This window comes from Channa argus, chromosome 1 (genome assembly GCF_033026475.1).
Source record: "Channa argus isolate prfri chromosome 1, Channa argus male v1.0, whole genome shotgun sequence".
In the NCBI taxonomy this organism is placed as follows: domain Eukaryota; kingdom Metazoa; phylum Chordata; class Actinopteri; order Anabantiformes; family Channidae; genus Channa; species Channa argus.
Genome location: NC_090197.1, coordinates 2,770,577 through 2,914,102, shown reverse-complemented (window position 1 = coordinate 2,914,102; position 143,526 = coordinate 2,770,577). Strand labels below are relative to the sequence as shown.

Here is a 143,526-nt window from a genome sequence, read left to right as displayed (position 1 = left end):
TTAAAAGGAAGGTTTTAAGCCTAGACTTAAAAGTAGAGAGGGTGTCTGCTTCCCGAATCTGAACTGGGAGCTGGTTCCACAAGAGAAGAGCTTGATAGCTAAAGCCTCTACCTTCCATTCTACCTTTGGAAATTCTGGGAACCACAAGTAGAATCATATAGAATCCCTACATTGAGTTCTGGGTCTGCCACTGGTTCTCTTATCAACTCGACTTACCAAGGTAGAGCCTGGCAGAGAGGTAACTTATTTTTGCAGCCTGTATTGTTGATCTTATTCTTTAGCTCATTACCCAGAGCTCATGACCATGGATCAGGGGTGGAATGTAGACTGACCGGTTAATTGAGATTCTTAGCTCTCTCTTTGGTTTACGGTTTAGTTCAATGTCCTCATTACTGCTGATGCTGCAAAAATCCGCCTGTCAGTCTCACGATCCATCTTAATCTCACTCCTTCACTTGGCACAAATGAGAATTAACATTGAACCATGATAGTGTCAACGTAAACGTTTAACTCTTTAGCTGGATTCAGTCAATGTCCTTTGTTACTGCAATCCTCCACAAATGGAAGAGAGAACCAGTAAAGCATCAACAGCTCATCCACTCACACTTTTCCTTATATGCAGTAAATCATCACTATTACTAACCTGGAAGCTTTGTGTGAAATCTGCTGTCAAGAAAGGGGAAAACTGGGATTTAGAATTGTGCTGACTGTATTTTCTTGTCAACAGGGGAATCACAGCTGAAACACTCCACATATTCCTTAATTGGGCAACACGTAAACCCTGAAAACCACGTATATCATCACATCTGGACCTAAATAATCCAGGTAAAAATGTTTGTCTCCTAAAGTTTTTATAAGGAAAAAGAGATGAGACACTACAATGCAAAGTTAGCATGGCTAATAGTATGTGATATTTATATCCATTTAGAACCAAATGTGAGGTAAATAATGATGCAAGTGGTAGGTTTAGCCTAATTACACTGAATATGTTTTTTAATACTTCACCGATCCCATGTGGGAATTGTTGTGATAGGTGCTAAACTGGACAGGCTACCACTTGGAGAAGGAGCGTGTTGGCCAAAGACACTTGGGAACCCGAAGTGTAAGCACCCTGCAGTTTGTGGACGACTGCGGACGACTGCTTAAACAATTAAACATCGGTCGTCCTTGATTTAAGTTATATTTATAATCCACACAAACCAGTCACATCTCTAACTATTTCTACAATTTGTTCAATTATAAAATCTGATGTGGTGCTAAATGGAAAGCTGTTATTTTCTAATGTGGAAACGGAGCAAATATGGGTGAAAACTGCAAGCTTCTAATCTTCAACTCTACATTTTTTAAAAATTAAATAAATGTAAGAGTGTTCTAAGAAATAAATGCCAATAATGCTTTGTCCCATTTTGTGAGTTCTCTGTGAGCATTTTGGAATAATTGCTGTTTATTATAAATCATTTAGGTATAGTAGTGGGAGGTGGAGAAGTTACGACATGTGAGTCACCGGTTGACGATAGACTAATAGTAGACACAGAAACAAAAGTCTGACGTAGCCCTTGTACAATATGCATTACTATATGCCTGCATTAGGGAAGTTAGAATGTTAATTTTTGTTATTGATGTCAATGTTTTAACATGTTAAAAATAGGACTGAGGAAATTAACGCACCACAACGTTGGGTGTGTGGGCTAAGAGGTGTGGTCAGTTGTGGTGTACAGCTCGTCGTTCTCCAAAAGAACTCTACCTATTTACACCGACCTAAAAATTAACCTTTGATGAGCCAACATCTTCTATTTGTGTGTGAAGTACAGCAGAGCCCTAATTGATTATGGCCACAGATTAAGTTTCCTGCCACAAAGGGTGTGTAACGAGAAGCTGGAGGGGAAACAAAAAGATTCTCCAGAAGATAGAGTCGGAGTAAGACTGGGTTATGTTACCATATATGATATGTACTGTAACATGCAAATCTGACTGCAAATCTGAAGACCCACATGTTCACATCCTTTGTGTCACATCCTGCTGTTCACTGGCCCATAAACACCGAGAGCTAATCTTTGCTCGTCCAACAGTGACCATACTGATTATATTATTTAATGCTGTTTCACTTTATGTTACAATGATCTCTATTCACGTCCCTAATGAATATGACCTAACATCAACTACTGCCCCCAGGGGCTGAAGTCTTGTCCCTTGGATAGTGGACACTTGTCCCTGCTGGTAGAAAGGGGAACTGCAGGTAAGACTGAGGGTTACACACATGAGAATTAAATATTTTTACCTAAAGCATTCTGAAGAAATAACATTTCCAATTTTAAAATAAAACAATTTTAAATGGAGTTTCTAGAGTTAGTATATCAGCTTTTGACAAATTGGGACTTTTATCCCAAAACTACTAAGACGTTTACTTTGAGTGATTCATTTATCAGTGTTGCCTTAAACTGCATTGGGAAAAGTTATTATTAGCACACAATTCTGTATCAGTTCAATAAAACTCACATCTGATTCTTGTGCAATAAGAATGTGACTGTTAGTTTGCTAGACAGTGGACTTACCTACCACTGGCACAAAAACCCACCCCCACATCTTCCAAATGGTAAAACTTGTGACATGTTCCCCCACAGTTTGTCATCACAAGATGATTTGTAGGCGGTTGAAAACACTTTTATTTGGTAAATGTTATTCTGTCATTAATTAAACTGCTTTGCTGCTGTAAGTTTTACCAACCACTGGATGTCACTGTGATTTAAATGTGTAAAGCCTCATGAAGATCAGTCCAACCATTACATTTTCTAATAAAAATGACATTTGGCATCAGTGGGACATGATCATCAGTGGAAAAGCCACATATGAAGTATTGTTTACTCATTTATGTGAAACATATGAAGTTATCTGCTCTGTAACCAAAAACGTTCCACAGTGTTTACCAGCTGCTTTCTAACTTTGTCTTTCTGCAGGACGTGGACCTGTAGTTTTTGAACAAAGCCATTGGAACTGAGCATTTTCACCATGTGTCTGAGTAGACGGAGAGGTGGCATCTTCTTTAAGGTTTTCTAAGAAACTGATCTCACCCCCAAGTTCCTCTTCGCGCCTCAGACTGAAGATGAAGTCAGACATTATTCTTAGTACTGACTGTTTTGATCTGCGTCAGGGCGAGAGTTGGTATCTCAAGCTGCCTGCTGCACTTCCTTCTGAGCTCTAACGTGAATTAGTCTTTTCTGGTCATTTGCTGTCAACACGACTTAACTGGCCTTAACTCAATCTACATACCATCATTTATAAACTTTATTTGCTCAGTATGTGCTGTTGCTTTTGTTGTTTTGAGGGTTTCATTTGATCAGTTTTATTTTTGTCATGAAATTCAAATTCTGTTGGCCGATGCTGCTTGTGGTTGTCTGCAGGAGGTGGGAGGGTGCAGATACAGCCTGATATAGAAATGATGTGAATGCTTCTAAAATCATTTTTTTCCCATGCTGACTTCTGTTCCCCACAGCATTTACACCATCAGATGAAGTTTCAAATGAAACCACAAAAGACAAAAATATTCGTCGTGAGAACTTCCGTTTTCAGCTCCATTACAAAGGGTGTTTACCCAGTTTGTTCAGTCAGTTTAGTCTGTGTCAGGACAATAGTTACCATGTCTGTTAATGGTCGTTTTGGACTGTAATGCGGCAGCAGGTAAGAGCTTTTAACAATCCATTAGCTCTGTTTAACATCCATCCATTATCTTTAATGCTTAATGCTATTCATGGGGGGGCAAGAGTCAGTGTCCACCTTGGACATGTGCTATTGTTCAGTGTGGAATGACACATTTTCAAAAAGTAACTAATAAGTGACAAAGAAGGCAGATTAAAAAGTACAAATACACACAGTGTACAAATACACAAACAAAAAAGGATCTTCGTAAAAAGTTTACAGTGATGTTCCTACTTATGTAAAAGAAAGTAAGTGCATGATTACTAGTTTACTTAAAGCATTAAAAGCAAAAGTATTTGACTATTTTTATGTCCCTGTTGCTTTGCGTGGGCCAGTGTTGCTTTCTGTTTGTTGGGTTCTTTAACTATTTAATGAAGGGTTGAAGGTGTTTGACTGTAACGTCTAACACAAAGTCAGAGTCGCCATAATTGATTCTCCTTCAGCTATGTGAACAGAATGGACACGATGTAGGTCCCTTTTCAGTAACTGTGAGTAGTGTGACATTAGCTAATTGATGTCATATCTGTTATTTTCTTTATTTCTAACAGGACGTTCTAACAATCAGCCAAAAACACCAACGTCAACACCTGCAAACTTCAGCTACACCTATTTTTTGCACTGAAATGTCGCTGACTGCACCACCTACATCACTGCTGAACACAGGTATAACTTTAGATTGCAGTTCCCTGATTGGCAGGAGAGTTTCCCTGAGGAATTGAGATTCGATTCATCCAAAAATAACAATGACTGGTAGTGGTAGCAGCATTAACACGTTTTAGGTCATATAATGAGTTATGTCCACCTTTTTCTCCATATTCTCCTGAAGTCTGGAGCACGCAGTTTGGTTTGTTTGGTTTCACGTTCTTCCTCCTCTTCATCCTCATCTTCACCATCTCCACTGGGAGATGTAGGTGCTGCAAACAAGGTGAACAAAGCCCGAGGACATTTATCTGTGAAACAAAGCAGTTCACATAAATTAAATGTCGGTCAGCCAAATGATGCATTTGAAACAGATTAGCAGGTGATCATTCCGTGGATTATTAATGTGATGTTTGCCATCCTGTTTGGCAGGAAATGAAGAAATGTTTCCCATTCATGATGTGGTGGAGGATGGATTAAGGTATCAACCCACACTTGGTAAGAAAGTGCTGAGAAAAACGGATTAAATGGAGCATTGCTGTCTGATAGGATTGTTGCTGTGTCAAATCCGACGATCAGGCAATATGAAAATAACTTATGCATGTCCACCTCATGCATTTTTATAAACAGCCTTTCTCTATGTGAATTCTCCTTTTTGTTATATATAAAACATTCCACAAATTACATGTGATTGAATGTACATTCATATGTCTCAAACGTCACATTTATTATAAACTCCTCTTCTGGAAGGTGCAGAGAGCTCCAGTGAAAGCACAGCTGCACAAACCATGATCTCTTTTCCAGGTAAACAATCCAGTTAAATCTTTCAGTCACCAAAAGAAAAAACTAATTGTTCTTTGGCTTCAACTGAATAAAGCAGAGTTATGAGCGCTGTGAAGCCTATAGAGTGAAGACTCAGATTTCCTCTACAATTATGAGTCACGAAAACGGTTGTGTGAAAAGCTAAATACATACTTACATGAACAGAGTTTGTTCAGCAACATAATCGTAACAGATGAACACTGCTGTTGTGATGACTGAAGCGTGATCACCAGCAGTGAACACCAACATGAAATTCTCTTGACTTGACTTTGATCCCTTTTAAGGCATCAAACCAAAAACCCAACAGAGTCCAGGATGAGAGAACGAGAAGTGCACCTCCTTCGAGGTTTTAGTACTGTGTATAACAGCAGGCTGTGGTGTAAAAGTGATTGGTTGAAGGTAATAAAAGCTCTTTGGTACAAGTTTCAGGTGGACTGATCAGTGATCGTCATCCTCGACAGAAGGACAGACGAGTGGTAAATCCACATATTCTACTTTTATATGTGCAAACACACAGTGAATAGGGATTTTTATAATGCTGGTTTGTCTTACAGAGGCAGCTTTAGCTAACGGCGCCTCTATACAAAAGGTCTGATGACCCAAAGCCTGATGGGAAAAATGCAGGTAACTCTTTAATTAGCTTTTCATGTTGGTTGGGAGAAGTTTAATGTGTTACCGTGTTTTTGTGTCGAGTGGGCGTTTTTTTAAACCACATGCTACTTGGCCAGTCCCACTCTGCGTCACTGTTTCCTGAGGCCACAGGAAAAAAAAAAAAACAGAAGTTTGACGTTTTCAAGCCTTATGTTGCTTCTTCCTGTTAACTGTTCACGGCCCTCAGGTTTACATGGCTACTATGATTGTTCACTGGGCTGCTCCAGATATTTGAGTATTGTTGTTACAACGACCAACCCACCCACTCCTTAGGCAGATGCTTGGTTTGTGTGTGCGCGCCTTAGCCCCTTACAGTTTTAATCTAGATATTCTACTGCTTTGTTGCCTCGTGCTTTCACTTAGGTCCTCAGGCAGAGAGATGTCAAACACACATACTTGGGCAAACCACAACATCTGGAAACACAACCCTGTCTCAGTTTCTATACATCTACACTGCAAACGTGACTACATTTTTGACGGGATCCTAATGAGATGCAACAGACCAGAAGACCTGAAGCTGATTCTTGGGTCCTGCATCTGTCCGCATGTTGATTTGGCACAGTTTTTAGACCGGATGCCCTTCCTGACGCAACTGGGCTTGGACCGGCTTGCACAGCTGGGGATGGGAATGGGCTGTTAGGGGTTCAGTGTCTTACCCAGAGACACTTCAACATATATCCAGGGCTGGGGATCGAACCACTGAACCTGTGGTCCGTGGACCAACTGAGCTAGAGCCGCCCCCTAAACACAGCCATAAAACACATTAATAACACTGTAGTCCCACAAACTGGACACACGATCACATAGTAAAAATGGATATTTTACTGCAAGACATAAATGCGTCTGCTAACATTTCATTGATATGTTCAGTCATGACATGTTTATTTTACATGTCAGCATATTCTCTCTATCTTCACAGAAAACATGATGTGGTTGGAATTAGGTTTTTCAAGAAAACAAAATTGAAATTAGTTGAATGTAGTTTTTAGGACACAGATTTGAGAAGCAACAATGACTTTCTACCTGATCAGTAAACTAACTTCTGTACTTATTAAACATGCATATTATATAATATGATGTGTGAATATTATGTGCAGGCTTTGTTTAATGAATGTATTCTTCTCTAAGTGAGAGTTAATTCTCAGCTAAATCCTTCAAATCAGATGTTTTTGTTTTAAACCCTTCGGAGTTTAAAGCATTAAGTACCAAGTAAACTGTAATGGATATAGGCCTATGAAAAATTCCCCAACTACCAATAAAGTCTTTTCATACAATGCATCAGTTACTTTACTGGAGCTACTGCACATAAAGTACCGTATTTCTTTTGTCTTCCTGGACTTTTATCACACAAGACTTAAACTCAGTGAGGGGTTGTTGTGTTTCTGCGTCTCTTGTGAAAAAGTCACTGTGAGAGTTCATCCATCACTGCTCCAATAAGAAAAATTGACTTTTGGAACAATGCAGACCAGGGGTCAGACGGGTGGCACTGTCCAGGCAGATTATCACAAGGAAAGTCCTTTCAGTTCTCCCCAACTGTATCTATTAGTATTAGTTTATTTATTTTACTATTTGGAGTGAAACATCAGAGAAAAGTTACATATTTGACGTGTCTGACTTTATAAACACACAGTTTATCATATCCCAAAAGGTTTTTACATTTGAGATAAAAACCTTTAAATAATTTCCCAAATGTGCCAAGTGTGCACTGCCCCAATGATCCGCCCCTGCTGCAGATCACTGCAGACGTCAGCAGAGGTTCCAGAAAGCCGCAAAACCTCAAAAGCAGTTGACAGTGAAGCTAGAAGACAAGTTGCATGAACATTTAGGCGTTTGGTACCATTATCTGTTCTTTAGCTGCTAAATGCTCAACAGTGTTCACCAGCTCATCTGAGCAGCTCTGGTTTACTGCTGGAAGATCAAATAATAACCTCTCAACAACAGGATGACCTAACATTTTGGATCTGGAGGGGGTTTAGCCTTACACACCAGGAGCAGATGTGTATTCTACATCTAATACCTCTGGAACATTAACAGAACAGCCCTGTTGTTCTTAATATGTACTGAGAAACATACACAAACCACCCAGTTCCTGTTCACAGCTTAGACAGAAGCTGATGAAACACTTTATGTTAAGTACTGTGTCAGGAAGAGGGTTAGTTCTCACGCTGCCTGCTATTCTTACTTCTGGGCAGTAAATGCACTGCAGGTAAGAGCTTTTATGTTTTGTCTTATCTTAATACCTGTTTACATTTTTATCTGGTGAAGCTACAGGATCCGAGATTGTTTCAGTAAAGATGTGTTTTTAAAAAGGTATCTTATTGTGGCGGGGTGTTGTCGACACCTCCTGTGAAATCAGTACTGATAGTACTGATCTCAAGTGTCATGCCGGATTCTAGAGTTAGAGTGTGTCATGATGAGTGAATGTAATGTTTGATCATTACATCGGCTCCAAAATAATTATCTGAAACTCAACACCGTTGAAAGTAGAGTTTTAAAATGTAAACATGACGAAGTCGAATTTTGAAAGGAAATTTTAGTCCAATCGACACGGAAATGGACTGTAACCCTCCCAAACCTCCACACTGATCAACATTAAAGTGTCCCATCAGACGGACCCAGCAGCTCCACAAAAAACAGGTACAAAACCAATTTAAGGTTTTTAAGATATAACACCACCGTTGTTAAGACCAACTGACTTTGTGTTTCTCCAGCCCACCCTCATTAATGATGGTAATACTCTGACTACACACAAGTACTCACATCTAAGCTCACATTGTAATGGTGTAAGCGTTCTTCAGTTCAGAACCGCCAACATGTTCTCTACCGTCCACTGCCCTGTCCACATCTCCATGAGACATTTTCACTTCACATAATACCTCTGGAATGAGAACAGGTTGGAACACGAGCAACAGTGCATGGGAGCACACACCACAGGTGGAGTTTGGGGGGGGGTCATGTCAGTACAACCTTCATGTACAAGCAGGCCAAAGGAAACTAGCACAGTTCAGTGTCACTGAACCTTTACACACTCAGCCACGTTTACAAGCATCATAAACACAGTCTGTTTTACTGGGTCTGGTTCTGACTGGTTCCTTGTCTTGCAGCTTCCTGTTGCCTGTGGCAAACGTGTGCTTTATTTACTCATCATGACCAGCATCACTGTTGTCGCCTGCAGAAAAGGTGAAGTTTGTTCGTTTTGTGAAAAATGACGTAAGCTTGTTCTTCATAATGATCAAAAGGACTAAAGCTGGTTGAAAACCTTCCGCTGAAGTGAATCAGAAATCTTCACCATCATCTTCATGTTTCCCTTCTCTCATGTTGCTTCGCTGTAGCTGAACAGAGAAAGAGAAACGACAGGACAGAACCAGATCATCTCTGATCCTCCTCCACCTCCTCCACCCTAAACACCGGACACCAAAACACAAGACGACCAACACAGTGAGGGGCATCCAAGCTGGGACGACCTGATAGAAAGTGATTTCTTTAGAATTTAAAGCACAACACAGTACATTTAATCGTTTTTTTTTATGTTCAATCATAGCTCTGTGTGACTATGTGTTATCTCCTTGTACATGTTTGCATGTCTTCACTCCAACCTTTCACTTTCTGCTCCAATTTGGGAAACTACAGTACAGCAACACACTGTTGTCGGTGACGTCTCCTCACACGTTTGAGTTAAAAGTTAAGAGCAGCTTTTTTTTGTCGCCGTTGACCATAAAAGGAAAGATGGGGTTATTTTGTGGCTTCTGGTTTAAATAAAAGTTCCAGCACCATCGGTCATTGTTTAAAGTGTGGAGCTATCAGTCGGTGACAACATGAAGGTGAACATCTACGGCTGCATGTTAGTCTGTGTTCTGGCCTCTAATGTCGCTACAGGTAAAAACTTTAATTTTCATTCTGTGATTTATATTTTCGGGCTGGAAGTTTGTTTTTTTTTTTTTGATCAGAAAACTGTAAATTTGATACCATACTTACTGTTTGAACAAATACTGCCACTATGTTTACTTCTTACTTTTTAAATCATCTGTTAGAGAAAACATGTCATGTCACCTTAGTTTTTCTCATTTCTAAACACAACAAAGCTGTAGTTGGACAAAGTGGATGCTGGATGTTGGATTGTACGACCAACAATAAGAAGAAGAAATACTTTGTCTGGGAACATTTTGTTAATAGGTTCAGCATCAGCATATTTGTGACTTGACATTTACATCATCAACATGTTCATATAATGATTAAAAAAAAGGAATCTTGCTACACTTATGCTTCTTAAAGGTTTCTTATTAGTTGAGTTGTATAGAAAAAAGATTTTTAAGGAAACAGGTTTAAGTTTGTATAAATCCCCTTTATTAGCACCTGTATTAGTAATAATCCTGTTATAAATGTTAAATCTAGATCCACTTTCTATTAAGATGTCTGCAGCTATGAAGATTTTAGTCATTAAAAAAAGTCTGTGGATGGGCAGTTTACGGTTCACTGTCTTCCCCAGGGACACTTTGACGTGTGGTCAGGGAGAGCGGCGTGTTGGTGGGTGGCCACTATACCAACCGTCCCACAACTCAGAAATAAAACCAATGTTCTGTGTGGGTTTCCTCTGGGTAGTCTGGTTTCCTCCCACAGTCCAAACACGTTCACTTAGCTTAGATGGTGGTTACAGTATAATCGCTTGCAGGAGGGAGTGTGTTTGCCAATTATTGCCTCTGTGTTACTCTAAATCAAATACTAGTCCATCACTGAGTCCAAGTTAGTGTCTCCATTAAAAATCCATCTTAGACATGCAGACACGTCTACTGCATATAAATGTTTAGGAAGTAATAAACAAAACATCTTTTGTCTGCAGTTTCCAGCTTTATGCTAAAACACTCCAGTATTACCACGTTAGTACCACATTAGAGTTGCTTCCTAACCCCCATTACTTCCTGTTATATCCTAGATGCACATTTTATTTGCGAATTAAAACTTGTGGATGGGATCTTGCAGAAACTTGAAAACAAGCTGGTATAGTTACAATATTTTGCTCTTGCGTTTCGATGATTGAAAATCAAATGCTCATTTAGAAATTCTCACCTCTGCCTGTTATTGTAGATGACTTCATGTGAACCTGTGTTAACTGTAGGGGAACACGAGCGGCATCTTGTGAGAATGCAGTGCGTTTACCGGTTCCTGCTGCAGCACTTACGTGCATGTCTTTGTTAGAACGCGGCCTCAAACCTCAGATGGAAAGATCTCACAACATGGTGCATAAAAGCAAAAACGCAACACAGGATGATGTCAGCTTCACACTGCCTGTTGGTATGGTGTTAGTTCTGGAAATGGTTACCTGCATGTGAGGATATGGATCATTTCTGCTGTTCATAATAATAAAACATTGTAAATTATGCTTTAATAGATATAAAGCTGTGGAGATCTGAGAAAAAGATCACACCACATGATCTTCATCAGCATCTCCTTTTTTTCTGCTAATGTTAATCGTGTGCTCACTGCAAAACATTGTTAAACCCACCACTGGCTTCACAATTTAATCTCAAACTATGTTTCTATTGCAGAAACTCTCCATGTAATAATAATCGAGAAGGACTCCGTCTCTTTGTCTTGTCCCTCAGGAGGGACAAAGTGAGGGTAAAGTGATGTGGAGCAGAGAGTCTAACGAGACACAAGTGGACATACTTTACACTGACGGGGACAGAGACATGCGACCTCTTCCTGACCCAAACAAACTATACAGCTCATTAGATTACAGCAGATTACTCTCTGTACATTTACCAGGCCGATGCTGTGACAATGTACCAGCTGCAGACGTGATCGTGATCCCGTCAGGTAAAATCCAACTCCCTTTTTTATCAGTTCACATCCCATGAGTTTTGAAACTTTTAATCTTTCAGTACTAAATGTTGCATCAGGGGAGTGCAGCTCCGCAGTACCGTGACAGTAAGAGGATAAAATTAGGGCAGTAATAATAAGAAGACTAGACAAGTGGTGTAATTGGGATTTACAATTTGTAGTAGGAGAAAACATGATGTGGCAGAAATCTCAACAATACTATAATTAAACACCAAAGAAGAAGAGTAATTCAATAATGATCGTAACCAGCATGGTGCACATGGTTACTATAGTAAGTTCATGTGTCACATTGTCACTAAGTGTAGTTCTTTGTTTATATGTCATTTAGCTTTTGTGTGTATATAAAGTCGTTCCCATAACATCACAAGGTGAAGCTTCTGGAGCTTCGATTATCTTGTGTAGAACATGCAAATTCCACACAGAAAGGCCACACAGGGATTTGAACCAGGGACTTTCTAGCTGTAAAGCAGCAGTGCTAACCACTTTACCACCGTGCTGCCTATGTAGACGACAATAATAATCAAATTTGACATTTAAACTGGGTACAGTACAGTAGGAGTCCATTTCTGGACTAATGTACCCCTGGGGCTAATTGTTGGACCTCCAGGTTTCTCTGAGGGCCAAAATGGTGCACGTATGTTCTCAAGCAGTGACAGTACAATTTCTTTAGTTAAGGAACAATTTCAGGACACATTCTATGTTTAAGTAGATTTGTGGATATGAACATTTGCTGTTATTAAGTCAATAGTGCAGTTATCAGTGACCAAGTTAATGAAAAGCCTTGTATGTACTCAAGTGGCAAGATGCTCAATACTGAGTACAGCTACTGCCACAAGGGAACAAATGTGGCCTTGTAGAGCGTACAGCCCCAGTGACCAGCTGTTTTACCCCTTAAATGTACAATCATGTCACTTACTTTCTGATCAGAGTGTCCATACTGCCCCTTAAAACCACTAGTACTAGTGGCTGTAACTCTTAACAACTCATCAAATATGCAATGGCCAAAAGGCCAGTTCCTCTAAATGACCCCTTTAATTTATACTGTCCTCTGGAGTCTTGTCTCTCACCTTCGGTCACATTCAGGTAAGCAGCAGGTTTTCCATCACAGTAGTAAAGTCCAGAGTCACCGAGCTGATTGATTAAAAAAACGTCTCAGAATCTGTAAGTTTCTTTTCAACACAATCTCCCAGTTTTCTAAAAATAAAGGACATTGAGAAATAGTTGCGAACCTTTGCTGTATTTTTTGATTAAAGTGAAATCACATTTAAGCAAAGTGTAAATCAGTTTTATTCTTATTTAAGTCACAATGACTGAGGCCAGTAGTTTAAAACATTGTTCTGTTCAGGATCAGGCAGCAGGTCTTGTGATGACTGAGGAGTAGATGATGTCCTGGTGGTCTCGATTCGGTGGCGTCTTGCTGGGTCTCTCCCTCCAGTTCTGTCGACCCAGAGACGCGTAGCGAATCGCCTCCTCCGGCAGTGACGGACCCTCAAACACCGCGTACTCTGCAGAGAAACATGTGGTTCAAGGATGAAAACAGACCTGAAATCACACAGCTGGGATCAGAGGCTGGATCAGCAACAGGGCTCAGACGTCAGGGGTCAGAAATCCCCAAGTTTACTCTGTGAGTTTTTTTTTATTAATTGCACTTTTGCACCAGTGAAAAAATAAATCAAGCCAGTTGGGTTTACCGTCCTCCTTCTCGAGTCCTGGTCTTCATCCTAAACTCTGTCAACATATAGTAGCTTTAATAGCTGATGTTGCTCATGTGATGTAAAGTCTTTCCTCAAAATTGTTAAAACCAACAATTATTATTATTTCATCTTCTTTCACCAGCAGGCAAAAAAGCCAAAATGCAACAACTTGCAAATTTTGAGATTTGAAAACATAGATGCAACAAATTCTCGGTCAATAATCTATTCGATCGATCATAGGGGAGCAGCTGTAGCTCACTCGCAACCACAGGGTCAGTGGTTTGATTTCCGGTCCCAGCGATGTGTCTCTGGGCAAGACACTGAACCCCCAACAGCCCATTACCCTCCCCAGACAATGATCCAATGTGGAGACCCTGAACTCACAGGATAACCCGAAAGGACAAAAAAAAAAAAAAAAATCATCATTTAATCTCTAGATGCTGCTGCTGAAGTAATGATGATAGTAGGAGTCAATGTGGTTCAGCTACACATGTCATAATGTAATGCACAAAGGTGAAGTTACCAGTTTGTGTGTTGACTGACGTCCACGGCTGCAGCTCGGTGTCTTCATGTGTCTGCGCTGCGGAGGAAACAGCAACAAGTTTTTTTTCAATTGTCAAAATATTTATATATATATATATCTTCATTTTTATTGTCAAAAGATTTAGAGAGAGGAAAAGCTACAGAGATGAACTGATAAAGATCAAAAAAATAATGATAATAGCACTTGTGGGTTTCCGTATGTCTGACCACTCACTTGCATATCTGTAGTTCTTCTTCCTCCTGCACTTCATGCTTATCAGTAAAAGACAGACTGCAGCCAGGAGGAGCATCATTAAACCGAAACCCACCACAGCCACCAAGAACAGAGCTGAGGGAGACCACACACATTCACACTTTTCCAAACAGAACTCGACTTTTCTAAAGACTGTGGAGTATGGAAGACAAAAGGTGATGTGATGTTGACCAACCAACCATTTTCAGATCTTTTCTTCTCCTTCTTCTTTTTCTTAACATCTGTTGAACAGAAATAATGTGAAACAACTATTCAAAATAGGGTTGGATACTAAAAAAAAATCTATTTCGTTTTTCTTTTTGTTCAGGGACAAGTATTAAAACCACATGTTCACTATATGGAACATAATGCAAATCATTTCTGTTATTGACCTTCCATGAGTAACAAATAAAGATATTGAAAATTTGTCTTCAGTATTAAAAAACAATAAGCAAAACATAAATAAAAAACATTTGCAGTATTTTACTTATTCGTTAATTGAGACTTAATATCGAAACATTTGCTTTTAAACTTCACTGTATTATTTCATTTCCCACCAAAACTGTGTCAAACCTTATTTATTGTGCTGTTTTTGCTCTAATGTAAGAAAATCCCACCTGAATCTGTCACAGCAGGTGATGTAATTGTTCTGGTGGATGAGTGGACGCTCGTTGGCTCTGGATGCCCTGATGGATAAGAGAGAGGTTTTAAAATCTCTTAGAACATGTGAAAATAATAAGCTGATGCAAAACTTGAAATGTAGTTTTTAAAGTCAGTTTGAATTGTTACACACAGAGACACATATGGTTTATGAAACTGTCTCTAAAAAAGAAATTATAATAATTATGGTTTAAGCAAAACTTTCCAAATATTGGATAAATGTTTAAGAAGGTTTTGACATTTGAATCTTAAATGTTAACACAACAGTTTCATATGTTTTATACATTAAGAATATAAATAATTTAGAGTCAGAATAAACAAAGACCAGCAGGAAGGTGAACCAAACTCACCCTTCAGGACGCTGACTCTGCCCAGCACCTGTCCATTACACTGATACTCTCCGGCGTCCTCTGGCTGCAGGTTCAGGATCTGCAGGGCGTCGTTCTCGAAGCCGAGCCGCCCCCCCTCCCTCTCTGGTTTCACCGAGCCGTTTTTGAACCGGGTTAGGATTGGCTCCCACTTCCCACGTTTTCTCCGGTGAAACCACCTCTGTTTGGTTTTGAAAAATGAGCTGCAGGGCAGCAGCAGCGTCCAGCCTCCGTGCACCTCGTAGCCATCACCTGATGGGGTGGATACACAGAGAAGCGATGGCGCCTGAATCACTGTAACTTCTTCCTCTTTAACTCTTTATAATACAACCCATGATTCATATGGTCGTTTATGACCGTATCAGTTGCTGTGTAAGTAAAAAGAATGCGAGAATCAAGCTGTTCCATCACATTCAACCCTCCACATCCTCTTTTCCACCAGAAGGAATCCATCAAAACTAAGTGTATGTCAGCTTCACCGCATCTCCCACCCAGCCTTTGGTTTCTGTTTCTTTCCTGCACAATCAGCTCCAGTACATGATTCATCACACTAAATAACTTCACGGCCATAAGAACACGGTTTGTTGAAGGTCCCTTTAGGTCTCTGCACGAATCGCCTGATGTCATCATCAGGGACTATTTTACGGGCGGATTAATCGACCCTGTGTACCTGTCAGCACCTGCAGCTCGGCCACCATCTGCCCGTTACAGTGATACTCCCCACTGTCAGAGTCATCGAGCTGCTTGAAGCAGAGGCCTCCGTCAGACCGCAGGCCATAGTGGCGCTGTTCGTCCCCGTCTGGCTCGTCGGTTCTCTGAGGGGTCACCAGGACCTTCCTGCCCTCATGAGTCCAGACCACATGGGAGCTGTCGGAGCCGCCACACTGCAGACACAGTTTGTGATTCTCAGGGACTGACAACCGGATCACCACTGGAGGAGGCAGACGGGCCAACAAGCTGGAACCTCCAGACTCAAGACCTGAAGCAGAAACAGTTATTAAAGTCAGAGGTGCATTTAACTTCTCTCAACTTTTATTATTTATTTCTAATTATTTCGCTTCATTCTTGACCTTGTAACAGATCTACATTATGTTACTGCTGTTAAAAGAAAAGGTAAAAAACATGTTCAAGGGACAACTGGGCTGAATCCGAGGAGGTTTATGAGCAGCTGTATGATGATGATATTTTTCATTAAGGGTAAGTTTTTCTATTTAAATACTGTAAGGTTAAAAATATGTTGTGTTTATTTCTGAAGTTATTCAATATTCAGTATTTTCTGTCTGCGTTGGCTGATTTCAAGTTGTCATTAAAGAACCATTTCATCATATAGACATTTTCTAAAGGCCTGTGTGAATTATTTCATGTGCATTTATTCCATTTATTATTATTTATTTATCCATTGATTTTACATTAATTCCAATTCTATTTGTAGCAGCAACTCATTTTTTTAGCATCGTTTCCTGTTTTTTCCGTGGTTCCTTTTTTAACTCATGGAAACCTGGAAATAGAAAAACATTTCCTACTGAATAGACAACGAACAGAATTTAAACACTTTGCATTACTGAACAGACTTGTTGGAATAATGTGAAAAATCCAACAGCTTTAAAAACAAATGTAACTTTCTGTGACTTTATTTTCACAAATTTAGGCAATTTTGTTTTTGTCTTATGTGAAGAATCGCAGTTCTGAGATGATCTGAAAATGTTATAAATATTTAGTTTATTTATGAAATTTAAAAATGGCTGACAAATATACTTCATCTTTAGGTTCTTCTCTAAACACATTGTTAATTAACAAAAACACATGTTACATTTAAATAAACATTCAGCAAAAATCTATAAATTGATTTTGAGATACAACCTAAAAAATTAAATTCATTTGAGGATTAATTTAAAATTTAATTGTGATTCATAAAATGTTACTAATAAATAAATGACCTTTACTACCTGAGCAGCTCAGAAAAATCAGCAGAAACCAAAGGCAACAGAAGATCAGAAGAGTGAGCATCTTCAGCCAAACATCAAACTGCCAATGAGCAGCTGACTGGACTATTTAGAGTGTGACACAGTTTTCCACTTCTCTGCTGTTCCTCTTCCTCTTCCTGATACAGTGACTCTGACTCCATTGTGCTAGAAAATGGAAATTTGTATTCACAGCCTCCGTTAATTCTGGATTTATAAGTAAAGTAAACAGAATTTGAAAAAGGAGAAACTCAAATACATGTTGTATTTTAGCTAGAAATTAGATTTTACAGTGAGATTTGGGGCAGAATGGTGGTGGAGTGGTTGGTGCTTTGACACCTTGGGAAAGACAACAGGCTGGATATGGACGTCAACTAAAGCCAAAAGACCCTCCCCACACACACACACATACACACACACACACACACAAAGTAACTGATGGTAGAAGTAAAGAACATATTCAAATGTTTACAATAATATAGTTTAAATGTATTTTTTAATAAAAGTAACTGCAACACAATTCATTCTGTCCATTTGGTTGGATGAGGTTCTTCACTTTGCCCTGAGGATTTTCTGTAAAACAACCAAAAACGTCTCATTTTAATAAAAAACAATCATAAAAAGTTTTTTTATTGAATGTGTTTAGATGTGATTTGGATTAAATTAGTTAAACCTTATTATTTACCTGATAAAAGTGTTGTCCACTCAAACTCCGGGTCACGGTGCTGTAGGGGTCTCCAGTAAGTAATACGTGGAACCATCCACATCTATGAGTCGAGAAATGATGTGAATCACTATACTGTCACCTAATGACTGTGTTTTTATAAGTATTCTTATAGTAACGTGGGATCAGTTACTGTATCTTACAACTATTATTTACTAATGGTTTCTGTAACCGGGGATGTTCCAGTTGGACTTAGTACCAACTTAAATGGCTCTATTTCAGAAAGTTAGTAATAATCCAGATTAATTAATGATGCTGGACTAAATATTTGTAGCCAACTACTGATTTCATGTTATACTTAAAACATCTACTCCACTACTAGAAAACTAATGAGCTAATGCAGTTTGGCTGTGACAAGTTTAAACCTGCATTCAACCATTTTTCTGAGACCTTGATGATAAACTGATGATTATGTTTGAAAAGTCACCTTCAGTTTTTCTGTGATGACAGGGTTTGTTAACGTTGGAATAAATGTGCTCGTCCGGCTGAGATGATCCTGTAGAAATCAGACAAATATGAATAAATACAGATTAACTAACAGTACAACAAAGCAGCTAAACACTGATGGCAGCTCAGACTTTACCCATCTGATTCTCTGCAGGTGGAGGATCGTGGATAAGAGCGTATGTGTGCTCGTGCTGGTTTGATTCACCTTCAGATTATTTTACTGAAAATTATAACTTTTACAACAAAATGTTGGTTTAAAATAAGTGTGTCAACATTTTTCCTACATATTTTCATAGAAGCTTGCTCCATGTGTAGAGATGCTGTCTCAGCCTCATGTGACACAGATTCACTGCACATCACTGGCAGCGTTGCAGAGATATTTACTTCTAGTGTTGGAGCGAGCCTCACCCTACTGACCAATCAGAGAAGAGCAGAGGTTTATTAGCTTCCTGTTTATTGTAATTTAATAACTACAATTACTTGAAGGGCTGTGCAGACTGTAAAAACTGTATCAGAGCAGGATGGACTGATTCAGACACCCCAGCTTTGATTTCATAGACATGGGGTTCAGTGTCTTTCTTACTGAACCAGGATGTGGACTAGAGGAGCGAAGACAAATGGAACAGACGACTTTAGCTGCAGGTCAGTGTTTAAAATAAGGGATGACACATTTCTCACCTTGTTGCAGTTCAAACATTGGTCTGTCTGCTATCTCAGCGTAGACAGTGTCTCTTTGTTCACCTCCTGTCAATCAAGAGTGTCAGTACATCACCTTTTCTGATCAAAACATCAAATGTGGACGTGGTACAGACTAATAAGGGATGTTGATGGTTTTGTAAATGTTTCTTTTCTCTTGCGTGTTCAAGTGGTTATTTGAGGACATTTGAAACAACATCTTGTCCTTTGATTAAACGTCTTATCCACAGATGCACGTTTTCACTCTCAGTTTTTATTCACCTCGTCTTTTGATCGTGTGTCTCCATGTGAGGAAGAGGACGGTCAAAATGAGGAGCAGAGGTAGGAACACTCCAAGAAGCCATAAGAACTGCTGTGCAGACGCAGCTGGAAGATAGAACAGAAGTTTATTTATGACACAACGAGTCCTGGAGGTAGTTTGTTCCTACACGACTCACAGTAGCATCACTGTAATTTCAGGCCCAAATGGCAGCTGTTACCAACTTCACCAACTTTCTGCTCACGTCCTAAATACTCCAACTGCTAGAGGACGACTGTCTGTACAATGTCTCTGTGGGTCCTAACAACCTGCTGGAAGCAACAATGTGTAAACCTGGATTTTTCAGGAGCACAGGCTCCACAAAGCCTCCTTTACTCTTTGCTCCACGGTGCTACACTTAGTCAAAAACTCCATACAGCACATTTAAGTTCAACAGAAATTCATATTTGCTCTTTTCCAGATTTCTTACCGTCCATCACGATCACGTAAGCGGCAGGTTTTTCTTCACAGAAGTACAGCCCAGAGTCTTCAGGCTGCACGCGGGTTATAGTCAGTGTTTGGTTCACAGGTGAAACCACAAACCTGCTGTGGTCTTCAGTCTGCCCGTCCTGACCTTGACCAAACACACTTTTGGTTTTTCCTTTGACTTCTCGAGTCCACGCTGGATCCGATCTTCCAACATCAGGGGAACATTTCAGAGTGACGACGGCTCTTTGAGTAGCATTTAATATTACTGCTGCTGTACACAACAAAGGCAAAGTGATTGGTGAACAATTGATTTCATAATGTGTCAACATGTACTGATCTCATGTGAGCAGAATTATCTACTGATATTAATGTTCAAAGCAAAGAAGTGTCTTATTCATCTCAGTGTAGCAGAACTCGTCCTGTGAGAAAACAAGAGGACAGACCTGTTCTTAAACTGGGACGTCACTACATGATCACACACTTTACTACTGTCCAACAGGAATCGGCACGTTACTACAGTTACACAACATATTGTACATTGTGATGTTACCTGATGGGATCACGGTCAGTTCCACAGCTTTTTTATTATTACAGAAATAAGTTCCACTGTCTGACACTGCAGCTCTGCTAATGTACAGAGACTTGTCTCCTAACGAGCTGAATCGTTTGTCTGGGTCATTGATGTGTTTTTTATCTCCGTCGTGAGCCGTCAGTATGTCCTCTTTGTGTCCATTTGTCTCTCTGCTCCAGGTCACTTTAGCATCCACAGGGGGAGGACAAGGCAGCGAGATCTGCTGCTTCTCCTCAAATACTTTCTGGATTATTTCTGTAAAACAAAAGAAAAAAGGAAATTAGCATCTGTTCTTAGCATCTGTAGACGAGTGAAATTGTTCTTTTCACTGTCGGTTAGAGAAAGTAGTTTGAGTCTGTCAGTTCTGTGGGACATTTTACAGAGAAAACCTCTTAATTCAAAAATCATCAGCAGATTTGATGATAACAAGAGTTGGACTTTGGGAACTTGAAAGTTTTATCACTTTGACACCATCAGCAGACTCCTCAGATACTCGCTTCTGCACTGCAGCTAAAATTAGTCAAATATTTTTGAATGTCTCATAATAGAGTCACTGAAGACCAACACACACACACACACTCACTCTCTCACACACACAGACAAAGACACACACACACACACACACACACACACACACACACACACGTACTTCTATCTGCGTGGCCTGTGCTTTGTCTTTGGCTCTTTACACCAAACCGTCCAGTCTCTGGATGAAGTGAGGAGACTCGTCGAGATAAGTTAAAGAGGTAAAGACTTAACCCTGAAACAGCCCTTTAGTGTGTGTGTGTTTGTGTGTGTGTGTGTGTACTTTAAGTAGCAAGCACACACACACAAACTGTATATTGTAGATGATGCTCTAATAACAACTTAAGCATTGTTAAAAAACATAACCAATAACAACAGAGGATTTTCCACAGTTAATAACTAGTAACTAATAACTAGTTTGTTGTTACCTGCTGCAGCATTAGAGCCCAGAACAAGGAAGAACCAGCAGCTGTAGACAGTCACCTTCATCCTGACAGCGACTGAACAAACACTCAGCACAGTCTGAGCTGAGAACAGGAACTGAGCTTTCTGTGGCTGTGCTAGTAAAACCCACAGTGACAAATGAGAGCGTATCAGTCTGTCTGTGGAAAATTCTTCAGTACAGACACTGCTACACCAGTAGGAGGCAGCAATTCACAAAAAGGTGCTGAGTTGATGATGTGACCAAGGTCACGTATAATAGATGTTCAAAGTAACTATGAGTGTTTTTTTTAAGGCAAATGGTTTTTGCTGGTTTTAACAGATAATTGTTGAAGTAGCTACGGCTCAAACATTCAAAGTTGCAGGAAATGTCACATTAGTTGGGTGGGAACAGTGGGAGCGATCTGATGATGATCCTCACACATTTCCTTGCCTCCGTTTTTTATTCATTTCTGCCTTAATTCTTCCTGCGTATTTGTATCAATATTTCACATCCACACTGTCGGACAGAGCTGACAGACTTCAGTTTCACATGTCTGGTTTAATGTGAGCCTGACTCCTCATTAATCAGCTGCATCTTAACCATCAGGAATCAAACCTTGACCTATCAGCACTTTGTCTACCACACTGTTAACCTGACAGCGTATCTGTGGGAAATGCAGATGCTGCAGTAACACAGTAATAACACAGTAACACAGTAATAACACAGTAACACAGTATATTTAGACTGACAGTTTCAGCACACATTCAGCAACCACATAGCAACAGCAGTGTCACTTTCTTTGTGGAAACATGATACAACTCGTTGGGTTTTTTTCTAAAATCGGCAGCAGAAACTTCACGTGTGCCACTTTAAAAGCTTGTGAAAGCATTGTGGTGTAACCATGACTGTTGCAGCTCGATCATTTACCATCATCAAGCTGCAATTAAGCAACTGAGGTTTGTTTGTAACCACTTCCCTGCTTCTTTTACCCAGACAGACATCAGCCCACTATTTGTGTCCAGGCTGAAAACGCTCAGTGGATCATTTACTTCGAAAGCTTCTTCATTCAAAGCACAAAGCTCTGAGGGGCTGTTGTGAACATCACATATGCTTTAGGTGAGAGGAAGTGCAAACCCAATAAGGTGAAGGGTGTGTGCGGAGCTACGGTGAGCAATGGGCAGGAAAGGAGAACTGCTGTATGAGGAAACCCGGGCCGGGGAAATGTGCCGGGATTAAACAATATACGACTTCGGAGGAAGTGAGCTCACTTTTCAATAATAATTACAGCAATGGTCTAGCGGAGCAGCTGAGCAGGTGCAGCAGGGAGATGATGGGGCTGAGATGGTGGGGTGACAATCCAGGGTGATAGGGATGTATCATTCAGAGCAGACTATAGTTGAACCCACATCGGGCTTTCGAAGCAGAAGTATCGTGACAACATGTGTCGAAGCCTCGCTTCACCCTGGTGACTACCCCAAATAAAGCTTTGTTACATCACTCGCGTATCAGAAAGGTGTCGCACCAATTGTGAACGTCAGATCTACATCTGAGTCAAAGTTTGACGATCTGATTTCATAAGACAGACTTTACTAAACAAATGATCCCTCTTGTATTCTGATCAACTGGCCATTGATTTCGGCCATTTGCATGTAGAACCAAAGATTTGACCAGCAGACGTCGCTATGTTTAACTGAGTCACATGCTTCAAAACAATGAAGCATTTTCAACATATTTGCTTCAGAAAGCTTTGCTTTCTCCAAAAGTAGCAGAGAGTGTGTCAGAATCCCAGAGGACGAGTTGGCGAACAGAAGCAAACGAGAAGGTTCTGGAAAAGACAATAACCAAGATGAACCAGAGAGGGAGTTTAGTACAGGAAGGAAGTGACTGACAAACTAAAAACTGTGTGATTTACATTTACACAGAAGAGAAACCAATGAGGGGGAAATGACAGTGACTCATCTCATCAAACTCATCTGCAACATAAACTGGTCTGCTGCCATTAGCCACATTAATACACCATTTTATCAGCACAGCATGAGGGTCACACTGCAGACCCTCCCCCTTGGCCCTGTTTTTTATTTGTCCCACCTCAGTTCAGTACTAGCTGATACTGTTTCATGGAAGTAAAACATGTCGGGGTAGTTTAACTGTCATGATCCGGACCTCAGTTCCACTTCCTGCCCAGGACTTTTATTTTGTAGCACCTTTTAGCTGCTTCCTGCCTCAGGTTCATTCATCATTCTGATTGTTTTCACCTGTTCCCTGGTTCATTTATACCCCACAGTCCCCAGCCAGATCCTCCGTCTAACTCATGGACAGTGCACCTTGCTCCCTGGTTTACCTGACGTGTTTTTGGATTCCTGACTCTTCTGATTGATCTGGCCATCTATCGGACCCTGAGACGTGTGAGGGGGAGACACCGTGAAACCGCCTGTTTCTTTTCCTGGCCTAGTGGTGCTTTAGAACTCTCTGCCCTTCTCCTGGAAGGACTTAAAGTTTCCAAGGAGGTAATTTTTTACAGACCTAGAGTTCCTTGACATGCTGGCCATCTTCCTACTTTGCTCGAGATCTGGCCATCCATAGGTGGAAATGTGTTGCCTACCCAGTCACCAACGCCGCCTCCATGTAGGCCCCTGGAGGGCTTCAGCCTCCTGCCAGACCTCCAGCCCAACCCGCGTTTGTCCCAGGCACAGACTTGCCTGCTTGTTATTTCATGTTTTATTTTCCTGTATCATTAATGCTCACCCCGACTTATATTATTTGCCATTTTACCCTCATTCTGTTTCTCTTTTTTTACTTGGGTCCACCTTCATGCACCACCCCAACAATATGTCCTCCTCAGGACACATTCTCACCTGAATTTGGTGACTAAACAGTCTTTTGAAAACATTTGACTCTGCCCCGGAAACAAAGTATGGAGAGCAGTTCCTTCCTATTCACATCTGCAATAATAATATTAATGAATGTTTGTGCTGTCAACATCTTTGTGCAACCTGAGCTGAGCTAATCACAGAGTTTGTAATATTTAAAGTCCTAATGTTGCTGCAGGGCAACTTTTAGGTGACATACGCAGACTTTGGTTCTGTATTAGTAAACCGTTACATTCTAATAACTTAATGACTAAAGGTTTGAATCGTCCATCCCCTCATCTGAACACACTGTGACTAAAACATCTGGTTTAAAGTCACTGAGAGCCACCATGTGGCTGTGTGGTGCAGCGGTCATGAGTTTTTCTTGAGTCATGAGTCGTCTTCTTCTCCTAAACTCTACTTCATTTTTCTTTTGTTTACATATTTAACATTATGTAAGTTACACATCTGTTTGTCTTTTTGTGACATTTTTAGCCTTCAGTGTCTTTTCTTGATTTTTCCTCTAAGAATTCACTTGGTGCCTTTTTCCCCATAATAATAGTTGGTTTTCATAATCTCTACAATCGGACCCTGCGGGGTCCAAGCCCCCTTTACTTCCCTGGTTTCCCATGGGACCCCGTGCACGGCCTTCAATGCAGACGTCTCTGTGAGGGTGAGGGTGTCTTTTATAAGCTCCCCTTACACAAGCTTTGTGACTATCACTTAAAGTCTCTAATCACTGACACCTGTTGGCCCCTTTGTACAACTTGGTTATTGACACTTGAGACTGGACTCTGTTTTCTTTTTCAGGGTGCATGAAAACCACTGTTCACTCTGGCTCCTCCGGTGACCACTCACAGATCCTGCTGACAACGCAAATTCGTCATGGCAAAAATGACCTAAAACACCTCAAGTGTAATCAGTAAAGAAGCAAACAATTTAAGACAAAAGATTTATATGCAACAAAGTTTGAACAACATTTCAAAAGTACAGTACAACTTGAGTACAAGTTGCCATAAACATACCATGCATTGTTCAAATATACCTGCTAATTTATTTATTGCTTAAACACAAGATTTTCAGCCTCAAAGCTTTTGGCTTTTTTTTGTCACTGTCCCCGTTTTTGGACGTTTACTTCCTGATCCTGGCTTTTATTTTGTTAAACCCTCAGCACCACTTCCCAGTTGGTTTCTTTCTGATTGTTTTCACCTGTACCCCCTTGTATTTATACCCAGCTTTCCCCACTGCTTGCTGCCAGATTGTCTCTCCTACCTCCCCTGTGAACTTACCTGTGGATTTCCTATGGTCTTTGGACTTTTTCCTTCCATCCACTACCTGATCTTTACTCTCCCTGTGTTTTGGTCTGAGGTTTGATTTCCTGTTTGTTTCAGTTTTTAAGTGTTATCTCCAGTTATCTCTGCTTGTTAGGCCCTGGTTTTATGTTTGAGTGTTCGTTTGTTTCCGTCTGCCTCCCCTTAGTTACCGAGTTAGTTTCCTCGCACTGTTATTTAGTTTATATTTTCCCCCCAGAGTGTTTTAGTTCATGGTCTGTTTTACTTCTCCTCCTTTGGGTCCTACCAAAATTAAAGAAACACTTGAAAGTGTGACATTTTCTGTTTTTGTGGATGTGTTTTTAATGCATTGCACAATGGCAGTAATACAGATGTAGAGCAGGTGAACCAGAGGACAGCTACAGTGTGCAAAAGAAATGACCGAGAAAAGAGAAGTGAATGTGGGACTAAATAGGTGACGTTAAAAGTATAGTCAAATTTAGAACTAAGTTAGAAATGGTGCAGAAATGAAACACAGAGAGCCAAGGTACAGACCTTATTACAGCATCCAAAGGAAGGTAGCAGTAGACGTCCTGACTGATGACATTTGGACACATAAGATGAACATGCAACAGGACTGTGACTATATGTGATAAAAGAATCATAACTGAATGAAAAAGCATTTTAAATGAAATGTCAAAGTATGCGTTCATCATAAACTATCACTCATCTGCAGCAAATATAAACTTTTTTCCAACAGCAGCGTGTGACTATAAATGTTGAGTGTTGTTTCTATAATAAAGTGCAGTACATTACACAGGGTTACACAGGAAAGGGTGGAGGTCATTGTGTAAAGTGCTGAGAGCAGTGGTGCCTGCAGAGAAGGTGTGAAGTTTGATGTCACACAAAGGAATTCTCTCTAAATTCAGACAAAATGTTCAAACACCAGCTTATTTCCTCTCACTGAAGTTACCTTAGATTCCAGTACTGCAATGATCAGGAAAAGAAACAACAGAGAGAAATAATAATAATGGACATCCGATTGTACGGGGAGGACGCGAGACTCTGTGAGACAGTCAGATATTTGAAGCGATAGTGCTGTGTGATAATGTATGAAACAGCATCTGGTGTAAAGCAGCTCCGTGTGGCCACTCTCTGTTAGATTTGGTCTCTGTCTCCTGTCTTACTCCATCCAGCCACTAGATGACCTCAAACCTCACACACATGTTCCCAGGTGTCCCACCATGAACCACGTCATTCAAACACATCAGCTTCAGAGTTTCAGTCTCTGTACAGCATCTTTCTCATGTTCATTATTGTTACTTTAATGGTTTGATTGGGTCCAGCCACTGTCAGTGTAATGTAAGCTACTATTTTAGCTTTTCACAAATCAGCCCTATAATGTCTGACCCAAGAAATGATGGACCCAATTTTGAAATGTCTTTTCCTGCCGTAACCTTCCCATTCATGTCCAGGCTTGGGGCCGTCACCAAGATGGAACTTAGTGGCTGGGCTGGGCTGGATTCAAACCCGCGACCTTCTGCCTCTAACAAACAAAATGTAATGTGTAATGAGTGTAAATTGCTCACAATTGGGGGAAAAACAAGAACTTTTCTCCATCTTCATGTGTTTATTTTTTCAAACTGTTCCCTTTTTCAACCTCCTTTTATTTAGTTTTGAAGTGCAGCACATCTTCAGTACTCTACTTCCTTTTATCCATCTAGCACAACGCATTTTGCTCCAAGAACATTTAGGGATTTACCACTAAATTCCCCTTTGTAGCTGCTGTTTCAAATGTGATTTTCTGCACATTTTTTAAGTAAAATGCAAAAAAAGAAGTAATTCTTGTCTAAAAGTTGCTGGTTTTGGTTGGGAAAGGAAGCAGTGGTGTAGCACATCGTGTTATGTCTTGGTTCCCCTAGACCAGGGACATAACACTGTGCTTGTCAGCAATATAGCAAATAAGTCATTCAGTTAATGTAACGGCTTGTGGTCAAAAGTTCTCATCAGATTCAGTGTTTACTGAAAATAATGCACGGTGACATTTAACAACCCAAGAATCTTCAGAATCACAATCAAAAATAATCAATATCACTTTTTGAGAAACACAAGATGTAGGAAGAAGGCGTCACATACATATGGTTGTGACAACTGAGTGAAATTCATCAATCCATTTCTCACACAGACTCAATATCAATCCTGATTCACGTGGAAACTCTGGAAACTCCTTCACATTGAATTCAAACTCTGTCTACTTACCCACCAGTGGATCCATGGAAATGCCCCACAATATCTGAAAGATCTCCTCACATCACAAACTACAACAAGACACCTTCACTCCACCAACACTTATCTCCTCTACACCTCCAGAACCAAACTCCACACAATGGGGGACCGAGCTTTCTCAGCAGCTGCTCCACGGCCCTGGAACGTTCTGCCTGAGAACCTGAGGGACTGTGGATCACTTTAAAGTGATCATTACTTTTTCTTTATTATGCTGTGTTATTTTATGTTTTATATGATTCTATGTTTTACATGTTTATGATGTTTTATTCAGGGAGGTTCTCATCCCACCTTTTATTCTTGGTTTTAATCTGCTTGTGTAGCACTTTGACATTTGTCAACAAACGTAAAGTGCTTTATAAATATTTATTATTATTATTATTATTATTATTATTATTATTATTATTATTATTATTATTATTATTATTATTATTATTATTATTATTATTATTATTATTATTATTGTCCTTAATCACACTTTATCCCCATTTATCTGCCATTATTTCAGCAGGGCCTGTAAGAGGATCAGATCATTTTTCTAATGTCCCTGTTTTGTTCCCCATGTTTTCTAGACTCACTGTGGTTTGTGCTTCAACTTTCTATGGGCTTATCAATCACACACAATTTACTCTCTCATACTGATCTTCCCATCTCATCGTATGGTTGGATCTTATCACACATACACTAACTTCAGATGAATCCCTTCAGCCAGGTAGTTTGTATGTCACATTCGTTCTGACCAACTACCCTATACAGTAGTATGCACAGTGTGTTGTGCAAACTAGACACTAAAGGAGTCATTTTATATCTGGTTATTTATGTTTTCGTCTGTATTGAGTCAGTCATACACCCATTTTATTCAAATGGAACCAAAACCAGACATTATACTTTCATATGCGGAAGATGACTTATCTATGTATTTCTATATTTAAATGTATCTATTTATTGATTCATTTCTTTATTTATTGAGGATGGTACTTCTCAGTACTATACATGTATCTATTTTCCCTTATTTCACCTTTTTGCCTTGTTTTCCTTTTTCTGACAGAACACATAGAATTACACAGACAATTGTTCACTACCACACAGGCTTTACAAGAATATTACAGTTGCTATCACACAAGCTAAAAAAAATATACATACAATATACAAAATATACCACATGGCCTAAATATGTACAATCTTTCTGACCAAATGCTTCTTTCCTGTTTGAAGCTGGTCAAAGGCTGTGATGTCCCACATCATATATTCATGGAGTTAGGAGCAACAACACAACTCTGCTCCACACTAACCACACAAGTCGAGCGTCCACATCAGAGTGGTCATTATTCTCCTACTTCTACCGGAGGCAGGATCACAGTCTGTGCATCCTGCCCATTCTTTTTCTCTTTCTTTGCTGTTAGTGCTGAAGTTCTAATTAGGAAAACACAAACACTCAGGCTGGACAGTATGGATGACTTGGTGCAAGAGTGAACACATTTTCTTCATCATCAACACAAACCTGACACCAACCTAAATGATTGGCAGTAATGAAAGAACCATCCAAATGTTTCTCTTAAGTCCAAGTATCAATGGTGCAGAGTGTGTGTGATGGTGAACAGAGGGAACTTTGATTTCAGCAGCTGATCTTCAGTCAGCAGAGTTTCTGTCCACAGGAGACACTCTCACACCTACACACTGCACAGAGACAATGAGGAACCAGGATAGATCAAGAACCCAGGATACAGAAGTTCAGTGAATGTGGTGTTGAAGGTGTGGAGGTGGATCAGTTTGTCAGAGGAGACACTGTAGAAGGACAGAGAGCCAGCAGGACAGTCCACATACACTGCTACTCTGTGACAGACAGAGGACGAGGAGATGAATGATTGTCTGTTATTGTGGCTGACAGAGTAACCATCATCAAAGCAGATCAGACTCCAGGACTGATCGTTCCATCCAAACAAAGAGTCATCACTGTTTCTTTTCCTTCTGATTCCTCTGTAACTCACTGATATAAAAACTCCTCTTCTCCACTCGACCTCCCAGTAACAGCGACCAGTCAGAACATTTCTACACAGCAGCTGAGACCAGTAGTCAAATCTGTCTGGATGATCAGTATATGACTGATCCTCCTTCACATGTGTCACCTTCCTGTTGTTGTCAGACAGTTGTAGGTTTCTGTTTACTGTGTTTGGGTCCAGTTCCAGTTCACAGGCATCTGATGGAGAGAACAAGACACAAACAGCTGCAGTTTATCATCTGTTGATTTATCAGCAACTTTACTGACAATGACTGAAAGTAAATCGTTCCAACTTCCATTTCATCTTCAACTGTGAAGAATGTTTGACTCCATTTCAAGTGAAATTCAACAATCCAGTTAGAACAACAATCCACTTGAGCATTTTATGAAATGGATCAATGAAATCCACATCATACACATATTAGACACAAGTCAACTCTGGAACACCTGTGTTTTTTTCCACTTGAAGTCTATTTTTCTCCTCCTGGTGTTTAGTGAAGCTTCATCTTTAAACACAGGTGTTTCAATGTGTTTTAAAGCTGTTGCAACTTTTTCCTGGTGTCTGTATTAGTGTTGTCAATAGTATTGATTTATCAATACATGTCTATACTGAATATTTGAAAAAGTGAGAAATTCTACTTTGCTGCCGTGTTGGATTGTACAGGTACCTAATAAAGTGACATCACCTAAGTGACTAAATGTAAATGTCCCTGAAATGAATGTGTCCCAAGCAGTAAAGGTGTATTTCCAACTTCAATCATTTCCAGCAACCACACCAAGTGTTACTATAAGGAGGAAGCTCCCGTTAACCACTGGCTCCATTACTATCTGTAGCTTCAGGCCTATGCAGGTGCTGGTGAAGAGGCAGCAGGGGAAACATTGGGATGAAGGTAGTGAATAGCTGGATGAATTCCTTCACCTCAGCCTAAACACAAACCTGTTCTGATGAACTTTAGGCACTTTTGAATAGACCACTTTCATTTGAGGGCTCACCTGTATTCTTGTACTGTTCCAGGGCAACAATAAGCACTGAGTCACAGACACTTACTGCTCAAAAGTCATATTACACGTTAGTTCCAACTGTTCATTAACTTACAATATTACCTCCTAAGACAATATCATTACTTTGAAGTTACTTTTGTGTTACTTTCACAAAACATCGGCTCTAAGATTCAGTCAAAGTTCAAAACCTCAATTAGTAAAACACTGATATATCAGCTACAAATCACATATTTCTAATGCTCTTCATGACAGGTGACCCAAACATTCATGTGTCCTCCTCACAGAGCCTGAAGTTAAACCTCCTTCCTTTATAGACCAAATGAACTGCAGCTAAAAACTCACCTCTTCAGTCTTTGACTGAATCAACTTAGTCTGAATGTGGCTAATGTGGATTCTGTCCACATACTCTGCTACAAGCCACCTTAGCTCTGATTTATTAAACCCACTGAGAAGAAAGTGAGGGGTCCTTGAACACAACTTCCATTGGTCAAACCTGTGAAGTACTAGTTACCGAGCAGCACCTGAAGGTAACAAAACTCTTGTATAAAGACACAGTGACAGTCAAAAGACCCAGAAGAAACAAAGTTCACTTTCTGTTGGCTCCACTGTTAATAAAATGTATTTCTTAGTTTTGTTGGATCACTGTGTTCACTTTGTTGTGTCTGTGGATTTGAAATTGATTGATTGAATTCTAACATCTTTCCAGCCACACTGACAAAAAACAGAAGCTAAATCCTGAATGAAACTCTGGAGAAATTCATCTTTGTTCTTCAGTCAAGAAAAGCTTCAAATCTAGTGGAACATGTGCAGCTGTGTTCTCAGGAATCAAACTTAAAACACACTCACACATCCTTTTTACTCTCTCTAGTCCACAGTGGTCCACCCTGGAGGAAGAGACAAAGTCAGAATCAGCTTCATCCACCTTCACTCATCTCCACCATTAAACATGAACCAGAGTTCCTCAGTTAGTCAGAGACACAGAGAAACAGTGTGAGAGCTGCTGTTGTCTGTCCATCTGTCCATACCTGAGAGTGTCCAGTCTCCAGTGTGGATCCTCCAGTCCAGCAGACAGCAGCTTCACTCCTGAGTCTCCTGGATGGTTGTAGCTCAGGTCCAGCTCTCTCAGATGGGAGGGGTTGGAGCTCAGAGCTGAGGCCAGAGAAGCACAACCTTCCTCTGTGATCAGACAACCTGACAGACTAAACACACACACACACACACACACACACACAGACATTGACTTTATTCATTTGCTGGAGACATAACCATAAACTAAATCTAGGCTATAAAATGGCATCATTCAAATTCATGCTCCACCTTTTTTACCAACTAAACAGCCAACTGTAGAAACTAGAATTAAGGTGGGTCATGGAACCAAGTCAGGTTGTGGACCTGCTCTTTGCCTTTGCAAGGATACTGGAGAGGTCAGAGGAGTTTGCTACACAAGTGAAAACATATTTTCCTGCTTATGATCTGCAGAATCTCATGTGTGTTATAGTAACTAATGTCCATCATTTGTTCCTTTCATTTCTGGCAATAATACAATGACATTGGAGCCTTGTAGTTAGTCCGAAGTAAACGCTCTCCATTAGTTCATCTGTGTCCACTTCAATTATTGATATTTTATTGGTTGTGGGGATTATTCTCTTCAGACCAAACATGTTGGAGTCCAACTGAATATAGTTGAGCAATTTTACTTTATAAACACGTCAAGTTTCTGTGGTTAGAACAAAAACATTACCCAGCTGACAATCTGCTGAGTCAGCAAACCTCTTCATCACGATAGCTTGTCAAATGACTGTTTACAAAAATCTGAATCCTGACCTGAGATTTTCCAGTCTGCAGTGATGTTGCTTCAGTCCAGCAGACAACAGCTTCACTCCTGAATCCTGCAGGTCATTGTTACTCAGGTCCAGTTCTCTCAGACTAGAAGACTGGGAGCTGAGAACTGAGGACAGAGCTTCACAGTTTCTCTCTGAGAGGTTACAGCCACTAAGTCTGATGTAGATTTTTAGTTAGTTAAAACAAAGTTCAGATAAAGAAACACTAAAATGATTTAATGGGTAAATTTAAAAAAAAAAGTAGCTTTAAACTTACCTCAGAGTTTCCAGTCTGTGGTGTTGGTTCAGTCCAGCACACAGCAGCTTCACTCCTGAATCCTGCAGATCATTCTTACTCAGGTCCAGTTCTCTCAGACTAGAGGACTGGGAGCTGAGAACTGAGGACAGAGCTTCACAGCTTCTCTCTGAGAGGTTACAGCCACTCAGTCTAAAAATAATCCAGTAAAACCAAAGAAACCAGTTACAAACATTAGTTTTCTATCATGCCAACAACAATCCACTTAATCTGAAATAGTCTATGTGCACATACAGAGCTTTGTTGGAGGCTTTGACCACTGGCAGGAGCCTCAGAAGAGCCTCCTCTGAAGCAGAGTATTTCTTCAGGTCAAACATGTCCAGATCTTTTTCTGATGACAGTAAGATGAAGACCAGAGCTGACCACTGAGCAGGAGACAGTTCATCTGTGGAGAGACGTCCTGATCTCAGGGACTGTTGGATCTCCTCCACTAGAGAACCATCATTCAGTTCATTCAGACAGTGGAACAGGTTGATGCTTTTCTCTGCAGACAGATTCTCACTGATCATCTTCTTGATGTACTGTACTGTTTTCTCATTGGTCTGTGATCCACTTCCTGTCTGGGTCAGCAGGCCTCGTAGGAGAGTCTGATTGGTCATCAGTGAAAGACCAAGGAGGAAGCGGAGGAACAAGTCCAGGTGTCCATTTGGACTCTGTAAGGCCTTGTCCACAGCAGTCTGATAGAGAAGTTTTAGATCAGGTCCAAACAGTTTAGACCACGGAGATGTTGATTGTTGTTCTGACAGCATATTGACTCCAGAGTTGATGAATCTCAGACGGACATGAAGAGCAGCCAGAAACTCCTGAACACTCAGATGGACGAAGCAGAACACCTTGTCCTGGTACAGTCCTCTCTCCTCTTTAAAGATCTGTGTGAACACTCCTGAGTACACTGAGGCTGCTCTGATATCGATGCCACACTCTGTCAGGTCTGATTCATAGAAGATCAGGTTTCCTTTCTGCAGCTGCTCAAAAGCCAGTTTTCCCAGAGACTCAATCATCTTCCTGTTCTCTGGACTCCAGTGTGGATCTGTCTCAGCTCCTCCATCATACTTGATGTTCTTCAGTTTGGACTGAACCACCAGGAAGTGGATGTACATCTCAGTCAGGGTCTTGGGCAGCTTTCCTCTCTCTCTGGTTTTCAACACATCCTCCAGAACTGTAGCAGTGATCCAGCAGAAGACTGGGATGTGGCACATGATGTGGAGGCTTCGTGATGTCTTGATGTGGGAGATGATTCTGCTGGCCTGCTCCTCATCTCTGAATCTCTTCCTGAAGTACTCCTCCTTCTGTGGGTCAGTGAACCCTCTGACCTCTGTCACCATGTCAACACACTCAGGAGGGATCTGATTGGCTGCTGCAGGTCGTGTGGTTATCCAGAGGCGAGCAGAGGGAAGCAGGTTCCCCCTGATGAGGTTTGTCAGCAGCACATCCACTGAGGTGGACTCTGTAACATCAGTCAGGATCTCATTGTTGTGGAAGTCCAGAGGAAGTCGACACTCATCCAGACCGTCAAAGATGAACACAACCTGGAACCGTTCAAACCTGCTGATTCCTGCTTCTTTGGTTTCAGGAAAGAAGTGATGAACAAGTTCGACCAAGCTGAAGTTTTTCTCTTTCAGCACATTCAGCTCTCTGAAAGTCAATGGAAATGTGAACTGTATGTCCTGGTTTGCTTTGTCTTCAGCCCAGTCGAGAGTGAACTTCTGTGTTAAGACTGTTTTCCCAATACCAGCCACTCCCTTTGTCATCACTCTTCTGATTGGTTTATCTCTTCCAGGTGAGGCTTTAAAGATGTCTTCTTGTCTGATGGTTGTTTCTGGTCTGTCTGGTTTCCTGGATGCTGTTTCAATCTGTCTGACCTCATGTTCATCATTGACCTCTCCAGTCCCTCCCTCTGTGATGTAGAGCTCTGTGTAGATCTGATTCAGAAGGGTTGGGTTTCCTGCTTTAGCGATGCCCTCAAACACACACTGGAACTTCTTCTTCAGGTCAGACTTGAGTTTACGTCGACACCCTGCAGCATGAAATCCTGAATGAACAAAGAAGAAATGAAATCAGTGAGTGGATCCTTCAGAAAATCAGAGAATCTAAACATTTAAGTGTCTGTAGAGTTTTTCTTCCTCCATCAGTTTTATCATCAGTGGAGTACAAACAGCCTCTGATCTGATACAGATGTGTGCAGCATATTTACAGCAGTTTGGAAATGGAAACCTCTCTCCTGCTGTTTCCATTTCCTCTTTCCATCATGTTAAATCTGTTCAAATCCTCTTACTGCTCTGCAGACAGTCAGCCAGCTCCTCCTGCTTCATTCTCCTCAGGAAGTTCACTGTGATCTTCACAAATGACTCTCTGCTGCTCCTCCTCTGCTCTTCATCCTCCTCATCCTCCCTCTGACTCTCTGAGCATTCTGGGTAATCTGGTCTCAGGACCCTCTGGATCTGCTTCAGCTGGTTCTTCACAAAAGTGACAATGTTGTCCTCCAGCAGCTGGAACAGAATGAGAAGTGAACATTTCATTGAAACTGGTAGAAGACAACATGTGATTCATCTGTGAGTCTGAAGACCTGCTGGTCTGAACACAGCAGCATGGACTCTGTTAGGACCTGAATGGTTGTTGAACATTCATTCTGGGTTTTATGTAGTTCATAGTCAAAGTGTGATTGGACATGTACAGACCATAAATATGGAGTCCAGGTCTGGTTGATGCTGCTGGGCAAACTGATCACTGTGAACCTCTGAGCTCTGCTGCTCAACTCTGGGGAGAAAATAGAAACTTTAAAGGACGACTTCACTGATTTGGCTTCTGGCTTCTTTAGGTTCTAGTTTGTGTAGTATATGCACATAAAGGCCATTAAGCTTCCACTGATTTCCCTATATCACAATTTTTCTCGACTTCTACCTGAAAAATGCCTCTAGATGACATCACTTGGAGGAGCAGATTATGTCATCTTGTTCGTCAAATTATGGAATTTGTAATCATGGTCAACCTGCTTCTCCAGAGCTCCTCTAGATGACATCATCCGAACTCCTAATAATGAAAAAATGCTCTGGGTGATGTCATCTGTGTCCTTGAGCAAAACACTGAACCCCAACTTAGTTACTCCCGGGTGTTGGACAGCTGCATCAGTGTGATTGTAAGTATGAATGAGTGAATAAGAAGTAGTGTAAAGTGCTTTGAGCACTAATAGTTAGAAAAGTGGTTTATAAGTGCAGAACATTTACCATTTAAAGCCACAGCGAGCAAGTTAAAAATTGAAGTTGTCCTACAACTACAATTTGTTAGATGCTTTTATCCAAAGCGACTGCTTGGGATCTTTTGTGTAGTGATGGGACCAGCAGACGCTGTTCATTGGCAGAGCACAGTAGACCCCAATAAAAATAAGTAAGGAGCACACATCAAGGACAACTGGGGATTCAGTGTCTTCAGACACTTTGACATGTACCCAGAAGGAACCTGGGTTTGAAATACTCTCTTCTCAGGGTAGTTACATAAAACCACAGTTAGCATCTAATTTGTAGTTGATGTTTTTTTGTATGTTGCTGACACTTGACTTAATTAAATGGGGGCCATTTAATTGGGTTGGGATGCAGAAGGCCGTGGGTTTGAATCCCACCCCACCTTGGTGCCGATTCCAAGTATAACATCTACATTGATTTAATTGTTACCTGAATTAATCAAACTTGAACTTTAAAGAACATAGAAATCAGCCTCTGTCCTTTTCTGCTGTGATTCATTGCTGATCATGTCTCTGTCTCAGACAGAAAGTACAAAGTACTTGCTCTGTTAGTTATAGGATATGTAGGAAAAAGGCCAAAAACAGATTTTGGATTAGCATGTTCATAACAAACACTGATGACATAGACAAAAATGAAATGATGACTTTTCCACAGTTAAGAGCTTTTTCTACATTTACAGTAACAAGGATATTTGCTGAAAACCCCAGTGATATGTTTCACCTCTCTTCTCCTGCACAATTCACTGTGAACATGAACTAAGTCCAACCGTCATCAATTTCAATCTCTGAAATGGAGGTGGCTCAGACAGTTTAGCTGTGGGCTCATAGCTGTTTTTGGCAGGAAATTCTATTGGTAATGAGGTGGGGAGGAAAAGACCAATAGAGGCTCCTGTCTGGGCACCAACCATCAGGACTGGAACTGACACACTGCTGTGCTCCACAAACACCATCAAAGAAGATGTGTTCTTGGTTCATAACTGGTTTTAAAGTTACTATGATGGTAAATGTTTAATTTGCTTGATATACAACAGGTTCTGTGCACTAGTTGTTTCAGTGTGTGCAAATCTACCAAAAGTTGGAAATCTAGACATGTGTGTGATTGTATTGTCTGATGATATTGTGGTTAATGAAGGTTCAGCTGCACATGCTAAATAACAGACACAGTTAACAGCAAGACTCTGCTGCTGTGTGCAGCCAGTGGGCAAACAGACCACAGACACAATGCAGCTCAATGACAGAAAAACAAAGGGTTTTTGATTGGACAGAAAGTTCAGATCATCACACACTCTGCAGCGTCCTCACACTGCTCCACCCGGTGGCTCAAAACAGCATTGCAGCCAAAAATCTGGATGGAATATATCACTCATCTGGACAAGTTGTCATGAGTTGAGTATTAGGACCCAAGTAAGGAGACGGCAAGAGGAGGTTTTAATGTTAAGGGGTTTTATTGTAGGGACTAAGGTGGTGAAAACAAGTGAAAATCGCTCCACAAGGACGACAGGAAACCACACACAGAAAAAGCAACAGACTAAACCAAAACTGTAAATCAGAACAGAGGGAAGATAACTAAATTGAACTGTGCTGGGAAGTCAGGGAAACAGGACACATACATAAATACATAGATGGGAAATGTTGGAGAAAATATACTAAACCAAAGTGGATGTTCAAAACGATCTAGAGAAGGAAATAACTAACCAAAAAGGTGCAATCAGGATCTGGACTAGACAAAAACTAAAGGGCTAAATTATATATTCAAGACACTTTTGGCTTTTTTCCCCTGAGAGCTGCTCTTACAAAAAGAAAATGGCAGAGAGCTTCTCATGTTCTGTAACATTTATTCAGATAGTTTATTTCAACCCAAACAAACTTGTAAAGGTTTTCCTACTGCAGCTTTGAGGGGCTGCACTAGGACTGGGCCTGGGCTTTGGAATGTGGGAGGGGTCTACAGCAGCACCCACTGCTTTTTGAAAAGCGTGAGAACAATACGTGCTTTCACATCAGAGTCTCCAAAAGTCTCTATGATCAGTTGTATCGAATGCAGCACTAAGATCTAACAGAACAAGTATAGAGACTAGTCCATTATCTGAGGCCATGAGAAGATGGTTGGTGACTTTTACCAGTGCTGTTTCTGTACTATGATGAACTCTAAATCCTGACTGAAAGTCTTCATACTAATTATTCCTATGAAGGTGATCACATAATTGTTTTGCGACTACTTTTTCAATTATTTTAGAAATAAAGGGGAGATATTGGTCTGTAATTGGCTAAAACACCTGGATCAAGACAGGGTTTTTTAAGTAGTGGTTTAATTACAGCTACCTTATAGGCCTGTGGTACATAGCCTGGTTCTAAAGATAGATTGATGATATCTAATACAAACGTATCTATTAAGGGTAAAGCTTCCTTGAGCAGCTTAGTTGGAATAGGGTCTAGCAGACAGGTTGTTGGTTTAGATGAGGTAATAATTGGGTAAAAAAAAACTTAGCTTTCATTAAGCTTTTGGTGAGCGGTGTGTTGGAGACCCCTGCACTAGTGCTAAGGTAAATGCACAGGGAGGAACAAACAAACAAAGCATTAAACTGAGGCTGACGGACAGAGACAAGTAAATAATCAAACCTCAAACCAAAAATAGGGTAAACAGAGTCCAAACAGGAAAACAAAATGTCCAGGAGCATGAGGAGCATAAAAAGACCAACTGGCAGGGAACAGTGGGGAAAGTCGAGTTTAAATAGACGGGGAAGAAGTTAAAATCATAGAGATGATGATGAGCAGTGACGTGACCAAAAAGGCTAAAGACAGGAAGTAGGGCTGTTCGGCTACAGAATAAAAGCTGGAAACAGGAAGTGAAACTGGGGAAACAGGGACAAACTAAAATCAGGGACCATGATCTTTCCCATTTTACATTTTACATTTTCACTTCATTATACTGACATAATTATATTATTATTATCTATATCTATGACTGTTGGTCTGTTTATGTTTGTGCTCTATAAAACTCTTTTTTCAGCTGGACACATTCTTGCATTGCTGCAAAAATCACGAGGCCTGTAGAGCAGAGAAACAAGAGGTGCAAAAGCAGCGATTCACTCATTGAAAAGAAACACAACTGAAAGATCACCCAAAGATCACAAAGATGTGATTCTATTGGCAACTGATTCCATCCTGATTTTAGTTAATGAAAGTGAATTAGATGCTCTGCACTTATATAGAGCTTCTCTATCTACTGGGACCCAAAGCACTTTACACTGCTGCTTATTCACCCATTCACACTCATAATCACACACTGATGGGGGAGCTGCTATGCAGCTGACCTGAACTCACCAGGAGCAACTAAGTGTCAAGGACACTTCAACATGTGACAGGAGGAGCTGGGAATCAAACCAACAACCCTGGGATTGTTGGACAACTGCTCTACCTCCTGTGCCACAGTCGCCCTTAGCTCAGCAGAAGATTTCTATTTCATTATCTTATATGTCACAGGTTCTGTTTATGATATTTTGCTTGCATGTCTCTCAGATTTCCTGTGTTCTTGTATTGACTTTGACTTGGACTCAGGTTGGCAAAAGCAGCATGTGCTGTTTCATGTGCTGCTTTATTTTAAAAAATGTAACAAAAACTATGAAGCTCGGGACCAAGAGAAGTCTTCTAATCTTAGAGTCTTGAGTCTGACAATAACTAAAACATTTCTTACCTTCCATGAGCAGGTTGTTCATCTTTAAAGTTAAAGGGTTCAATCATAGACCGGTCACTCTTCATAGAGATACAGCTGGGTTCAGCAGAGTCTGGTCTCTGCTTCTTCATCCTAATCCAAACAAACAAGAGACAAATAAAAAGTAGTTTGAAGCTGAAAGCAGATGAATTCTTTGTAGTTTTTTGTAGTTTTCCTGTTTTTGGTATGTTGCTGACACTTCACTTAATTAAATGGGAGCCTGATGGATCAGTGGTAGAGCATTGGGTTGGGATGCAAAAGGCCGTGGGGTGGGATTCAAACCCACCTCACCCACCTCGGGCCACCTTGGTGCCGATCCCAAGTTCTGGACCAATTAAATATTATTTTTCTCTAGAGTCAAAAAATTACAAATTTTTATAAACTATAAAAATAACGTTTGAGACTCTTACCTTTGATCAGCAGCTTGTTCATCTTTAAAGTGAACAATTTGATCTATAGACTGTTCACTCTTCATAGAGACCCAGCTGGGTTCAGCAGAGTCTGGTCTCTGCTTCTTCATCCTGATCCAAACAAACAAGAGACAAATGAAAAGTAGTTTGAAGCTGAAACCAGATGAATTGTGAGCAGACTGTCAGCAGCTGAAATGTTAGAAGCAGATAGAAAGTCAGTAAGAAGACAGTGGATGAGGAACGTTCTCCTGTTCATCAACATGGAATCTGATGAAAGATGCTGTCTCATCTTAGTTGCTTAGTTGACTAATCAGTGGTTGGCTCTAAGACAGTTAGTAGTTGATGATTAGTTCTTCTAAGCTGTTATTGAGGAGCTGAGTGGCAGATGTGACAGTGAGTGGGAATAATGATGGTGGACTGATTTGACATGGACAAGAGTCATGGACAGTTAGAGATCCTCATCTCATCTCTGGTCTTTGGTCTGGCTCTCATGTCCCCCACACAGAGTGGTTTTAGAGGGAGGGACTCCCTCCTCTCTGTCCTCACACTGATTCATAGCAGAGTCCACACCTGCTGGGAGCTGAGCTCAGTCTTTACAGCAACAACACTGACAATGTTCCCTTGAAGCTGCTGTGAGTTTCCAGTGTTCAGTTTCTGGTTCTACAAACCTGTCCAGTGTTTTATTTGTTGCTTCTTGTCTCTGTCTCTGTCTCCCCAGCTGGTTGAAGCAGACAGCCACCAACCTGATCCTGGTTGTGTCAGAGGTTTCTTCTCTAAGGTCTTGACTTTACTGTGGAAAGGGCCTTGAGATGATTGTGGTTGTGATTTGGAGCTGTATAAATAAAGTAGAGTTGAATCATGTACATTAATAGAACAAACTTCACTCATTGATCATGTAGCAGACCTACATTATCTTAGTAAATGAGCTGGAATCTGCTCATTTCCTCAGCTGTCACCTGATGAGGACTAAAGGCTAATAAACAGATAAAACAGTGTTTTCTATTTCTGACCTCTGGAACCTCACAGTCTGTTATCAGTGGTCAAGGTTTAAACATTTGAATGTGTCTATTTAATTAAAAAATATTCAGCTGAGACCACATGCAGCCACTGACACAGATCCAAATAAAACCTGGTCTTCAAACAGTCACTAATCTTAAAGATCTTCACATCTGCCTCTAATCCATCCTCTGATCCCCTCAGGAAAACGTAGATCTAACTGAGCTCTGTGTGCTTTTCCTCACAAGGACAAAACCTTCAACCCCCATCAGCACGTCCTCTTGTAAATGTCTCCCTCTAGTGCTGAAACTTAGAACCTACATCAAGAACTAGTAGTTAACAGACTGATTATTGTCACTGATTTCATCTGTGCTGTTCTCCTGATCCATGTAGAGCTACAGCCAATAACACACTCAGCACTGTTTTCACATTAAAAGCCTGATTATTAACAGAAGGCTGAAGGACTTTTATTGTGACAATATTGTCTCATTGATGGAAGATTAATGTGATTCCTGGAAAAAAGTTAGTCTGGTGACACATGATTTGATAATACTGACCAGGAATCAGCTCCATGAATGAAAAACCCTCAGTAATGTTGGATGTGGACAGTCTTTTCCCCTCCTCCCCATAACATTTCAGCCTCTGGGACAGTCCACACATGGACTGTGCTAAAGAGCTTTCAGTCAAACCAAGTCTGTCTCAGTGTTGGAAGATGGTTGTATTTTGGATAAAATGCAGCTCAGCCAGTTTGATCCAAGCTGTCCGACCAGTTGTGACACTCTGAGCTCAGATTACAATCAAACTGCTGTTGGTTCTACCTGAGAACCACTGACAGTAAAACCTGCAAATCCTTCTCAATCCACTCTCCTTTAACTCAGAGAGAAACTCTGAAGAATCAAAATGTTCAACAGATGTTAGGAAACAGATCATCATCATCCAGAAACATTTCTACTGTCCAGTCAAACAGTGATACAACACAATGTGATCCCAGTGATCCTGTTCATCACACATTTACACATTTCTCTGGTAGGATTCTCACCTGCTGAACTCACTTCAGGTCCACTTCCATACACTTTCCACCTTCATGTGTAGAGAAGAAGCTGCTCATTGTTCCTCCTCAGTCTTGGTGTCTGTGAGCATTTGATCTGAGGACGCTGTCACATCATGTCACATAACTTCAGAGTTCAAGTCTAAAAAAACACCCAGGTGGAGTCAAAACCAGTGGAACCTGTTTCAGAGACACAGTGTGAGATGATGGAGTTCTACTACCTGTCCACTAGATGGTGCTGACTGACCAGAGAAACTCCAGGACAGTAACATACTCGGGAAATGGAAAATGGTGGAGATCCACCACTGATGCTGCTCTACAAACACGCTTGAACTGGACCTGAATGATGTGGAGTCTGTGTCTGTGATGGAAAATCAAGTTTGAATAAATGATTCAATTTAGAAGGTTATAAAACTAATGTGTGATGTAGGAATTTTAGAACTGCTTAGGATGGAGACTTGAAACTCAGATAATAAAACCCTAAACATTTATTAGGGGAAGTGAATTGTTTGTCTCTATTTGCCTTCTAAGTTTGTCATTCTCAAGACCCAGTCACAGGTTATTACAGGACAGAGCATTTCACAGAGAAGAGTCACTGTTCATTTGAATAGAACAGGTCCAAAAGTAGAATTAAGAGTTTTGACATTGGTTTACTGGAAGTGTGGCAGGAAGTGTGCACACTCGGACTAAATCCGAAAAAAAAAAGAATGTCACAAAAAGACAAACAGATGTGTAACTTACAATGTTAAATATGTGAAAAAACAAAAATGAAGTAGAGTTTAGGGAAAGGAGAGGACTAAAAAAACAAAACAAAAAAACTCTCATGACAGCTGCACCACACAGAACAGATGACACTTCAGTAGAAAACAGATACCACCACCATATTCTCCCAGTGTGTCTTCTCTCTGTCCACAGATCACAGCACTGAAACTGGACGCTGGCTTGGACTCCTACCAGTCAGTGCTGCCACAACCACCACCTGATTGCACCACATCCTCATCTTCCTCCCTTTCTGCATTGTCATCATTCAATTTTTCAATTCAACTTTACTTATATAGCACCAATTCACAACAAAGTCATCTCAAGGCGATGCCTCATCATCTGCCTCATTTGCAACTAACTCAGGAGGAGAAAGATAGAAGGAAAAAACATGGTCAAAGTGGACCAGACAGTCTGTAATTGGTCTTCAGGCCAAGGACTGATGAAGATGTCTTCATATGACAGAGGTCGTGGAGGAAAAGGATATTGTGGACGAGCCGTTGAAAAATCTGACAAAGCTTCATGAGGCTGTTAGTGCTTTGATAAACACAGTTACAAACCTCAGCACATGTCAAACATGCTTCAAATCTGAGCTGACTGATCCACATTAACACAGTGAGAACAACATGAGGTCAAATACAGAAAGATGAAATCAAATAATGTGACAGATTCCAGCTCTGACAAAGGCTGAAACTCCAGTAACATTTCTTCTTGTTGTATTTGACTATATTACAGTAGAAATCGGAGACAAGCCGCATCCACCCACAAGCAGATTTGATCAGTGTACAAATGATAAACTCCCAGAAACATCCACATCCTGATGGACTGGTTTCCACAGTTTGAGATCTGGGAATCCAAGTCTCACATTACAAAAATGAAAATTCAAACCAAAACAACATTTTCTTGAATGGAAGCTGAATGTAAACTGATAAACTTTGGTCTGAATCTCTGCTGAGAAACTGTAAAAAAAAAGTCAGCCTCTTTTTTTTAATCGTAGTTCAACAGTAGCAGGACACAAGGATTCAGGAGTAAATAGACATTTCAGGTTTGTTGTTGATCAGCTGCTTCGATGTCGTGTTTGTCTTCACATGGTTACATTTCCTATGGATCATATAAATGATACCAATAAAAAGAAGCAGGTTACAAACTAACAGACCTACTACCAGACCAAAACGTCCACCATCATCTCCTACATCCTTGTGACCTGAGAAGAGAATGAGGTGTGAGGTGTCAGGTAGGTGATGAATCCATTTCCTCTTCAAACTCCTGTCAGACATTATCTACTGCACTTTGATCCCATAGCTCATAGCAGCTGTTTGCTACAAAGTCTCATCAGCAACATCTTTAGAAAACACAAACATCTGATCTGTGATGGTTCACTCTCACATCAACAACCAGGAAGCAGCTTCACCTCTGATCCACACACACACACACACACACACACACACACACACACACACACACACACACACACACACACACACACACACACACACACACACACACCTGAGTCGACGACTGTCAGAGTGATGGTGCTGATGAGCTGAGCTGGTGTAGTTGTGTTGCTGTTTCTAACAGAACACTCATATGTTCCAGTGTCATTGATGTTGACGTTCTTCAGAATCAAAGAACCATCTCCGATCATCTCGGGATCTGTCAGCTTCACTCGATTCTTGAAAGATTGATGTGGAGTGATGCAGTCATTCTTACCATGTCTGCACACAAAGACGTCTTCCTTCAGGTCCAGTCTCCTCCACTCCAACAGTTCAATGTGTCCACCTCTGTGACTAACATCATCTCCAGTCTTCACTGTGATCTGTTGTTGGTCTGAACAAAAACCATAAAATCCAGATCAAACATCAGTAAAACAGTTGATGAGGTCAAAGTCACACAGCTCTGAAGTCACAACTTGGATCAGTCCAGTTTGTCACCTGGACTTTTCTGTTTCACTGAGTCCATATAAACTGGACCATGAAGCTGCTTTTCTACTGACTCTGTGAAGCCTCCGTTTTCCTTCAACTACCACTGAGTGGTTGTCAGTGACACCTGATCGTGTGGTCAAATTCACAGGCTGCAGTAAAGAGGAAAAATGTGCAGGATGTTTGATATCAGAGGAAACAGCTTCAGGGCTCTTCAGCTTCACATACCACTCAGATGAACCTGAGGCTATGAAGCAGAGTGAAGCAGAGCTATTAGTGATTTTATTTTTAATTCTTTTTCCAGCAACAAGCTCCTTCATGTGACAGAGGCAGAGCTGCAGACGACACAGTCAGAACCACAATCAAAGGACTTAATTAATGTGATATTCAACAAGGTGACCTGGGGCCGTGTGATGTGTTATAGAGTGTAGACTCGTATACACACTTTTTAGCAGTGGTGTGGGTGCAGCAGTGCAGCAACACATTAACACTGACAATTGTAATAATCAAGGTTATTATAGTTTTCAAATTAGTTTCTTTTTAGACATTTTCTGAATTAAATCAGAATTTCCAAGTAGTTTTAGTTTAGTTCAACATGTGGTTTCATTAGTTTGGGTTTTTGTGGATTTTAGTTAGTCTGTCACCAGATTGTCAAAAATAAGGTTTAAAGAGACTTTAAATAAGTTGAATGGAGGCTGACTCTGTGGTTTGATGAGGGACTGTAATAAAGTGAAGCAGCTGTGGACACAGGACATCATCTGAATCCACCCTGTTGATTTAGAAGGCAGCACTTGGCCCTGATGTCACCGTTAACATTTAATGGACTAAAGTCTATTAGATTTAGTTAGTTTACATCAGCTACTAATGAGGCTTAAACCAGCTGGAACCACAACAGTAACTGAGCTCCTAAGATGAGGTGACTGTAGAAGTCATGTGGCTCTGTCTTTATTTTTTTTTTCAGGATTATCTCTCAAATGGAATAAACTCATTATTCAGACAACCAACACAGAGATTTTTTCAAAACCTGAAACCTTCAGGTCGGCCCATGACTTTTACTTTTCACATGTGAGTACAAAGGACTCTGGACTTGAGTAAATATGCTTAGTTTAAATGGTTTACTGGCACAGAATTGATTAAGATTTATTGCATATGTGGTTAAAGTTTTTAAGTAAAATGTCTAAAGTAGTAGCGTCGTGACTTTGCACCAGAAACAGTTGTAGTTTTGAGACCCACCTGTGAATCTCATTAAACCTGAGCACTGGTGGATCTGTGCATATGCCCATGAAAACTCAGACTAACATTTTTCTTTTTCTTTTTTTCGAGGTAGATCTATGAACTGTAAATCAAATGTTTTTTTTATCTTGTTTGGCTGCTGTACCATCTCTTGCTCTGTCTCTCAAACATCACTTCCATTGCATTTTTTATGTAAATATATTGGTGCCATTTTTGACCTGACATTAGTCTTTACCTGGCTGCCGTGCCCTCATTTATTTCCGCCCGTCGCGTGTGGCCAGCTGCCACATCCTGTGTAACTATCGTGAGTTGAAGATGTCATGCATTTATAATCAGTCATTGTATTAGCATGTTAGCTTACTGTTTGGTTTGTCATGTTGGCTTTTTATTAGCTTTTTGTAGCATCTTTGTGGGATGTTTACCTTGTTTCTTTCCTCAGTTAAGGAACTGCCTGGGTCAACACACTAGTTTGGCAGCTCTTGTAGGTTTGGATTCATTTCCTTCATCTGGCTGCCTAGATGGCTGTTGGCAACTAAAACCAGATATGAGCAGCTGTTAGCGGTTTCCCTTAGGATTTTTGTCCTGGATGACTTAACTTGGTTAGTTCTGCCTAATTTTAGGACACTTTGTATTTGTGAAATTAGTCTGTGCAGCCTGTGTTTGTATTGAAGGTGCCTTGTACTGGGTCCTATGTCCCACAGGGCTTAAGCTTAATGGGACATCTCTTACACACTCTCTCTCTTTCTCACCCTGCTTCTATCCAAAATGGCTGCCGTGCCATATGTTCAATGTTGTTGCATTAACTTTTTATTCCCTAGGAAAAACATCAACAATTGGTAAGTGCCATATTTTATATTTTTCCGTTTCAGCCTTTTCTATCAATCCTCCTTTTATTTGCTTTGTGTTGCTTGGCCACTCTTCCATGTTTGTCCATGTTTGTGTGATCTGCTATACTCATTTATCGCTAGTTCCTCCCCCACCCACTAATATAAATACCCTTTAATTTGTCAGACGAAATCGCCTGCCTGTCCTTAAACCTCATTTGCTTGGATTGATTTTTGGACCAGCCATGTAAACCAGGAAGGTCTACCAACACAGTAAGTGTCATACGGTGCTGTTCATTTTGATGTCTGCTGCTTCACAATTTGACATTTCTATCTCCATCCACCCAATGACGTTCAATGTACGTCAAACGTTGTCGTCCATCTAACAGCAGTTTATCCGTGTAACAAGTCGTCCATGTAGACCAGAAGGTCTACAAACCCAGCAAGTCTCATCTGAGATGTTGTGATTTTCGTTGGCCGTTATGTCCGCGATTTTTAATCATCTGCTAGAACTGCCTGTGTGTTGGTCCGTCATTAGCCAAACATGGCAGCATCCATCTAATTAATTTTTGATGGTTGCGTTGCCATTACAATATATCTTAAATCCCATATGGCTGCCTGCTCATCCATCTGGCCATAATCGTTCCCAACACAAATTTAATTGGGGAAGCTGCCAAATGTGAATGTTGTTTCAACTTGACTGTGTTTGCTTGCCGCCGTGCCACTCTTTAGCTGCTTTTTCTCCAACATGGCTGCTGTGCTATGACTAAGCATGTGCTATATTTTATAATACTTGTGCAATAACCTATTTTTTTTCAGGTGGATTACAAACTGGTAAGTGCTGTTTATTTTTGCTTAGCTGCTGTGAGGTGTTGGCCGCTGTGCCCTGCTGTCTACATACCTCTCTCTTACCTATGGTGCAGTTGACTGACACATAGGAGTATTTCAAAAAGCTGTAACAGGACTGTGGCCTTTAGCATAGTGTCACATTACATGTGTGCTGGTTGTGGAGCTTCAATTTCTGCTGTTGTTTCAGAGCCTCTCTGCAAAAGCAAACAGTAACAGCTGTGTAGCTCAGAAGGGAATCAGTCAGGTCCCCGTCTGTATTATGGTTTTACCTGAACATTGAACCGGTAGATGCTGGTTACTTGCCGTGAGAGGTCTGCATATGGATATGTGAGGCTGACTGAAGGAATTGATGAGCCATGGTGGTTTCAGTCTTGAAGGTTGGTGCTTTGTCAGGCTACGTGGATACGTTCATAGTACTTGCACTTCATTTGCACACACAGTTATTAAAACATAGTTACATTACTGTGCACATGTATCACACATTGCTCTGAATAAAACCATTTCAGTTTAGTAAATTGAAGTGCAGTGAAAAGGAAACACAATTCTTTCAGCCATAACTAATGAACCACAGTCAGATGATTGTTCCAACTAATAACCTTAATCAATAACCAATAAAGGCTCAAAATGAGCCTCTGCTGGTTGGTTTAAAATATCAGGACCATAATTATACTCGTGCTGCAAATACTTAGGCTGGAAATGTTAATAAGTGGCTTCTAGTGCTTCAAACTCATAATTTCTATTTTCTGAAATGTCAACATTGAAGTTCTTCACCATGGAAAATGAAACGTGAAAGTAAAACTGAGATCTGAGCATTTGAAATCAAACCAAATAATCCAGCAGGCTTAAAGCTGCAGCTCCTACATTTAGTGGGTTGGTTTGCATCATTTTAACTCCACTAACTCCAACAGCTGCTTCAAATGACTGGAAAAGAAATGATGCAAAGAACAAAAATGGCAGCTATGGCTCAGGAGGCAGAGTAGGCCTCCCACTGACCTGTGATTGAAGCTAATTTTAGAACAGCTGGAGTTTAGTCAAAACCACAAACTGAATACAACAATGTGCAACTTATAAGTTTCCATATTTTGAAGGAATAAAATGGGGATGTGTGGTTTAGTGTTATAATCAGCATTGTTAGGGCAGCTGTGGTTCGAGGTAGATCTGATTGGCCACTGAGCACAGGGTCAGCGGTTTGATTCTTTTCTGCTCCAGTCCACAGGTCACGTGATTTGTCCAAAATGCTGAACCCAATTAAATGAAATTTAAAAAATGTAGCACTTAATTTAAAATACAGTTGCAATCTTTTAGGCTGATAAAACAGTTAGAAACCTTCCAAATGTTTAAATTGGACAAATACTGCAAATGTTGCTTTCTTGCACAGAATATGTCAAATAGTTTGCCAAACACTAATTATACAGGTTACACAAAGCTAAAATGGGATTTTAAATTAATGTAAATTAACAGTTAAATTCACCAACAACATTCTGCTGCTTCTGTCCAGAGTGAAACTGAAAATGAATAGCACAGCATCATCATTTCTCTTTGGTGATTAATAAAGAAACTTTTTCCTGTCTCCTTGGAGCTTTTCCTGTGGACAGGGGAGACATGAGGGGACATGAGCTGATACACAGGCTTTATTTCTGCAGTCATTTGAAAACTTTACTGGCCTAATGCAGAAACGTCTTGTTTCTATTTCTGTCAATTTGTCTTTGTCAGTCTTTGTATGTCTTAGTCTCTCTAACCACTTTCTCTTGTGCACTGAGTAACTTACATTTCAGGCCACAATAGGGGCAGGTTCTTTGTGTGTGTGTGTGTGTGTGTGTGTGTGTGTGTGTGTGTTCTCTTCCCCTTTCAGGCTGGCTTTCTTGTTTCTTTCAAACTTGGTTAAGGACTTTCCTTTAATGTCTGTGTCTAATCAGTTTGGAACAAAAACTCTTCAGGTTGATTTTCACGTCTTGGTCATTGAATTTTTTATTTTTTTACCAATGTTTGTGAAATGCTTTATTTGTGTTGTCTATTATCTATATTTGCTTTGTCTCCATGACAACCCAGTTCTATTCATGTAATCAGCCTGGAAAAATGGAAAGTGAACAGGTAGATCTCTAATTGGTGAGTAGTTTTGGTTTTTGCTATTTTGGATTTCTGATTTTCCCTTTCGATGGGTCCTTTAAACACTAGGTGGCTGTGGTTCCCCCAACCCACCAACCAACCAACCAACCAACCAACCAACCAACCAACCTAGGTTTTTACACTTTTTTTCCCCCTCTATTACACAATATAAATATAGAAAATATTTATCCTTGTTGTTCAAGTACTAGAGCTTTAAACATCTTTTGAGATGTCACTATACTGGATTTTAATGCAGTTGTATTTTGGATTAATTTGCTCGTGCTACTTTATTCCATACTTGGATACATTTAAAATTAGTATTAGCAACTTAAATGTGCAAATGCCACATTTGTCAATTAGAATCAGTGTTAATGCTGGTCATTCATTTCAAATCTTTAAATAGAAGTGCAAACATGGGCTTGATATAAATTGGCTGACAATCATTAAATGTTGTGCTTTGAATATTTCTCACACAATGTAACTAACCAGAACAATCCCAGTTTTTAGTGTTTTTTTTTATTGGTATGTGGCAAACAAGTTACCAGTAGGTGCAGTAGATTCTCAGAGAACAAACAAGACCCAGCATTCATGATATGCAGCTCCTAAGGCTGTGCAACTGGGCAATTGGTGGAAAGAGGTGTGTTCAAAAAAATAGCAGTGTGGCATTCAATCACTGAGGTCATCAATTTTGTGAAAAAACAGGTGTGAATCAGGAGGATGAAGCCAGCACTTGTTGAACATGCATTTGAAAGCCTGAGGAAACTGGGTCGTTCAAGACATTGTTCATAAGAACAGTGTACTTTGATTAAAAAGTTGATTGGAGAGGGGAAAACCTATAAAGAGGTGCAAAAAATTATAGTCTGTTCAGCCTAAATGATCTCCAATGTCTTAAAATGGAGCAAAACCAGAGAGATGTGGAAGAAAACGGAAGACAACCATCAAAATGGATGGAAGAATAACCAGAATGGCAAAGGCTCAGCCAATGATCAGCTCCAGGATGATCACAGACAGTCTGGAGTTACCTGTAAGTACTGTGAGAGTTAGAAGACGTCTGTGTGAAGCTAATCTATTTTCAAGAATCCCCCACAAAGTCCCTCTGTTAAAAAAAGCCATGTGCAGAAGAGGTTACAATCTGCCAAAGAACACATCAACTGGCCTAAAGAGAAATGGAGGAACATTTTGTGGACTGATGAGAGTAAAATTGTTCTTTTTGGGTCCAAGGGCCACAGACAGTTTGTGAGATGACCCCCAAACTCTGAATTCAAGCCACAGTACACAGTGAAGACAGTGAAGCCTGGTGGTGGAAGCATCATGATATGGGCATGTTTCTCCTACTATGCTGTTGGGATCATGGATCAGTTTGCATATGTCAAAATACTTGAAGAGGTCATGTTGCCTTATGCTGAAGAGGACATGTCCTTGAAATGGTTGTTTAAACAAGACAATGACCCCAAACACACTAGTAAACGAGCAAATCTTGGTTCCAAACCAACAAAATTAATGTTATGGAGTGGGCCGGTCCAATCCCTGGACCTTAATCCAATCGAGAAACTTGTGGGGTGATATCAAAAATGCTGTTTCTGAAGCAAAACCAAGAAATGTAAATGAATTGTGGAATGTTGTTAAAGAATCATGGAGTGGAATAAAAGCTGAGAGGTGCCACAAGTTGGTTGACTCCATGCCGCACAGATGTGAAGCAGTTTTGAAAAACTGTGGTCATACAACTAAATATTAGTTTAGTGATTCACAGGATGTTAAATCCTAGAAACTAAAACGTTTGAACAAAATAGTTTTGAGTTTGTTCAGTCAACGGCAGACACTGCAATTTTATTGAACACACCCCTTTCAACTAATTGTCCTGTTACACAGGAAAGGGTGGAGGTCATTGTGTAAAGTGCTGAGAGCAGTGGTGCCTGCAGAGAAGGTGTGAAGTTTGATGTCACACAAAGGAATTCTCTCTAAATTCAGGAGAAATGTTCAAACACCAGCTTATTTCCTCTCACTGAAGTTACCTTAGATTCCAGTACTGCAATGATCAGGAAAAGAAACAACAGAGAGAAATAATAATAATGGACATCAGATTGTACGGGGAGGACGCGAGACTGTGAGACAGTCAGATATTTGAAGCGATAGTGCTGTGTGATAATGTATGAAACAGCATCTGGTGTAAAGCAGCTCCGTGTGGCCACTCTCTGTTAGATTTGGTCTCTGTCTCCTGTCTTACTCCATCCAGCCACTAGATGACCTCAAACCTCACACACATGTTCCCAGGTGTCCCACCATGAACCACGTCATTCAAACACATCAGCTTCAGAGTTTCAGTCTCTGTACAGCATCTTTCTCATGTTCATTATTGTTACTTTAATGGTTTGCTTGGGTCCAGCCACTGTCAGTGTAATGTAAGCTACTATTTTAGCTTTTCACAAATCAGCCCTATAATGTCTGAGCCAAGAAATGATGGACCCAATTTTGAAATGTCTTTAACAAAATGTAGCGTGTTCCTGCCGTAACCTTCCCATTCATGTCCAGGCTTGGGGCCGTCACCAAGATGGAACTTGGTGGCTGGGCGGGGCCACACCTGGTGGGGTGGGATTCAAACCCGCGACCTTCTGCCTCTAACAAACAAAATGTAATGTGCAGTTTTATGAGATTGAAAACAAGAACTTTTCTCCATCTTCATGTGTTTATTTTTTCAAATTCTTTTTCTTTAGTTTTGAAGTGCAGCACATCTTCAGTACTCTACTTCCTTTTAGCCATCTAGCACAACGCATTTTGCTCCCAGAACATTTAGGGATTTACCACTAAATTCCCCTTTGTAGCTGCTGTTTCAAATGTGATTTTCTGCACATTTTTTAAGTAAAATGCAATAAAGGAAGTAATTCTTGTCAAAAAGTTGCTTTTACAGAGTAAGTGCTCATTTTGAAATATAAGAAAATACATGAAAGAAAATCTCACATAAAAATAGTAATATGCTTTTCCTTTACACAACCGGCTACTGGGCTTCAACCATTTTGTATTAGACCATGTGATACGTCAGAATTATTGGAGTGCAAAAGGTATCAGCCAGGGAGCAGATGACAACACGGTTTTGAGGTTTTTACCCAGAAATTATTTTAATGAAGAGACATTTTTTTACTCAGAAGGAACCAAATGAGCATTTTTCTTTCCCAAATGCAGGACTTGCTGCTACATATTAAATAGAAAAATAACATAAAGTAACATGTAATGACAGTTACAGCATAACTAATAACATACTTAAATCTCTTAAAAAACAAAACAAAATCCTTTCTGCTCTCTTGCACTTATATCTCGTGAACTGTGAACACTTTTCTGACAGGACTTTGCTTTGATGTTTTCTCCTTGACTTAGATTTTTGCTGCCTTGTACCTCACTTGTAAGTCATGTTAGATGTTGTGGAGATAACCTGCCTGAGGAAATCAGTCTCTCTGACTCAGTGTTATCTTTTAAGTCTCGTCTGAAAACACATTTTTACAGATTTGTCTTTTCTGAGATGGGAGATTCTTGTTTTAGTATAAATAGTATATTCTGTCTTTATAACTTGATGTATTTTACTTTGTTCTTTTCTTTGATTTTAGATTTAACCTGATTTTATTTATTAATCTTTATTTTCCTTTTAATGTACAGCACTTTGTACTTTGTTTGATAAGTGCTTTATAAATAAACCTATTATTATTATTATTATTATTATTATTATTGTCCTTAATCACACTTTATCCCCATTTATCTGCCATTATTTCAGCAGGGCCTGTAAGAGGATCAGATCATTTTTCTAATGTCCCTGTTTTGTTCCCCATGTTTTCTAGACTCACTGTGGTTTGTGCTTCAACTTTCTATGGGCTTATCAATCACACACAATTTACTCTCTCATAATGATCTTCCCATCTCATCGTATGGTTGGATCTTATCACACATACACTAACTTCAGATGAATCCCTTCAGCCAGGTAGTTTGTATGTCACATTCGTTCTGACCAACTACCCTATACAGTAGTATGCACAGTGTCTTATGCACACTAGACACTAAAGGAGTCATTTTATATCTGGTTATTTATGTTTTCGTCTGTATTGAGTCAGTCATACACACATTTTATTCAAATGGAACCAAAACCAGACATTATACTTTCATATGCGGAAGATGACTTATCTATGTATTTCTATATTTAAATGTATCTATTTATTGATTCATTTCTTTATTTATTGAGGATGGTACTTCTCACTACTATACATGTATCTATTTTCCCTTATTTCACCTTTTTTCCTTGTTTTCCTTTTTCTGACAGAACACATCATTTCTTTATTTACTGAGCAACTTTCATTCTTTTTCTCTTTCTTTGCTGTTAGTGCTGAAGTTCTGTGGAAATGTGATACATGCAAATATTCTAAGGCCTTAAAACAATGACATTTTTCATGTTCTAATTAGGAAAACACAAACACTCAGGGTGGACAGTGTGGATGACTTGGTGCAAGAGTGAACACATTTTCTTCATCATCAACACAAACCTGACACCAACCTAAAAGATTAGCAGTAATGAAAGAACCATCCAAATGTTTCTCTTAAGTCCAAGTATCAATGCTGCAGAGTGTGATGATGAACAGAGGGAACTTTGATTTCAGCAGCTGATCTTCAGTCAGCAGAGTTTCTGTCCACAGGAGACACTCTCACACTAACACACTGCACAGAGACAAGGAACCAGGACAGAACCAGAACCCAAACCCAGGATACAGAGGTTCAGTGAATGTGGTGTTGAAGGTGTGGAGGGGGATCAGTTTGTCAGAGGAGACACTGTAGAAGGACAGAGAGCCAGCAGGACAGTCCACATACACTGCTACTCTGTGAGAGACAGAGGACGAGGAGATGGATGTTTGTTTGTTATTGTGGATGATATAGTAAAAACCACGATCACAGCAGATCAGACTCCAGGACTGATCGTTCCTTCCAAACACACAGTCATAACTGTCTCCTTTCCTTCTGATTCTTCTGTAACTCACTGATATATAAACTCTTTCTCTCCACTCGACCTCCCAGTAACAGCGACCAGTCACAATATTTCTACACAGCAGCTGAGACCAGTTCTCAAATCTGTCTGGATGATCAGGATATGACTGATCCTCCTTCACATGTGTCACCTTCCTGTTGTTGTCAGACAGTTGTAGGTTTCTGTTTACTGTGTTTGGGTCCAGTTCCAGTTCACAGGCATCTGATGGAGAAATCAAGACACAAACAGCTGCAGTTTATCATCTGTTGATTTATCAGCAAGTTTACTGACAATGACTGAAAGTAAATTATTCAAGCTTCCATTTCATCTTCAACTGTGAATGTTGAATGTGTTTTAAAGCTGTTGCAAACTTTTTCCTGGTGTCTGTATTAGTGTTGTCAATAGTATTGATTTATCAATACATGTCTATACTGAATATTTGAAAAAGTTTCAACATCTACACACTGGTATATGTTATATATATGTTTGGAACTTCTGGCAGAGCTGCCGTGTTGGATTGTACAGGTACCTAATAAAGTGACATCACAGATATGTGACCAAATGTAAATGTCCCTGAAATGAATGTGTCCCAAGCAGTAAAGGTGTATTTCCAACTTCAATCATTTCCAGCAACCACAACAACTGTTACTATAAGGAGGAAGCTCCCGTTAACCACTGGCTCCATTACTATCTGTAGCTTCAGGCCTATGCAGGTGCTGGTGAAGAGGCAGCAGGGGAAACATTGGGATGAAGGTAGTGAATAGCTGGATGAATTCCTTCACCTCAGCCTAAACACAAACCTGTTCTGATGAACTTTAGGCACTTTTGAATAGACCACTTTCATTTGAGGGCTCACCTGTATTCTTGTACTGTTCCAGGGCAACAATAAGCACTGAGTCACAGACACTTACTGCTCAAAAGTCATATTACACGTTAGTTCCAACTGTTCATTAACTTACAATATTACATCCTAAGTAACTTTTGTGTTACTTTCACAAAACATCGGCTCTAACATTCAGTCAAAGTACAAAACCTCAATTAGTAAAACACTGATATATCACCTACAAATCACATATTTCTAATGCTCTTCATGACAGGTCAGCGCCAGTGCTCTGACACAGACGACCCAAACATTCATGTGTCCTCCTCACAGAGCCTGAAGTTAAACCTCCTTCCTTTATAGACCAAATGAACTGCAGCTAAAAACTCACCTCTTCAGTCTTTGACTGAATCAACTTGGTCTGAATGTGGCTAATGTGGATTCTGTCCACATACTCTGCTACAAGCCACCTTAGCTCTGATTTATTAAACACACTGAGAAGAAAGTGAGGGGTCCTTGAACACAACTTCTATTGGTCAAACCTGTGAAGTACTAGTTACCAAGCAGCACCTGAAGGTAACAAAACTCTTGTATAAAGACAGTGACAGTCAAACGACCCAGAAGAAACAAAGTTCACTTTCTGTTGGCTCCACTGTTAATAAAATGTATTTCTTAGTTTTGTTGGATCACTGTGTTCACTTTGTTGTGTCTGTGGATTTGAAATTGATTGATTGAATTCTAACATCTTTCCAGCCACACTGACAAAAAACAGAAGCTAAATCCTGAATGAAACTCTGGAGAAATTCATCTTTGTTCTTCAGTCAAGAAAAGCTTCAAATCTAGTGGAACATGTGCAGCTGTGTTCTCAGGAATCAAACTTAAAACACACTCACATGTTCTTTTTACTTTGTGGGGTCCACCATGGTCCACCCTGGAGGAAGAGACAAAGTCAGAATCAGCTTCATCCACCTTCACTCATCTCCACCATTAAACATGAACCAGAGTTCCTCAGTTAGTCAGAGACACAGAGAAACAGTGTGAGAGCTGCTGTTGTCTGTCCATCTGTCCATACCTGAGAGTGTCCAGTCTCCAGTGAGGATCCTCCAGTCCAGCAGATAGCAGCTTCACTCCTGAGTCTCCTGGATGATTGTAGCTCAGGTCCAGCTCTCTCAGATGGGAGGGGTTGGAGGTCAGAGCTGAGGCCAGAGAAGCACAGCCTTCCTCTGTGATCAGACAACCTGACAGACTACACACACACACACACACACACACACACACACACACACACACACACACACACACACAAACACACACAGACATTGACTTTATTAATTTGCTGGAGACATAACCATAAACTAAATCTAGGCTATAAAATGGCATCATTCAAATTCATGCTCCACCTTTTTTACCAACTAAACAGCCAACCGTAGAAACTAGAATTAAGGTGGGTCATGGAACCAAGTCAGGTTGTGGACCTGCTCTTTGCCTTTGCAAGGATACTGGAGAGGTCAGAGGAGTTTGCTACACAAGTGAAAACATATTTTCCTGCTTATGATCTGCAGAATCTCATGTGTGTTATAGTAACTAATGTCCATCATTTGTTCCTTTCATTTCTGGCAATAATACAATGACATTGGAGCCTTGTAGTTAGTCCGAAGTAAACGCTCTCCATTAGTTCATCTGTGTCCACTTCAATTATTGATATTTTATTGGTTGTGGGGATTTTTCTCTTCAGACCAAACATGTTGGAGTCCAACTGAATATAGTTGAGCAACTTTACTCAATCTGGTTTTTATGAACTCGTCAAGTTTCTGTGGTTAGAACAAAACATTACCCAGTTGACAATCTGCTGAGTCAGCAAACCTCTTCATCACGATAGCTTATCAAATGACAGTTTACAAAAATCTGAATCCTGACCTGAGAGTTTCCAGTCTGCAGTGATGTTGCTTCAGTCCAGCAGACAACAGCTTCACTCCTGAATCCTGCAGGTCATTGTTACTCAGGTCCAGTTCTCTCAGAGTAGAAGACTGGGAGCTGAGAACTGAGGACAGAGCTTCACAGCTTCTCTCTGAGAGGTTACAGCCACTCAGTCTAAAAATAATCCAGTAAAACCAAAGAAACCAGTTACAAACATTAGTTTTCTGTCATGTCAACAACAATCCACTTAATCCAAAATAGTCTATGTGCACATACAGAGCTTTGTTGGAGGCTTTGACCACTGGCAGCAGCCTCAGAAGAGCCTCCTCTGAAGCAGAGTATTTCTTCAGGTCCAACACCTCCAGATCTTTTTCTGATGACAGTAAGATGAAGACCAGAGCTGACCACTGAGCAGGAGACAGTTTATCTGTGGAGAGACTTCCTGATCTCAGGGACTGTTGGATCTCCTCCACTAGAGAACCATCATTCAGTTCATTCAGACAGTGGAACAGGTTGATGCTTTTCTCTGCAGACAGATTTTCACTGATCTTCTTCTTGATGTACTGGACTGTTTCCTGATTGGTCTGTGATCCACTTCCTGTCTGGGTCAGCAGGCCTCGTAGGAGATTCTGATTGGTCTGCAGTGAAATACCAAGGAGGAAGCGGAGGAACAAGTCCAGGTGTCCATTTGGCCTCGTCCACAGCAGTCTGGTAGAGTTTTAGATCAGGTCTAAACAGTTTAGACGACTGAGATGTTGATTGTTGTTCTGACAGCAGATTGACTCCAGAGTTGATGAATGTCAGATGGACATGAAGAGCAGCCAGAAACTCCTGAACACTCAGATGGACGAAGCAGAACACCTTGTCCTGGTACAGTCCTCTCTCCTCTTTAAAGATCTGTGTGAACACTCCTGAGTACACTGAGGCTGCTCTGATATCGATGCCACACTCTGTCAGGTCTGATTCATAGAAGATCAGGTTTCCTTTCTGCAGCTGCTCAAAAGCCAGTTTTCCCAGAGACTCAGTCATCTTCCTGCTCTCTGGACTACAGTGTGGATCTGTCTCAGCTCCTCCATCATACTTGATGTTCTTCAGCTTGGACTGAACCACCAGGAAGTGGATGTACATCTCAGTCAGGGTCTTGGGCAGCTCTCCTCCCTCTCTGCTTTTCAACACATCCTCCAGAACTGTAGCGGTGATCCAGCAGAAGACTGGGATGTGGCACATGATGTGGAGGCTTCGTGATGTCTTGATGTGGGAGATGATTCTGGTGGCCTGCTCCTCATCTCTGAATCTCTTCCTGAAATACTCCTCCTTCTGTGGGTCAGTGAACCCTCTGACCTCTGTCACCATGTCAACACACTCAGGAGGGATCTGATTGGCTGCTGCAGGTCGTGTGGTTATCCAGAGGCGAGCAGAGGGAAGCAGGTTCCCCCTGATGAGGTTTGTCAGCAGCACATCCACTGAGGTGGACTCTGTAACATCAGTCAGGATCTCATTGTTGTGGAAGTCCAGAGGAAGTCGACACTCATCCAGACCATCAAAGATGAACACAACCTGGAACCGTTCAAACCTGCAGATTCCTGCTTCTTTCAGGTTTCAGGAAAGAAGTGATGAACAAGTTCCACCAAACTGAACTTTTTCTCTTTCAGCACATTCAGCTCTCTGAAAGTCAATGGAAATGTGAACTGTATGTCCTGGTTGGCTTTGTCTTCAGCCCAGTCCAGAGTGAACTTCTGTGTTAAGACTGTTTTCCCAATGCCAGCCACTCCCTTTGTCATCACTCTTCTGATTGGTTCATCTCTTCCAGGTGAGGCTTTAAAGATGTCTTCTTGTCTGATGGTTGTTTCTGGTCTGTCTGGTTTCCTGGATGCTGTTTCAATGTGTCTGACCTCATGTTCATCATTGACCTCTCCAGTCCCTCCCTCTGTGATGTAGAGCTCTGTGTAGATCTGATTCAGAAGGGTTGGGTTTCCTGCTTTAGAGATCCCCTCAAACACACACTGGAACTTCTTCTTCAGGTTAGACTTGAGTTTACGTCGACACAGTGCAGCATCAATTCCTGAATGAACAAAGAAGAAATGAAATCAGTGAGTGGATCCTTCAGAAAATCAGAGAATCTAAACATTTAAGTGTCTGTAGAGTTTTTCTTCCTCCATCAGTTTTATCATCAGTGGAGGACAAACAGCCTCTGATCTGATACAGATGTGTGCAGCATATTTACAGCAGAGTTTGGAAATGGAAACCTCTCTCCTGCTGTTTCCATTTCCTCTTTCCATCATGTTAAATCTGTTCAAATCCTCTTACTGCTCTGCAGACAGTCAGCCAGCTCCTCCTGCTTCATTCTCCTCAGGAAGTTCACTGTGATCTTCACAAATGACTCTCTGCTGCTCCTCCTCTGCTCTTCATCCTCCTCATCCTCCCTCTGACTCTCTGGCCATTCTGGGTAATCTGGTCTCAGGACCCTCTGGATCTCCTTCAGCTGGTTCTTCACAAAAGTGACAATTATGTCCTCCAGCAGCTGGAACAGAATGAGAAGTGAACATTTCATTGAAACTGGTAGAAGACAACATGTGATTCATCTGTGAGTCTGAAGATTTCCTGTGTTCTTGTATTGACTTTGACTTGGACTCAGGTTGGCAAAAGCAGCATGTGCTGTTTCATGTGCTGCTTTATTTAACAAAATGTAACAAAAACTATGAAGCTCGGGACCAAGAGAAGTCTTCTAATCTTAGAGTCTTGAGTCTGACAATAACTAAAACATTTCTTACCTTCCATGAACATCTTGTTCATCTTTAAAGTTAATCCCACGATCATTGGACTTATCACTCTTCATAGAGACCCAGCTGGGTTCAGCAGAGTCTGGTCTCTGCTTCTTCATCCTGATCCAAACAAACAAGAGACAAATGAAAAGTAGCAGTGAAACCAGATGAATTCTAATCATCTTATTTTAAGTTTTGCTGGTTTGTTATGTTTTTTATTTGGGTTGCAGGTGGGCTGGAGCCTTTCCCAGCTGTCATCGGGGGAGAGGGGAGGTAGACCCTGGTCAGGTCTCCAGTCTATCTCAGGGCCACACAGTGAGACATACACAGACAGTCAAACCATCTGCACTCACATTTACACCTACGGACAATTTTAGATTCTAAACGGTGATAATAATAATTCTAATAATTTCTTCAACCTTCACAAACTGCAGATATGTAACATGAAAAAGACACTGGATGAACTGTAAATCTTCAGTTCACTGAAGCAAACATGTACATTATACTGTCAGGGTTATGTCCAAACTCTGGTTACCACCATCAACTGTGGAGTTGATAGTGACAGAGATCAGCAGCTCCCAAAGCAAGAAGTTCAGTCTTACTCAGACTGTGAAGCTCTGGACTAAGAAATGATTCCTCTTATCAGACAAATCAGAAAATAAAGCTTAGTTTTCATTTCTTACCTTTGATCAGCAGTGTGTCCACCTTTAAAGTCAATTAGGCCAAGCAGAGAATGTTCCCTCTTCATTGAGACACAGCTGAAATTTTAGAAGCAGATAGAAAGTCAGTAAGAAGACAGTGGATGAGGAACGTTCAACGTTGGTTTTAGAGGGAGGGACTCCCTCCTCTCTGTCCTCACACTGATTCATAGCAGAGTCCACACCTGCTGGGAGCTGAGCTCAGTCTTTACAGCAACAACACTGACAATGTTCCCTTGAAGCTGCTCAGCTGCTGAATTCACATCCAGTCATAGAGACTTTGGAGCTTTAGCTGGAAACACAGAGAAGATCAGAGAGAAATGAAACATGTAAAGTTTTATTGAACATCCTTCACTGCAAATTAGACCTTGTTGTTATTCATCAAGGTTTGTGGACTATTTTCCTGTTATTTGTGCTAATTATTGTGATCAGGTTAGAGGAGTCAGAGAGATTGGTGGAGGGGAAAGAGAGGAGGAATCAGACATCATCTCAGAAGAGGAAATAAACCACTGATGCCTTCTACTTTGATTATCCACATACACTTCCTGAAGGGGAAGGTGGATGAACTCTGAACCCTATGAATACTGTGATTCTTGATCCATGTTTTTCATGGAAATGTGACCTAATCAGTCTTTTCCAGATCTGTGAGGTAGAAGGCTTCTCCCTGATTCGTTTGGACCGGACAGATGACTCAGGCAAAGTTAGAGGAGGTGGAGTGTGGATCTATCTGAATGACAGGTGGTGCTGACAACATACGGTAAGAGAGACACTGTGCAGCCCGGACACTGAATTGCTGAGCCTGAGTTTAAGACCATGTTACCTACAGAGAGAATGTGGATGCATTATTTTATGTGCTGTTTATGTTCCACCCAGTGACAGTGTGATCATAGCTACAAAAAGACGTCATGGAACGATCAGTTTCTACTGGGAATTCCAAGAACATCTGGGATAAGATGAAAGCCATCACAAACATGAACCACCCAGGAAGAATATGTGTGACTCCAGTGACTTGGCTAAAGTCATTGAGCTGAAAGACTTTTTTCTGCATCTGTTGTTCTCTTTCTAGGCATGAAACCATATTGCTGCTCACAAATGTTCACCTCTGCCCTTAGCCGAGCTTCCACTACTCTTTCCCACAACTTCATTGTTTGTTTCATCAGCTTTATTCCTCTGTAGTTGCCACAGCTCTGCTCATCTCCCTTGTTCTTCAAAATGGGCACCAGTACACTTCTCCTCCAGTCCTCAGCATCCTCTCACTCTCCAACATCTTGTTAAACAAACTAGTCGATGACACACCGAGTACCCTCCTACCTGTCTCCCCGATCACACTAGCTGTACTGGTCCAGTCATCTAGAAGCACTTCCAAACCACCCAGAGTCTATAGGCTATAATAGCTTATTTGTGTTTTATTCAAAATCTAAGGGTTGAGATTATATAGTAGGAGGAGAATTATGTGTCAATAAAAGTGGTTTGGACTTTGTCAGTCAAACAATAAATAAGCTATTGTGGGAAAGAATGATGTAACATCTTATAAGTCCATGTTACATGATTTTATTCAAAAGTCACCTGTATGTAATGAGTTGACTCAAATGAGTATGAAGTTGGTTCGAGGAAACAACACAAAGAAAAGGGGAAATGAGAAAAATCTGTCATTTCCCTGTGAACCATCTGCTGGCGAAAATCTTTTTAAATAACTTTACTTTAAACACAGATCGTGGGGTAAAGACAACACTTGTGCTTGAACAGAAACATTTGTACGTAATACAAAACCAATCTGGTGGAGATTAAACTGTCAGCACCACTTGTTATCTGATCTCTGCTCAACACAAACAGCAGCTTTTCACACAGACAAACCTTCAACTTGTGCTTTTTACAGTTCATCAAACTGCAGCTGAGAATCTTTTACACACTGAAATTGTCACTTACCAAAGATTCACACGGAGAAAAGATTTGAGCCACAACACGGACAAAGAGAAAGTAAAAACTAACTACAGGAAACAGGAAGTAACCAGGAAGCTTGTCCGGAGCAAATAACTGAATATTTACTACTTCCTACTTAGTATATAGGATATTAAATATTTAGTGAACTATAAAGTCTTTTTGTCCGACATAACACGTTGACACTGACCAAAACACTGTGATAGTTTTACCTTTGTATAAATACACGATCTGAGTATTTCATCCATAACTATAAAGCAGTAAACGCTGTTCTCCCGGAACCTTCGAGGAGCTGTTGTTTTCCTCCGACATCTTTATGTGTCGGAGCTCCGCTGCTTAGTTTCCTTCTCCTGCTCCATCAGTCAGTTTCTCTGTTAAACACAACATGTCACTTTGAATGAGTTTCATTTCAACTTTATTCCCCGTTTATCTTGTCTTTTATTTGGTGTTTTCGGGGATAAAACTAATGTGAAAGCAGATAAACTAAAGTCAAACCAACATGTTCCTGTGCTTCACTCCCGGAGCGGTGGAGGGTTTCGGCGGTGTGGACCCTCGGAGCAGCCCGCTGTCAGAGATGGAGACACTGCGGGTGTAAGTTAACGAGCGACTGACGGCGGCGGTGGAGGACATCCTGGGGGTGTTCGGGAAAACTGTGGCCCGGTACCGGGAGCAGCGACAGCTGGACAGCCTGAGGTCCATGGAGGACAAGTGGAACCGGGCAGCAGGTCGCTTTGTGTCCCATAGCATCAGATGTGAGGATTTGCTGCTTTTCTTTGTCATTTGTTGCAGTAAATGAAATATCTTTACGTTGTTGATGGTTTATACACAGGCACATTGTGAGGGACATTTTCACTCGTAACTTCCAGTTTGCTTTTTGTCCTCTGCCTGTCTTCAGGACCTCTGCAGTCTTCTTAATAGATAAAGAACTGCCATGAAGACCCGATCCTGGGGGTCCAGCTGGACCAGACTGATCCAGAATCTGGTGCTTCGGCTGCTCAGATTAAAACAGAAGCTGAGGGTGAGGACTGTGGAGGATCAGAACCAGAGTTTGATCCAGCTGAAGTGGTCAACTCCTCGCTGATCGTTCTTACACTGAGGACAGTGGAGACTACTGGCCAGAGGCCGTACTGGTGCTTCACCTGTGACCGGGTCTTCAGCCAGCTGTCCTGCTTCTACAAACACCCCTGTCAGAGGAGACACCTCATCTCCACTCTCGTCAATCCCACCTGACCACCTAAAAACACGACGGGGATTCTGTAGCTTTGCAAATGAAACAGTCAACATGTGGTGGAAGTTTTCACAGGTCCACTCTTGAGGACAGAGGCTGAGTCTAATTTTACTGCTGCAGGTGTCTGGTCTGTGTGTCAGCATGTTTAACACCTGAGTGGATCTGATTGGACCTCGGTGTGTGAGGTGTCAGGTGGGTTTAAGGTGAGAGGAGCATGAAGAAGTTCACAGCTCAGCTTTGTTTCTGACAGAAGAAGAAAGATTAGTTCACGTGATTTTTCTGCTGTTGATATGAAACAGATCAGAATATTGATCTTTGTCTTTTTATTCTCAGTGCAACAGATGGAAACAGGACTTTAAATTATTAGTTAATTTTTATCAGTTATTTTAATTACTATGACTTTACATAAATTCTCAGGACATATATTATATTTTTTATCCACTGGACTGTTTGTTAATTTATTTAAATGATTGATGATTGTTGTAATCTTTGTGTTTTCTCCCTCTTCTGTTGGGGGTTGGAAGGTGGGAGATAGAAACAGATTACTGGGCTTAGTGTTTCTGAAACATTCATGATCTACACTCTGTTCTGGACTGGAGCAGTTGGGATTAAGGGTCTTGCTCGAGGACACCACAGTGTTGCTGATGGGGGAGGATGAGGGGTCTTTTTCACTTACCCACCCATCCTGCTGGGGCTGGTGACTGAAGCAGGGACCTTCCAACCACCAGCTCACTTCTCTCACTGAAATAAGAAGATTTCAGACACAGATTCATGAAGCAGTCTCTTGGTTTGGACTCCCTCTAGTGGCTGAATCGTGATGGTAACTCTGATAACTGGGCAGTTTTTGGGCTCAGTGTTGATGAAACTCACTATTAACAGGCTGAATGACAGAGGTCACAGACAGTTGTTGTACTGGCTGAGGCCTAATGTTTAGATTGTTACTGTTCACACTAACTAATGAAACAGACCCTGGGACTAAAAATCAACTTGTGACGAGCTCCAGCTGATGCTTTGCTGCTATTTCTTTCTTTTTTCCATGTTTAAAACTAGTCAGACTGCAGCCATGGAGCTGTTTTTTCTGCTGTTGACACTTCATCTTGCATCTCCAGGTGAGATCACATTCCAGGTTTTATGTTTTAAAGGCGTTTCTTGGACTTTGAGTGTTGCTTCATGGAAAAGCATTACAGTGCATGGAGTCACAAGCTGTCAGTGCCTGTAAGAAAACTTACAGGGTGGAAATGAAGCTTTTTGAAGCACTGAAGCAAGTGTGTTAAAAATGGTTCAGCATTTGAAAATGTTTGACACAACTAAAATGACAAAGTCTGCTGGTCAAATCATTGGTTTTACATGTGAATGGGTGAAAGAAATGATGAAACAGTTGAAGTTTTATTGCTGCCATTGTTTTTTTCGGTTCAGTAAAGAATGTGACGTAGATGTGATGTTCAACTACAGCATGGACACATTCTGATATGAGTGAGACTTAAAGAAGCTTCATTTGGGGCAGTCACCTGATTTTTGTGTGGTGAAGCGAAGCTTAAAGACAACATGACAAGATGCTTCTGCTTTGAAAGTTGTCTGCTTCGAGTGGAACATCCCTCTTTTTGAAAAACAGTCTTTGTTACCAGGCTCATGTTAGTATGTTATTACCATAAGCAAAGTGACTTGATCCTGTTTAAGGTTATTGTTCACACTAAGAGGTTATTTAAGTTCTTTGTTCAGAGAGTCTGGACTGTCCTGGTGGGTCGACATGGAAAATAAAGTTGAACTGTTTGAGTCCTCGTCTTTCTCTGAGCAGTGACAGGTTTGTATTTTCCAACCATCTCCCCACATCAGTGTTTGATGGCACATGTGTTGGGTAAAGTAGTTTTTTTCTGATTAATGTCTGGTTAAAGTTTGTCATCTAACATGGTCAATTTATAAAAAGTTCACATTCAAGGACAATGTATTTGATTTGTAGAGCACTTTTCATACATAACAGCAGCTCAAGGTTGATTGAATGAGCGTTGCATCACCAGTGCTGTACAACTGTCAGGATCTCTCTGCACTTCCTGTCTGTGGACTTTTATTTTGTGGCCCTTCTCCCTACTTCCTTGGTGGCCTTGGTTCTTTTCCCCAGCTTTGCCCTCGTTGTCCCTCATTGTTTGCACCTGTTCCACCCTCTATTTAAGTTCAGTCTTCCCTTCACTCCCCTGCCAGATCCTTGTTGTTGTTAATGTGGTCTCTGCCATCGTGGTTACTGTCTTCCTTGTTGTCGTTATTACTCTCACCAACCCCACATCTGGATGTATGTTTCATAGACTCTTGTTGCTTGGACATTTTCTCTGCCTGTTGCTCCCGGGTTTTGTGTTTGAGGTTTGCCTTCTGTTTCATTCAGTGATTTGATTTAGCCTCTTGTTAATTTCCACTTGTTTGGCCTTGGTTATTTCAGGTATTAGTTATGCTTCTGTGTTTTTCTATTTGCCATTGCTTGTGTTCAGTTTGTTCATGTCTGCCTCCCTTGAGTTCCTATATTAGTTCCTGTGCTCCTGTTTATAAGATTTTTGTCATATCCATGTTTTCATTCTATTTTAGTGGTTTATGTTTCTCATCAGTGTAATTTGTTTGGCGTTTACCTGGTCTATCCATTCAGATTTATTTTAGGCTTCAGATCCCTGTCCAAGGTTTTGGTTTGCTCAGTTCATGATTCAGTTTAGTTATCCTCGTGTTTCATGTTTGATACTTGGCTTGTTTTCTTTTGAGTTCTCCTCTCAGGAGCGAGTTTATGTTAATCCTTTAGCCTTTTTCAATAAAACCTGTTAATCAGTTCCCTCCCCCTTGCTGTCTCTTCACTTGGGTCCACCCTTAAACCAAAATCTTGACGACAACAGATAATCCTGCATGTTCAGCCAGTACAAAGCTTCTTTCACCAACAGAAATGACAACAAATGATCAAAAAAAGCTTTAGGAAGATAATGAACATTGTTAGTCAAAGGTTTACAAAAAGAAAATTAAATCCATTTCTCACATATCCAGTTCAGAAAATATTGATTATTATTATGGTCAGAAACATATTTCGTTCTCCATTTTCCTTGTTGATCACAATATGCAGTATAGGACCATTTGGTGTCATGCAGCTCTGCTGTTGCCCAGAACCTGTGGACAATGTTAGTGTTGAACTCAATTCAAACGCCTCATTATAAAAACATTCAAACTGAGTTTAAATCTCCGAGTTTCTGGCAGATTTGCAGTTTTTGATCAGTGACTCTGCTCAGACTCCAGCAGCATTTAGTGTCTTCCTGCTCTGATTCCTGCTTTTTAAAGCCACTGCACATGTTCAGTAGTGTTTCTCTCTCTGAGCCCAGTCACTGTCTGTTAGACTTTTCACTCCCAATCAGCACATTTGTCAACAGGTTTCCTCACATCACTTTCAGCTTTGTCTCTGAGGAAAAAGTGGTTGGAAAGCTGCTGTCTGAATCCATCCCTGGGACTAATGATCATATTCAGCTTTTTCCTTCATCTGTTCTTCACTTTCTAAAGAGCAGAGAAGAGGCAGCTGCTCCTTCATGCTGAGATCAAGTTCAAGAAAGTTTGACTCTAAATGTTGAAGCTAGTTTTTCTTCCACCATGTTTGTTCTGTGTGAGGATACAGAGAGCAGCACACACATTCAATCCTCTGAACTGTGACCAGAGCTTTGAACCATGTTTCAATCCTGACTCATTGTTACTGCAGCTCATCACAGACTGGAAATGAAGACAGTTCACAGATTTTTCAAAAGAGATGTCGATCATTTTGTCACTGTTCTACATTTTAACACCTATTTCCTAACAATGACTAATGGCAGTGTAATAAAAACTGTCTCATGTTACTGTCAGTGCTGATCCATCCACCCATTCCCACTGACATCCTCCTCAAGTATATTGAGTCATTAAATCAATCCAAGACTCCTTATTTATATTCAGCTCAGTGACAAATTCCAGTGACTCTGGACTTTATCTCTGCGATGGAAAACCTGCCACTTATCTGCATGTGTTCAGAGACTAGAAGGTCTGTGGTAGGTGAGAAAAACTGAAACTACACAAAGAGACAGAAAGAAAATAAACACATGAAGATGGAGAAAAGTTCTTGTTTTTCCCCCAATTGTGAGCAATTTACAATCATTACACATTACATTTTGTTTGTTACATACAGAAGGTCGCGGGTTTGAATCCCACCCCACCAGGTGTGGCCCCGCCCAGCCACCAAGTTCCATCTTGGTGACAGCCCCAAGCCTGGACATGAATGGGAAGGTTACGGCAGGAACACGCTACATTTTGTTAAAGACATTTCAAAATTGGGTCCATCATTTCTTGGCTCAGACATTATAGGGCTGATTTGTGAAAAGCTAAAATAGTAGCTTACATTACACTGACAGTGGCTGGACCCAAGCAAACCATTAAAGTAACAATAATGAACATGAGAAAGATGCTGTACAGAGACTGAAACTCTGAAGCTGATGTGTTTGAATGACGTGGTTCATGGTGGGACACCTGGGAACATGTGTGTGAGGTTTGAGGTCATCTAGTGGCTGGATGGAGTAAGACAGGAGACAGAGACCAAATCTAACAGAGAGTGGCCACACGGAGCTGCTTTACACCAGATGCTGTTTCATACATTATCACACAGCAGACTGACTGTCTCACAGAGTCTCGTGTCCTCCCCGTACAATCTGATGTCCATTATTATTATTTCTCTCTGTTGTTTCTTTTCCTGATCATTGCAGTACTGGAATCTAAGGTAACTTCAGTGAGAGGAAATAAGCTGGTGTTTGAACATTTCTCCTGAATTTAGAGAGAATTCCTTTGTGTGACATCAAACTTCACACCTTCTCTGCAGGCACCACTGCTCTCAGCACTTTACACAATGACCTCCACCCTTTCCTGTGTAACCCTGTGTAATGTACTGCACTTTATTATAGAAACAACACTCAACATTTATAGTCACACGCTGCTGTTGGAAAAAAGTTTATATTTGCTGCAGATGAGTGATAGTTTAAGATGAACACATACTTTGACATTTCATTTAAAATGCTTTTTCATTCAGTTATGATTCTTTTATCACATATAGTCACAGTCCTGTTGCATGTTCATCTTATGTGTCCAAATATCATCAGTCAGGACGTCTACTGCTACCTACCTTTGGATGCTGTAATAAGGTCTATATCTTGGCTCTCTGTGTTTCATTTCTGCACCATTTCTCACTTATTTCTAAATTTGACTATACTTTTAACGTCACCTACACACAGAAAAATAAAGGTGCTAACTGGAACCAAAAATAGTTCTTGAGACTGATGCCATAGAAGAACCATTTTTAGTTCCACAAAGAACCTTTTAGAAAATGGTTCTTTGAAGAACCATTTTTATCAGGGGTTCACTGGAGAACCCTTAAAAGTGCCTCAAAGAACCATCCAACAATAGTTCTATGAGGCACCATAAATGGTGCCATTAAGAACTTTTCAGAAGATGGTTCTTCAAATAACCCCTAAAGGTGCCTCAAAGAACTACCAAAAACAGGTTCCTTAAAGAACCTTATATGGTTGCTTAAAGAACTTTTCTAAAAATGGTTCTTTGAAGAACCAATTTTAAGAAACCTTTTAAAAATAAAATATATCATGAATTGATGTGTCAGGTAAAATAAGTACAACAACATTGATGTAAAAAGTTTACTGACCAGACTTAGCATACACAGAAACAATAAAACAATTTCCACCCTCAGCACAGCTATTAACATATTCCACATAACATATTTATCCAGCAGTCCAAGCTGTCTTAGACAGGGAATTCATAAATTCACAGTAAAACATGACAGAACACATTTTCAACTTTGGCTTGCACTGTTTTTTATATGCAAACCCTTTTATATATATATATATAATTTAAAATGTACCACATACAAATGATGTAAGACCTCATGAGTATAATATAAAACTTATTTAGTACTAAAACAACCAAGAATTATATTTTAGGTTAATCTATTTAGCACCTTTTAACAATAAATAAATTAACAATGTAGTTAATAAAACATTCGGTTATTAAAAAATACATCCTGGAATCTAATGTGGCCTCAACAAATATTTTCTTATGTTAAACAAAACAATTTAAGAAACAGCAAAATATAAAATTTCATTTTGCATGCTAATTTAAACATCAACTTTAATATGAAAATTAAAACAGTTGCAGAATTATTATCTAAAGATGGACTTAACAATCAATTAATTTTATATCACAGCTTTTCTGTATCAAGACTTTCATGTTTGAATTATTGTTCAATGTTAGTCCATTTCAGGACAATGCAAGGCTCTTCTTACAATTTGCTGGCACTAGGAGACTAGGACACATTAAGTGCATTTGACACTCTTTGCACAGCTATTGGTGCAGTTGTCGTCAAAGTTTCAAGCTACAGAACAAATACTTCCAAAAAGTATTTTTCAGCGGACCTGGATAGGCAACATTGTAGACATAGTAAAAGGGACAACGCAATACTCAGAGCCAGAGAAATGTTTACTTCCCCACTGTCCAATATCATTTTGTGTCCGTCCATCTGGACATTGAGCTCAGTGCAGTCATTCTGGGGCTTGCCATCACTGGTGCTCAGGACAATTGTGGGCACTGGGCTGAGTGGATCCTGAAACAATAAATGACAAATCACACTCATAGCTCAATAGAATATAATTTTCTAGAAATCATAATTATTTTTTTAATTATTAAAAATCACCTTGAAAAATTCCATTAATGACAAACAGATGGCAAACAGTCTCTTTGAAAACAGAAGGCAAGAAAAGTATCGCTGTGTTCACCATCTGACTTAAAAATGAACATGTGTAGTAGAGATCACAGGGCAGGAGAAGAGGCTTTACACATTTTGGATACTGTATACAGTTGTGAATGAAAGTTTACATACACTCATACTGGGCATGACTGTCATGACAACATTAGGATTTAAATTATTTCTTTGAGGAGTTATGCTATAAAGATGAGTTATACAACAAACATGTTTAATATGTACCCATAACCAAGCTTGTGGTAGAACTCTGGTTAGATATTTGACAACTCTTCTTTTGGTAGAGCTAAATAAAATGTGTTGCTTTTGTGGCACAGACCTGATTCTTAAGCATGATCAACATTATTTCAATAGGTTTAAAGTCGAGAATTTGGGAAAAACAATCCAAAAGCTTAATGTTGCCCTGTCAACTTCCTGTTACAGATCATGATTAAGGGCCTTGGGGCTGGCAAATTAAAAGACATTTCCTATCAGATGTTCATGTCAGAGCCGTAAAAAGTGGCAGCAGACATGTCCAAAGTCCGGCCCCCGGGCCAAATGCGGCCGCGTTCATATTTCCACTGGCCCAAAGCCTCTGTCATAAAATCAATAATATATGAATAATATATGTCCCGTCAGTACAGTTGTCCACAGTATAAAATACACGCGTAAAAAAAGCAATTTTATATTTCACCACAACATGGCAGTAAACTTGTGGCCGAACTCTCGCGACCCCGTTTAGCGTCTGATCTGTTTTTTGCCCATTTCTCATCTGGTATTAAGAGACAGTTGGAGGCAAAAGGAGTGAAGTTTGAATTTTCTTCGTCAGCCTGCGACGAAAGCACCGATGCATCCGACACCGCTCAGTTACTGATTTTTTTGTGGACAGTGAACTGAACGTGAGTGAAGAGCTACTTGACCTCCAGAGACTGAAGGACCAAACAAGAGGGACAGATTTCTTTGATTCTGTTTGTTCCGCCGTAGATGACATAAAACTACAGCGGAGTAAAATCACGGGGATTATTACGGATGGATTATCAACTCTGGTGTCAGCGAAGAAGGAGGTAAAGCTATAAAACTCCATTGTATTATTCACCAACAAGTTCTATGTGACAAACATCTGAAATATGATCACGGTATGAAACCGGTGATAAAGGCTATTAATTATATTCGCTCCAAAGCGAAGCATTCAGGCTGAATACGGAGATGTTGTGTATCACACTGATGTAAAATGGCTCAGTCGGGGGTCTGCACTCTGAATTGGACAATTCTTGGCAAAAAAGGGACAACCGATGCCAGAACTAACCGGTCCTGTTTGGCTGGCTGGTTTTGGATTTTTAGTCGACATAACCCGACATCTGAGCGTCCTGAACACGAAGCTTCAGGGGCAAAATGCAGTGATAAGCCAACTGTATTCACGTATCAAAGCCTTTCGGACCAAGCTGCTACTTTTCCAAAGCCACTTGTCACAAACGCAGCCCAATAACACACATTTCCAATTTCTGCAAGAAATAATGACCCGATTTCCAGCGAACAATTTCAATGCGCAAATGAGGAATTATGCCGCAAATTATTTCCATGCTTTCAACAGCGTCTCAGGGATTTTGCAACTATTGAAGAGGAGATCAGGCTTTTTTCCGTGGATCCCAGTGACGTAACAGTCCACCTGCAGTTGGAGCTCAGTGAGCTGCAGTGTTACACCAACAAGTCCCTCTTGTCAACTGTTCATTCTCAGTTATGAACATGAATAAGAACCGTGTGAGAACAACACTAAGCGACTCCCACCTGCGTGACATTTTGCGCATTAAAAGCACCGTTTTTGAGCCAGACCTGCCCAGTTTACTGCAGTGGAGATCTCAGTATCACCCTTCACATTAATGCAAACATGTTATTTGTTGACTCTGTTGAATAAAGGTTTGAGTTTGAGTCAAATTTCATAAAATACTTGCATTCAATTAATTTTTTAACCTATATTTATCCAGATCAGGCTGTTATCAGATCTACCTAGCAGCAGAAAGCATAGTAAAACTAAGCAACCCCCCCTCCCCCCTCCCCCATCAGTGGCATGTAAAATTCATGCTGGCTCCTATGATAATTTTTTATGTCAATATGGCCCCTGGTCCAAACAGACAGTCAGTACTTTTCAGAGTATGACTTTAACAGGTACTGGAGTACTTTTACTCCGGTATTGATATTTTTACTACTCAAGAAACCTGAATACTTCTTCCACCCCCGGATGCTATGGGACACAAACCGACCTGCTGCCCGGTTCCACTTGCCACATTAGGTTTATCCCCGAAAACACCAAATAAAAGACAAGATAAACGTCCGAACGGGGAATAAAGTTGAAATGAAACTCGTTCAAAGTGACATGTTGTGTTTAACAGAGAAACTGACTGATGGAGAAGGAGAAAGAAAAGCTCTGACACCGTCGTCGTTTTTTGGAACCAGCCACTAAAGTTTAGTTGCCCCTTTCTTCCCGTACTTACGGTATGGGTACCAGGAAAGCTAAAAAAAGAGCGTAGAAGCTCCGGGAGTGTTGCAAGAATAAATTAACACTTCATTGGAATATGACAAATATAAATCATAACAGAACCAGTAAAAATTGTGATATGTGAAATTGTGTATTTTCCAATATAACATGAAAAATGTGTCTTAAACTTGAAATGTAACAAAAATTGTTCCAGTTGTTTTAATAAAGTAAAGGGAAAATCCCCATGAATCAGTATTGTAACTAACAGTGTTTTCACGTTTGGATTCTTATAAAAAAAAAAGGTTACAACAATATTTCAATGCATTCTCGTTAAGAGTCTATTATAACCATACTAATTTTGAACCAATTGTACTGTGCGGGTTTTGAAGCCATTAAAGCGAAATTGTCCTGTAACAGCGTTGTAACTCACACTCTTTACCTTTGAACTTTCATAAAAAGCTGTTACCAAACACTTTCAATAGAGTGATGTATATTCTGATAATGCCAATTTATTAAAATGGTGTTGTTATTTTATTCCAAAACTGTCCAGTAAAATGAGTCTAAAATGAGTGTGGTTATAGTCGACATTGAAGGTTTCAGGTAAACTATGAAGAGAAATCCTAGTACTCGTACCGTAAGTGCAGGGGAAAAGGCGCAAGAAACAACCGCGTCTTTACCGCAGCTTCAGGTGAGGAGCCAGTAGCAGAAAGTTGTCAGGAAGTCTGCGGACTCGAACCAGCGGCGTATTGGTGTCTGCAGAAGCAGGTAAACTGTACATTTGTCCCCCAGATTTGATTGAAGTGGCCGTGCAGCAAAGGGAAGAACGAAGCCACATGTTCCACTACTCTTCTATATTTAGCACTAGAGTCTAGTGTGAACGAAGGTCGACATTAGCTGCTTAGCTAATGAGGGTTGTTTAGCTCGCTGTTAATATGATTCTTCATATTTCCCATGTGTTATTGCTGCTAATTATTGGTGTGTGTGCACGTTTGATGGTTGGAATACAATAGATTTTTGTATTTGAGTTACTTTAGTTCCACTAATGCTGATGTATTATTACACATGTAGCTGCAGAAAGTATTTCAAAGTCATTAAAAGTGGCTCCACTTATAGCTGTTCCTGTTCTTGTTCCACACCAAGTCTCTATAGTAACACTGATCTTCCTTCTTAGTTTGAAATTAGTTTTAGAAACTAAATGTTTGCACCTAATTTGTCATAGTTTGTTGAACATATCTGGACTAAACTTGTACATTTATCTGGAAACAGTCTTTATGTTCACAACCTGTGAACAGATTTATGTCTCTAACATCCTGTTTGTAAAAACACTGCCCACAGTAAAAACTGTGACATCCCATCTCCAACAGTCATCATTGGTTTCTTTTAACCATGAATAAAACGTGCTAAGTTTCCTAAACTTGACATACTTAAACTATATGTAATACAGATCTTTGTCCTTTTTTCATTCATTGCTATGACTTTTCTTCCAGATAATTTTCTCTTTTGAAAGTTTGAAAGCTAAAATATGCTAATGATGAAACAGATACTCACCAACTAATACAATGTTTAGGCCTGTTACTCTGAATAAATAAGAAGAGGATGAAGTCATGTTTGTAGGCAGAGAGAGAAGAGGAAAGCTAAGAATGTAGGACTGACAATAGGGACTAGGAGGTGTGATGTTCAATGTTATATAATGTTATTGTAGATCCCCACTCCACCTCCTCTAACTTTGCCTGAGTCATCTGTCCGGTCCAAACGAATCAGGGAGAAGCCTTCTACCTCACAGATCTGGAAAAGACTGATTAGGTCACATTTCCATGAAAAACATGGATCAAGAATCACAGTATTCATAGGGTTCAGAGTTCATCCACTTTCCTCTTCAGGAAGTGTATTTGGATAAACAAAGTAGAAGGCATCAGTGGTTTATTTCCTCTTCTGAGATGATGTCTGATTCCTCCCCTCTTTCCCCACAAGGAGTCAGAGAGCTGAGCAGCTGCTGAGCAGCACCAACAGATGCCAACAGTCACTGACCTGATCACAATAATTAGCACAAATAACAGGAAAATAGTCCACAAGCCTTGATGAATAATAACAATAAAAGAATAAAGTCTAATTTGCAGTGAAGGATGTTCAATAAAACTTAAAAAAATTTTCATTTCTCTGTGTTTCCAGCTGAAGCTCCAAAGTCTCTGTGACTGGATGTGAATTCAGCAGCTGAGCAGCTTCAAGGGAACATTGTCAGTGTTGTTGCTGTAAAGACTGAGCTCAGCTCTCCCAGCAGGTGTGGACTCTGCTATGAATCAGTGTGAGGACAGAGAGGAGGGAGTCCCTCCCTCTAAAACCACTCTGTGTGGGGGACATGAGAGCCAGACCAAAGACCACAGGTAAGGATCTCTAACTGTCCATGACTCTTGTCCATGTCAAATCAGTCCACCATCATTATTCCCACTCACTGTCACATCTGCCACTCAGCTCCTCAGTAACAGCTTAGAAGAACTAATCATCAACTACTAACTGTCTTAGTTAACAAAGAGCCAACCACTGATTAGTCAACTAAGCAACTAAGATGAGACAGCATCTTTCATCAGATTCCATGTTGATGAACAGGAGAACGTTCCTCATCCACTGTCTTCTTACTGACTTTCTATCTGCTTCTAACATTTCAGCTGCTGACAGTCTGCTCACAATTCATCTGCTTTCAGCTTCAAACTACTTTTTATTTGTCTCTTGTTTGTTTGGATTAGGATGAAGAAGCAGAGACCAGACTCTGCTGAACCCAGCTGTATCTCTATGAAGAGTGACCGGTCTATGATTGAACCCTTTAACTTTAAAGATGAACAACCTGCTCATGGAAGGTAAGAAATGTTTTAGTTATTGTCAGACTCAAGACTCTAAGATTAGAAGACTTCTCTTGGTCCCGAGCTTCATAGTTTTTGTTACATTTTTTAAAATAAAGCAGCACATGAAACAGCACATGCTGCTTTTGCCAACCTGAGTCCAAGTCAAAGTCAATACAAGAACACAGGAAATCTGAGAGACATGCAAGCAAAATATCATAAACAGAACCTGTGACATATAAGATAATGAAATAGAAATCTTCTGCTGAGCTAAGGGCGACTGTGGCACAGGAGGTAGAGCAGTTGTCCAACAATCCCAGGGTTGTTGGTTTGATTCCCAGCTCCTCCTGTCACATGTTGAAGTGTCCTTGACACTTAGTTGCTCCTGGTGAGTTCAGGTCAGCTGCATAGCAGCTCCCCCATCAGTGTGTGATTATGAGTGTGAATGGGTGAATAAGCAGCAGTGTAAAGTGCTTTGGGTCCCAGTAGATAGAGAAGCTCTATATAAGTGCAGAGCATCTAATTCACTTTCATTAACTAAAATCAGGATGGAATCAGTTGCCAATAGAATCACATCTTTGTGATCTTTGGGACTATTTCCTACAAATAATATTAATGTAACTCAAAAGGAAAGATATGATCAACAAGGAAGCTTCTCATCAGTGGTCACCTGCCACCTGCACTCGTTTCAAAGACCTTTCCTCACTACTGCATAACCAGCGTACTGGCACAGCCAAATGGAGAGCACCAAGTAAAGCTACACCACTGAGCTGGTAATGAGTTGCTGAATAACTGACTGAGCAGCAGTGTCCATGTCAGTGGTTTGTCTAAGACCCTAATCAGACACAACGGGTTTTAGCAGTTGTGTTTCTTTTCAATGAGTGAATCGCTGCTTTTGCACCTCTTGTTTCTCTGCTCTACAGGCCTTTTGCAGGAATGCAAGAATGTGTCCAGCTGAAAAAAGAGTTTTATATAGCACAAACATAAACAGACCAACAGTCATAGATATAGATAATAAGGCTATTTTTGACACAATTAATATAATTATGTCAGTATAATGAAGTGAAATTATAAATTATTACCAATAGAATTTCCTGCCAAAAACAGCTACGAGCCCACAGCTAAACTGTCTGAGCCACCTCCATTTCAGAGATTGAGCAGGAAATGGTCAATGTATCACAGACAGCAGCTGAGGGAAATCCACTTGCTGTGTGAGTACAACTATCAAATCCAGGAGGAAAAAGACATTTGAGAAGGAGAAAAGGCCGTTTGAGTGTGATAATATGATAAAGGTACATGCAACTCTTCTATTTGTGCTCACACGCTTCACATTTTCAAAGTTGGAAATATGGGCTTGTGAAAAGCTAAAAGCTGCTGGTTTTTATCTTTCACATTGGGTTTTAGTGCCTCTAGTTTTGCTGCTAGTGCTTTGGTTTGAGCTTGTTGTGTTTCTCCCATAAATGAAATGAGCAGATCAGAAAATCAGTGTTTTGGTGCCGTCTCTCCTTCCTGTCTCTGTAAATTGCCACTGTTTGACTGAGGGTTGGACTTAGTTCATGTTCACAGTGAATTGTGCAGGAGAAGAGAGGTGAAACAAATCACTGGGGTTTTCAGCAAATGTCCTTGTTACTGTAAATGTAGAAAAAGCTCTTAACTGTGGAAAAGTCATCATTTCATTTTTGTCTATGTCATCAGTGTTTGTTATGAACATGCTAATCCAAAATCTGTTTTTGGCCTTTTTCCTACATATCCTATAACTAACAGAGCAAGTACTTAGTACTTTCTGTCTGAGACAGATACATGATCAGCAATGAATCACAGCAGAGAAAGGACAGAGGCTGATTTCTATGTTCTTTAAAGTTCAAGTTTGATTCATTTAGGTAACAATTAAATCAATGGAGATGTTATACTTGGGATCGGCACCAAAGTGGCCCTGGTTGGATGAGCAAGGCCTCACCTAGTGGGGTGGGATTCAAACCCACGGCCTTCTGCATCCCAACCCAATTAAATGGCCCCCATTTAATTAAGCCAAGTGTCAGCGACATACAAAAAACAGGAAAACTACATATTAGATTAGAATTCATCTGCTTTCAGCTTCAAACTACTTTTCATTTGTCTTTTGTTTGTTTGGATCAGGATAAAGAAGCAGAGACCAGACTCCGCTGAACCCAGGTGTAGTTCATACCCAGCTGTAGTTCATCCCAGCTGTAGTTCAAACTCTATGAAGAGTGACCGGTCTAAAGATCGTCCTCCTGAACTCAAAGATGAACAACCTGCTGATAAAAGGTAATAATTTTAAACAACTCCAGCAGAGGTTTAAAAAAAACAAACAAACAATCACTTAATATAATAAGAGAATGAAGCTGTACTCCGTCCACATTCCACTGTACTGAAACTTTAGTCAGTGTCTTGACATAATTGTGTCCACCAGGTGTCCACATGAACACTTACTTTTTACTCACTTTGTTTATGAGTCATTACATTTCCCTAAAGTTTCTCTTTTCGCCCCAGAGTTGAGCAGCAGAGCTCAGAGGTTCACAGTGATCAGTTTGCCCAGCAGCATCAACCAGACCTGGACTCCATATTTATGGTCTGTACATGTCCAATCACACTTTGACTATGAACTACATAAAACCCAGACTGAATGTTCAACAACCATTCAGGTCCTAACAGAGTCCATGCTGCTGTGTTCAGACCAGCAGGTCTTCAGACTCACAGATGAATCACATGTTGTCTTCTACCAGTTTCAATGAAATGTTCACTTCTCATTCTGTTCCAGCTGCTGGAGGACAACATTGTCACTTTTGTCAAGAACCAGCTGAAGGAGATCCAGAGGGTCCTGAGACCAAATTACTCAGAATGCTCAGACAGTCAGAGGGAGGATGAGGAGGATGAAGAGCAGAGGAGGAGCAGCAGAGAGTCATTTGTGAAGATCACATTGAACTTCCTAAGGAGAATGAAGCAGGAGGAGCTGGCTGACTGTCTGCAGAGCAGTAAGAGGATTTGAACAGATTTAACATGATGGAAAGAGGAAATGGAAACAGCAGGAGAGAGGTTTCCATTTCCAAACTCTGCTGTAAATATGCTGCACACATCTGTATCAGATCAGAGGCTGTTTGTCCTCCACTGATGATAAAACTGATGGAGGAAGAAAAACTCTACAGAAACTTAAATGTTTAGATTCTCTGATTTTCTGAAGGATCCACTCACTGATTTCATTTCTTCTTTGTTCATTCAGGAATTGATGCTGCAGTGTGTCGACGTAAACTCAAGTCTAACCTGAAGAAGAAGTTCCAGTGTGTGTTTGAGGGGATCACTAAAGCAGGAAACCCAACCCTTCTGAATCAGATCTACACAGAGCTCTACATCACAGAGGGAGGGACTGGAGAGGTCAATGATGAACATGAGGTCAGATGGATTGAAACAGCATCCAGGAAACCAGACAGACCAGAAACAACAATCAGACATGAAGACATCTTTAAAGCCTCACCTGGAAGAGATGAACCAATCAGAAGAGTGATGACAAAGGGAGTGGCTGGTATTGGGAAAACAGTCTTAACACAGAAGTTCACTCTCGACTGGGCTGAAGACAAAGCAAACCAGGACATACAGTTCACATTTCCATTGACTTTCAGAGAGCTGAATGTGCTGAAAGAGAAAAACTTCAGCTTGGTCGAACTTGTTCATCACTTCTTTCCTGAAACCAAAGAAGCAGGAATCAGCAGGTTTGAACGGTTCCAGGTTGTGTTCATCTTTGACGGTCTGGATGAGTGTCGACTTCCTCTGGACTTCACCAACAATGAGATCCTGACTGATGTTACAGAGTCCACCTCAGTGGATGTGCTGCTGACAAACCTCATCAGGGGGAACCTGCTTCCCTCTGCTCGCCTCTGGATAACCACACGACCTGCAGCAGCCAATCAGATCCCTCCTGAGTGTGTTGACATGGTGACAGAGGTCAGAGGGTTCACTGACCCACAGAAGGAGGAGTACTTCAGGAAGAGATTCAGAGATGAGGAGCAGGCCAGCAGAATCATCTCCCACATCAAGACATCACGAAGCCTCCACATCATGTGCCACATCCCAGTCTTCTGCTGGATCACCGCTACAGTTCTGGAGGATGTGTTGAGAACCAGAGAGGGAGGAGAGCTGCCCAAGACCCTGACTGAGATGTACATCCACTTCCTGGTGGTTCAGTCCAAACTGAAGAACATCAAGTATGATGGAGGAGCTGAGACAGATCCACACTGGAGTCCAGAGAGCAGGAAGATGATTGAGTCTCTGGGAAAACTGGCTTTTGAGCAGCTGCAGAAAGGAAACCTGATCTTCTATGAATCAGACCTGACAGAGTGTGGCATCGATATCAGAGCAGCTTCAGTGTACTCAGGAGTGTTCACACAGATCTTTAAAGAGGAGAGAGGACTGTACCAGGACAAGGTGTTCTGCTTCGTCCATCTGAGTGTTCAGGAGTTTCTGGCTGCTCTTCATGTCCATCTGACATTTATCAACTCTGGAGTCAATCTGCTGTCAGAACAACAATCAACATCTTTTTGGTCTAAACTGTTTAGACCTGATCTAAAACTCTACCAGGCTGCTGTGGACGAGGCTTTACACAGTCCAAATGGTCACTTGGACTTGTTCCTCCGCTTTCTCCTCGGTCTTTCACTGCAGACCAATCAGACTCTCCTACGAGGCCTGCTGACCCAGACAGGAAGTGGATCACAGACCAATGAGAAAACAGTACAGTACATCAAGAAGATGATCAGTGAGAATCTGTCTGCAGAGAAAAGCATCAACCTGTTCCACTGTCTGAATGAACTGAATGATGGTTCTCTAGTGGAGGAGATCCAACAGTCCCTGAGATCAGGACGTCTCTCCACAGATAAACTGTCTCCTGCTCAGTGGTCAGCTCTGGTCTTCATCTTACTGTCATCAGAAAAAGATCTGGACGTGTTTGACCTGAAGAAATACTCTGCTTCAGAGGAGGCTCTTCTGAAGCTCCTGCCAGTGGTCAAAGCCTCCAACAAAGCTCTGTATGTGCACATAGACTATTTCAGATTAAGTGGATTGTTGTTGGCATGACAGAAAACTAATGTTTGTAACTGGTTTCTTTGGTTTTACTGGATTATTTTTAGACTGAGTGGCTGTAACCTCTCAGAGAGAAGCTGTGAAGCTCTGTCCTCAGTTCTCAGCTCCCAGTCTTCTAGTCTGAGAGAACTGGACCTGAGTAACAATGACCTGCAGGATTCAGGAGTGAAGCTGTTTTGTGCTGGACTGAAGCAAAATCACTGCAGACTGGAAACTCTCAGGTCAGATTACAGCTATTTTTAAAAGTTTCCCAATTAAATTGTTTTAGTGTTTCTTTATCTGAACTTTGTTTTTACTTACTAAAATCTACTTCAGACTTAGTGGCTGTAACCTCTCAGAGAGAAGCTGTAAAGCTCTGTCCTCAGTTCTCAGCTCCCAGTCTTCTAGTCTGAGAGAACTGGACCTGAGTAACAATGACCTGCAGGATTCAGGAGTGAAGCTGTTGTCTGCTGGACTGAAGCAACATCACTGCAGACTGGAAACTCTCAGGTCAGGATTCTGATTTTTGTAAACAGTCATTTGACAAGCTATCGTGATGAAGAGGTTTGCTGACTCAGCAGATTGTCAGCTGGGTAATGTTTTTGTTCTAACCACAGAAACTTGACGTGTTTATAAAGTAAAATTGCTCAACTATATTCAGTTGGACTCCAACATGTTTGGTCTGAAGAGAATAATCCCCACAACCAATAAAATATCAATAATTGAAGTGGACACAGATGAACTAATGGAGAGCGTTTACTTCGGACTAACTACAAGGCTCCAATGTCATTGTATTATTGCCAGAAATGAAAGGAACAAATGACGGACATTAGTTACTATAACACACATGAGATTCTGCAGATCATAAGCAGAAAAATATGTTTTCACTTGTGTAGCAAACTCCTCTGACCTCTCCAGTATCCTTGCAAAGGCAAAGAGCAGGTCCACAACCTGACTTGGTTCCATGACCCACCTTAATTCTAGTTTCTACAGTTGGCTGTTTAGTTGGTAAAAAAGGTGGAGCATGAATTTGAATGATGACATTTTATAGCCTAGATTTAGTTTATGGTTATGTCTCCAGCAAATGAATAAAGTCAATGCTTGTGTGTGTGTGTGTGTGTGTGTGTGTGTGTGTGTGTGTGTGTGTGTGTGTGTGTGTGTGTGTGTGTGTGTGTGTGTAGTCTGTCAGGTTGTCTGATCACAGAGGAAGGTTGTGCTTCTCTGGCCTCAGCTCTGACCTCCAACCCCTCCCATCTGAGAGAGCTGGACCTGAGCTACAATCATCCGGGAGACTCAGGAGTGAAGCTGCTGTCTGCTGGACTGGAGGATCCACACTGGAGACTGGACACTCTCAGGTATGGACAGATGGACAGACAACAGCAGCTCTCACACTGTTTCTCTGTGTCTCTGACTAACTGAAGAACTCTGGTTCATATTTAATGGTGGAGATGAGTGAAGGTGGATGAAGCTGATTCTGACTTTGTCTCTTCCTCCAGGTTGGACCATGATGGACCACAGAGACTGAAACCTGGTGTGAGGAAGTGTGAGTGTGTTTTAAGTTTGAATCCTGAGAACACAGCTGCACATGTTCCACTAGATTTGAAGCTTTTCTTGACTGAAGAACAAAGATGAATTTCTCCAGAGTTTCATTCAGGATTTAGCTTCTGTTTTTTGTCAGTGTGGCTGGAAAGATGTTAGAATTCAATCAATCAATTTCAAATCCACAAACACAACAAAGTGAACACAGTGATCCAACAAAACTAAGAAATACATTTTATTAACAGTGGAGCCAACAGAAAGTGAACTTTGTTTCTTCTGGGTCTTTTGACTGTCAATGTGTCTTTATACAAGAGTTTTGTTACCTTCAGGTGCTGCTCGGTAACTAGTATCTTCACAGGTTTGACCAATGGAAGTTGTGTTCAAGGACCCCTCACTTTCTTCTCAGAGTGTTTAAGAAATCAGAGCTAAGGTGGCTTGTAGCAGAGTATGTGGACAGAATCCTCATTAGCCACATTCAGACCAAGTTGATTCAGTCAAAGACTGAAGAGGTGAGTTTTTAGCTGCAGTTCATTTGGTCTATAAAGGAAAGAGGTTTAACTTCAGGCTCTGTGAGGAGGACACATGAATGTTTGAGTCGTTTGCGTGAGAGCACTGGCGCTGACCTGTCATGAAGAGCATTAGAAATATGTGATTTGTAGGTGATATATCAGTGTTTTACTAATTGAGGTTTTGTACTTTGACTGAATCTTAGAGCCGATGTTTTGTGAAAGTAACATAAAAGTTACTTAGGATGTAATATTGTAAGTTAATGAACAGTTGGAACTAACGTGTAATATGACTTTTGAGCAGTAAGTGTCTGACTCAGTGCTTATTGTTGCCCTGGAACAGTACAAGAATACAGGTGAGCCCTCAAATGAAAGTGGTCTATTCAAAAGTGCCTAAAGTTCATCAGAACAGGTTTGTGTTTAGGCTGAGGTGAAGGAATTCATCCAGCTATTCACTACCTTCATCCCAATGTTTCCCCTGCTGCCTCTTCACCAGCACCTGCATAGGCCTGAAGCTACAGATAGTAATGGAGCCAGTGGTTAACGGGAGCTTCCTCCTTATAGTAACAGTTGTTGTGGTTGCTGGAAATGATTGAAGTTGGAAATACACCTTTACTGCTTGGGACACATTCATTTCAGGGACATTTACATTTGGTCACATATCTGTGATGTCACTTTATTAGGTACCTGTACAATCCAACACGGCAGCTCTGCCAGAAGTTCCAAACATATATACAACATATACCAGTGTGTAGATATTGAAACTTTTTCAAATATTCAGTATAGACATGTATTGATAAATCAATACTATTGACAACACTAATACAGACACCAGGAAAAAGTTTGCAACAGCTTTAAAACACATTCAACATTCACAGTTGAAGATGAAATGGAAGCTTGAATAATTTACTTTCAGTCATTGTCAGTAAACTTGCTGATAAATCAACAGATGATAAACTGCAGCTGTTTGTGTCTTGATTTCTCCATCAGATGCCTGTGAACTGGAACTGGACCCAAACACAGTAAACAGAAAACTACAACTGTCTGACAACAACAGGAAGGTGACACATGTGAAGGAGGATCAGTCATATCCTGATCATCCAGACAGATTTGACTTCTTTCCTCAGCTGCTGTGTAGAAATGTTCTGACTGGTCGCTGTTACTGGGAGGTCGAGTGGAGAGAAACAGTTTCTATATCAGTGAGTTACAGAGGAATCAGAAGGAAAGGAAACAGTTATGACTGTTTGTTTGGATGGAACAATCAGTCCTGGAGTCTGATCTGCTCTGATCATGGTTTCTCTGTCAGCCACAATAACATAACAACACCCATCTCCTCGTCCTCTTTCTCTAACAGAGTAGCAGTGTATGTGGACTGTCCTGCTGGCTCTCTGTCCTTCTACAGTGTCTCCTCTGACAAACTGATCCCCCTCCACACCTTCAACACCACATTCACTGAACCTCTGTATCCTGGGTTTGGGTTCTGGTTCTGTCCTGGTTCCTTGTCTCTGTGCAGTGTGTAAGTGTGAGAGTGTCTCCTGTGGACAGAAACTCTGCTGACTGAAGATCAGCTGCTGAAATCAAAGTTCCCTCTGTTCATCATCACACTCTGCACCATTGATACTTGGACTTAAGAGAAACATTTGGATGGTTCTTTCATTACTGCTAATCTTTTAGGTTGGTGTCAGGTTTGTGTTGATGATGAAGAAAATGTGTTCACTCTTGCACCAAGTCATCCATCCTGTCCACCCTGAGTGTTTGTGTTTTCCTAATTAGAACTTCAGCACTAACAGCAAAGAAAGAGAAAAAGAATGGGCAGGATGCACAGACTGTGATCCTGCCTCCGGTAGAAGTAGGAGAATAATGACCACTCTGATGTGGACGCTCGACTTGTGTGGTTAGTGTGGAGCAGAGTTGTGTTGTTGCTCCTAACTCCATGAATATATGATGTGGGACATCACAGCCTTTGACCTGCTTCAAACAGGAAAGAAGCATTTGGTCAGAAAGATTGTACATATTTAGGCCATGTGGTATATTTTGTCATGTTAAGTTCTGTCTACAGTTCTTCCAAGATCTAGTAACACTTATCTAAAGAAGTGGGAAAACGTCTATTACATCTTGGTGACGAGGATGGGATGGACATTCTGCTGATCATTACCTGAGTCCAAACTGAAGGGTACTGCCGGCCCAGGAACAAACGGAGGCCTGGATCCCGCCTGATGTAAGGGACAGGTGGTGGACAGCAGATGCTCCATTCCAGCAATAAGGGAGAACGGCTTTAAGAAGCATTTCTTTTTAGTAATAGATCACAGAGGTTGCGTAAAGCTTGTGTGATAGCAACTGTAATATTCTTGTAAAACTTGTGTGGTAGTGAACAATTGTCTGTGTAATTCTATGTGATCTGTGAGAAAAAGGAAAACAAGGCAAAAAGGTGAAATAAGGGAAAATAGATACATGTATAGTACTGAGAAGTACCATCCTCAATAAATAAAGAAATGAATCAATAAACAGATACATTTAAATATAGAAATACATAGATAAGTCATCTTACACATATGAAAGTATAATTTCTGGTTTTGGTTCCATTTGAATAAAATGGGTGTATGACTGACTCAATACAGATGAAAACATAAATAACCAGATATAAAATGACTCCTTTAGTGTCTAGTTTGCACAACACACTGTGCATACTACTGTATAGGGTAGTTGGTCAGAACGAATGTGACATACAAACTACCTGGCTGAAGGGATTCATCTGAAGTTAGTGTATGTGTGATAAGATCCAACCATACGATGAGATGGGAAGATCAGTATGAGAGAGTAAATTGTGTGTGATTGATAAGCCCATAGAAAGTTGAAGCACAAACCACAGTGAGTCTAGAAAACATGGGGAACAAAACAGGGACATTAGAAAAATGATCTGATCCTCTTACAGGCCCTGCTGAAATAATGGCAGATAAATGGGGAGAAAGTGTGATTAAGGATAATAATAATAATAATAATAATAATTCATTTTATTTATAAAGCACTCTCAAACTGCTATACAAGCAGATTAAAACCAAGAATAAAAGGTAGGATGAGAACCTCCCTGAACAAAACATCATAAACATGTAAAACATAGAAACATATAAAACATAAAATAACACAGCATAATAAAGAAAAAGTAATGATCACTTTAAAGTGATCCACAGTCCACAGTCTGTGGTGCACTTAGGTTCTCAGGCAGAACGTTCCAGGGCCGTGGAGCTTTCTCACCAGCAGCATTTCCATGGATGCACTGGTGTGTAAGTAGACAGAGTTTACTGCTTCCTTTCCCAAGCAAAACCAGACCAAGTGTTCCAAACGGTGGCAATTTCATTTGCTTCGGATGTGAGCAGTGCCCAACAAAAACTCTAGCATCAACCCTATCTTACCTCAGCAAACCAAACAAATACAAAAATAAATGACAGCATGTATAACCTGAACCTCTAACCTGAAACAGGAGAATAAAATTAGTAAAACCAAACTCACCTGGTGATCAATATGTACAGAGAGTTATATATATACTTACTGTGAAACTGGAAACTGTGGCTGTTACTCACCATAAAGTAAAGTAGATGAGGAGGACGAGGAGGAGGACAATGAAGGTGACACCTACTCCAACCACCAAAATTGGTCCTTTTTAAAGTTGCAGCAAGACAAGTGAGAGTTAAGAATTAGTGACACTGGGGATGTTAAAATGCAAGAGAGAACAGTAGAGATACTGCAGTCTGAACAAATAACACATCATTTACAGATGAGCTTCCAACAACATCCAACAGCAGTATTAGAATTATTAGTTAGTTATTAGTTTTTAATACAACAAAGTATCAATTCAGGTTTTACCCATTTTGATTTCCGTTGGTGGATATTCACAGATGGTGGAATATGTGGGTTCAGTTTGATCTGATGCACCTGTTAAAACATTTAGAAAAAAAGACTTTTAAAAGGCTTTTTAACTGCTGACAGCTCTAAATGTAAGAGAGGCGGTGAGTGAAGGAGCGTTATGTACCTGAAAAAGGTGTCATGCTGAAGGTGGCTGGTCCTACAGCCAGCAGCAGTGTGGGGGAAACATAAATCATGTTTTAAAAGATTTTAAACATGGACGGTAAATACATTCCAGATGTCCACAGTTTAATTTGGTCTTTAACATGATCCGTGTCCATTGAAAGGAAACTTTGACCGTGTTAAAGTAGAAATGCTTTGCTGACTGTAGGTGTTGGATGAAAATGTTTCGATGTTGTGTTTCCTCTTACTCTTTGAATTCTTGTTATTGCCATGTTTGCCGCGTCGTTTCTGTGTTGTAACTGTATCAGTTTTGTCCACAGTAGGAGGTGAAGAAAGGGTTTCTGCTCTTTGTCTTTTTAGAGATTCAGACACAGTTGAGGTTGTGGGTTGTGGCTTTTCACCTTCAGTGTGACACAGGCCACAAAAACACACTTTAGCACAGAAAGACATGTAAGCAGACACCAATATGGAAGCAGAGAAAAGGTGACTAAGGTGCCTGTTTGTTCAAATGGACCAAGATGTTGATTCTTGATGTTCTTCTAAATGACCCCTTTCCTTTACTTTCACTGTCCTCTGGAGTCTTGTGTCTCACCTTTGGTCACATTCAGGTAAGCAGCAGGTTTTCCATCACAGTAGTACAGTCCAGAGTCACCGAGCTTCACGTCTGTCAGAGTCAAAGTCTTGTCTTCAGCTGAAACATGTCTGATCTGTTGTCGCTTTCCAGCACTTTCTCTGCTCCATGTTGGAACTTCAGATCCTCCAACATCAGCAGAACAATTCAGGGTGACGTTGGTCCTCTCTGTGACATTTATCCTGATTGTTCCTGTTCATACAAAATACACATGATGAGTAGAAATAAAGATCTGTAATTTATCACATGAAGTCTGGATTCAGAAATCTCTCTTGAGAAACTGACCCCTGTTCTTTTACAGCATTTTTAAAAGAAGATCAAGTTCAGGTCATTTAGGAATTTAGACATTTGTACAGTTTAATCAGCTTATTAAAGGATCTATTGTACGACAGCTGAATCAGAGTTTTACCTTTGTGTACCTGTATTAACTGATAACACAGTGAATATATGTAATGTTCATTTGTTGGTGACATGATGTTGTCTAATTAGCTAAACTCTGTCTTTTAATAAATGTTTGTGTTTTCCTCTAAATTGTTTGTGCGTATGTGTGATGTCAAAAACTATAACGCTAATAACTACATCTACTGCATCATAGTTGTACGATTGGCTGGTTTAAACTGCAGTTTACATGCATTTCTACCCAGAGTCTGATTCTAATCAGTTCATCTCTGGTTCCAAGTGGACGTTTGTGCCAGAGGTATTGAAATTCTTTCCAGGTGTTACTGTGATATTGAGTTCACATAAACACGACAGATGAATGGATGGACAAGCTGGAAACATAATGTCTCTGACTATGACTGTCGCTATAGCACAGAGTAGGAAAAACGCTCAAACATTACTTCAGTTTAATTATCCTTGGTTTACAAACATGAAACTTGGAAAGGACAGAGACATGATGTTGATTCAAGAGGAGAAACCCACAAAGATGAAACTGTGATGAAGTGTGATGTTACCTGATGGGATCACGGTCAGTTCCACAGCTTTTTTATTATTACAGAAATAAGTTCCACTGTCTGACACTGCAGCTCTGCTAATGTACAGAGACTTGTCTCCTAACGAGCTGAAACGTTTGTCTGGGTCATTGATGTGTTTTTCGTCTCTGTCGTGAGCCGTCAGTATGTCCTCTTTGTGTCCATGTGTCTTTCTTCTCCATGTCACTTTAGGCTCCGCAGGCCGAGGACAAGGCAGCGAGATCTGCTGCTTCTCCTCAAATACTTACTGGATTATTTCTGTAAAAAAAAGAAAAAAGGAAATTAGCATCTGTAGACGAGTGAAATTGTTCTTTTCACTGTCGGTTAGAGAAAGTAGTTTGAGTCTGTCAGTTCTGTGGGACATTTTACAGAGAAATTAATCCAAAAATCATCAGCAGATTTGATGATAACAAGCAGTGAAACACACAATATCACCAGAGTTGGACTTTGGGAACACACTCACTCTCTCAAACACACACACACACACACACACACACACACACACACACACACACACACACACACGTACTTCTATCTGCGTGGCCTGTGCTTTGTCTTTGGCTCTTTACACCAAACCGCCCAGTCTCTGGATGAAGTGAGGAGACTCGTCGAGATAAGTTAAAGAGGTAAAGACTTAACCCTGAAACAGCCCTTTAGTGTGTGTGTGTGTGTGTGTGTGAGTGTGTGTGTGTGTGTACTTTAAGTAGCAAGCACACACACACAAACTGTATTTTGTAGATGATGCTCTAATAACAACTTAAGCATTGTTAAAAAACATAACCAATAACAACAGAGGATTTTCCACAGTTAATAACTAGTAACTAATAACTAGTTTGTTGTTACCTGCTGCAGCATTAGAGCCCAGAACAAGGAAGAACCAGCAGCTGTAGACAGTCACCTTCATCCTGACAGCGACTGAACAAACACTCAGCACAGTCTGAGCTGAGAACAGGAACTGAGCTTTCTGTGGCTGTGCTAGTAAAACCCACAGTGACAAATGAGAGCGTATCAGTCTGTCTGTGGAAAATTCTTCAGTACAGACACTGCTACACCAGTAGGAGGCAGGAATTCACAAAAAGGTGCTGAGTTGATGATGTGACCAAGGTCACGTATAATAGATGTTCAAAGTAACTATGAGTGTTTTTTTAAGGCAAATGGTTTTTGCTGGTTTTAACAGATAATTGTTGAAGTAGCTACGACTCAAACATTCAAAGTTGCAGGAAATGTCACATTAGTTGGGTGGGAACAGTGGGAGCGATCTGATGATGATCCTCACACATTTCCTTGCCTCCGTTTTTATTCACTTCTGCCTTAATTCTTCCTGCGTATTTGTATCAATATTTCACATCCACACTGTCGGACAGAGCTGACAGACTTCAGTTTCACATGTCTGGTTTAATGTGAGCCTGACTCCTCATTAATCAGCTGCATCTTAACCATCAGGAATCAAACCTTGACCTATCAGCACTTTGTCTACCACACTGTTAACCTGACAGCGTATCTGTGGGAAATGCAGATGCTGCAGTAACACAGTAATAACACAGTAACACAGTATATTTAGACTGATAGTTTCAGCACACATTCAGCAACCACATAGCAACAGCAGTGTCACTTTCTTTGTGGAAACATGATCTATAATCGCCAGCAGAAACTTCACGTGCAGCACTTTAAAAGCTTGTGAAAGCATTGTGGTGTCGTCGATGAATCGCAGCTGACACGACTCAGCTCACTTATGACCCTGAATAACACTGTAACATTTAATGGAGCTGGTTGTAAAATGCTTTAAAAGTTTAAACTCAAAGTACTTTGTTTATGTTAGTCCTGTTTTATGAGATGGACAATTCTCTGTTGTGTGTGTCTATGACCCAGATCAGGGGATCTGGGGCCAGAAGAGCTCATTCTGATCAACTGGCCATTGATTTCGGCCATTTGCATGTAGAACCAAAGATTTGACCAGCAGACGTCGCTATGTTTAACTGAGTCACATGCTTCAAAACACTGACGAGTTGGCGAACAGAAGCAAACGAGAAGGTTCTGGAAAAGACAATAACCAAGATGAACCAGCTGAATGTTGAGAGGGAGTTTAGTACAGGAAGGAAGTGACTGACAAACTAAAAACTGTGTGATTTACATTTACACAGAAGAGAAACCAATGAGGGGGAAATGACAGCGACTCATCTCATCAAACTCATCTGCAACATAAACTGGTCTGCTGCCATTAGCCACATTAATACACCATTTTATCAGCACAGCATGAGGGTCACACTGCAGACCCTCCCCCTTGGCCCTGTTTTTTATTTGTCCCACCTCAGTTCAGTACTAGCTGATACTGTTTCATGGAAGTAAAACATGTCGGGGTAGTTTAACTGAACATAAATGAGTCTCTACCTTCACCTTTTGAGCACTGATCCACCTGATCTAACATGTCCTTCTCATGTTAGGACCATGTGTTATTTCCTGTTTTATGTAGTTACACCCTGTTTACTAATTGTCTCCTGCCTTTTTTGCAGTCAGTCACTTTGTCCACGTTTGTCTTTGTGGATTTTGACCTTCCTTTGCAGTGATTGTTGGTCATGCTTTCCCCGAGTTCTATTATTTGCCATTTTACCCTCATTCCCTGTCTCTTTTTTTACTTGGGTCCACCTCCATGCACCACCCCAACAATATGTCCTCCTCAGGACACATTCTCACCTGAATTTGGTGACTAAAACACTTGACTCTGCCCCGGAAACAAAGTATGGAGAGCAGTTCCTTCCTATTCACATCTGCAATAATAATATTAATGAATGATTGAACGTTTGTTTCAGTGTTTAGGTTTTATCTCCAGTTATCTCTGCTTGTTAGGCCCTGGTTTTATGTTTGAGAGAGTTTGTCTCCTTCAGTCTGTCAGCGTGTTATGTTCAGTTTGTTTCCGTCTGCCTCCCCTTAGTTACCGAGTTAGTTTCCTTGCACTGTTATTTAGTTTATATTTTCCCCCCAGAGTGTTTTAGTTCATGTTCTGTTTTACTTTAGTTATTACTACGTGTTTTTTTTTTTGAAGAAACACTTAAAGGTGACATTTTCTGTTTTTGTGGATGTTTTTTTAATGCATGGCACAATGGCAGTAATCCAGATGTAGAGCAGGTGAACCAGAGGACAGCTACAATGTGCAAAAGAAATGACCGAGAAAAGAGAAGTGAATGTGGGACTAAATAGGTGACGTTAAAAGTAAAGTCAAATTTAGAAATAAGTGAGAAATGGTGCAGAAATGAAACACAGAGAGCCAAGGTACAGACCTTATTACAGCATCCAAAGGAAGGTAGCAGTAGACGTCCTGACTGATGATATTTGGACATGCAACAGGACTGTGACTATATGTGATAAAAGAATCATAACTGAATGAAAAAGCATTTTAAATGAAATGTCAAAGTATGTGTTCATCTTAAACTATCACTCATCTGCAGCAAATATAAACTTTTTTCCAACAGCAGCGTGTGACTATAAATGTTGAGTGTTGTTTCTATAATAAAGTGCAGTACATTAGACAGGGTTACACAGGAAAGGGTGGAGGTCATTGTGTAAAGTGCTGAGAGCAGTGGTGCCTGCAGAGAAGGTGTGAAGTTTGATGTCACACAAAGGAATTCTCTCTAAATTCAGGAGAAATGTTCAAACACCAGCTTATTTCCTCTCACTGAAGTTACCTTAGATTCCAGTACTGCAATGATCAGGAAAAGAAACAACAGAGAGAAATAATAATAATGGACATCAGATTGTACGGGGAGGACGCGAGACTCTGTGAGACAGTCAGTCTGCTGTGTGATAATGTATGAAACAGCATCTGGTGTAAAGCAGCTCCGTGTGGCCACTCTCTGTTAGATTTGGTCTCTGTCTCCTGTCTTACTCCATCCAGCCACTAGATGACCTCAAACCTCACACACATGTTCCCAGGTGTCCCACCATGAACCACGTCATTCAAACACATCAGCTTCAGAGTTTCAGTCTCTGTACAGCATCTTTCTCATGTTCATTATTGTTACTTTAATGGTTTGCTTGGGTCCAGCCACTGTCAGTGTAATGTAAGCTACTATTTTAGCTTTTCACAAATCAGCCCTATAATGTCTGACCCAAGAAATGATGGACCCAATTTTGAAATGTCTTTAACAAAATGTAGCGTGTTCCTGCCGTAACCTTCCCATTCATGTCCAGGCTTGGGGCCGTCGCCAAGATGGAACTTGGTGGCTGGGCGGGGCCACACCTGGTGGGGTGGGGTTCAAACCCGCGACCTTCTGCCTCTGACAAACAAAATGTAATGTGTAATGAGTGTAAATTGCTCACAATTGGGGAAAAACAAGAACTTTTCTCCATCTTCATGTGTTTATTTTCTTTTTGTCTCTTTGTGTAGTTTCAGTTTTTCTCACCTACCACAGACCTTCTAGTCTCTGAACACATGCAGATAAGTGGCAGGTTTTCCAGGTTTCCAGGTTTTTAAAGTCCAGAGTCACTGGAATTTGTCACTGAGCTGAATATAAATAAGGAGTCTTGGATTGATTTAATGACTCAATATACTTCAGGAGGATGTCAGTGGGAATGGGTGGATGGATCAGCACTGACAGTAACATGAGACAGTTTTTATGTTTATTACACTGCCATTAGTCATTGTTAGGAAATAGGTGTTAAAATGTAGGACAGTGACAAAATGATCGACATCTCTTTTGAAAAATCTATGAACTCTCTTCATCTCCAGTCTGTGATGAGCTGCAGTAACAATGAGTCAGGATTGAAACATGGTTCAAAGCTCTGGTCACAGTTCAGAGGATTGAATGTGTGTGCTGCTCTCTGTATCCTCACACAGAACAAACATGGTGGAAGAAAAACTAGCTTCAACATTTAGAGTCAAACTTTCTTGAACTTGATCTCAGCATGAAGGAGCAGCTGCCTCTTCTCTGCTCTTTAGAAAGTGAAGAACAGATGAAGGAAAAAGCTGAATATGATCATTAGTCCCAGGGATGGATTCAGAGAGCAGCTTTCCAACCACGTTTTCCTCAGAGACAAAGCTGAAAGTGATGTGAGGAAACCTGTTGACAAATGTGCTGATTGGGAGTGAAAAGTCTAACAGACAGTGACTGGGCTCAGAGAGAGAAACACTACTGAACATGTGCAGTGGCTTTAAAAAGCAGGAATCAGAGCAGGAAGACACTAAATGCTGCTGGAGTCTGAGCAGAGTCACTGATCAAAAACTGCAAATCTGCCAGAAACTCGGAGATTTAAACTCAGTTTGAATGTTTTTATAATGAGGCGTTTGAATTGAGTTCAACACTAACATTGTCCACAGGTTCTGGGCAACAGCAGAGCTGCATGACACAAAATGTTCCTATGCTGCATATTGAGATCAACAAGGAAAATGGAGAACGAAATATGTTTCTGACCATAATAATAATCAATATTTTCTGAACTGGATATGTGAGAAATGGACAGCTACTTACTGCTTGGCAACTTCTCCAGGTAAAAACCTTTAATCACATATTTTCCCATCACCTTCACGGTAGAATCTGCTCAGCTTTTGGCCTTTTGGGGTTTAGTTTGATGAATATACGCATTTTGTGCTTGATTTGTCTATGTGTGAACAGGTGGATCAGCCCACACTGAACCCATATATTCCACCATCTGTGATCAGCCACCAACAGGAAACAAGATTGGTTAAAGAAGGAGAACTCTCTTCAAGCCCATGTTAATGTGTCCTGCTGTACAGTTTGTAACGTGGTGACTGGTGTGCATGTGTATTCTGATCATACATTTTATTACATACGGTGCACAGGTGGGTCTGCATCAAGGATCAGCTCTGAGCCCCTTCTTGTTTGCTCTGGTGATGGACAGACTGACAGATGAGGTTAGACAGGAATCTCCGTGGACTATGATGTTTGCAGATGACATTGTGATTTGTAGTGAGAGCAGGGAGCAGGTGGAGGAAAATCTAGAGAGGTGGAGGTCTGCTCTGGAAAACAGAGGAATGAAGCTTAGCCGCAGTTAAACAGAATACATGTGTGTCAGGTGTGTTGTGTGATAAAAGAGAATCAGTGAGAATGAAAGGAAAGATGTTCAACATGGTGGTGAGACCAGCGATGTTGTTCAGCTTAGAGACAGTGGCACTGAAGAAAAGACAGGAGGCAGAGCTGGAGGTAGCAGAGCTTAAGATGTTGAGGTTCTCTTTGGGAGTGACGAGGATGGACAGGATCAGGAATGAGGACATCAGAGGGACAGATCATGTTAGATGTTTAGGGGATAACCTGCCTGAGGGAATCAGTGTCTGTGATTCAGTGTCATCTTTTAAGTCTCGTCTGAAAACGCATTTTTACAGATTTGTCTTTTCTGAGATGTGAGATTTTTGTTTTAGTATAAATAGTATAATCTGTCTTTATAACTTGATGTATTTTACCTTGTGCTTCTCTTTGATTTTAGATTTAACCTGATTATATTTATTTATCTTTATTTTCCTTTTAATGTACAGCACTTTGTACTTTGTTTGATAATTGCTTTATAAATAAAGCAATTATTTATTATTATTATTATTATTATTATTATTATTATTATTATTATTATTATTATTATTATTATTATTATTATTATTATTATTATTATTATTATTATTATTGTCCTTAATCACACTTTATCCCCATTTATCTGCCATTATTTCAGCAGGGCCTGTAAGAGGATCAGATCATTTTTCTAATGTCCCTGTTTTGTTCCCCATGTTTTCTAGACTCACTGTGGTTTGTGCTTCAACTTTCTATGGGCTTATCAATCACACACAATTTACTCTCTCATACTGATCTTCCCATCTCATCGTATGGTTGGATCTTATCACACATACACTAACTTCAGATGAATCCCTTCAGCCAGGTAGTTTGTATGTCACATTCGTTCTGACCAACTACCCTATACAGTAGTATGCACAGTGTGTTGTGCAAACTAGACACTAAAGGAGTCATTTTATATCTGGTTATTTATGTTTTCGTCTGTATTGAGTCAGTCATACACCCATTTTATTCAAATGGAACCAAAACCAGACATTATACTTTCATATGTGTAAGATGACTTATCTATGTATTTCTAAATTTAAATGTATCTGTTTATTGATTCATTTCTTTATTTATTGAGGATGGTACTTCTCACTACTATACATGTATCTATTTTCCCTTATTTCACCTTTTTGCCTTGTTTTCCTTTTTCTCACAGATCACATAGAATTACACAGACAATTGTTCACTACCACACAGGCTTTACAAGAATATTACAGTTGCTATCACACAAGCTTTACGCAACCTCTGTGATCTATTACTAAAAAGAAATGCTTCTTAAAGCTGTTCTCCCTTATTGCTGGAATGGAGCATCTGCTGTCCACCACCTGTCCCTGACATCAGGCGGGATCCAGGCCTCCGTTTGTTCCTGGGCCGGCAGTACCCTTCAGTTTGGACTCAGGTAATGATCAGCAGAATGTCCATCCCATCCTCGTCACCAAGATGTAATAGACGTTTTCCCACTTCTTTAGATAAGTGTTACTAGATCTTGGAAGAACTGTAGACAGAACTTAACATGACAAAATATACCACATGGCCTAAATATGTACAATCTTTCTGACCAAATGCTTCTTTCCTGTTTGAAGCAGGTCAAAGGCTGTGATGTCCCACATCATATATTCATGGAGTTAGGAGCAACAACACAACTCTGCTCCACACTAACCACACAAGTCGAGCGTCCACATCAGAGTGGTCATTATTCTCCTACTTCTACCGGAGGCAGGATCACAGTCTGTGCATCCTGCCCATTCTTTTTCTCTTTCTTTGCTGTTAGTGCTGAAGTTCTAATTAGGAAAACACAAACACTCAGGGTGGACAGTATGGATGACTTGGTGCAAGAGTGAACACATTTTCTTCATCATCAACACAAACCTGACACCAACCTAAATGATTGTCAGTAATGAAAGAACCATCCAAATGTTTCTCTTAAGTCCAAGTATCAATGTGGCAGATTTCAGCAGCTGATCTTCAGTCAGCAGAGTTTCTGTCCACAGGAGACACTCTCACACCTACACACTGCACAGAGACAATGAGGAACCAGGATAGATCAAGAACCCAGGATACAGAAGTTCAGTGAATGTGGTGTTGAAGGTGTGGAGGTGGATCAGTTTGTCAGAGGAGACACTGTAGAAGGACAGAGAGCCAGCAGGACAGTCCACATACACTGCTACTCTGTGACAGACAGAGGACGAGGAGATGAATGATTGTCTGTTATTGTGGCTGACAGAGTAACCATCATCAAAGCAGATCAGACTCCAGGACTGATCGTTCCATCCAAACAAAGAGTCATCACTGTTTCTTTTCCTTCTGATTCCTCTGTAACTCACTGATATAAAAACTCCTCTTCTCCACTCGACCTCCCAGTAACAGCTGCCAGTCAGAACATTTCTACACAGCAGCTGAGACCAGTAGTCAAATCTGTCTGGATGATCAGTATATGACTGATCCTCCTTCACACGTGTCACCTTCCTGTTGTTGTCAGACAGTTGTAGGTTTCTGTTTACTGTGTTTGGGTCCAGTTCCAGTTCACAGGCATCTGATGGAGAGAACAAGACACAAACAGCTGCAGTTTATCATCTGTTGATTTATCAGCAACTTTACTGACAATGACTGAAAGTAAATCATTCCAACTCCCATTTCATCTTCAACTGTGAAGAATGTTTGACTCCATTTCAAGTGAAATTCAACAATCCAGTTAGAACAACAATCCACTTGAGCATTTTATGAAATGGATCAATGAAATCCACATCATACACACATTAGACACAAGTCAACTCTGGAACACCTGTGTTTGTTTCCACTTGAAGTCTATTTTTCTCCTCCTGCTGTTTAGTGAAGCTTAATCTTTAAACACAGGTGTTTCAGTGTGTTTTAAAGCTGTTGCAAACTTTTTCCTGGTGTCTGTATTAGTGTTGTCAATAGTATTGATTCATCAATACATGTCTATACTGAATATTTGGAAAAGTTTCAATATCCACACACTGGTATATGTTGTATATATGTTTGGAATTTGTGGCCGAGCTGCCGTGTTGGATTGTACAGGTACCTAAGAAAGTGGCTAGTGAGTGTCCATGTTCTCCAGTATCAATAAGCTGGTAGCAGCTGCACTCCCCCTCCTCTCTCTGACAGCCCTGCCCCCTCTCTTTCACTGTCTGAATAAAACTAATCTGTGGTGGGAAGCAACTTGACCTCTATGAGACACTGTGTTACATGTTCTGCAGCCAAATCTGCCTTCTCTAACAGAAATCTACCTGGGGAAACCAGGTTTCCCGTTTCCATGACAGCAATAGTCATTTCTAAGCAAACTGGGAAGGACCAAACCATCAGTCTTAGGACTAACTGTTGTAAGACACCTGCTCCATTAGTGGACAAACAGGACACATACCAGACCAAAGACATCCAGGTTGTGTAAAAGACGAGCTAAAGGTGCTGCGGGTGTCAGCAGCCATTGACACATGGACATAAGCCAAGAATGTCTGTCCTGCAGTAAAGTGGAGGCTAGTTGAATTGAAAAAAATCCCATTTGGATCTAAAATAAAGAGAATCTCTGAGCTTTGAAGAAATTGCTGCACATTATAGTTTGTTGTTGGAAAAAACTACAAAACGTCTTCAAGCAATTTGTGCATTGTTTAATTAAGGTGGTGCAGCACGGTGGTCGAGCGGTTAACACTGCCACAAGAAGGTCCTCGGTTCAAACCCCCTGCCAGCTGCAGCCTTTCAGTGTGGAGTCTGCATGTTCTCCCCTGCTTGTGTGGGTTTCCTCCAGTTTCCTCCCACAGTCAAACACATGCATGTTAGGTTCATTGGTTTTTCAAAATGAATCACATATGTAGAGAATCAATCCTTCTTGATGTCAAACAAATAGATTGTGTGTGACTAAGCCAGGTTCACTACATGAAGGCTCCAGTCGCTTTAATCTAGACCCTCTTCAGATCTCTACACTGGCTTCCTGTAGCTGCATCAGGTTCAAAGCTCTGTCTCTTGCCTACAGCTCCTGTTTACCTCAACTCCCTCATTCAGGTCTACAATCCCTCCCGTCCACTGTGCTCTGCCAGTGAACGACGTCTGGTTTCCCACAGAAGACACCAAGCAAAACTCTTCAGCTCAGTGATCCCACGATGGTGGAACGAGCTTCCAAACTCTGCACGTTTAGAAAACTCACTCCCAATATTCAAAAAACTGCTAAAAACAGAACTTTTCCGCATCTTCCTATGCACTTAAATCTACTTGTTATGAAAAAGTTCTTTGTGCTCTCATTAAACATAAACACTTCTTCTGATTTTTGCTGACTTGTACCTCACTTGTAAGTCACTTTGGATAAAAGCGTCTGAATGACTAAATGTAAATGTATGTGTCCTAAGCAGTAAAGGTGTATTTCCAACTTCAATCATTTCCAGCAACCACAACAACTGTTACTATAAGGAGGAAGCTCCCGTTAACCACTGGCTCCATTACTATCTGTAGCTTCAGGCCTATGCAGGTGCTGGTGAAGAGGCAGCAGGGGAAACATTGGGATGAAGGTAGTGAATAGCTGGATGAATTCCTTCACCTCAGCCTAAACACAAACCTGTTCTGATGAACTTTAGGCACTTTTGAATAGACCACTTTCATTTGAGGGCTCACCTGTATTCTTGTACTGTTCCAGGGCAACAATAAGCACTGAGTCACAGACACTTACTGCTCAAAAGTCATATTACACGTTAGTTCCAACTGTTCATTAACTTACAATATTACCTCCTAACACAATATCACTACTTTTGTGTTACTTTCACAAACATTGGCTCTAAGATTCAGTCAAAAAACAAAACCTCAATTAGTAAAACACTGATATATCACCTACAAATCACATATTTATAATGCTCTTCATGACAGGTCAGCGCCAGTGCTCTCACGCAGACGACCCAAACATTCATGTGTCCTCCTCACAGAGCCTGAAGTTAAACCTCCTTCCTTTATAGACCAAATGAACTGCAGCTAAAAACTCACCTCTTCATGAATCAACTTGGTCTGAATGTGGCTAATGAGGATTCTGTCCGCATGCTCTGCACCACATACTCTGCTACAAGCCACCTTAGCTCTGATTTATTAAACACACTGAGAAGAAAGTGAGGGGTCCTTGAACACAACTTCCATTGGTCAAACCTGTGAAGTACTAGTTACCGAAGCACCTGAAGGTAACAAAACTCTTGTAGAAAGACACAGTGACAGTCAAAACACCCAGAAGAAACAATGTTCACTTTCTGTTGGCTCCACTGTTAATAAAATGTATTTCTTAGTTTTGTTGGATCACTGTGTTCACTTTGTTGTGTTTGTGGATTTGAAATTGATTGATTGAATTCTAACATCTTTCCAGCCACACTGACAAAAAACAGAAGCTAAATCCTGAATGAAACTCTGGAGAAATTCATCTTTGTTCTTCAGTCAAGAAAAGCTTCAAATCTAGTGGAACATGTGCAGCTATGTTTTTAGGAATCAAACTTAAAACACACTCACACTTCCTCACACCAGGTTTCAGTCTCTGTGGTCCACCATGGTCCAACCTGGAGGAAGAGAGAAAGTCAGAATCAGCTTCATCCACCTGCACAGAGAAACAGTGTGAGAGCTGGTGTTGTCTGTCCATCTGTCCATACCTGAGAGTGTCCAGTCTCCAGTGTGGATCCTCCAGTCCAGCAGACAGCAGCTTCACTCCTGAGTCTCCTGGATGATTGTAGCTCAGGTCCAGCACTCTCAGATGGGAGGGGTTGGAGCTCAGAGCTGAGGCCAGAGAAGCACAGCCTTCCTCTGTGATCAGACAACCTGACAGACTACACACACACACACACACACACACACACACACACACACACACACAAACACACACAGACATTGACTTTATTAATTTGCTGGAGACATAACCATGAACTAAATCTAGGCTATAAAATGGCATCATTCAAATTCATGCTCCACCTTTTTTACCAACTAAACAGCCAACTGTAGAAACTAGAATTAAGGTGGGTCATGGAACCAAGTCAGGTTGTGGACCTGCTCTTTGCCTTTGCAAGGATACTGGAGAGGTCAGAGGAGTTTGCTACACAAGTGAAAACATATTTTCCTCCTTATGATCTGCAGAATCTCATGTGTGTTATAGTAACTAATGTCCATCATTTGTTCCTTTCATTTCTGGCAATAATACAATGACATTGGAGCCTTGTAGTTAGTCCGAAGTAAACGCTCTCCATTAGTTCATCTGTGTCCACTTCAATTATTGATATGTTATTGGTTGTGGGGATCTTTCTCTTCAGACCAAACATGTTGGAGTCCAACTGAATATAGTTGAGCAACTTTACTCAATCTGGTTTTTATGAACTCGTCAAGTTTCTGTGGTTAGAACAAAACATTACCCAGTTGACAATCTGCTGAGTCAGCAAACCTCTTCATCACGATAGCTTGTCAAATGACTGTTTACAAAAATCAGAATCCTGACCTGAGAGTTTCCAGTCTGCAGTGATGTTGCTTCAGTCCAGCAGACAACAGCTTCACTCCTGAATCCTGCAGGTCATTGTTACTCAGGTCCAGTTCTCTCAGACTAGAAGACTGGGAGCTGAGAACTGAGGACAGAGCTTCACAGCTTCTCTCTGAGAGGTTACAGCCACTCAGTCTAAAAATAATCCAGTAAAACCAAAGAAACCAGTTACAAACATTAGTTTTCTGTCATGTCAACAACAATCCACTTAATCCAAAATAGTCAATGTGCACATACAGAGCTTTGTTGGAGGCTTTGACCACTGGCAGCAGCCTCAGAAGAGCCTCCTCTGAAGCAGAGTATTTCTTCAGGTCCAACACCTCCAGATCTTTTTCTGATGACAGTAAGATGAAGACCAGAGCTGACCACTGAGCAGGAGACAGTTTATCTGTGGAGAGACTTCCTGATCTCAGGGACTGTTGGATCTCCTCCACTAGAGAACCATCATTCAGTTCATTCAGACAGTGGAACAGGTTGATGCTTTTCTCTGCAGACAGATTCTCACTGATCTTCTCCTTGATGTACTGGACTGTTTCCTGATTGGTCTGTAATCTACTTCCTGTCTGGGTCAGCAGGTCTCGTAGGAGATTCTGATTGGTTTGCAGTGAAAGACCAAGGAGGAAGTGGAGGAACAAGTCCAGGTGTCCATTTGGACTCTGTAAGGCCTCGTCCACAGCAGCCTGGTAGAGACGCTTTAGTTTAGGTTTATCTCTATTTTTATTAAATGACTTGGATGTTGATTTCAACAGCAGATTGACTCCAGAGTTGATGAATGTCAGATGGACATGAAGAGCAGCCAGAAACTCCTGAACACTCAGATGGACGAAGCAGAACACCTTGTCCTGGTACAGTCCTCTCTCCTCTTTAAAGATCTGTGTGAACACTCCTGAGTACACTGAGGCTGCTCTGATATCGATGCCACACTCTGTCAGGTCTGATTCATAGAAGATCAGGTTTCCTTTCTGCAGCTGCTCAAAAGCCAGTTTTCCCAGAGACTCAATCATCTTCCTGTTCTCTGGACTCCAGTGTGGATCTGTCTCAGCTCCTCCATCATACTTGATGTTCTTCAGTTTGGACTGAACCACCAGGAAGTGGATGTACATCTCAGTCAGGGTCTTGGGCAGCTTTGCTCTCTCTCTGGTTTTCAACACATCCTCCAGAACTGTAGCAGTGATCCAGCAGAAGACTGGGATATGGCACATGATGTGGAGGCTTCGTGATGTCTTGATGTGGGAGATGATTCTGCTGGCCTGCTCCTCATCTCTGAATCTCTTCCTGAAGTACTCCTCCTTCTGTGGGTCAGTGAACCCTCTGACCTCTGTCACCATGTCAACACACTCAGGAGGGATCTGATTGGCTGCTGCAGGTCGTGTGGTTATCCAGAGGCGAGCAGAGGGAAGCAGGTTCCCCCTGATGAGGTTTGTCAGCAGCACATCCACTGAGGTGGACTCTGTAACATCAGTCAGGATCTCATTGTTGGTGAAGTCCAGAGGAAGTCGACACTCATCCAGACCGTCAAAGATGAACACAACCTGGAACCGTTCAAACCTGCAGATTCCTGCTTCTTTGGTTTCAGGAAAGAAGTGATGAACAAGTTCCACCAAGCTGAACTTTTTCTCTTTCAGCACATTCAGCTCTCTGAAAGTCAATGGAAATATGAACTGTATGTCCTGGTTGGCTTTGTCTTCAGTCCAGTCCAGAGTGAACTTCTGTGTTAAGACTGTTTTCCCAATACCAGCCACTCCCTTTGTCATCACTCTTCTGATTGGTTCATCTCTTCCAGGTGAGGCTTTAAAGATGTCTTCATCTCTGATTGTTTCTGGTCTGTCTGTTTTCCTGGATGCTGTTTCAATCCATCTGACCTCATGTTCATCATTGACCTCTCCAGTCCCTCCCTCTGTGATGTAGAGCTCTGTGTAGATCTGATTCAGAAGGGTTGGGTTTCCTGCTTTAGAGATCCCCTCAAACACACACTGGAACTTCTTCTTCAGGTTAGACTTGAGTTCACTTCCACACACTGCAGCATCAATTCCTGAATGAACAAAGAAAAAAATAAATCAGTGAGTGGATCCTTCAGAAAATCAGAGAATCTAAACATTTAAGTGTCTGTAGAGTTTTTCTTCCTCCATCAGTTTTATCATCAGTGGAGGACAAACAGCCTCTGATCTGATACAGATGTGTGCATCATATTTACAGCAGAGTTTGGAAATGGAAACCTCTCTCCTGCTGTTTCCATTTCCTCTTTCCATCATGTTAAATCTGTTCAAATCCTCTTACTGCTCTGCAGACAGTCAGCCAGCTCCTCCTGCTTCATTCTCCTCAGGAAGTTCACTGTGATCTTCACAAATGACTCTCTGCTGCTCCTCCTCTGCTCTTCATCCTCCTCATCCTCCCTCTGAGTCTCTGAGCATTCTGGGTAATCTGGTCTCAGGACCCTCTGGATCTCCTTCAGCTGGTTCTTCACAAAAGTGACAATGTTGTCCTCCAGCAGCTGGAACAGAATGAGAAGTGAACATTTCATTGAAACTGGTAGAAGACAACATGTGATTCATCTGTGAGTCTGAAGACCTGCTGGTCTGAACACAGCAGCATGGACTCTGTTAGGACCTGAATGGTTGTTAAACACTTAGTCTGGGTTTTATGTAGTTCATAGTCAAACTGTGATTGGACATGTACAGACCATAAATATGGAGTCCAGGTCTGGTTGATGCTGCTGGGCAAACTGATCACTGTGAACCTCTGAGCTCTGCTGCTCAACTCTGGGGAGAAAATAAAGACTTTAAGGAAATGTAATGACTCATAAACAAAGTGAGTAAAAAGTAAGTGTTCATGTGGACACCTGGTGGACACCTTCACTTCAGGACAAATGGGAAACACTGAGTAAAAGTTGCAGTACAGTGGCTGAATGTGGACAGGGTGTATACCTGTATATCCTGCACATATAAAAAGATGTTTCTTGTCTTTTAAGCCTGAAGGTGGTAATTGAAGGACAAAAAGGTCTTGTTTGCTTTACAGGTCAGTTGCATGAACTTCTGAATGTCAGGATTCAGTTTGAAATTCTTACCTTCCATCAGCAGCTTGTTCATCTTTAAAGTCAATAGAATGAATCTTAAACCTGTCAGTCTTCATGGAGACCGAGCTGTGTATCATCCTGATATAAACAAGTGACAAAGTATTTGAAAGCTAAAAAAGAGATGAGTTTTGACTGAATCTCATTTGCAGTTTTCCTGTTTTTGGTTTGTTACCGACTCAATACAAAGTGTTTGTGCTGTAAACGTCTGAACTGTGATAACAGTATTTGGAATCAACCTAATAAACTGCAGATGTTATGTGACACAAACAAGACACTGGATAAAATCCAAGTCTTCAGTTCACTAAAGCTCACATGGACATTGTCCTGTCAGGGTTAAGACTAAAGTCGTGTTTCCACCAACAACTGTGAAGGTGATAGAAAGGGAGATGAGCAGCTGGTCAGACTAGATCAGGCTGATCACTGTGAACCTCTGAGCTCTGTTGCTGAACTCTGGAGAGAAAATAGAAACTTTAAAGGACGACTTCACTGATTTTGAACTGGCTTCTTTTGGTTCTAGTTTGTGTAGTACATGCACATAAATGCCATTAAACTTCCCACTGACTTCCCCATATCACAATATTTCTCGACTTCTACCTGAAAAACACCTCTAGATGACATCACTTGGAGGAGCAGATTATGTCATCTTGTTGGTCAATATATAGAATTTGTAATCATGGTCAACTTGTTTCTCCAGATGACATCATCCGAACTCCTAATAATGAAATAATCCTCTGGGTGATGTCATCTGTATCCTTGAGCCAAACACTGAACCCCAACTTAGTTGCTCCCGGTGAGTGTTGGACAGCTGCATAGCAGCTCCCCCATCAGTGTGTGATTGTAAGTATGAATGGGTGAATAAGAAGCACTGTAAAGTGCTTTGAGTGCAGAACAATTTGCATTTAAAACCATAGAGAGCAAGTTGACTTGGACTCAGGTTGGCAAAAGCAGCATGTGCTGTTTCATGTGCTGCTTTATTTAACATTTCTTACCTTCTATGAGCAGGTTGTTCAACTTTAAAGTGAATTAGATCACACATAGACTGGTCACTCTTCATAGAGACACAGCTGGGTTCAGCAGAGTCTGGTCTCTGCTTCTTCATCCTGATCCAAACAAACAAGAGACAAATGAAAAGTAGTTTGAAGCTGAAAGCAGATGAATTCTAATCATTGTATTTTAAGTTTTGCTGGTTTGTTATGTTTTTTATTTGGGTTGCAGGGGGGCTGGAGCCTTTCCCAGCTGTCATCGGGGGAGAGGGGAGGTAGACTCTGGCCAGGTCTCCAGTCTATCTCAGGGCCACACAGTGAGACATACACAGACAGTCAAACCATCTGCACTCACATTTACACCTACGGGCAATTTTAGATTCTAAACTGTGATAATAATAATTCTAATAATTTCTTCAACATTCACAAACTGCAGATATGTAACATGAAAAAGACACTGGATGAACTTTAAACCTTCACTTCACTGAAGCAAACATGTACATTATACTGTCAGGGTTATGTCCAAACTCTGGTTACCACCATCAACTGTGGAGTTGACAGAGATCAGCAGCTCCCAAAGCAAGAAGTTCAGTCTTACTCAGACTGTGAAGCTCTGGACTAAGAAATGATTCCTCTTATCAGGCAAATCAGAAAATAAAGCTCATTTTTTATTTCTTACCTTCCATGAGCAGGTTGTTCATCTTTAAAGTCAATAATGTGACCTGCAGACTGGTCACTCTTCATAGAGATACAGCTGGGTTCAGCAGAGTCTGGTCTCTGCTTCTTCATCCTAATCCAAACAAACAAGAGACAAATGAAAAGTAGTTGGAAGCTGAAAGCAGATGAATTGTGAGCAGACTGTCAGCAGCTGAAATGTTAGAAGCAGATAGAAAGTCAGTAAGAAGACAGTGGATGAGGAACGTTTCCTGTTCATCAACATGGAATCTGATGAAAGATGCTGTCTCATCTTAGTTGCTTAGTTGACTAATCAGTGGTTGGCTCTTTGTTAACTAAGACAGTTAGTAGTTGATGATTAGTTCTTCTAAGCTGTTACTGAGGAGCTGAGTGGCAGATGTGACAGTGAGTGGGAATAATGATGGTGGACTGATTTGACATGGAGTCATGGACAGTTACAGATCCTCATCTCACCTCTGGTCTTTGGTCTGGCTCTCATGTCCCCCACACAGAGTGGTTTTAGAGGGAGGGACTCCCTCCTCTCTGTCCTCACACTGATTCATAGCAGAGTCCACACCTGCTGGGAGCTGAGCTCAGTCTTTACAGCAACAACACTGACAATGTTCCCTTGAAGCTGCTGTGAGTTTCCAGTGTTCAGTTTCTGGTTCTACAAACCTGTCCAGTGTTTTATTTGTTGCTTCTTGTCTCTGTCTCTGTCTCCCCAGCTGGTTGAAGCAGACAGCCACCAACCTGATCCTGGTTGTGTCAGAGGTTTCTTCTCTAAGGTCTTGACTTTACTGTGTAAAGGGCCTTGAGATGATTGTGGTTGTGAGTTGCAGCTGTATAAATAAAGTAGAGTTGAATCATGTACATTAATAGAACAAACTTCACTCATTGATCATGTAACAGACCTACATTATCTTAGTAAATGAGCTGGAATCTGCTCATTTCCTCAGCTGTCACCTGATGAGGACTAAAGGCTAATAAACAGATAAAACAGTGTTTTCTGTTTCTGACCTCTGGAACCTCACAGTCTGTTATCAGTGGTCAAAGTTTAAACATTTCAATGTGTATATTTAATGAAAAAATATTCAGTTGAGACCACATGCAGCCACTGACACAGATCCAAATAAAACCTGGTCTTCAAACAGTCACTAATCTTAAAGATCTTCACATCTGCCTCTAATCCATCCTCTGATCCCCTCAGGAAAACGTAGATCTAACTGAGCTCTGTGTGCTTTTCCTCACAAGGACAAAACCTTCAACCCCCATCAGCACGTCCTCTTGTAAATGTCTCCCTCTAGTGCTGAAACTTAGAACCTACATCAAGAACTAGTAGTTAACAGACTGATTATTGTCACTGATTTCATCTGTGCTGTTCTCCTGATCCATGTAGAGCTACAGCAAATAACACACTCAGCACTGTTTTCACATTAAAAGCCTGATTATTAACAGAAGGCTGAAGGACTTTTATTGTGACAATATTGTCTCAATGATGGAAGATTAATATGATTCCTGGAAAAAGTTAGTCTGGTGACCACATGATTTGATGATACTGACCAGGAATCAGCTCCATGAATGAAAAACCCTCAGTAATGTTGGATGTGGACAGTCTTTTCCCCTCCTCCCCATAACATTTCAGCCTCTGGGACAGTCCACACATGGACTGTGCTAAAGAGCTATCAGTCAAACCAAGTCTGTCTCAGTGTTGGAAGATGGTTGTGTTTTGGATAAAATGCAGCTCAGCCAGTTTGATCCAAGCTGTCCAACCAGTTCTGACACTCTGAGCTCAGATTACAATCAAACTGCTGTTGGTTCTACCTGAGAACCACTGACAGTAAAACCTGCAAATCCTTCTCAATCCACTCTCCTTTAACTCAGAGAGAAACTCTGAAGAATCAAAATGTTCAACAGATCATCATCATCCAGAAACATTTCTACTGTCCAGTCAAACAGTGATACAACACAATGTGATCCCAGTGATCCTGTTCATCACACATTTACACATTTCTCTGGTAGGATTCTCACCTGCTGAACTCACTTCAGGTCCACTTCCAGAAACTTTCCACCTTCATGTGTAGAGAAGAAGCTGCTCATTGTTCCTCCTCAGTCTTGGTGTCTGTGAGCATTTGATCTGAGGACGCTGTCACATCATGTCACATAACTTCAGAGTTCAAGTCTAAAAAAACACCCAGGTGGCGTCAAAACCAGTGGAACCTGTTTCAGAGACACAGTGTGAGATGATGGAGTTCTACTACCTGTCCACTAGATGGTGCTGACTGACCAGAGAAACTCCAGGACAGTAACATACTCGGGAAATGGAAAATGGTGGAGATCCACCACTGATGCTGCTCTACAAACACGCTTGAACTGGACCTGAATGATGTGGAGTCTGTGTCTGTGATGGAAAATCAAGTTTGAATAAATGATTCAATTTAGAAGGTTATAAAACTAATGTGTGATGTAGGAATTTTAGAACTGCTTAGGATGGAGACTTGAAACTCAGATAATAAAACCCTAAAAGACATTCTGTGTGTTGAAGGTTCTTTATTGATTACACTTGAGGTGTCTAAGACCAGATATTGTCACTTTTGCTGTCAATTTGACGTTGTCAGCAGCATCTTTGAGCGGAGGTGAAGAGTGGTTTTCATGCATCCTGGAAAAGAAAACAAATTCCAGCCTCAACCTCCACTGAAAGAATCCATGTAGAGAAGGAGAACTGAACACAGCAGCTCCTCTGATCACTGCCACCAGATTCACAAACTAAAAATGAACACTGGTCAACATGGATACTGGGTGAGTTGTAAATAAGTTCCTAAATTAATTCTGTTGAGCTCAACTTGCCATTCTTGGTTGATGTAGTCTGATCAAATTGGGTGACTCCTAGCTGATTAGGGAGGATAAGTGTCAATAACCAAGTTGGACACAGGGGCCAACAGGTGTCAGTGATTAGAGACTTTAAGTGATAGGCACAAAGCTTGTGTAACGGGAGCTTATAAAAGACACCCTCACCCTCACAGAGACGTCTGCGTTGAAGGCGGTGCCCGGGGTCCCGTGGAAAACCAGGGAAGTAAAGGGGCTTGAACCCTGCAGGGTCAGATTGTAAAGAGTATGAAAACCAAGTATGGTGACATTTATTAGGGGAAGTGAATTGTTTGTCTCTATTTGCCTTCTAAGTTTGTCATTCTCAAGACCCAGTCACAGGTTATTACAGGACAGAGCATTTCACAGAGAAGAGTCACTGTTCATTTGAATAGAACAGGTCCAAAAGTAGAATTAAGAGTTTTGACATTGGTTTACTGGAAGTGTGGCAGGAAGTGTGCACACTCGGACTAAATCCGAAAAAAAAAAGAATGTCACAAAAAGACAAACAGATGTGTAACTTACAATGTTAAATATGTGAAAAAACAAAAATGAAGTAGAGTTTAGGGAAAGGAGAGGACTAAAAAAACAAAACAAAAAAACTCTCATGACAGCTGCACCACACAGAACAGATGACACTTCAGTAGAAAACAGATACCACCACCATATTCTCCCAGTGTGTCTTCTCTCTGTCCACAGATCACAGCACTGAAACTGGACGCTGGCTTGGACTCCTACCAGTCAGTGCTGCCACAACCACCACCTGATTGCACCACATCCTCATCTTCCTCCCTTTCTGCATTGTCATCATTCAATTTTTCAATTCAACTTTACTTATATAGCACCAATTCACAACAAAGTCATCTCAAGGCGATGCCTCATCATCTGCCTCATTTGCAACTAACTCAGGAGGAGAAAGATAGAAGGAAAAAACATGGTCAAAGTGGACCAGACAGTCTGTAATTGGTCTTCAGGCCAAGGACTGATGAAGATGTCTTCATATGACAGAGGTCGTGGAGGAAAAGGATATTGTGGACGAGCCGTTGAAAAATCTGACAAAGCTTCATGAGGCTGTTAGTGCTTTGATAAACACAGTTACAAACCTCAGCACATGTCAAACATGCTTCAAATCTGAGCTGACTGATCCACATTAACACAGTGAGAACAACATGAGGTCAAATACAGAAAGATGAAATCAAATAATGTGACAGATTCCAGCTCTGACAAAGGCTGAAACTCCAGTAACATTTCTTCTTGTTGTATTTGACTATATTACAGTAGAAATCGGAGACAAGCCGCATCCACCCACAAGCAGATTTGATCAGTGTACAAATGATAAACTCCCAGAAACATCCACATCCTGATGGACTGGTTTCCACAGTTTGAGATCTGGGAATCCAAGTCTCACATTACAAAAATGAAAATTCAAACCAAAACAACATTTTCTTGAATGGAAGCTGAATGTAAACTGATAAACTTTGGTCTGAATCTCTTCTGAGAAACTGTAAAAAAAAAGTCAGCCTCTTTTTTTTAATCGTAGTTCAACAGTAGCAGGACACAAGGATTCAGGAGTAAATAGACATTTCAGGTTTGTTGTTGATCAGCTGCTTCAATGTCTCGGTTTGTCTTCACATGGTGGTTACATTTCCTATGGATCATATAAATGATACCAATAAAAGAAGCAGGTTACAAACTAACACACCTACTACCAGACCAAAACGTCCACCATCATCTCCTCCATCCTTGTGACCTGAGAAGAGAATGAGGTGTGAGGTGTCAGGTAGGTGATGAATCCATTTCCTCTTCAAACTCCTGTCAGACATTATCTACTGCACTTTGATCCCATCACTCATAGCAGCTGTTTGCTACAAAGTCTCATCAGCAACATCTTTAGAAAACACAAACATCTGATCTGTGATGGTTCACTCTCACATCAACAACCAGGAAGCAGCTTCACCTCTGATCCACACACACACACACACACACACACACACACACACACACACACACACACACACACACACACACACACACACACACACCTGAGTCGACGACTGTCAGAGTGATGGTGCTGATGAGCTGAGCTGGTGTAGTTGTGTTGCTGTTTCTAACAGAACACTCATATGTTCCAGTGTCATTGATGTTGACGTTCTTCAGAATCAAAGAACCATCTCCGATCATCTCGGGATCTGTCAGCTTCACTCGATTCTTGAAAGATTGATGTGGAGTGATGCAGTCATTCTTACCATGTCTGCACACAAAGACGTCTTCCTTCAGGTCCAGTCTCCTCCACTCCAACAGTTCAATGTGTCCACCTCTGTGACTAACATCATCTCCAGTCTTCACTGTGATCTGTTGTTGGTCTGAACAAAAACCATAAAATCCAGATCAAACATCAGTAAAACAGTTGATGAGGTCAAAGTCACACAGCTCTGAAGTCACAACTTGGATCAGTCCAGTTTGTCACCTGGACTTTTCTGTTTCACTGAGTCCATATAAACTGGACCATGAAGCTGCTTTTCTACTGACTCTGTGAAGCCTCCGTTTTCCTTCAACTACCACTGAGTGGTTGTCAGTGACACCTGATCGTGTGGTCAAATTCACAGGCTGCAGTAAAGAGGAAAAATGTGCAGGATGTTTGATATCAGAGGAAACAGCTTCAGGGCTCTTCAGCTTCACATACCACTCAGATGAACCTGAGGCTATGAAGCAGAGTGAAGCAGAGCTATTAGTGATTTTATTTTTAATTCTTTTTCCAGCAACAAGCTCCTTCATGTGACAGAGGCAGAGCTGCAGACGACACAGTCAGAACCACAATCAAAGGACTTAATTAATGTGATATTCAACAAGGTGACCTGGGGCCGTGTGATGTGTTATAGAGTGTAGACTCGTATACACACTTTTTAGCAGTGGTGTGGGTGCAGCAGTGCAGCAACACATTAACACTGACAATTGTAATAATCAAGGTTATTATAGTTTTCAAATTAGTTTCTTTTTAGACATTTTCTGAATTAAATCAGAATTTCCAAGTAGTTTTAGTTTAGTTCAACATGTGGTTTCATTAGTTTGGGTTTTTGTGGATTTTAGTTAGTCTGTCACCAGATTGTCAAAAATAAGGTTTAAAGAGACTTTAAATAAGTTGAATGGAGGCTGACTCTGTGGTTTGATGAGGGACTGTAATAAAGTGAAGCAGCTGTGGACACAGGACATCATCTGAATCCACCCTGTTGATTTAGAAGGCAGCACTTGGCCCTGATGTCACCGTTAACATTTAATGGACTAAAGTCTATTAGATTTAGTTAGTTTACATCAGCTACTAATGAGGCTTAAACCAGCTGGAACCACAACAGTAACTGAGCTCCTAAGATGAGGTGACTGTAGAAGTCATGTGGCTCTGTCTTTATTTTTTTTTTCAGGATTATCTCTCAAATGGAATAAACTCATTATTCAGACAACCAACACAGAGATTTTTTCAAAACCTGAAACCTTCAGGTCGGCCCATGACTTTTACTTTTCACATGTGAGTACAAAGGACTCTGGACTTGAGTAAATATGCTTAGTTTAAATGGTTTACTGGCACAGAATTGATTAAGATTTATTGCATATGTGGTTAAAGTTTTTAAGTAAAATGTCTAAAGTAGTAGCGTCGTGACTTTGCACCAGAAACAGTTGTAGTTTTGAGACCCACCTGTGAATCTCATTAAACCTGAGCACTGGTGGATCTGTGCATATGCCCATGAAAACTCAGACTAACATTTTTCTTTTTCTTTTTTTCGAGGTAGATCTATGAACTGTAAATCAAATGTTTTTTTTATCTTGTTTGGCTGCTGTACCATCTCTTGCTCTGTCTCTCAAACATCACTTCCATTGCATTTTTTATGTAAATATATTGGTGCCATTTTTGACCTGACATTAGTCTTTACCTGGCTGCCGTGCCCTCATTTATTTCCGCCCGTCGCGTGTGGCCAGCTGCCACATCCTGTGTAACTATCGTGAGTTGAAGATGTCATGCATTTATAATCAGTCATTGTATTAGCATGTTAGCTTACTGTTTGGTTTGTCATGTTGGCTTTTTATTAGCTTTTTGTAGCATCTTTGTGGGATGTTTACCTTGTTTCTTTCCTCAGTTAAGGAACTGCCTGGGTCAACACACTAGTTTGGCAGCTCTTGTAGGTTTGGATTCATTTCCTTCATCTGGCTGCCTAGATGGCTGTTGGCAACTAAAACCAGATATGAGCAGCTGTTAGCGGTTTCCCTTAGGATTTTTGTCCTGGATGACTTAACTTGGTTAGTTCTGCCTAATTTTAGGACACTTTGTATTTGTGAAATTAGTCTGTGCAGCCTGTGTTTGTATTGAAGGTGCCTTGTACTGGGTCCTATGTCCCACAGGGCTTAAGCTTAATGGGACATCTCTTACACACTCTCTCTCTTTCTCACCCTGCTTCTATCCAAAATGGCTGCCGTGCCATATGTTCAATGTTGTTGCATTAACTTTTTATTCCCTAGGAAAAACATCAACAATTGGTAAGTGCCATATTTTATATTTTTCCGTTTCAGCCTTTTCTATCAATCCTCCTTTTATTTGCTTTGTGTTGCTTGGCCACTCTTCCATGTTTGTCCATGTTTGTGTGATCTGCTATACTCATTTATCGCTAGTTCGTCCCCCACCCACTAATATAAATACCCTTTAATTTGTCAGACGAAATCGCCTGCCCGTCCTTAAACCTCATTTGCTTGGATTGATTTTTGGACCAGCCATGTAAACCAGGAAGGTCTACCAACACAGTAAGTGTCATACGGTGCTGTTCATTTTGATGTCTGCTGCTTCACAATTTGACATTTCTATCTCCATCCACCCAATGACGTTCAATGTACGTCAAACGTTGTCGTCCATCTAACAGCAGTTTATCCGTGTAACAAGTCGTCCATGTAGACCAGAAGGTCTACAAACCCAGCAAGTCTCATCTGAGATGTTGTGATTTTCGTTGGCCGTTATGTCCGCGATTTTTAATCATCTGCTAGAACTGCCTGTGTGTTGGTCCGTCATTAGCCAAACATGGCAGCATCCATCTAATTAATTTTTGATGGTTGCGTTGCGTATATCTTAAATCCCATATGGCTGCCTGCTCATCCATCTGGCCATAATCGTTCCCAACACAAATTTAATTGGGGAAGCTGCCAAATGTGAATGTTGTTTCAACTTGACTGTGTTTGCTTGCCGCCGTGCCACTCTTTAGCTGCTTTTTCTCCAACATGGCTGCTGTGCTATGACTAAGCATGTGCTATATTTTATAATACTTGTGCAATAACCTATTTTTTTTCAGGTGGATTACAAACTGGTAAGTGCTGTTTATTTTTGCTTAGCTGCTGTGAGGTGTTGGCCGCTGTGCCCTGCTGTCTACATACCTCTCTCTTACCTATGGTGCAGTTGACTGACACATAGGAGTATTTCAAAAAGCTGTAACAGGACTGTGGCCTTTAGCATAGTGTCACATTACATGTGTGCTGGTTGTGGAGCTTCAATTTCTGCTGTTGTTTCAGAGCCTCTCTGCAAAAGCAAACAGTAACAGCTGTGTAGCTCAGAAGGGAATCAGTCAGGTCCCCGTCTGTATTATGGTTTTACCTGAACATTGAACCGGTAGATGCTGGTTACTTGCCGTGAGAGGTCTGCATATGGATATGTGAGGCTGACTGAAGGAATTGATGAGCCATGGTGGTTTCAGTCTTGAAGGTTGGTGCTTTGTCAGGCTACGTGGATACGTTCATAGTACTTGCACTTCATTTGCACACACAGTTATTAAAACATAGTTACATTACTGTGCACATGTATCACACATTGCTCTGAATAAAACCATTTCAGTTTAGTAAATTCAAGTGCAGTGAAAAGGAAACACAATTCTTTCAGCCATAACTAATGAACCACAGTCAGATGATTGTTCCAACTAATAACCTTAATCAATAACCAATAAAGGCTCAAAATGAGCCTCTGCTGGTTGGTTTAAAATATCAGGACCATAATTATACTCGTGCTGCAAATACTTAGGCTGGAAATGTTAATAAGTGGCTTCTAGTGCTTCAAACTCATAATTTCTATTTTCTGAAATGTCAACATTGAAGTTCTTCACCATGGAAAATGAAACGTGAAAGTAAAACTGAGATCTGAGCATTTGAAATCAAACCAAATAATCCAGCAGGCTTAAAGCTGCAGCTCCTACATTTAGTGGGTTGGTTTGCATCATTTTAAGTCCACTAACTCCAACAGCTGCTTCAAATGACTGGAAAAGAAATGATGCAAAGAACAAAAATGGCAGCTATGGCTCAGGAGGCAGAGTAGGCCTCCCACTGACCTGTGATTGAAGCTAATTTTAGAACAGCTGGAGTTTAGTCAAAACCACAAACTGAATCTGTTTACAACAATGTGCAACTTATAAGTTTCCATATTTTGAAGGAATAAAATGGGGATATGTGGTTTAGTGTTATAATCAGCATTGTTTAGGGCGGCTGTGGTTCGAGGTAGATCTGATTGGCCACTGAGCACAGGGTCAGCGGTTTGATTCTTTTCTGCTCCAGTCCACAGGTCACGTGATTTGTCCAAAATGCTGAACCCAATTAAATGAAATTTAAAAAATGTAGCACTTAATTTAAAATACAGTTGCAATCTTTTAGGCTGATAAAACAGTTAGAAACCTTCCAAATGTTTAAATTGGACAAATACTGCAAATGTTGCTTTCTTGCACAGAATATGTCAAATAGTTTGCCAAACACTAATTATACAGGTTACACAAAGCTAAAATGGGATTTTAAATTAATGTAAATTAACAGTTAAATTCACCAACAACATTCTGCTGCTTCTGTCCAGAGTGAAACTGAAAATGAATAGCACAGCATCATCATTTCTCTTTGGTGATTAATAAAGAAACTTTTTCCTGTCTCCTTTGAGCTTTTCCTGTGGACAGGGGAGACATGAGGGGACATGAGCTGATACACAGGCTTTATTTCTGCAGTCATTTGAAAACTTTACTGGCCTAATGCAGAAACGTCTTGTTTCTATTTCTGTCAATTTGTCTTTGTCAGTCTTTGTATGTCTTAGTCTCTCTAACCACTTTCTCTTGTGCACTGAGTAACTTACATTTCAGGCCACAATAGGGGCAGGTTCTTTGTGTGTGTGTGTGTGTGTGTGTGTGTGTGTGTGTGTGTTCTCTTCCCCTTTCAGGCTGGCTTTCTTGTTTCTTTCAAACTTGGTTAAGGACTTTCCTTTAATGTCTGTGTCTAATCAGTTTGGAACAAAAACTCTTCAGGTTGATTTTCATGCCTTGGTCATTGAATTTTTATTTTTTTACCAATGTTTGTGAAATTCTTTATTTGTGTTGTCTATTATCTATATTTGCTTTGTCTCCATGACAACCCAGTTCTGTTCATGTAATCAGCCTGGAAAAATGGAAAGTGAAGAGGTAGATCTCTAATTGGTGAGAAGTTTTGGTTTTTGCTATTTTGGATTTCTGATTTTCCCTTTCGATGGGTCCTTTAAACACTAGGTGGCTGTGGTTCCCCCAACCAACCAACCAACCAACCAACCTAGGGTTTTACACTTTTTTTCCCCCTCTATTACACAATATAAATATAGAAAATATTTATCCTTGTTGTTCAAGTACTAGAGCTTTAAACATCTTTTGAGATGTCACTATACTGGATTTTAATGCAGTTGTATTTTGGATTAATTTGCTCGTGCTACTTTATTCCATACTTGGATACATTTAAAATTAGTATTAGCAACTTAAATGTGCAAATGCCACATTTGTCAATTAGAATCAGTGTTAATGCTGGTCATTCATTTCAAATCTTTAAATAGAAGTGCAAACATGGGCTTGATATAAATTGGCTGACAATCATTAAATGTTGTGCTTTGAATATTTCTCACACAATGTAACTAACCAGAACAATCCCAGTTTTTAGTGTTTTTTTTTATTGGTATGTGGCAAACAAGTTACCAGTAGGTGCAGTAGATTCTCAGAGAACAAACAAGACCCAGCATTCATGATATGCAGCTCCTAAGGCTGTGCAACTGGGCAATTGGTGGAAAGAGGTGTGTTCAAAAAAATAGCAGTGTGGCATTCAATCACTGAGGTCATCAATTTTGTGAAAAAACAGGTGTGAATCAGGAGGATGAAGCCAGCACTTGTTGAACATGCATTTGAAAGCCTGAGGAAACTGGGTCGTTCAAGACATTGTTCATAAGAACAGTGTACTTTGATTAAAAAGTTGATTGGAGAGGGGAAAACCTATAAAGAGGTGCAAAAAATTATAGTCTGTTCAGCCTAAATGATCTCCAATGTCTTAAAATGGAGCAAAACCAGAGAGATGTGGAAGAAAACGGAAGACAACCATCAAAATGGATGGAAGAATAACCAGAATGGCAAAGGCTCAGCCAATGATCAGCTCCAGGATGATCACAGACAGTCTGGAGTTACCTGTAAGTACTGTGAGAGTTAGAAGACGTCTGTGTGAAGCTAATCTATTTTCAAGAATCCCCCACAAAGTCCCTCTGTTAAAAAAAGCCATGTGCAGAAGAGGTTACAATCTGCCAAAGAACACATCAACTGGCCTAAAGAGAAATGGAGGAACATTTTGTGGACTGATGAGAGTAAAATTGTTCTTTTTGGGTCCAAGGGCCACAGACAGTTTGTGAGATGACCCCCAAACTCTGAATTCAAGCCACAGTACACAGTGAAGACAGTGAAGCCTGGTGGTGGAAGCATCATGATATGGGCATGTTTCTCCTACTATGCTGTTGGGATCATGGATCAGTTTGCATATGTCAAAATACTTGAAGAGGTCATGTTGCCTTATGCTGAAGAGGACATGTCCTTGAAATGGTTGTTTAAACAAGACAATGACCCCAAACACACTAGTAAACGAGCAAATCTTGGTTCCAAACCAACAAAATTAATGTTATGGAGTGGGCCGGTCCAATCCCTGGACCTTAATCCAATCGAGAAACTTGTGGGGTGATATCAAAAATGCTGTTTCTGAAGCAAAACCAAGAAATGTAAATGAATTGTGGAATGTTGTTAAAGAATCATGGAGTGGAATAAAAGCTGAGAGGTGCCACAAGTTGGTTGACTCCATGCCGCACAGATGTGAAGCAGTTTTGAAAAACTGTGGTCATACAACTAAATATTAGTTTAGTGATTCACAGGATGTTAAATCCTAGAAACTAAAACGTTTGAACAAAATAGTTTTGAGTTTGTTCAGTCAACGGCAGACACTGCAATTTTATTGAACACACCCCTTTCAACTAATTGTCCTGTTACACAGGAAAGGGTGGAGGTCATTGTGTAAAGTGCTGAGAGCAGTGGTGCCTGCAGAGAAGGTGTGAAGTTTGATGTCACACAAAGGAATTCTCTCTAAATTCAGACAAAATGTTCAAACACCAGCTTATTTCCTCTCACTGAAGTTACCTTAGATTCCAGTACTGCAATGATCAGGAAAAGAAACAACAGAGAGAAATAATAATAATGGACATCAGATTGTACGGGGAGGACGCGAGACTGTGAGACAGTCAGATATTTGAAGCGATAGTGCTGTGTGATAATGTATGAAACAGCATCTGGTGTAAAGCAGCTCCGTGTGGCCACTCTCTGTTAGATTTGGTCTCTGTCTCCTGTCTTACTCCATCCAGCCACTAGATGACCTCAAACCTCACACACATGTTCCCAGGTGTCCCACCATGAACCACGTCATTCAAACACATCAGCTTCAGAGTTTCAGTCTCTGTACAGCATCTTTCTCATGTTCATTATTGTTACTTTAATGGTTTGCTTGGGTCCAGCCACTGTCAGTGTAATGTAAGCTACTATTTTAGCTTTTCACAAATCAGCCCTATAATGTCTGAGCCAAGAAATGATGGACCCAATTTTGAAATGTCTTTTCCTGCCGTAACCTTCCCATTCATGTCCAGGCTTGGGGCCGTCACCAAGATGGAACTTGGTGGCTGGGCGGGGCCACACCTGGTGGGGTGGGATTCAAACCCGCGACCTTCTGTATCTAACAAACAAAATGTAATGTGTAATGATTGTAAATTGCTCACAATTGGGGGGAAAACAAGAACTTTTCTCCATCTTCATGTGTTTATTTTTTCAAACTGTTCCCTTTTGTGCAGCACATATTCAGTACTCTGCTTCCTTTTAGCCATCTAGCACAACGCATTTTGCTCCCAGAACATTTAGGGATTTACCACTAAATTCCCCTTTGTAGCTGCTGTTTCAAATGTGATTTTCTGCACATTTTTTAAGTAAAATGCAAAAAAAGAAGTAATTCTTGTCTAAAAGTTGCTTTAACAGAGTAACTGCTCATTTTGAAATATAAGAAAATCTCACCATAAAAATAGCAATATGCTTTTCCTTTACACAACCAGCTGGGGGCTACTGGGCTTCAACCATTTTGGATTAGACCATGTGATACGTCAGAATTATTGGAGTGCAAAACGTATCAGCCAGGGAGCAGATGACAACACGGTTTTGAGGTTTTTACCCAGAAATTATTTTAATGAAGAGACATTTTCTATTCAGAAGTAACCAAATAAGCATTTTTCTTTCCCGAATGCAGGACTTGCTGCTACATATTAAATAGAAAAATAACATAAAGTAACATGTAATGACAGTTACAGCGTAAAATATTTGCATAAACTCATCCTCTCGTTCTTCAGATGCTGATGATGGTGAAGCTGATAAAGAAGCTACATGAGAAACAACAAGCACAATCACCATCAATAACAAGGAATGTGTTTATTTTCTTTCTGTCTCTTTGTGTAGTTTCAGTTTGTCTCACCTACCACAGACCTTCTAGTCTCTGAACACATGCAGATAAGCGGCAGGTTTTCCATCGCAGAGGTAAAGTCCAGAGTCACCGAGCTGCACGTTTGTTATAGTGAACGTCTTGTCCACAGTGGACAGAGACCTGATGTCACCTGAGATCATTTTTCTAATCTCCCTGTTTTGTTCCCCATGTTTTCTAGACTCACTGTGGTTTGTGCTTCAACTTTCTATGGGCTTATCAATCACACACAATTTACTCTCTCATACTGATCTTCCCATCTCATCGTATGGTTGGATCTTATCACACATACACTAACTTCAGATGAATCCCTTCAGCCAGGTAGTTTGTATGTCACATTCGTTCTGACCAACTACCCTATACAGTAGTATGCACAGTGTCTTATGCACACTAGACACTAAAGGAGTCATTTTATATCTGGTTATTTATGTTTTCGTCTGTATTGAGTCAGTCATACACCCATTTTATTCAAATGGAACCAAAACCAGACATTATACTTTCATATGTGGAAGATGACTTATCTATGTATTTCTAAATTTAAATGTATCTATTTATTGATTCATTTCTTTATTTATTGAGGATGGTACTTCTCACTACTATACATGTATCTATTTTCCCTTATTTCACCTTTTTTCCTTGTTTTCCTTTTTCTGATAGAACACATAGAATTACACAGACAATTGTTCACTACCACACAGGCTTTACAAGAATATTACAGTTGCTATCACACAAGCTAAAAAAATATACATACAATATACAAAATATACCACATGGCCTAAATATGTACAATCTTTCTGACCAAATGCTTCTTTCCTGTTTGAAGCAGGTCAAAGGCTGTGATGTCCCACATCATATATTCATGGAGTTAGGAGCAACAACACAACTCTGCTCCACACTAACCACACAAGTCCACATCAGAGTGGTCATTATTCTCCTACTTCTACCGGAGGCAGGATCACAGTCTGTGCATCCTGCCCATTCTTTTTCTCTTTCTTTGCTGTTAGTGCTGAAGTTCTAATTAGGAAAACACAAACACTCAGGGTGGACAGTATGGATGACTTGGTGCAAGAGTGAACACATTTTCTTCATCATCAACACAAACCTGACACCAACCTAAATGATTGGCAGTAATGAAAGAACCATCCAAATGTTTCTCTTAAGTCCAAGTATCAATGGTGCAGAGTGTGTGTGATGGTGAACAGAGGGAACTTTGATTTCAGCAGCTGATCTTCAGTTAGCAGAGTTTCTGTCCACAGGAGACACTCTCACACCTACACACTGCACAGAGACAATGAGGAACCAGGACAGAACCAGAACCCAAACCCAGGATACAGAGGTTCAGTGAATGTGGTGTTGAAGGTGTGGAGGGGGATCAGTTTGTCAGGGGAGACATTGTAGAAGGACAGAGAGCCAGCAGGACAGTCCACATGCACTGCTACTCTGTTAGAGACAGAGGACGAGGAGATGGATGTTGTTATGTTATTATGGATGACAGAGAAACCATGATCAGAGCAGATCAGACTCCAGGACTGATTGTTGAATCCAAACAGTCATCACTGTTTCTTTTCCTTCTGATTCCTCTGTAACTCACTGATATAAAAACTCCTCTTCTCCACTCAACCTCCCAGTAACAGCGACCAGTCAGAACATTTCTACATAACAGCTGAGACCAGTTCTCGAATCTGTCTGGATGATCAGGATATGACTGATCCTCCTCCACATGTGTCACCTTCCTGTTGTTGTCAGACAGTTGTAGGTTTTTCTTTACTGTGTTTGGGTCCAGTTCCAGTTCACAGGCATCTGATGGAGAGAACAAGACACAAACAGCTGCAATTTATCATCTGTTGATTTATCAGCAACTTTACTGACAATGACTGAAAGTAAATCATTCCAACTTCCATTTCATCTTCAACTGTGAAGAATGTTTGACTCCATTTCAAGTGAAATTCAACAATCCAGTTAGAACAACAATCCACTTGAGCATTTTATGAAATGGATCAATGAAATCCACATCATACACACATTAGACACAAGTCAACTCTGGAACACCTGTGTTTTTTTCCACTTGAAGTCTATTTTTCTCCTCCTGGTGTTTAGTGAAGCTTCATCTTTAAACACAGGTGTTTCAATGTGTTTTAAAGCGGTTGCAAACTTTTTCCTGGTGTCTGTATTAGTGTTGTCAATAGTATTGATTCATCAATACATGTCTATACTGAATATTTGGAAATGTTTCAATATCCACACACTGATATATGTTGTATATATGTTTGGAATTTGTGGCCGAGCTGCCGTGTTGGATTGTACAGGTACCTAATAAAGTGGCTAGTGAGTGTCCATGTTCTCCAGTATCAATAAGCTGGTAGCAGCTGCACTCCCCCTCCTCTCTCTGACAGCCCTGCCCCCTCTCTTTCACTGTCTGAATAAAACTAATCTGTGGTGAGAAGCAACTTGACCTCTATGAGACACTGTGTTACATGTTCTGCAGCCAAATCTGCCTTCTCTAACAGAAATCTACCTGGAGAAACCAGGTTTCCCGTTTCCATGACAGCAATAGTCATTTCTAAGCAAACTGGGAAGGACCAAGCCATCAGTCTTAGGACTAACTGTTGTAAGACACCTGCTCCATTAGTGGACAAACAGGACACATACCAGACCAAAGACATCCAAGTTGGGTAAAAGACGAGCTAAAGGTGCTGCGGGTGTCAGCAGCCATTGACACATGGACATAAGCCAAGAATGTCTGTCCTGCAGTAGAGTGGAGGCTAGTTGAATAGAAAAAAAATCACATTTGGATCTGAAATAAAGAGAATCTCTGTGCTAAGTTGGCAGAAGTGTATCAGGGTGGAACCTCCAATAAGAGGACATGGCCCTGATACCAGATGATGCTGCTTCTGGCAATGCCTGGATAAAGGGGCAGAGCACCAAAGCCTCACTAGATGCCAAACGTACGGTAAGACATGTCATCATGCAGAACATTAAACTATACAGACCTGGGAGTGAGCTTTGTTTCATACAGGTCACTATAAAAGATGACTCCAACACATGTGATCTGTGAGCCTTAACTGAGTGGGAGACAATCAGGCTTAAGAGCACAGTTTTCTAACCAAACTAGGAAGGACCAACCTATCAATCTAAGACTAACTTTGAGCTGCCAGCTGAAGAAAGAAACTATTTCCATTATTTGAATGCTTTGTACAGTAAATTCAGTTTCTGAACACTGATTTATTAAACACACTGAGAAGAAAGTGAGGGGTCCTTGAACACAACTTCCATTGGTCAAACCTGTGAAGTACTAGTTACCGAGCAGCACCTGAAGGTAACAAAACTCTTGTATAAAGACACAGTGACAGTCAAAAGACCCAGAAGAAACAAAGTTCACTTTCTGTTGGCTCCACTGTTAATAAAATGTATTTCTTAGTTTTGTTGGATCACTGTGTTCACTTTGTTGTGTTTGTGGATTTGAAATTGATTGATTGAATTCTAACATCTTTCCAGCCACACTGACAAAAAACAGAAGCTAAATCCTGAATGAAACTCTGGAGAAATTCATCTTCTTCAATCAAGAAAAGCTTCAAATCTAGTGGAACATGTGCAGCTGTGTTCTCAGGAATCAAACTTAAAACACACTCACACTTCCTCAGACCAAGTTTCAGTCTCTGTGGTCCACCATGGTCCACCCTGGAGGAAGAGACAAAATCAGAATCAGCTTCATCCACCTTCACTCATCTCCACCATTAAATATGAACCAGAGTTCCTCAGTTAGTCAGAGACACAGAGAAACAGTGTGAGAGCTGCTGTTGTCTGTCCATCTGTCCATACCTGAGAGTGTCCAGTCTCCAGTGTGGATCCTCCAGTCCAGCAGACAGCAGCTTCACTCCTGAGTCTCCTGGATGATTGTAGCTCAGGTCCAGCTCTCTCAGATGGGAGGGGTTGGAGCTCAGAGCTGAGGCCAGAGAAGCACAGCCTTCCTGTGTGATCAGACAACCTGACAGACTACACACACACACACACACACACACACACACACACACACACACACACGTTTCCATAACAGGACAAGACATTGACTTTATTAATTTGCTGGAGACATAACCATGAACTAAATCTAGGCTATAAAATGGCATCATTCAAATTCATGCTCCACCTTTTTTACCAACTAAACAGCCAACTGTAGAAACTAGAATTAAGGTGGGTCATGGAACCAAGTCAGGTTGTGGACCTGCTCTTTGCCTTTGCAAGGATACTGGAGAGGTCAGAGGAGTTTGCTACACAAGTGAAAACATATTTTCCTGCTTATGATCTGCAGAATCTCATGTGTGTTATAGTAACTAATGTCCATCATTTGTTCCTTTCATTTCTGGCAATAATACAATGACATTGGAGCCTTGTAGTTAGTCCGAAGTAAACGCTCTCCATTAGTTCATCTGTGTCCACTTCAATTAGTGATATTTTATTGGTTGTGGGGATTTTTCTCTTCAGAACAAACATGTTGGAGTCCAACTATTATAGTTGAGCAACTTTACTTTATAAACAAGTCAAGTTTCTGTGGTTAGAACAAAAACATTACCCAGCTGACAATCTGCTGAGTCAGCAAACCTCTTCATCACGATAGCTTGTCAAATGACTGTTTACAAAAATCTGAATCCTGACCTGAGAGTTTCCAGTCTGCAGTGATGTTGCTTCAGTCCAGCACACAACAGCTTCACTCCTGAATCCTGCAGGTCATTGTTACTCAGGTCCAGTTCTCTCAGACTAGAGGACTTGGAGCTGAGAACTGAGGAGAGAGCTTCACAGCTTCTCTCTGAGAGGTTACAGCCACTCAGTCTAAAAATAATCCAGTAAAACCAAAGAAACCAGTTACAAACATTAGTTTTCTGTCATGCCAACAACAATCCACTTAATCTGAAATAGTCTATGTGCACATACAGAGCTTTGTTGGAGGCTTTGACCACTGGCAGCAGCCTCAGAAGAGCCTCCTCTGAAGCAGAGTATTTCTTCAGGTCAAACACGTCCAGATCTTTTTCTGATGACAGTAAGATGAAGACCAGAGCTGACCACTGAGCAGGAGACAGTTCATCTGTGGAGAGACTTCCTGATCTCAGGGACTGTTGGATCTCCTCCACTAGAGAACCATCATTCAGTTCATTCAGACAGTGGAACAGGTTGATGCTTTTCTCTGCAGACAGATTCTCACTGATCTTCTTCTTGATGTACTGGACTGTTTCCTGATTGGTCTGTAATCTGCTTCCTGTCTGGGTCAGCAGGCCTCGTAGGAGATTCTGATTGGTCTGCACTGAAAGACCAAGGAGGAATCGGAGGAACAAGTCCAGGTGTCCATTTGGACTCTGTAAGGCCGTGTCCACAGCAGTCTGGTAGAGAAGTTTTGGTTCAGGTGTGTCTCTAAATATTTCAGTTGACTTGGATGTTAATTGATGTTCTGACAGCAGATTGACTCCAGAGTTGATGAATGTCAGATGGAAATGAAGAGCAGCCAGAAACTCCTGAACACTCAGATGGACGAAGCAGAACACCTCGTCCTGGTACAGTCCTCTCTCCTCTTTAAAGATCTGTGTGAACACTCCTGAGTACACTGAGGCTGCTCTGATATCGATGCCACACTCTGTCAGGTCTGATTCATAGAAGATCAGGTTTCCTTTCTGCAGCTGCTCAAAAGCCAGTTTTCCCAGAGACTCAATCATCTTCCTGCTCTCTGGACTCCAGTGTGGATCTGTCTCAGCTCCTCCATCATACTTGATGGTCTTCAGTTTGGACTGAACCACCAGGAAGTGGATGTACATCTCAGTCAGGGTCTTGGGCAGCTCTCCTCCCTCTCTGGTTCTCAACACATCCTCCAGAACTGTAGCAGTGATCCAGCAGAAGACTGGGATGTGGCACATGATGTGCAGGCTTCGTGATGTCTTGATGTGGGAGATGATTCTGCTGGCCTGCTCCTCATCTCTGAATCTCTTCCTGAAGTACTCCTCCTTCTGTGGGTCAGTGAACCCTCTGACCTCTGTCACCATGTCAACACACTCAGGAGGGATCTGATTGGCTGCTGCAGGTCGTGTGGTTATCCAGAGGCGAGCAGAGGGAAGCAGGTTCCCCCTGATGAGGTTTGTCAGCAGCACATCCACTGAGGTGGACTCTGTAACATCAGTCAGGATCTCATTGTTGTGGAAGTCCAGAGGAAGTCGACACTCATCCAGACCATCAAAGATGAACACAACCTGGAACTCTTCAAACCTGCAGATTCCTGCTTCTTTGGTTTCAGGAAAGAAGTGATGAACAAGTTCCACCAAGCTGAACTTTTTCCCTTTCAGCACATTCAGCTCTCTGAAAGTCAATGGAAATGTGAACTGTATGTCCTGGTTGGCTTTGTCTTCAGCCCAGTCCAGAGTGAACTTCTGTGTTAAGACTGTTTTCCCAATGCCAGCCACTCCCTTTGTCATCACTCTTGTGATTGGTTCATCTCTTCCAGGTGAGGCTTTAAAGATGTCTTCTTGTCTGATGGTTGTTTCTGGTCTGTCTGGTTTCCTGGATGCTGATTCAATCTGTCTGACCTCATGTTCATCATTGACCTCTCCAGTCCCTCCCTCTGTGATGTAGAGCTCTGTGTAGATCTGATTCAGAAGGGTTGGGTTTCCTGCTTTAGTGATCCCCTCAAACACACACTGGAACTTCTTCTTCAGGTTAGACTTGAGTTTACGTCGACACAAAGGAGCATGAAATCCTGAATGAACAAAGAAGAAATGAAATCAGTGAGTGGATCCTTCAGAAAATCAGAGAATCTAAACATTTAAGTGTCTGTAGAGTTTTTGTTCCTCAATCAGTTTTATCATCAGTGGAAGACAAACAGCCTCTGATCTGATACAGATGTGTGCAGCATATTTACAGCAGAGTTTGGAAATGGAAACCTCTCTCCTGCTGTTTCCATTTCCTCTTTCCATCATGTTAAATCTGTTCAAATCCTCTTACTGCTCTGCAGACAGTCAGCCAGCTCCTCCTGCTTCATTCTCCTCAGGAAGTTCACTGTGATCTTCACAAATGACTCTCTGCTGCTCCTCCTCTGCTCTTCATCCTCCTCATCCTCCCTCTGACTCTCTGAGCATTCTGAGTAATCTGGTCTCAGGACCCTCTGGATCTCCTTCAGCTGGTTCTTCACAAAAGTGACAATGTTGTCCTCCAGCAGCTGGAACAGAATGAGAAGTGAACATTTCATTTAAACTGGTAGAAGACAACATGTGATTCATCTGTGAGTCTGAAGACCTGCTGGTCTGAACACAGCAGCATGGACTCTGTCAGGACCTGAATGGTTGTTAAACACTCAGTCTGGGTTTTATGTAGTTCATAGTCAAAGTGTGATTGGACATGTACAGACCATAAATATGGAGTCCAGGTCTGGTTGATGCTGCTGGGCAAACTGATCACTGTGAACCTCTGACCTCTGCTGCTCAACTCTGGGGAGAAAATAGAAACTTTAAGGAAATGTAATGACTCATAAACAAAGTGAGTAAAAAGTAAGTGTTCATGTGGACACCTTCATTTCAGGACAAATGGGAAACACTGAGTAAAAGTGACAGTACAGTGGCTGAATGTGGACAGGGTGTAAACCTGTATATCCTGCACATATTAAAAGATGTTTCTTGTCTTTTAAGCCTGAAGGTGGTAATTGAAGGACAAAAAGGTCTTGTTTGCTTTACAGGTCAGTTGCATGGACTTCTGAATGTCAGGATTCAGTTTGAAATTCTTACCTTCCATCAGCAGCTTGTTCATCTTTAAAGTCAATAGAATGAATCTTAAACCTGTCAGTCTTCATGGAGACTGAGATGTGTTTCATCCTGATATAAACAAGTGACAAAGTATTTGAAAGCTAAAAAAGAGATGATTTCTGACTGAATCTCATTTGCAGTTTTCCTGTTTTTGGTTTGTCGCTGACTCAATACAAAGTGTTTGTGCTGTAAACGTCTGAACTGTGATAACAGTATTTGGAATCAACCTTAATAAACTGCAGATGTTATGTGACACAAACAAGACACTGGATAAAATCCAAGTCTTCAGTTCACTAAAGCTCACATGGACATTGTCTTGTCAGGGTTATGACTAAAGTCGTGTTGCCACCAACAATTGTGAAGGTGATAGAAAGGGAGATGAGCAGCTGGTCAGACTAGATCAGGCTGATCACTGTGAACCTCTGAGCTCTGTTGCTGAACTCTGGAGAGAAAACAGAAACTTTAAAAGACGACTTCACTGATTTTGAACTGGCTTCTTTTGCTTCTAGTTTGTGTAGTAGATGCACATAAATGCCATTAAACTTCCACCTGACATCACTTTATCAAAGTTTTCCTCGACTTCTACCAGAAAAACGCCTCTAGATGACATCACTTGGAGGAGCAGATTATGTCATCGTGTTGGTCAAATTATGGAATTTGTAATCATGGTCAACCTGCTTCTCCAGATGACATCATCCAAACACTTAATAATGAAAAAATCCTCTGGGTGATAAAACTCTTTTATCAGCTGGCCACATTCTTGCATTCCTGCAAAAGGCCTGTAGAGCAGAGAAACAAGAGGTGCAAAAGCAGCGATTCACTCATTGAAAAGAAACACAACTGCTAAAACCCGTTGTGTCTGATTAGGGTCTTAGACAAACCACTGACATGGACACTGCTGCTCAGTCAGTTATTCAGCAACTCATTACCAGCTCAGTGGTGTAGCTTTACTTGGTGCTCTCCATTTGGCTGTGCCAGTACGCTGGTTATGCAGTAGTGAGGAAAGGTCTTTGAAACGAGTGCAGGTGGCAGGTGACCACTGATGAGAAGCTTCCTTGTTGATCATATCTTTCCTTTTGAGTTACATTAATATTATTTGTAGGAAATAGTCCCAAAGATCACAAAGATGTGATTCTATTGGCAACTGATTCCATCCTGATTTTAGTTAATGAAAGTGAATTAGATGCTCTGCACTTATATAGAGCTTCTCTATCTACTGGGACCCAAAGCACTTTACACTGCTGCTTATTCACCCATTCACACTCATAATCACACACTGATGGGGGAGCTGCTATGCAGCTGACCTGAACTCACCAGGAGCAACTAAGTGTCAAGGACACTTCAACATGTGACAGGAGGAGCTGGGAATCAAACCAACAACCCTGGGATTGTTGGACAACTGCTCTACCTCCTGTGCCACAGTCGCCCTTAGCTCAGCAGAAGATTTCTATTTCATTATCTTATATGTCACAGGTTCTGTTTATGATATTTTGCTTGCATGTCTCTCAGATTTCCTGTGTTCTTGTATTGACTTTGACTTGGACTCAGGTTGGCAAAAGCAGCATGTGCTGTTTCATGTGCTGCTTTATTTTAAAAAATGTAACAAAAACTATGAAGCTCGGGACCAAGAGAAGTCTTCTAATCTTAGAGTCTTGAGTCTGACAATAACTAAAACATTTCTTACCTTCCATGAGCAGGTTGTTCATCTTTAAAGTTAAAGGGTTCAATCATAGACCGGTCACTCTTCATAGAGATACAGCTGGGTTCAGCAGAGTCTGGTCTCTGCTTCTTCATCCTAATCCAAACAAACAAGAGACAAATAAAAAGTAGTTTGAAGCTGAAAGCAGATGAATTGTGAGCAGACTGTCAGCAGCTGAAATGTTAGAAGCAGATAGAAAGTCAGTAAGAAGACAGTGGATGAGGAACGTTCTCCTGTTCATCAACATGGAATCTGATGAAAGATGCTGTCTCATCTTAGTTGCTTAGTTGACTAATCAGTGGTTGGCTCTTTGTTAACTAAGACAGTTAGTAGTTGATGATTAGTTCTTCTAAGCTGTTACTGAGGAGCTGAGTGGCAGATGTGACAGTGAGTGGGAATAATGATGGTGGACTGATTTGACATGGACAAGAGTCATGGACAGTTAGAGATCCTTACCTGTGGTCTTTGGTCTGGCTCTCATGTCCCCCACACAGAGTGGTTTTAGAGGGAGGGACTCCCTCCTCTCTGTCCTCACACTGATTCATAGCAGAGTCCACACCTGCTGGGAGAGCTGAGCTCAGTCTTTACAGCAACAACACTGACAATGTTCCCTTGAAGCTGCTCAGCTGCTGAATTCACATCCAGTCACAGAGACTTTGGAGCTTCAGCTGGAAACACAGAGAAATGAAAAATTTTTTAAGTTTTATTGAACATCCTTCACTGCAAATTAGACTTTATTCTTTTATTGTTATTATTCATCAAGGCTTGTGGACTATTTTCCTGTTATTTGTGCTAATTATTGTGATCAGGTCAGTGACTGTTGGCATCTGTTGGTGCTGCTCAGCAGCTGCTCAGCTCTCTGACTCCTTGTGGGGAAAGAGGGGAGGAATCAGACATCATCTCAGAAGAGGAAATAAACCACTGATGCCTTTTACTTTTCTTAGACACATACACTTCCTGAAGGGGAAGGTGGATGAACTCTGAACCCTATGAATACTGTGATTCTTGATCCATGTTTTTCATGGAAATGTGACCTAATCAGTCTTTTCCAGATCTGTGAGGTAGAAGGCTTCTCCCTGATTCGTTTGGACCGGACAGATGACTCAGGCAAAGTTAGAGGAGGTGGAGTGTGGATCTACAATAACATTATATAACATTGAACATCACACCTCCTAGTCCCTATTGTCAGTCCTACATTCTTAGCTTTCCTCTTCTCTCTCTGCCTACAAACATGACTTCATCCTCTTCTTATTTATTCAGAGTAACAGGCCTAAACATTGTATTAGTTGGTGAGTATCTGTTTCATCATTAGCATATTTTAGCTTTCAAACTTTCAAAAGAGAAAATTATCTGGAAGAAAAGTCATAGCAATGAATGAAAAAAGGACAAAGATCTGTATTACATATAGTTTAAGTATGTCAAGTTTAGGAAACTTAGCACGTTTTATTCATGGTTAAAAGAAACCAATGATGACTGTTGGAGATGGGATGTCACAGTTTTTACTGTGGGCAGTGTTTTTACAAACAGGATGTTAGAGACATAAATCTGTTCACAGGTTGTGAACATAAAGACTGTTTCCAGATAAATGTACAAGTTTAGTCCAGATATGTTCAACAAACTATGACAAATTAGGTGCAAACATTTAGTTTCTAAAACTAATTTCAAACTAAGAAGGAAGATCAGTGTTACTATAGAGACTTGGTGTGGAACAAGAACAGGAACAGCTATAAGTGGAGCCACTTTTAATGACTTTGAAATACTTTCTGCAGCTACATGTGTAATAATACATCAGCATTAGTGGAACTAAAGTAACTCAAATACAAAAATCTATTGTATTCCAACCATCAAACGTGCACACACACCAATAATTAGCAGCAATAACACATGGGAAATATGAAGAATCATATTAACAGCGAGCTAAACAACCCTCATTAGCTAAGCAGCTAATGTCGACCTTCGTTCACACTAGACTCTAGTGCTAAATATAGAAGAGTAGTGGAACATGTGGCTTCGTTCTTCCCTTTGCTGCACGGCCACTTCAATCAAATCTGGGGGACAAATGTACAGTTTACCTGCTTCTGCAGACACCAATACGCCGCTGGTTCGAGTCCGCAGACTTCCTGACAACTTTCTGCTACTGGCTCCTCACCTGAAGCTGCGGTAAAGTCGCGGTTGTTTGTTGGAACAGTTTGTTGCGCCTTTTCCCCTGTACTTACGGTACGAGTACTAGGATTTCTCTTCATAGTTTACCTGAAACCTTCAATGTCGACTATAACCACACTCATTTTAGACTCATTTTACTGGACAGTTTTGGAATAAAATAACAACACCATTTTAATAAATTGGCATTATCAGAATATACATCACTCTATTGAAAGTGTTTGGTAACAGCTTTTTATGAAAGTTCAAAGGTAAAGAGTGTGAGTTACAACGCTGTTACAGGACAATTTCGCTTTAATGGCTTCAAAACCCGCACAGTACAATTGGTTCAAAATTAGTATGGTTATAATAGACTCTTAACGAGAATGCATTGAAATATTGTTGTAACCTTTTTTTTTTATAAGAATCCAAACGTGAAAACACTGTTAGTTACAATACTGATTCATGGGGATTTTCCCTTTACTTTATTAAAACAACTGGAACAATTTTTGTTACATTTCAAGTTTAAGACACATTTTTCATGTTATATTGGAAAATACACAATTTCACATATCACAATTTTTACTGGTTCTGTTATGATTTATATTTGTCATATTCCAATGAAGTGTTAATTTATTCTTGCAACACTCCCGGAGCTTCTACGCTCTTTTTTTAGCTTTCCTGGTACCCATACCGTAAGTACGGGAAGAAAGGGGCAACTAAACTTTAGTGGCTGGTTCCAAAAAACGACGACGGTGTCAGAGCTTTTCTTTCTCCTTCTCCATCAGTCAGTTTCTCTGTTAAACACAACATGTCACTTTGAACGAGTTTCATTTCAACTTTATTCCCCGTTCGGACGTTTATCTTGTCTTTTATTTGGTGTTTTCGGGGATAAACCTAATGTGGCAAGTGGAACCGGGCAGCAGGTCGGTTTGTGTCCCATAGCATCCGGGGGTGGAAGAAGTATTCAGGTTTCTTGAGTAGTAAAAATATCAATACCGGAGTAAAAGTACTCCAGTACCTGTTAAAGTCATACTCTGAAAAGTACTGACTGTCTGTTTGGACCAGGGGCCATATTGACATAAAAAATTATCATAGGAGCCAGCATGAATTTTACATGCCACTGATGGGGGAGGGGGGAGGGGGGGTTGCTTAGTTTTACTATGCTTTCTGCTGCTAGGTAGATCTGATAACAGCCTGATCTGGATAAATATAGGTTAAAAAATTAATTGAATGCAAGTATTTTATGAAATTTGACTCAAACTCAAACCTTTATTCAACAGAGTCAACAAATAACATGTTTGCATTAATGTGAAGGGTGATACTGAGATCTCCACTGCAGTAAACTGGGCAGGTCTGGCTCAAAAACGGTGCTTTTAATGCGCAAAATGTCACGCAGGTGGGAGTCGCTTAGTGTTGTTCTCACACGGTTCTTATTCATGTTCATAACTGAGAATGAACAGTTGACAAGAGGGACTTGTTGGTGTCACACTGCAGCTCACTGAGCTCCAACTGCAGGTGGACTGTTACGTCACTGGGATCCACGGAAAAAAGCCTGATCTCCTCTTCAATAGTTGCAAAATCCCTGAGACGCTGTTGAAAGCATGGAAATAATTTGCGGCATAATTCCTCATTTGCGCATTGAAATTGTTCGCTGGAAATCGGGTCATTATTTCTTGCAGAAATTGGAAATGTGTGTTATTGGGCTGCGTTTGTGACAAGTGGCTTTGGAAAAGTAGCAGCTTGGTCCGAAAGGCTTTGATACGTGAATACAGTTGGCTTATCACTGCATTTTGCCCCTGAAGCTTCGTGTTCAGGACGCTCAGATGTCGGGTTATGTCGACTAAAAATCCAAAACCAGCCAGCCAAACAGGACCGGTTAGTTCTGGCATCGGTTGTCCCTTTTTTGCCAAGAATTGTCCAATTCAGAGTGCAGACCCCCGACTGAGCCATTTTACATCAGTGTGATACACAACATCTCCGTATTCAGCCTGATGTCCGGTAGAAATTGTTGAAACAGGGGGCAAAGGGCTTTGGAGCGAATATAATTAATAGCCTTTATCATAACGTGATCATATTTCAGATGTTTGCCACATAGAACTTGTTGGTGAATAATACAATGGAGTTTTATAGCTTTACCTCCTTCTTCGCTGACACCAGAGTTGATAATCCATCCGTAATAATCCCCGTGATTTTACTCCGCTGTAGTTTTATGTCATCTACGGCGGAACAAACAGAATCAAAGAAATCTGTCCCTCTTGTTTGGTCCTTCAGTCTCTGGAGGTCAAGTAGCTCTTCACTCACGTTCAGTTCACTGTCCACAAAAAAATCAGTAACTGAGCGGTGTCGGATGCATCGGTGCTTTCGTCGCAGGCTGACGAAGAAAATTCAAACTTCACTCCTTTTGCCTCCAACTGTCTCTTAATACCAGATGAAACTTCTTCAATCCTCCGTGACTCAGTGCTACGAGCCAGGAAAACATTGGAGAACTGTTGCTTTTTCTCAGGACAAATGTTCTCTATCATTTTCATCTCACAGTCTTTAATAAATTCACCCTCAGTAAAAGGTTTTGGTTTTCAGCGTTACCACCTCATAACTTGCCTTTGTGCTATTTTCATTCGACTCAATGTCTCTTGTGAAAAAGCTGCTGTTGCCGTTAAACCAGCTTCAAGTTGCTTCAATTTTTCACCGTGTTCGTTCCCAGTTAGCTTGTTTAGCATGTTTCTCTGTTAGCGTCTCTTTATATTGACTCCTTGAACAGAGCCACAGTCTCTTGGCAAATTAGGCAGAGACAGTTGTTTCGTAACTCAGTAAAAAAAGATTCCGATTTCCACTTGTCCTGGAAACGGAGGCACTCGCTGTCAACTTTCCTTTTCTTCCTTCCAGTTGCCATTTTAGAAATGGACAAAAAACAGATCAGGCGCAAAACGGAGTCGCGAGAGTTCGGCCACAAGTTTACTGCCATGTTGTGGTGAAATATAAAATTGCTTTTTTTACGCGTGTATTTTATACTGTGGACAACTGTACTGGCGGGACATATATTATTGATATATTATTGATTTTATGACAGAGGCTTTGGGCCAGTGGAAATATGAACGCGGCCGCATTTGGCCCGGGGGCCGGACTTTGGGCATGTCTGCTGTAATTGATGCAGATGTGGTCTGTCATTGTCATGTTGGAAAATGAAAGAGACGACATCTGGATCTGAGCATTTGTTGTTCTAGAATTTATACCTTTCAGCATTGATGGTGCCTTTCCAGATGTGGAAGCTGCCAATGCCACGCGCACTCATGCAGCCCCAACCATCAGAGAGTTCACTGCCAGCTGGTCTTTTTATGCTCCTCATGCTCCTGGACATTTTGTCTTCCTGTTTGGACTCTGTTTACCCTATTTTTGGTTTGAGGTTTGATTATTTACTTGTCTCTGTCCGTCAGCCTCAGTTTAACACTTTGTTTTTTTGTTCCTCCCTGTGCATTTACCTTAGCACTAGTGCAGGGGTCTCCAACACACCGCTCACCAAAAGCTGAATGAAAGCTACATATTTAAAAACGTAGTCAGATTTGATTGGTCACTCTGTCACACTTAGTAAGTGTATAACCTGTTTTTGTTAGTCAGCAGCACATTGAAACCTGAGCTATGATTTTTGAACTGATGGTTTTTAATCCAGCTCAGCAGTTTGATCCTTTTCTCCTCCAGTTCTTATGCCAAGGTGGTGCTGATTCATTTCACTAAAGACAAGCTGGCTGTATCAGTACCACCTTCACATAAGAATCTACAGTTTGGTTCAATTCAAAAATACAAATTGAATCTGTTTACAACAATGTGCAACTTGGTAGGTTCCAAATTTTAAAAGTATAAAATAGGGATGTGGTAAATGGTAAATGTTCTGCACTTATATAGCACTTTTCTACCTATTGGCACTCAAAGCACTTTACACTGCTTCTTATTCACCCATTCACACTCACACACCGATGGGGGAGCTGCTATGCAGATGGCCAACACTCACCGGGAGCAACTAAGTTGGGGTTCAGTGTCTTGCTCAAGGACACTTTGACATGTGACCAGAGGAGCCGGGGATTGCACCAACAACCCTGGGATAGATATGTAGTTTAGTGGCATAATTAGCATTGCTAACAATGCCGGCTGTGGTTCTAGGTAGATCTGATTGGCCACTGACTGCAGGGTCAGCGGTTCGATCTTTTCTACTCCAGTCCACACGTCGTGTAATTTGGCCAAGATCCTGTCAGTTGCATATTAATACTTAATCCAACTGAACAAAATGAAAATCATGGCCAGTTTTCCAAAATGAGGTTAAATTTATGCAAAGATATTGTCGGTGCTGATGATTTAGTAAAGACTAAAACATCCACACTAGACTAAGCTTTTTTTAATTGTCTTAGTTTCCTTGGCTCTTTTCTGAGGGTTTCTTCCTCTTTGTCTGCATAACTGGCTTGGAATAAAGCCTTTTTGTGTCGGGGTTTTCTCAAACTCAGTATCTCTATCACAATCCCACAACTCTCACTTTCTGTCATGATCACACAATTCTCTGTCACACTTTCAGTAGTGTGTTACTCTGATTTTTGTAGGACCCGAAAAGGAGGAGACGGCAAGGGAAGGGGTGTAAATAATGTAAAGTTTATTTAAAGAAAAGCAAACAACAGAAAATCACTTCGTGAGAAGGACGGAAAAACCCTTGCGGCAAAAACTAAAGTAAAGTAAAACAGAACATCAACTTAAACACTCTGGAGGGATATGATAAGCTCAATAAAAAGGTGCAGGGAATAAACTCAGTAACTAAGGGAAGGCAAACAGGAAAGAACTTAACATAAGGCACTGCCAGACTAAAGGGACAGACGAACACTCAAACATTTAACAAGGGTCAAACACGTGGGGAGAACTAGGAAAAACACTAAACGCTGAAATAAACAGAAAACCAAAACTCAAGGAACAGGTGGGCACAAGAGGGCAGAGTCCAAAGAGGTAATCCACAAGGCAAGTTCTCTACGGAAGCAGGGGAGACGATCCAGCAGTGAACAGTGGGGAAAGCTGGGTATAAATAAACTGGAGAACAGGTGAAACCAATTAAAACGAAACGAGGAAGGTAAAGATATTAAACAGACTCAAAGGAAGGGACACGGGAGGAGCAACAAAATAAAAGCCCAAAACAGGAAATCAATTTAAAAAACCAGGGACTGTGACACTCTCACGTTAACTTATCTCTCTCCATCTCATTTACAAGCCCTAACACACTTATACGGTTAAAACACAGATGCCTCTAACACAATTTCTTATCCAAACGCTAATGCTACTATTTAGAAACGTTTCAGAAACGTGAAGTTAGAGACTCCAGTGAGTGACTTTAACATTCATGTAGATGCTGACAGTAACTGCCTGAGCACTGCGTTTAATTCATTATTAGATTCAATTGGTTTTTCCCAAAATGTAAATAAACCCACTCACTGTTTTAGTCACACGTTAGACCTTGTCCTTACGTATGGAATTGAAACGGATAATTTAACAATATGTCCTCACAACTCTCTTCTGTCTGACCATTTTTTAATAACATTTGAATTTACAATAACGGACTATATAGCAGTTAGGGAAAAATTCCACTATAGCAGATGCTTAAGTGAAAAAGCTGTCAACAAATTTAAAGAAATTATTTCTTCATCATTTGCTTCACCATATGTTAATACAATGGGAAGTAGTCTCCTTAATGTTTCTCCTGCACAAGTAGATTATCTTGTTGACAATTCTGCAGCCTCACTACGTACAATACTCGATAGTGTTGCCCCTCTAAAAAAGAAGACAGTAAACCAGCAGAGGCGATCTCCATGGTATAGTTCACAAACACGCAACTTAAAACAGGAAACACGAAAGTTAGAAAGGAAGTGGCGTTCCAGAAAGTTAGAAGAATCTCATTTAGCCTGGAAAAATAGTTTAAAAACGTACAAAAAAGCTCTCAGTGATGCCAGAACAGCATATTATTCATCATTAATAGAAGAAAACAAGAACAACCCCCAGTTTCTGTTCAGCACTGTAGCCAGGCTGACTAAGAGCCATAGTTCTGTTGAGCCTACTATTCCCTTAACTTTGAGCAGCAATGACTTCATGACCTTCTTTATGAATAAAATTGTAGCTATTAGAGAAAGTATTCACCAGATCCTCCCCCCAAAAATTACAGATAGATCTTCATGTACAGCAGTGCTAGAATCATGGATAAGGCCCCAATCCCTGTTAGACTGCTTTTTACCCATAGATCTCTCTGAGCTAACTTCAATTATTACCTCATCTAAACCAACAACCTGTCTGCTAGACCCTATTCCAACTAAGCTGCTCAAGGAAGCTTTACCCTTAATAGATACGTTCATATTAGATATCATCAATCTATCTTTAGAAACAGGCTATGTACCACAGGCCTATAAGGTAGCTGTAATTAAACCATTACTTAAAAAACCCTGTCTTGACCCAGGTGCTTTAGCCAATTACAGACCAATATCTAATCTCCCCTTTATTTCTAAAATAATTGAAAAAGTAGCTGCAAAACAATTATGTGATCACCTTCATAGGAATAATTTGTATGAAGACTTTCAGTCAGGATTTAGAGTTCATCATAGTACAGAAACAGCACTGGTAAAAGTCACCAACGATCTTCTCATGGCCTCAGATACTGGACTCATCTCTATACTTGTTCTGTTAGATCTTAGTGCTGCATTTGATACCATTGATCATAACATTTTATTACAGAGACTGGAACATGAAATTGGAATTACAGGAACTGCACCAGCTGGTTTAAATCTTATTTATCTGATAGATTTCAATTTGTTTATGTTAATGATGAATCCTCCATGCACACAAAGGTTAGCTATGGAGTTCCACAAGGCTCTGTGTTAGGAACAATGCTTTTTACTTTATATATGTCTCCTTTAGGCAACATTATTAGAAAACACTCCATAAATTTCCAATGTTATGCTGATGATACCCAGCTATATTTATCTATGGAACCAGATGAAAAAATCAGTTAATAAAGCTTCAAGCCTACAAGACATAAAGGCCTGGATGTCCCACAATTTTTTACTTCTAAACTCAGACAAAACTGAAGTCATAGTATTTGGACACAAAAATCTCAGAGACATGATGTCCAACCATATTGTTACTCTAGATGGCATAAGTCTGGCCTCCAGTACTACTGCAAGGAACCTTGGAGTTATTTTTGATCAGGATCTGTCCTTTAACTCACATATAAAACAAATCCACCTACGTAACATCCTCCTCTTGACCCTCTCTGCTCTCCTCTCACCCCACAATTGTCACCACTGTATGACATTAACTGTGTGTTTTCTCCCGTAGTTGTCTTTGTCATTCTCTGTCCCCCTCTAATAATAATAAATAATAATTCATTTTATTCATAAAGCACTTTACATTTTCTAACAAATCTCAAAGTGCTACACAAGCCGATTAAGACCAAGAATAAAACATAATAAACACGTAAAGCCTAAAAACATATAAAACATAAAATAACGCAACATTAAAGAAAAAAGTAATGATCACTTCAAAATGTTTTTCTGAACAGAAATGTCTTTTACTGTTTTTTGAAACAGTCCACAGTCTGTGGTGCCCTCAGATTCTCAGGCACAGCGTTCCAGAGCCATGGAGCAGCTGCTGAGAAGGCTCGGTCCCCCATTGTGTGGAGTTTGGATCTGAGGGGTAGAGGCGATAAATGTTGGTGGAGTGAAGGCGTCTTGTTGTAGATTGCAATGTGAGGAGTTCCTTAAGATACTGTGGGGCATTTCCATGGATGCACTGGTGAGTAAGTAGACAGATTTTGTAATCAATGCGAAGGTGGATGGGAAGCCAGTGAAGTTTCCGGAGGACGGGAGTGATGTGTTGGTGTTTCCGCACTCTCATAAGGATCCTGGCGACGCTGTTTTGAACATATTGGAGCTTTTGAAGGCTCCTGCCGGAGATTCCAATGAGAAGTGCATTGCAGTAGTCCAGCCTGGAGGAGACAAAGGCGTGGACCAGCCTTTCAGCATCACAGAGGGAGAGTGAGGGGCGGAGTTTGGCTATGTATCTGAGATAAAAAAAAAATGCAATTTTGCAGAGGTGTTGGACATGTGTTTTGAATGACAGGTGGAAGTCAAACTTGACCCCCAGGTTGTTAACAGAGTTGGAGAGGGTAATGGTGTGACCAGAAAAGGAGATACAATTAATGGGTAAGGAATGAAGCTGATGAGTGGTGCCAACTAGAAGGGCTTCGGTTTTGATGCTGTTCAGCTGAAGGAAGTTCTCTGTCATCCACGCCTTAATGTCCTCTAGGCAACACGTGAGAGTTGATGGAAGTGTCGGTGGGGTCGGGCTCAGTCTCACGTAGAGCTGAGTATCATCAGCATAGCAGTAGAAGGAGACTCCATGCTTGCCAATGATGTGGCCCAGTGGGACATATAGATGTTGAAAAGCTTTGGCCCAAGAACCGACCCCTGTGGCACCCCACAGGTGACTGAGTGTGACTGAGATTTGGCATCTCCTAGGGCCACGTACTCAGCTCTTTTTGTGAGATAGGAACCAAACCACCCCAAAGCAGTGCCAGAAAATCCAACAGTATGCTGCAGACGATCGAGGAGAATTCTGTGGTCAACTGTATCAAAAGTTGCAGTGAGATCCAGAAGAATGAGGAGAGATGGGAAGCCCTGGTCAGCAGCCATTAGGAGGTCGTTAGTGACCCTGACCAGGGCTGTCTCTGTGCTCTGGGAGAGCGGAAGCTGGATTGAAAGTTTTCGAACAGATTCTGTCTTTTGAGGTGATCCTGGAGCTGGACTAAGACAGCTTTTTCCAAGACCTTTGATAGTAATGAAAGATTGGAGATTGGAGAATAGTTTTCCATGACTTCAGGATCCAGGGAGGGTTTTTTAAATGTGGTGTAATTATTGCGTTTTTTTGATGTTGGGACTGTGCCACTCTGGACGGAGTAATTAATGATGCTGGTGATGAGTTGGCTTATGTTTGAGACATTAGCTTTTACCAAGGGAGTGGGGAGAGGGTCCACATTGAGGGCTTCATCCTCTGTATGATAACTTCAACTTCTTTCATAGTAGTAGCCGAAAACTTTGACAGACAGCCTTCTGGCCTTGAAGTGGGGAGGTCTGGGGGTTTGGGGTTTATGACAGACAGTGAGGAGCGGATAGTTTTAACCTTAGTGGTAAAATGTGCAATGACACTGTTGCACTAAAAAGCACTATATAAGTGCTGAACATTTACCAATTGTCACCACTGTATGACATTAACTCTGTGTTTTCATAGTTGTCTTTGTCCTTCTCTGTCACCCTCTCTCTGTCCCTTTCTGCAGGTGTCCCCCGGCTTTGAAGCTGTGTGTCTTCCAGCGTGCAGCTACTGGTCCTACCAACCTGCCCGATGTTTTTTTGTTGCTTTTGTTGCTTTTTTTCTTTTCTCTCTTCACTTTCCAAGTTGGATTGAATTAAACTGAAACAGTTCAGAGCAACGGTGAGTTTGGAAAAGAGGTGAAGAGGCGAGTGCAGGCAGGTTGGAACGGGTGGAGAAAAGTGTCAGGGTTGTTGTGTGATAAAACAGTATCAGCAAGAATGAAAGGAAAGATGTTCAAGATGGTGGTGAGACCAGAGATGTTGTTCGGCTTAGAGACAGTGGCACTGAAGAAAAGACATGAGGCAGAGCTGGAGGTAGCAGAGCTTAAGATGTTGAGGTTCTCTTTGGGAGTGACGAGGATGGACAGGATCAGGAATGAGGACATCAGAGGGACAGCTCATGTTAGATGTGTTGGAAATAAAGTCAGAGAGGCCAGATTGAGGTGGTTTGGACATGTTCAGAGGAGAAACTGTGAATATATCGGTAGAAGGATGCTGACGTTGGAGCTGCCAGGCAGGAGGTCTAGAGGAAGAGCAAAGAGGAGATTTATGGATGTAGTGATGGAGGACATGAAGTTAGTTGGTGTGAGAGAAGAGGATGCAGAGGACAGAGTTAGATACACATGATTCACTGTGGAGACTCCTGAAAGGAAAAGAAGAAGATGGTCATTAGCACCATCAGCAGCGCCTCCACCCAGGTCATGTTTGTCTGTCTACAAATTTTACTGATTTTGTTTTTTAGATTTTGGTTCATCCTCTCTACTTTTCCCTGTGATACACTGGGCCATAACGGTGTGTGAGGCCTAGTGCTTGTTCTACCTGAGCCAGGTCTTTGTTTTTGAAAAGTGTACCAGTATCAGATCTGATAACTTTTTAGAACCCGTGTCTGGGAATGTAATCATTTATCAAACACTTTATTACCGCTTTAGCATCTTCTTTCCCTGTAGACCAGGCTTCTGGCCATCCTGTGTAGGCATCCACTGCCACTAATAGATACCACTTTCCTCCAACTCTATCAATCACAACACAACTCTTCACGTGGTGTTTTGCCAGGTCTTCAAGAAATGGGTGCCACCAACCACCCATCTGTCTCATCATCTGTTTCACTCCTAGATGTCCTAATCCATGTGCTTCCTTGATCACCGCTCTTCTCAGCTTCCCTTGTGGTAGTACCACTCTACCATCTGCACTCCTTCACAATCTCTCTGTCTGTGTTGCAGCTCTCTGCTTCCACACTGACTTCTCCTGAGGATCTACTTTTTCCTGTTCCTTTCACAATCACTACTTCTGTCAATTCGGGTAGTAAATCAATTACCTCCTGTGACACCATCATAAAATTATCACCATCCTTGTAACCTGCTGCTTGTTTAGCTTCCTCATCTGCTCTGTTATTTCCCTGAGCCACTGCTCCTTGATCTCCTTTACATTTGTCCTTTACATTTCACAATGTCCACGTCTGCTGGGAGCAAAATGGCCTCTGCCAGTTCTTTCATCTGGTCCTGGTGTCTAACAGGCTGTCCTCCTGCTGTCTAAAACCCTGCTCTTAGCCACTGTGGTAGCTCAACCAATACTGCTCCTACCACGTAAGCTGAGTCTGAGTAAATGTTAACCCGTTTTCCTTTTGCCCATTTCAGAGCTTCTATCATTGCTACCAATTCAGCTGTCTGTGCTGATGGCTGTTTTGTGACAGGCCCTGCACTGACAACTTCATACTGACCTTCTTTAGTCCTTCTGACCACTCTATAACCTGCTTTTAGTCCTTCTGTGCTATGCCTGAAACAACATCCATCTGTAAACACCATCTCTGCTTCGCCTTTTAGCATTTCTGTTTGGAAATCTGCTCTAGCTTTTGTCTCTATCTGCACTCTGTCTTTACACATGTGCGGCTGCCCATCCACCATATGTTCTGCCATGTCAATACCGTTGTGTGTGTATATGATATTTGGTTGATCTAGAACTTTTAGAATTCTTTGTTGACGTGTGTTTGTCATTGTAAACGCCGCTGAGTTTATAAATGCCATGATGCTATGTGTTGTTAACACTACGAATTGATGTCCCATCACAATGTGCCGTTTTCTGGATCAGCTTTGCTTCTCCTGCTGTGTGTCGTGTGCATCCTGGTTGTCTACTCTCCGTGTTGTCTAAAGGGATGCAGCAGTACAAAAGTACTCTTCTTGCTCCCCCTTTTTCTGAAACAGCTCACCATTAGCCGTGCGTGCTGTTACAGAAACATCTAAGTGAAATGGCAGTTTGTGATCTGGAAATGCTAAATCTGCGGCTGAGGACAAGTCCGCAATAACTTAATGTCAATAAAGGCTTTTTCTGCAAATTTCAGTCCATGTTAATGAAGCTGAGAGGTTTCTAACTCCGCACTCGTGCACTAAATCTCTCAGCGGAGATGTCAATCCTATGTAATCAGGGATGTATTGTCGACTGAAACCTGTAAGACCTAAGACTGACAACATATCTTTTACTGTGGCAGCCTTCACGTGGTGTAAAATGGACGTGTGATGTGTAGGAGAGACGCCTGAGGCA

At 40.9% G+C, this 143,526-nt stretch overlaps 5 protein-coding genes, 6 long non-coding RNA genes and 2 pseudogenes across 18 annotated transcripts in view; 4 read left to right on the top strand and 9 right to left on the bottom strand.

Annotated features, from left to right (window-relative positions):
* The window catches only part of LOC137100217 (uncharacterized), a 2,914-nt gene extending 1,537 nt beyond the window's left edge, over positions 1 to 1,377 (top strand). Inside the window, exons 4-5 of the long non-coding RNA XR_010910868.1 lie at positions 727 to 824; positions 1,033 to 1,377. This is a non-coding gene — a long non-coding RNA (uncharacterized lncRNA). The remainder of the gene's footprint in view (positions 1 to 726; positions 825 to 1,032) is intronic.
* A 6,560-nt stretch (positions 1,378 to 7,937) lies between these two features.
* Positions 7,938 to 10,741, top strand: LOC137100222 (uncharacterized). Its single transcript, XR_010910869.1, has 3 exons — positions 7,938 to 8,010; positions 8,909 to 8,984; positions 9,137 to 10,741. It is a non-coding gene; the product is annotated as an uncharacterized lncRNA (long non-coding RNA).
* Positions 10,742 to 12,582: 1,841 nt separating this feature from the next.
* On the bottom strand, positions 12,583 to 17,223 carry LOC137099994 (uncharacterized). 3 transcript variants are annotated; one of them, XM_067477532.1, is made up of 8 exons: positions 17,086 to 17,223; positions 15,810 to 16,118; positions 15,122 to 15,391; positions 14,729 to 14,797; positions 14,312 to 14,353; positions 14,094 to 14,207; positions 13,860 to 13,916; positions 12,583 to 13,147 (listed from the first exon to the last, which is right to left on the bottom strand). In XM_067477532.1, exons 1-8 carry the CDS (start codon positions 17,144 to 17,146, stop codon positions 12,990 to 12,992), a joined length of 1,080 nt encoding a protein of 359 aa, XP_067333633.1. In that variant the 5' UTR covers positions 17,147 to 17,223; the 3' UTR covers positions 12,583 to 12,989. The 3 variants fall into 3 exon arrangements, 2 of the variants coding, with proteins under 2 accessions (XP_067333633.1, XP_067333645.1); XM_067477544.1 differs by having other exon boundaries at positions 13,051 to 13,147; positions 13,860 to 13,911; XR_010910834.1 differs by lacking the exon at positions 12,583 to 13,147 and having other exon boundaries at positions 13,893 to 13,911; positions 14,094 to 14,353.
* Positions 17,224 to 17,549: 326 nt separating this feature from the next.
* Positions 17,550 to 21,375, bottom strand: LOC137100024 (uncharacterized). 3 transcript variants are annotated; one of them, XM_067477596.1, is made up of 8 exons: positions 21,219 to 21,375; positions 20,245 to 20,520; positions 19,696 to 19,965; positions 19,229 to 19,333; positions 18,950 to 19,015; positions 18,252 to 18,320; positions 17,786 to 17,867; positions 17,550 to 17,673 (listed from the first exon to the last, which is right to left on the bottom strand). In XM_067477596.1, the coding sequence occupies exons 1-7, from the start codon at positions 21,277 to 21,279 to the stop codon at positions 17,818 to 17,820; spliced, it is 897 nt and encodes a 298-aa protein (XP_067333697.1). In that variant the 5' UTR covers positions 21,280 to 21,375; the 3' UTR covers positions 17,550 to 17,673; positions 17,786 to 17,817. The 3 variants fall into 3 exon arrangements, 2 of the variants coding, with proteins under 2 accessions (XP_067333697.1, XP_067333705.1); XM_067477604.1 differs by having other exon boundaries at positions 19,696 to 19,962; XR_010910838.1 differs by lacking the exon at positions 17,550 to 17,673 and adding an exon at positions 18,556 to 18,683 and having other exon boundaries at positions 17,821 to 17,867.
* A 7,056-nt stretch (positions 21,376 to 28,431) lies between these two features.
* Positions 28,432 to 40,200, bottom strand: LOC137100133 (NLR family CARD domain-containing protein 3-like). The gene is given in 8 exon segments (XM_067477766.1): positions 28,432 to 29,814; positions 31,606 to 31,817; positions 32,443 to 32,616; positions 32,716 to 34,786; positions 35,030 to 35,243; positions 35,433 to 35,511; positions 39,684 to 39,794; positions 40,112 to 40,200. Coding segments are annotated over 8 exon segments (3,453 nt in total). The 5' UTR covers positions 40,177 to 40,200; the 3' UTR covers positions 28,432 to 29,287.
* Positions 40,201 to 40,802: 602 nt separating this feature from the next.
* On the bottom strand, positions 40,803 to 42,283 carry LOC137100180 (uncharacterized). Its single transcript, XR_010910852.1, has 2 exons — positions 42,147 to 42,283; positions 40,803 to 40,943 (listed from the first exon to the last, which is right to left on the bottom strand). It is a non-coding gene; the product is annotated as an uncharacterized lncRNA (long non-coding RNA).
* An 11,269-nt stretch (positions 42,284 to 53,552) lies between these two features.
* LOC137102255 (protein NLRC3-like) lies at positions 53,553 to 61,088 on the bottom strand (annotated as a pseudogene).
* A 2,163-nt stretch (positions 61,089 to 63,251) lies between these two features.
* LOC137100185 (uncharacterized) lies at positions 63,252 to 65,313 on the top strand. The gene is made up of 2 exons (XR_010910854.1): positions 63,252 to 63,728; positions 63,872 to 65,313. It is a non-coding gene; the product is annotated as an uncharacterized lncRNA (long non-coding RNA).
* Positions 65,314 to 74,117: 8,804 nt separating this feature from the next.
* LOC137099877 (NLR family CARD domain-containing protein 3-like) lies at positions 74,118 to 85,916 on the top strand. Of its 2 annotated transcripts, XM_067477262.1 has the most exons (11): positions 74,118 to 74,217; positions 75,622 to 75,833; positions 76,209 to 76,304; positions 78,780 to 78,876; positions 79,066 to 79,279; positions 79,525 to 81,319; positions 81,422 to 81,595; positions 81,690 to 81,863; positions 82,535 to 82,708; positions 82,850 to 82,896; positions 84,389 to 85,916. In XM_067477262.1, the coding sequence occupies exons 2-11, from the start codon at positions 75,745 to 75,747 to the stop codon at positions 84,916 to 84,918; spliced, it is 3,390 nt and encodes a 1,129-aa protein (XP_067333363.1). In that variant the 5' UTR covers positions 74,118 to 74,217; positions 75,622 to 75,744; the 3' UTR covers positions 84,919 to 85,916. The 2 variants fall into 2 exon arrangements, with proteins under 2 accessions (XP_067333363.1, XP_067333355.1); XM_067477254.1 differs by lacking the exons at positions 74,118 to 74,217; positions 75,622 to 75,833; positions 76,209 to 76,304; ... (1 more) ...; positions 82,850 to 82,896; positions 84,389 to 85,916 and adding an exon at positions 78,408 to 78,572 and having other exon boundaries at positions 78,798 to 78,876; positions 81,690 to 81,891.
* Positions 85,917 to 87,485: 1,569 nt separating this feature from the next.
* LOC137100213 (uncharacterized) lies at positions 87,486 to 90,023 on the bottom strand. Of its 2 annotated transcripts, none has more exons than XR_010910867.1 (3): positions 89,867 to 90,023; positions 89,006 to 89,281; positions 87,486 to 87,822 (listed from the first exon to the last, which is right to left on the bottom strand). It is a non-coding gene; the product is annotated as an uncharacterized lncRNA (long non-coding RNA). The 2 variants fall into 2 exon arrangements; XR_010910866.1 differs by lacking the exon at positions 87,486 to 87,822 and adding an exon at positions 87,833 to 88,244.
* Positions 90,024 to 95,988: 5,965 nt separating this feature from the next.
* On the bottom strand, positions 95,989 to 104,099 carry LOC137100150 (NLR family CARD domain-containing protein 3-like). The gene is made up of 6 exons (XM_067477790.1): positions 103,856 to 104,099; positions 101,816 to 103,610; positions 101,540 to 101,713; positions 100,707 to 100,880; positions 100,570 to 100,616; positions 95,989 to 97,612 (listed from the first exon to the last, which is right to left on the bottom strand). The coding sequence occupies exons 1-6, from the start codon at positions 104,097 to 104,099 to the stop codon at positions 97,086 to 97,088; spliced, it is 2,961 nt and encodes a 986-aa protein (XP_067333891.1). The 3' UTR covers positions 95,989 to 97,085.
* Positions 104,100 to 106,782: 2,683 nt separating this feature from the next.
* On the bottom strand, positions 106,783 to 108,461 carry LOC137100169 (uncharacterized). 2 transcript variants are annotated; one of them, XR_010910849.1, is made up of 3 exons: positions 108,338 to 108,461; positions 106,985 to 107,148; positions 106,783 to 106,886 (listed from the first exon to the last, which is right to left on the bottom strand). It is a non-coding gene; the product is annotated as an uncharacterized lncRNA (long non-coding RNA). The 2 variants fall into 2 exon arrangements; XR_010910850.1 differs by having other exon boundaries at positions 106,789 to 106,889.
* An 11,108-nt stretch (positions 108,462 to 119,569) lies between these two features.
* Positions 119,570 to 129,535, bottom strand: LOC137100124 (NLR family CARD domain-containing protein 3-like; annotated as a pseudogene).
* Between the last annotated feature and the right edge of the window lie 13,991 nt (positions 129,536 to 143,526).

Bases quoted from the DNA above. Each gene is read 5' to 3' on its own strand.
- LOC137099994 (XM_067477532.1), bottom strand. From the start codon at position 17,146: ATGCTCACTCTTCTGATCTTCTGTTGCCTTTGGTTTCTGCTGATTTTT. The intron at 16,119-17,085 runs GTAGTAAAGGTC...TTTCTGCTTCAG, and splicing joins GATTTTTCTGAGCTGCTCAG to GTCTTGAGTCTGGAGGTTCC. The intron at 15,392-15,809 runs GTACACAGGGTC...CCACCCCATCAG, and splicing joins CGAGCTGCAGGTGCTGACAG to GTGATGGCTACGAGGTGCAC.
- LOC137100024 (XM_067477596.1), bottom strand. From the start codon at position 21,279: ATGAAGGTGACTGTCTACAGCTGCTGGTTCTTCCTTGTTCTGGGCTCT. The intron at 20,521-21,218 runs GTAACAACAAAC...TTTGTTTTACAG, and splicing joins GGGCTCTAATGCTGCAGCAG to AAATAATCCAGAAAGTATTT. The intron at 17,868-18,251 runs GTGACTTTTCAA...CTCGACTCATAG, and splicing joins TCATCACAGAAAAACTGAAG to ATGTGGATGGTTCCACGTAT.
- LOC137099877 (XM_067477262.1), top strand. From the start codon at position 75,745: ATGAATCAGTGTGAGGACAGAGAGGAGGGAGTCCCTCCCTCTAAAACC. The intron at 75,834-76,208 runs GTAAGGATCTCT...GAAGAAGCAGAG, and splicing joins AGCCAGACCAAAGACCACAG to ACCAGACTCTGCTGAACCCA. The intron at 82,897-84,388 runs GTGAGTGTGTTT...TTTCTCCATCAG, and splicing joins GAAACCTGGTGTGAGGAAGT to ATGCCTGTGAACTGGAACTG.
- LOC137100150 (XM_067477790.1), bottom strand. From the start codon at position 104,099: ATGAAATGTTCACTTCTCATTCTGTTCCAGCTGCTGGAGGACAACATT. The intron at 101,714-101,815 runs GTATGTGCACAT...GATTATTTTTAG, and splicing joins AAAGCCTCCAACAAAGCTCT to ACTGAGTGGCTGTAACCTCT. The intron at 100,617-100,706 runs GTATGGACAGAT...CTCTTCCTCCAG, and splicing joins TGGAGACTGGACACTCTCAG to GTTGGACCATGGTGGACCAC.